Source organism: Oryza glaberrima, chromosome 8, assembly GCF_000147395.1.
Source record: "Oryza glaberrima chromosome 8, OglaRS2, whole genome shotgun sequence".
Lineage (NCBI taxonomy): Eukaryota > Viridiplantae > Streptophyta > Magnoliopsida > Poales > Poaceae > Oryza > Oryza glaberrima.
The window spans coordinates 22,367,937-22,489,331 of NC_068333.1; the positions used below are offsets into that span (position 1 = coordinate 22,367,937).

Sequence of the window (121,395 nt, forward strand, 5' to 3'; positions counted from 1 at the left end):
TAGAACGGTGTAAATTGACCAATATAGTTGTATACAAAACATAATTGTATACATACAAGCATAACATAAGAATCGAATATCAAATATTATTATCTTTTTAGAATATATTACATACAAATTACGACTGTATACATGAAAACTAAAGTAAGTTGTATATAAAATCCAATTATTTGTAAAGAAACACTAGTTAAGAGTTGCATGTCAAATACAATCTATTCTCTTTCAACTCCATACAAAATTGTGTAAGAAAATCCACTATTTACATTCTATTAGAGTAACCACTGGTGAAGAAAAGGGCTTTGCTTCCGGTTCATAACCCCCCTGTAGTCCCGGTTTTCAAACCGGGACAACCAATCTGGGACTAAAGATCACTTTGTAACCAACGGGTGAAAAAACCGGGAGTACAAATCCATTTTTAGTCCCGGTTGGTAGATAGAGCCTTTTTAAGTCCCCGTTGGTAACACCAACCGGACTAAAGATAGAGCTAGGCTAGCTAGATCCGGTTGCTCTATTATTTTTTTTCTTTTCTTCATTGTTTTTAATATATTGATTTCACCTCATCCCCATCCCAAAATCCCAAATAAATTATCCCCAAATCCTCAAATCCCCAACTCCCCAAATCGATTATATCCAAATACATCACAAAATCTTAAAATAAATTACATCACAACTTTTACAAAATTCATCACATTCACATCACACACAAATCAAATACACAGATCTGAATCACAAATTCTAAAAAGAAGAAAAAAAAAGCCTGTTGCCACTGCCGTTGCCGCGCCGCCGCACCGCCCAGCCACCGCGCCGCCCTCGAGGCCGCCCTGGCCACGCGCCGCCCGCGAGGCTGCGAGGCCGCCTGGGCCTCCGCGCCGCCGCAAGGCCGCCGGCCACCAGGCCCTCCACCTGCCGGCGCTCGGAAGTTAGAGGAGAAAGAGGAAAAGGAGGAGAGGAGTTAGAGGAGAGAAGTTAAAAGGAGAGGAGGAGGAAGAGGAAGAGATATGGGAGGAGGAAGAGATAAGGCCAAGGAGGAGATAGAATATATTAACTGCTCCTCCTCCTCCTCCTCGATCTGGCCTTGTACTCTCCGCCGCCCATGTTGCGCATGCTGACCGGGACTATAAATAGATCTTTGGTTCCGGTTGGTAATACCAACCGGGACTAAAGATTAAAAAAAAAAGCTCTAACCTTTTGAACCGGGACTAAAGATATCTTTAGTCCTGATTTTTATTGTAACCGGGACTATTGTGGATTTTGGCCGACCGACCAAAGATGGTTTCTTCACCAGTGAACTGTTTGCTCAAACCTTATCATAACGGAATAAAATAACCTTTATATTTTTTAATGAAGGTAACCTTACATACAACTATCTCTATTCATTACACATCTGTCACATAAAAAACAAACCAGTATGAAATATGACACATTATAATCCAACGAAGAATATGAATATAAGTATATCTATATTTGTTGACCTAGGGTATATTACATCCCGTATTAGGTTTATTTTTTACCGGGCGGAGATAGTAAGTTCCAATTGCTCTAAGGCCAGTGTCACGCCCCGAACTAGTCCTGAGCGGAACTAGCCCGTGACGCTCCAAATTAACCTGTTAATCGATACCAGTCCCAGGAAACAGTGCTGGTATCACAGGAAGACAGAATATCACAGCAACAGAGGTCTCTTTATTATAGAGTAGGGGTACAGTCTGGGCTGCGGACAGATCCCGAGCTCACAACTGCATTACAAAAGGAACGCGGAAGCCAAGACTTGGACCACATATCACAGGCGCGACTTGGGAACTAGGCCGAAACCCTAAAACTCGTCGTAGCCGACTTGCTCCTGGAAGAACTCCTCATCGGCGGGATCCGCTTCATCTTCTTCAGCAACTGGAGGGGGGGATTATTTATATAGAGCAAGGGTGAGTACGGGAGTACTCAGCAAGCCATGGGAAATAAGTGTTTAATGCAGGCTTCAAGGAAAGGCTGTTGTTTTTGCAATTAATTTTATTTGAACTTATTTCTGAAACGACTAAGTGAGTGATTCTCAAACGACACGGGTGAGACAGTGCGTCTCGTCCGGTCGGAGTATGTGCAATGTACCAGTCTTTTGAATTGAACAAGATTGGCACCCGGCCAATAGCTTTCAAACGGCCACCCGGGCCTGGCTGATCCCATCAGCCGCAGATTTTTTCCAAACATCAAACCCATTTCACAACAGCAAATTTCACAAGGCAGTAGTCAAACAAAACTACACTAGGAATCACCTCACATCCGCCCATGACCGTGGGCACGGCTGTTCGAACAGTTTAATAACCTCTGCAGAGGGGGTACACTTTACCCACACGACATTACTAACCCGGATCATCCAGCCCGTGCAGAACGGCCACGACTGGAGACCATAAGGCTTTCATGACAAGGCATTTCGAAAGCCGACACAGGTTCACCATATGCCAACGAGAGGGGTCCCAGACCAACACCAGATTAGGTCCCAGACCATACCATGCCAGGAAGCCCAGGGGTCCTCCCCGACACCACCCTGGCGAATCCACATGTCTCTTGGCATCAAGGCTCCCCCGATTAGCTAATTACTCAGCCAGGGGTGTCCCATTCCACCCATGTGGTCGTACTTGTCTTATGTTCGGATGAAATTCCAAGGAAACGGTCCTTAAGTGCAAGAGCGGGAAACCGTACACCCGGTACGTTCCGCGGTCCGCGATTTTGGAAATTCATTTAGTTCGCAAGCACCGACCCAGGTGTCGGGTTTTTCCAAGTCTTTTGTAAAACCCAAGTTTTACCCAAGATTTTCCTCAGATTTTAAGTTTGAAGGCGACCGTCGATACCCGTGCAGGGTGCACGATTACCGAGGCGCAACTAGGTGGTTACAAGGGAACATGGTATAGCAATTACAATGGAAGGATCAGATGCAACAAGTTAGGTAGACACACCGGTCTGCCTTGCAGACGGTGTAAACAGATTAAGTGCAATCCTACCTAAGCATAATATTTTTCAAATAACATAATTAAATTCAAATATAGGCTCAAGATGTTCAAAGGTGGCTTGCCTTGCTCGAGACCATGAGCTTGATCCTTGAAATCCTCGCACTGCGGGTCTTCGGGCTTCGAAACTACACGCGAAACGGGACAACTCAACAAACGGCGAAAATAAGGCCCTATTACTGACCCCTAAGCATGCCATTAGATAGATCTCAAGATTTGAGGATTTTTGGAAGTTGAACGGAGTCAAACGGACTTACGGTTGGGAAGATATTGAATTTCTAAGATTATTGGACTTTTGGTCTAAAGGAAAAAGGATTTATTTAAACCCTTTTGAAAAGAAAAGAAAGAGGGAGGAGGAGTAGACTTCCCTCGGGCGGCTAGGGCGCGGCCCGAGAGAAGAAGCGCGGCTCGGCCGAGCTAATGGGCCGACAGGCCCAAGAGGACTCGGCCCAGTAGGGCGCGCGGGAGGGGAGGAGAGAGGGAGCCGGTGGACCGGGCTCACCTCGTGTGGTCCCGGGTGGGACCCGCTTGTTAGCGACTCAGCTCACCGTGAGCGAGGTGCACGCGGGCGTGCTAGGGTTTTGGGAGGGAGGCGCGGCGCATGCGCGCGGCTTGCGGAGGACGCGGTGCGGCGGGCCCACGCGCAGCCTCACGGCTCGCGGAGGACTGCGCGCACGGGGAGGGAAGCGGAGGGGGCGGCTGGCCGGGTCAGTCGGCCTGGTTGCGGCCGACGTGGCGCCGACGTGGCTGCCACGCGGACCGGCGGGAGGTAGACAACGATGGCGGCCGGAACGGACGGCGGACGGCAGTGGCGATCGGCGGAGCGAACCACGGCGATACAAGCGAAAGCGAGCACATCGGGAGGTTGCACGGGACGAGGGGAGACGAGCCAACGGCTCGGATTCGCCGGGGGATGCTCGACGGCGACGGATTGCGGCGGCGGCAACCGGCGGCGGGAGAAGGGGGAAACGGCGACGAGGTCACGAGGGGTCGATTCCCGGCAGTGAGAGCATCTACGCGGCTACGGGAATCCATTGCTAGCGTCGGATTGGGCGGAGCTACGCCGAGCGAGGCTGGCGACGGGCGGGCGCTACGGAGTTCGGGCGGCGACGGCGGCGAGCACACGGCGAGCGGCGGCAACGGTCGGGGCGGCGCCAGCTAGCTACGGGGAGGCTACACATGCTTCTACCGGAGTCTAAGAGGAGGAGATGGAACGAGAAGGGAGAACGGAGGGAGACACTACCGTGCGGGGAAGGGGGCGCAGTGACGAGAACCGACGGCGCGGGAGCGATCTCTCCGGCCTCGGGCTGGGGAAGAGGAAGAAGAGGGCGCGCCCGGAGTCCCCTTCCGCGTCCTTGCTCGTGCCGGCTCCTCCAACACACGCGACGGCGGCGGTCGGCGAGAGAGACGGCAATGGCGCGGGCGGAAAACGGGGAAGATTGGGAGGGGAAAAAGGAAGGGAGGGCGCCTGGGTTTATAGGGCGGCGATGTCGGTTTGGAAACCGACCTTGGGCAGTCAAGGCGCGAGCTGGCGCTCGGCGCTTGCGGCCAAAACAGCGACAGAGGAGGATGACGCCGGCGGAGGGAGAGAAAGAAAGAAAAGGAAGGGAGAAAGGGAGCTTGTCCCTTGCCACTTTGGGAAAAGGAGGAGGGAGCGGGAGCGACGCGGCAGAGAGGGGGGAGCTCAGTCTCCGGCCCTTGGAGGCACGCGCGCGGAGAGAGGCGGGGCCGAGTCGATGACGACGGCGATGACGGCGGGGCGGTTTGGAGTGAAGCGGCGACACGGGCGGCATACGCGGGGTAGGCGCGGCAGGCGCTGACGGCGGCGGCGTCTGGCCGGTCGGCCACCACGGCGCGCGCGCGCGGGCGGCGCGGCGATTTGGGCGGCTTCGGCGGGAAGGGCAGCGAGAGCGGGAGGGAAGGCTCGGCGCGGCACACGGCTGAGCGGAGGGAGAGAGAGAGAGAGAAAGAGAGAGAAAGCCGGGAGGGAGGGGGGAGATGGGCCGAGAGGGATTCGGCCCATCGAACCCTAGGGAGACGAATTAGACTTTTGCGGAGGGATTTGATTTGGGAAGGATTTGGATTCGGGATTGAACTCGACGATAGATCGGGGATTTGAGATCTGAGATGGCACGGCACTGGACAACAAGCAAAGAAACGGATTTCGCAATTAGGATTTTTAAGAGCTAGTTTTCCCGCTAGGCGCCACGACGGAACGGGCGCTACAGCCAGCCACAGTACAGCATTTGTTCTGCAGCTTTTTAGAAATCCTCTCTTCACCCTAGAGAACCAGTAAACTAGTGCACATTTGTACAGCTTTCTAGTAGCTAGGTGGGTTGTGGGGGATGATGAACTAGGACTCCGGATCCGGATGCCATCGCTCGGTGGAGGTAGGAAGCGGCAGCATCAAACAGGTTGGGTCCTACTCCGACGAGACGGGACGACTCCCTCGTTTAATCCTTTGTGTCACGCGGCGAACTGCCAAAGCGCTCGCTCCGTAGCAGCAGCGCGGGACTGTACGCGACGCCATACCGGTTGTTGTTTTTTTCTGAAACACCATCATGCCAGTTGGTTGGGTCTCTTTATAACGAGCTTAATTATAAAATGATCCTGGAATGGTTAAGGCTATGTTCGTAGTAAGTCCTAGTACCCAACTCCCTCCGTAACATTTACCACAGGTACGCTTCCCAAACTGCTAAACGCTGCGTTTTTGAAAAGTTTCTATACGGAAGTTGCTTAAAGAATCATATTGATCTATTTTTTTTAAAAAAATTAGCTAATACTTAATTAATCATGTACTAATAGACCGTTCTGTTTTTCGTGCGCGGGAGATGGGTTCCCAACCCATTCCAGCGAACGCAGCCTTAAAAGGTGGCGATCCACAAGTAGTATAACACAGACACTTACCACCTCATCGTACGGCATATTTATAGACGAAAAATAAATTACAAAAAAAACTTTTATATACGTGTTTTTAACGATCTAATAGCAAAGGTTGAAAAATAAACTTCGATGAAAAAAAACTCCAAAATCAATTATAAATTTAAGGTTGAAAATTTAAATTTAGTTGATAAGTATAAGCATGAACAAAAAGATGAGCCTAGTAATATGCATTTACTCCTATAAACGTACGCATGTATACTCCATCCCTCTACGACTCTGAGTTTTTCTGAACAATCATAGACATCTCGCTGTACCAGTAATCAAATCAATATCCATGAGAAAACACAATCATTTTCCATGCACATGGCAATTATTTGGGCAGCACACTGCACACATCAGGTTTGGTAATTCTATCAGCTGCCTGCCTAGCCTTGCCTCTCTCTCTTATTTTAAAAGAAAAAAGAAAAAAAAAGCAGCTGCATGAAGCTAGCTTCATCGAGTACACTGGAGATATAGATCGGATCGAATCACTGTCGATCAGGAGGTTGAAGCATTTGAATCATCATCATCGACGGAGGAAATCCGCGAACCAGTAGCTGGACTTCTTGCGAAACCTTGCGAGCGTGGCGCGGTCGACATAGATGAGGCCGAACCGGTCCTTGAACCCATCGCCGAACTCGAAGCAGTCCATGAACGTCCATGTAAAGTAACCCTTCACCTTCACACCCTCCCTGTGACAAGTGAAAATAACTCGTCACACTCATTGATCAAGTAATTGAAATTACTATTTTCTTCGCTCCAAAATAAACAAACTTAATATAGAACTACGAATATGAAGGATACGTTAATTAAAGTTGGTTTATTTTGGGATGTATCTATATTCGAATGTCGCCATGTTTGAACTAATTTTATTTAATAAGTGGTTATAACTTTAGCTGAAATAAATGCCGGATTATTATCTAAAAATATTGAAAAAAAATGGGTTGAGTAATGCGCTCGTACTGGATGCCCTTGTGCACGAACTGGAGGTGCTTGTAGTGGAAGCCGATCCGCGTCTCGTCCTTGAGCGCCTCGGATATGGGGATCGTGCTGTTATTCGCCTCGTCAGTGCCTGCACGTACGCAACAAATTCATACTTCTACCGTCCTACAATAAGATTATTTTTAATCTTAATGTTTGTTAAAAATAGGTTTGTTTTTAAGTAATCATAACATTGAAGTTTATAAAAAACAGTGGATAAATACATTAAGAAATAATTACATTTGAATTTAATAAAATAGAGGTGTCCTAGTCTTTTTATTTAGTATTGATACCTTTGGGATATGCGAAAAATTAATTTATCTTTAGACGAATGGGGTACTCATTCTGCTGGAGAACTGTTGATTGTTACTGTTGAGATTTATTACCATTCTCCCTGCTTTTCCTGAATAAAAAAACAGACATAAGTTACCGTTCTCGGTGATGTAGATGGTGGGATTGTTGTATCTCCTCTTGACGTACAGCAGCAGCTCGCGTAGCCCCGGCGGATAGTTAAAGAAGATCGGCGTGTAAGCCTGATCATTCAGAGATACGGCGAAAGTTCAGTTAAACAGACTCGATACAGTACAACTGTACAAGCCACTCTACTATTTGTCGTCGTAAATCATTCATTCATTCATTTGAGCAACCTACCGGTGGACCAATCGGGATGCCATTGCGGTAACCTGCGAATTGAATCGAAGAACGAGTTTTTGTTAAACTTTTCACGCACAAATCTTAATTAACTGCAACGATTTCAACCAAGGCCGAGTTTAGTTCTAAAATTTTTCTTCAAACTTCCAATTTTTTCATCACATCAATACTTTCCTACACACGTAAGCTTCTAACTTTTCCATCACATCGTTCCAATTTCAACCAAACTTTTAATTTTGGCGTGAACTAAACACACCCCAAGTTAATGTGTACTATTGTACTTCTTATGTTTCATTAAAAAAACAAATGTAATACAGAATATTACACATTTTTATCTAGATTTGCCTTGGTTGATCCAACTTTTAAAAGATTCTATTAGTGACGGTTATGGGTCTACCACCAACCATCACCACTATTCTATATGCACGGGAATATAGTAGGACTCTTAAGGGTGTGTTTAGTTCACGCAAAAAATGGAAGTTTGGTTGAAATTGGAACGATTTGACGAAAAAGTTAGAAATTTATGTGTGTAGGAAAGTTTTGATGTGATGGAAAAGTTGAAAGTTTAAAGAAAAATTTTAGAACTAAACTCGGCCTAAATAATGATATGAGTGGATGAACTTCTGACCAATCCTCAAGCAACCAAAAAGTGCCCAACAAGAAAAACAATTACTATCTTTGTTGTTTCCTTTATTCTCATGATCATTAACTTACTATTCATACAAAATTGTGTTTGGATCTTTACTTATAATCTTACTAATATAAACACGAATAAGTTGGTTTTCTGATTATTTACAAATTAGCACAATAACATCATTTTAGATTCAATTTAAACAATTCTGGTTGTTTTTCTACCGCCATATTAAAGCATGGACATTGAACTATAGATGATTTTATCATCCTTAAGACGGTATCACAATATACCATATCTTTTAATGTATATTACTTCCTCCGTTTTATATTATAAAACTTTTTAACATTGTTCATATCCATATAGATGTTAATAAATCTAGACATATATATGTATAGATTCATTAGCATATATATGAATATGAAACAGAGAAGGAGTATAAAATTTAGATTTACTATTCGTAAAATTTTCTCTTGAAGTATATATGGTGGTCTTAAAAGACGAGATATTTAACTATTTGCCACTTTTATAAGTAGCAATTAAGAATTTGCCACTGAACTCATATATCATAGACATATAAAAATACACATGTTATAGACTATGAATGGTAAATTCTTAATTATCACATCATAAAAAGTGAAAAAAAAAGTTAAATGCCCTTAAAAAACAGATGGGGTTGTATGCATGCCTGTCGCGTTGACCCAATTGTCAGTCAGGTAGGAAGGGTGGAGCTTGTTGGGCGGTGGCGCGGCCACGGCGTAGTTGGAGGTGTAGTAGTTGAGGCCGATGAAGTCGAACGAACCCCTGAGCATCTCCGACTGCTCGGCGGTGAACACCGGCAGCCGGCCGCCGACGAGCCTCCTCATCGCCGGCGGGTACTCGCCGTGCGCCACGGGGTGCATGAACCACCCGAGCATGAAGTCGAGGGCGCGCCGCCGCGCGCGCCGGTCGGCGGCGGAGCCGGCGTCGTACGGCTCGAACCAGTGCGACACCTGCGTGATGCCGACCTCGCCGCCGTGCGCCGCCCGGTACCTGGCCCTGTACAGGCGGACGGCCTCGGCGTGGGCGACGAGGAGGTGGTGCCCCGCCACGTACGGCTCCCTGCCGGAGTCGCCGCCGGCGGCGCACGACGCCGACGCGTACGGTGAGCACCGCCCCGGCGCCATGATGCCGGTGGCGTAGCCGTTCATGCAGAAGATCGTCGGCTCGTTGAACGTGTTCCATAGCTTCACGCGGTCGCCGAACAGGCTGAAGCAAAGGTCCGCATAATCCACGTAGTCCTTCCTGTTCATTTTTTAAAAAAATTTTAGGGAAGGTTTTCTTTACCTGGCCTCTACATTTAACGGAATATATATAGCCTTTTAAATCGAAAACTTAACTCCTTAAATAATTTAATCTGAAATTCGCTCCTATAAATATTTGAACTCAAAACCTTAATATGAATGTTCATGAGTTCTCCATCGAGCTCAAGGTTAATTAATTACTATCTTCGTTTTAATTCCTTTTGTGTTTTTAAAAATGTATCTAGACATTCCTTCGTCTGTACACGTTTTGAAAAATGGATAGAGATATTTATATATTAGAATAGATGAAATAATTAGCAGCGAATAGTGATAGTGATTTATGGAGTAAATTACACGATGTTTTCGCTCAAGAAGCCGCCATATTTATCCTCCAAAGCCTGTGGAGTGTCAAAGTGGAAAATTGTGACAAAAGGCTTCAGTCCTGCAGGCATGAACATTTGTCAGGGTAAAATGAGTTCCTTTTAAATTTCTGTAAGAAATGAGATATCAAGGAAATATGTTATATTTTTATACATGTAAAGAAAGAGATAAGAATGGACTTGCATGCCTTTAGCTATGACCTCGTTGATGAGGCTGTTGTAGAATTCGACCCCTTCTTTGTTTATTCCTCCACTAATGGTTCCATCTGAAATAATTAAGCAGCTGACCAGTTAAAAAATTTCAAAACCAGCTTAATGATAAGGTTGAGCTATAATCAAGATGGTAATGGCTAATGATAAATCGAATTCTTTGGGTTTGTATACTCACTGACTTGGTAAAATCCTGCTCCATGCAATGGAGAACCGGAAGGAATCCATGTTCATCGCGGTGATGAGGTTCAAATCCTCCTGCACAGTTTCAGAATTTACCATGGACTCAACTAAACGGACACAAAATTACAAATTCCTCATAAGCAGAAAAAGAATCACCTTGTACCGATGATAGAAATCATTCGCTATATCTGCATTGCTACCATCTGCGATTTTACCTGCAAGAGAAAAAAAAGCATGCTCTTTTTACAATCAAATCCAATAATTCCTGGTTGATTAATTAGCATCTCGACCGCAAATGCTGCTGCTAAGTTCAAGATAACGCGCTTAGCTGCAAATAATCTCTGAAACATATCGAGGCAAAGCACCAAAGATGACCTGGAATGCGGCTGAAGGTGTCCCAGATGTTCTGACCTCGCTTGTCGACAGCACCCTCGTACTGCACATCATACTATGTCAGAGAAAATCGTTCAAGAAGAACAATGGCGAGTGAGCTGAGCAAGAACCTGAAAAGATTCGATGCTGCGGTGTTGGAATCAAAGATGGAGCGGTGGTGAATTAACCTGATACGCGGAGGTGCCGGTGCCGAAGAGGAACCCCTCGGGGAAGCTGTGCCTGTTGAGTGCGCCATGGACGCGGTTGGAGCTGCAGGCCAGAGCGATGAACAGTAGAGCAGGGAGAAGGAGCCGACGATCCATGGCAAGATTAGCCTGGCTGCCGACGATCGAGCTGTCACTGCCTCCTCTAACTGTACTTTTTATACAGAAAACACTGGGAATGATCTTATACTTCTTTTATTAGAAAAAAGAAAAAACCTTTTTAAAGAAGACAGAGCATGATACGGTACTCTGACACTAACAGCAGACAGAAACAGCGCAACAACTTCAGCTTCAGCTTCCTCTCAATCATTAATTCATAGCACCACTAGTACTTAGTATCAGCGTCATTTCACTTTTTTCTCATTTTAAAGCCAGTAAGTCATTGATAAATCGAAGGGAAGTAAGTTAGAGAATCTGTCTCTTATCCTTTGCATGATTAAGCGATGGTTGTAACACTAAGAGCATCTCCAATAGATGCCACACTTAGCGGTGCTCTCACGTGAACCATATGGACTAAGACTACTCATGAGACACACTTCTTCCGACGAATGATACTTTCTAAATCAAAAGCAACAAGGTGAACAGGACACAACCTTCGTCATCCAACGCATAGCCACAAAACCATGCTTGGCAAAAAGCAATCGAGAATGTTAAAGCCGCGCGTACCTTGCCTAGGCATCGTGTCTCTCTGCAGGGACACAGTTCTACAGTTCTAGTTTGGAAAGAAACGGTAGCTAAACACCGTGAGCAGAGCTCCGATCCAGAGGTACGGGAAAAAAACGCACAATGCTTCTCGTGCAACACCACGTGAGCTAGTGCCACGTGTCCCATCTCCTGCTATAACTCGAGTCTGTTTTCGAGCCGAGCCGACGCCGCAGGCCCTGGAGTTAGTTCTACTGCCGCAGCGCCGCCCAAAAATCCTTTCTGCCGCCTCATCCCCGCACCTAGCTGCAGCACTCCTGTAGTCCTATCGTGCTATCTGTTATGGACAAACCATTAGAATCTCCACTCTCCAGCTTCTCCATTGACACTGCTAGCTTTCATTTTTTTTCCTGCTAAGATAGCAAATGTCTAGTAAGTCACCGTCCGCAGTAATATTCAGTGAATTACTACTATAATTTTCAAAGAGCTTTAGTGACACATCAAATAAAATTCAGAAAGAACACTAATTCCACATCCGATTCCAACAAGATAAATTGCAAAGAGAAGCCATGAATCAGCTTTGAATATCACAGGAATCAGCCTTCAGTATAGCTTCAACAAACCTGACATTAGCTCCTTGCCGTTGTGGTCTGCTGCCCAGAAACACATCACCACGGTCAGCTGGTCTGTCTCAACGCCGACGGCACCACTGCTCCCAGGAGGGCAGCGGGGCCCCTTACAGCGTGTCGTATGGCTGGGTGGTGGGTGGGGCGCTGTCCGGATGGGTGGAGCGCGGAGCCCTGAAAGCCGCTGCCGCCGCCGCCGCCACTGTAGGAGTAGATTTGGGGTGGTGAAGAGGAGTGCTGCAGGCGTGGGAGGAGGCGGCGAAGAGGATTGAAGATGGCCTAAAGTTTGCGAGAGTTTCTGAATATATAATATTATACTTGTTCATGAGTCCACGATTTCCATACTATTGCCCTCTTTTATTCATATTATGCTGATATGCACAATCCTCTTGGATATATGAGCGAATTTCTACCAGTAAGAAAATTCTCATATTGTGATTGATGTGCTGTTGTGAAAACTACAACTTATAATCCTTATAATTTGTTCTACACATCATAGTGTGATTGAATAAATAGGAGAGCTAGAACATTTTTTTTTAGATAATGGGACAACTAGAACATAGAATGTAGTCCGGACAACATTGATGAATCTAATCCTCCACCTCCCACCTCCGAACGTCATAGCTTCCTACGCAGGAAGTGAGCGACACAGGCACACAACGGTAACTCTCCTAACCCCTATCTTCGCCATCCACAACAATAAGAAGGAAGGAGGAAGGCATCCAAGAGAGGAGATACTGGCAGCAGGTGGCTCCTGATCGGACAGACGGAGATGGCATGCCTAGGTACCAAGCTTGATACCTATGGGTATCAACCGTGATGCTAGCGATGTACTTACAAACAACACCAACGAGCAGCACAATAGGTTGGCAAGGAGCACGATGGCTTCCAACGTTGTCGGTGCGACAACCTTGAGGCCCACATGAAGAACCCTGACGACCCCCCCGTCCACTTTGTTAGCATCGAGATCACCCTCCACACCGAGACAACCCACTCTATCTTCGTCTTATTGTTGGTTCCCAGGACCTTGTTCTCCTCGGTCTCGCTCCCTCCATTTCATTTCATCTCCCACACACGACAATGCCAACCTCACTGCCACAATTGGTTCCTTCCTTGCCGATCTCACTAATTCTGTTAACCCCGCCAACCTCTAATTTCTCTAACGCCCTCCGATTCGGTGTAGGAAGGAAGAAAGAGGATAGGGGATAGCCTTCGACATTGGGAACAATGGTCGATGAGTCGAGGGAGGGAGGAGGATAATGATTGGTCCTCCCATTGGGGCGAAGGAGTTGACGGAGGGCGGAGGAGGGCAAAGCTACTGCTAGCTCGGTAGGAAAGACGAAAGGAATCTGTTCAGTGGAAACGATCTAGAGGAAACGGATCTAAAAATAATGTTCACCCCTTAAATTTATCATATGCCTCTAATAGGATCATGTCTTAGTTTTTTTCTGTTAAATAAAATATGTTATCCAACTTTTCTCTCTGATGCATATAATCCCGTGGCAACATATACATTATATGAAAAACTGTTTACCAACCGGCAAAATATCTAAAAGTTGTCGCAGGAAAACAGAGATATTATTTTTTAAGAAAGAAATTAGGTGAGTGATGATTAGAATCCACTACTGCAATGCCACAAGAAGCCTAAAAGGCAGGAATCATTTATTTGAAGAAAGAAATTAGGTGAGTAATGAATAGAAGACCCGATATAAAACAAAGCCCAAGAGGAATGCGCCCAACTAGGCCCATTAGGAGTCCAAACCGAGTGGTCTCTAACCCAACCCAAAAAAGTCTATAGAAGACACGACACAGCTCTCTCGGCCCATCTCCTTCCACACCGGGACGCCGGCCGCCGCCGCCGCCGCCGCCCCGCGCGCCATGGAGCCGGACGCCGCCGACGACGACTACATGGGGGACCTGTCCCACTTCCTCCCACCGCCGACCCCTTCCTCCCCGTCGAGGAGCCTCGGGCGGAGGAGGCAACCGCCGGCGCAGCAGGCGCAGGGGCAAGGGAAGCGCGCGAAGGGGGTGGTGCCATGGCAGGAGCGGCGGCGGCGGGATCGGGAGCGGAAGCAGCGGGAGGAGGACGAGCGGACGATGGCCGGGCTCGCGGAGGCCATACCGGAGACCAACGTGGGTTTCAGGCTGCTGAAGCGGATGGGGTACGACCCCGCGGCCGGTGGCGGCGCGGGCGCCGAGCCGGTGGGAATCGAGATCCGCCGCTCCCGTGCGGGGCTTGGGGCGGAGCCTGCTGTATCGGTGGCGCCGCCGCAGCCGTCGGTGGAGGTGGCGGAGGGGGAGAGGAGGCGGGTGGAGGAGATGGCGGTGGAGTTGAGGGCGAGGCAAAGCACGCAGTGGAGGAGCCGGAGGGTGGTGTGGGATTACCGGAAGGCTGAAGCCGCGCTCGCGCAGCTGGAGAATCGGGAGGCGGCGCCGCCACCGCCGGAGGGGGAGGAGAAGGCTGAAGAGGAGGAAGAGGAGGTGATCACTGAAGAGGTAATTGTTCGTTGTTACTTCCAATTCTCACCAATTTTTTTTATCTGTTACTCAAATTCAATCATTCTGTTCCCGAATTACGCTTTGTTGAAACATTTCAAACAAACATGGCGCATATTATAGTCATCTTAGTTAGAAAATTGGAACCTGGGTGAAGGTTTCGAAGGTTGTTGCGCGATGCCATTTGCCAACTAAACTGTCAATTGATTTTGGCGCTGAAGCATAGAAACTACCGCAGGCATGATTTATTGGATGAAATGTGGAATATGATTTACGGAATAGACCACTATACTGATCTTATCATCTTAAGCTTCAATATGGGTCAGTCACAAGCACACAACTTCAATACTAGTAGTTACTACTTACTACCCCGTGCTTTGCTGCGGGCATTGGGGATTTCAAAATAGCCAAATTGAAGATAGTCACAGTAATAATATGTTGCAAATCATTTTATAGCCTGCTAAGAAATAGCTTGCAAACAACACAATGATAAGTCACTTCTTTGCTGGCCAAATGGTAAGGATGCTTGACTATGTCAAATACTCCTAGAATACACTGAAAGAGAGCCAGTAACAAAACACTGATATGATTCCAGTGAATAAAATTTAATTCTAAGAAATTATAATTATCCTGACAGAACTGATGGGAACTGAAAGGGAACCATTTATCTATTCTTGAGTGAAATATGAATTACTAATAAATAGCAGTGTAAAACCTTTTGTGTTCAATAACGGCAAAAAACATCATCGTCCTAACGTAATTTGCAATTAGATATATAATAAAATAATATATGTTTTCAATTCATTACATGCTATATGAAACACGTGAAAATAATGATTAACCACTTGGAAGTCATGCACAGAAGAAGAATATTCCTGCAAAGATACTTGATAACATATTTTCAGATATATAGCAGTGCACCGTCTTGACGTAGTTCTAAATCTGCAACGAGCAAGCAAGTGTGGTTGGCATCTTTCTAGGTGAAAATTGATGACAGTATCATAACATCACTCTGGCTTTGGTCAAACAAATTTTAAGCATAGTTAGTGAATGATTCCAGGACCATACCCACAACACCAATAACTGAACTAGCACCTATCTTAGGTTCTGATTGTACAGAGCAATTAAAGGATAATTAATATATGACAAAGTACTGTACCAATAGAAAAGTTTCAATGGTACAGACTGAACACATACACATGAGGATGCGAGGGATGATGACCAGGAAGCATTGCTGCTTGGTTGGAACCTGTGCAATATGATTGCAGAGCAAATGTAACAACTGGGATGTGACCAAGTTTGGGCCTTGTTATTTCTTTCTGTAGGCAAGTTAATGGTCCAATGTATGTAGGCCTGTCAAAGATAATGGGGATCCAACAATTTATCAACACGGAACGATTGATCCAATGGTTCAAATGTGCTGCTGACATGAGTAAATGTGGAGCAGCTTTTTAGAAATAAATGCTGCTAGTGGGTTGTAACTATATAGAAATAAAGGATATATTGCATAGGACCTTAGGCATTTCATCACAATTTTCCATTGTGACGAGCATGATAACTGGTATTAGTAACGCAATTGCCTCCGTGCCTATTTGGTTCCTATGAAGGGCTAACCATAAATGCTTACCAGCTATTGGTTACACATATTATGTTGTGACAATGGAAATAGCTCGAACTTTGAAATTATGAATATACTTATGTTTGCACATTCTTTCCTTCATATTCTTGTCTAGACTTCCTTTTTTATCTGAGAAATCTTATGCAAGACTGCAAGTTTTGCTGAAAGGACGAGATTGACCTGTGTTTATTCTTGCAGGATTTGCAAAATATATTGGCTAAGCTGCGCGATGAACACTACTATTGCCTTTATTGCGGTTGCAAGGTCAGCTTCATTCTGGAAATAAGCTTCAGCTCTACGTAGTACTAGTGTTTATGTGCATGCCCCTACTGCCTACTGGACGGCATTACTGTTGGGAATCTGTGATTACCATATCATGTTGGATCTTTGGTTTTCTCTGCATTTTAAATAGGGTGATCTTTTATAGCATCTTCCATGCTTTTAAAATTGGACGTATTGTCCCCTTTTCAGTATGAATCAGCAGAAGCATTGGCAAATGAATGTCCTGGGCCAAATGAAGATGACCATTAATTCGCTGTGTCTGGGGCAACAAAGAATGGTCCTTGTTACAACAGGTGATGATTCTGTAAGTGCAGGAATCTTGTTCAGTAATGATTTGCATACTGCGTTGGATTCCTGATGCACTGGAGCTTCAGAATCTTGTCCTTATCATACATGTTCAGTTAAGGGGTATTTGTAGACTGTAGTACTAATAGTCTAATATTTTGATGAATTAACTGTATCATGCAGGATTTGCAAGTTGCTGTAAACGATATTTTGGGACCTATACTGCGAATCACCTTTCACATTTCAGTATCACATCTCAATGTTAGAAATGATAATTCTCTTGCGGCAGCTTAAAGCTACAAGGGTGGAACTGGAAAGCTTCAGGAAGAGTTTACAGTTCTGCATATGGTATGCTCTGCTCCTCCATGTAGAAGGCTTCAAAGGAGCCCTTGCTACAGCTCTTGAAAAGTCCAAATCAAGGTGCCTCTCCTCACAGTGAAAAAGAGTCGTGTCAATGGAACAAGTGATCTGCGACATATGATAATGATAAGCAGATGGCGCCAAAGCAATTATACATTTCTGTTTTCCAATCACGGTGATAACTGTTCAAGTTGGTAGTACTGTGTTTAGGATGGCACTGATATTTCTGATTCATTCTAGCAATACATCATACACCTGATGCTGGGATCTATCTTCAACGCAATGATGGTTTTACAACTGTGTCAATCTTGCATGTGACTTTAAGATCTATGATCACTGTTTTCTGATCACAGGCTAGCTAACATATGGTTACACCACTGTTTAGCATGATGTCAATTATGTTGCAATGACTGCATCAGTGCCACTGTATGTGTCCTCTTTGGCCATTTATGTGGGCTCTCTCCCTCTGTCGTGACATGGATGAGGTGCATTGCCTGCTGACAGCAAAAGTTTCAGTGCTCAGTGCTCTCAAGTCACAACCAAAGGTGACCAATCAATTGGGACGAAATTGAAGCAACAACCCAGCAAACAGTGGCTGGAAAACGAGAGATGCCTGATGCAAAATTCCATGGAGTATCTATCATCACAGAAAAGCAAGGTGGTAATGTTTTATTGTAGAATATATCACTGCTCTCCACTTGTCTGCAAATCTGAACATTTCTCTTTTATTTTTCAGAGTGAAGAAGCTGCCAACATGGATCATCCTCCTCTCACCTCAGCCAGCCCATCAAAGGCATCAACAGAACACCACTGGTGCAGAGAGCATGCTGCAAATCCACGCTGTGCATGTGGTCTCACTTTACATCAACACACGCCCTTCGAACTGATTCTTTCCTACAATACTCAGCAGCAGAGCAGGTACATATATAAATTGTACAAAATCTTAAGTACACTTGTAAAGTACACAATGCATCAAACCCTGAAAGCATGTTTTCTCTTCAGTATGGCCCTTCACCTGGAAGGCTGGAAACATACAGGCTTAAAAGTAGTATAACAGCGTCAGAAGGGGAAGATCAAATACAGGCCGAGAAGTGAAAAGGTTGGAGCTTTTGTCACAATCAGGGAAGGTGTTTACTCTCGCCAACCGAAACTGAATCTTCTGTGGTAAGGACAACCCGGCACCAGAATAATAAGCAGAAAAAGATTCATGATGAACAACATAAGAGAAATAACATATCGAGCAGAAGTCCTCGACAATACAGCATTAACACTGATACTTAAAAATTCATGGAGGGTTACATAGATGGATGCGGCACAGCAATTAATTGAGTTCAAGGGCGCGCATTATTATTCATCACAGGGAGATTAATCGCCAGTCACCTTAGAATTTCCTTTCCATACTGGAAAGGAAAATATGAACACAAAATAAGGGCAGGCAGCATGAGGTTCTTCAGTTCCATGACTCGCCTTGCGGGACGACAGATCGATGGCAGCTGGAACAGCCTCTACAGAGACCAGTCCATCGTGTTGCTGGTTTGGTCGAAGGTGCTGCCGGACCCAGGATCGATGCGTGGTGCTGGGGCTGGACCGTTCCCCTGCAGAGCAAGCTCAAGCTCACCGGAGAAGTGGGCATGATGGCTAGGACCAGGGTGCACCTCATCAAGTGAGACTTCATGTGGTAGCTGGTGCGCCACGCTCCGACCACCACCCTCATGGCCCCGAGAACCTGTCCAGGGGCTTGGTGCCATGTAGCTACCCGCCATGGCGGAGGGTGCCACAGGATTGCCATCAAAGCTGGTGGTAGTGGACATGGTTGCAGCCTGGTTGTGGCTGGCAGCGGCACTGTGGGTAGTAGTATCCCATGGCTGGGTTGACAGAAGAGAGAGAGCACAGCTCGAGTCGGTGGCGGCACCGACCCCTGCGAGACATCCACCTGGAGGGAGATTTGGGCCAGCGAACACCGGTGGCCCTGAAGAAGAGCTACCTTGGCCGCTGTATGTGTTGGCACCATATCCCGCCACTGCACTAGAGTGACCATGAGGAGCTAGGTTCCCGTGCCACTGGATACCACCGGAGATCCGATCGCCTGGTTGAATTGCTGGCCATGCATTCCTTACGCTGCTTGGAACCCTTGGGTAGGAGAAATCCAACGTAAAGCTTCTGAACCTGCGATGCTCTTCTGGATCAAGAATCGCAACAAACAACACATCAGCGAATGCAACCAGTAGTTACCAACAAACACACAAGATGCAAAGAAAACAAGAGCCTCTGATGATACCACCAACAGATGCAGCTAGTCGACCGTAGCGTGATGCCAAAGGGGTTTGCGGCCTCCTCCGGCGCTCATTATGACCTGCAAGGCGTCTGCGGCAGCTGCGTTTTCCTTGGTCAAATTCAGGCAGCAGGTGGAACCTGTCATATTATGTGAACAGAGAATCATGGATAGATTGATTCTGAATCCTATCCACTGCTGCTGTGCAGTGACTGAGTTTTTGAAGCAACAGAAGGTACATCATCTAAATTTGGCTGTTGACTCAGAAAGCAAAACGAGGCATGGCGAGCAAATTACTCCTACATGAATCAAGGTAAAGCAAGCAATGCATAATGCAAGCAACTTTTATATGCTTATTATCCTAATAGATCTGCATGATGCAAGCCAAATATAGCAAACCGTAGCTCAGGTCAAAAGGCAGCCCATGCTAACTCAGAACAAGATTTCTTGTCATCCTAAAGATGGTATTACTACAAATCCCATCAAGATAAAGCAGCAACTCTCCTAGTGCCTTTCATAATTACACCCATAAATAAAAAATGCTATTCCCAACACAACAAAAGGACACCATGTTAAAGGAAGACTGTAATCATTCATGGAGATGTGAGATGTCGGGCTTAAAATAACAGTACACAAACACTAGATGGTTATCCATCTAATTGGACGGCAGGTGTCCTACACATAAAAGCTAATGGTCCATCTGGCTTTTATAATGATGCATTATGGCATCAGATAGTGACACACTTAGCACTGGCACAGCTCAATTATAAAATCTTGACATTTTTATGAATACTCATTGGTAGTAATTTGACCATAAAGGAAATGATAGTAGCTTCAACATAACCAAAAGTCTGAACCAAGTCTCTAACAACAATTACTACCTCCGTCCTAAATAAAGCTACAACAATCATAAAACCTTGACATTTTTATGAATTCTCATTTGTAGTAATTTGGCCCGTAAAGGAAATGATAGTAGCCTCAACATAACCAAAAGTCTGAACCAAGTCTCTAACAACAGTTATTAATTCCGTCCTAAATAAAGCTATTTCTAGCTATGAATTTGGACAGGTACATTTTGGAACAGATATATTAGTACGAAGACACTAGATATATAAGGCAACAGAAATTGTTGGTTTGCTCTGAAAAGGGGGGAACTGGTATGAAGTAAGTACAAGGCAAAGATATTAGTGGGCTAGTGCTACAAATATGGAATGTAGAAATACTACTACATATTCTCTAGTATGTTTCTCTTACTTCCCTTCATCCTTAAGGGCCCCTTTGAAACGCAGGATAGGAAAAACACAGGAATAGGAAAAACGTAGGAATTGAAGTTGTATGTTTTTCCAATCCTACAGGAATTGAAAACACATGAAATGGAGAGAAGAGCCCTTTGATTATACCACAAGATACACTCAACAAAGGAAAGTTTCACAAGAGGTCTAACCTCTTGCTTATTTTCCTATGGAATTGATCATAGGAATGCAATCCTATGGAAGTTTTCCTATCCTCTTTCTATGAATCAAAGGGCTCTATTGGAAAAATCCTTAGGAAAATGAATCCTCCAAAATTCCTTTGCTAATCCTCCATCTCAAAGGGGCCCTAAGTGTTGCTAGTAAAAAATTAAAGCATCAAACAGTCCAAGCTATCCATAGACTATTACAAGAGGGGCAGATATCAAAACAGGCATATGCTTGTCAGCTAATGAGACAAACTATTAAATAAAAGTAACAAATGCACAGAAGTGGTAGTATAGATTATGAACAACTGGCGAGGCGTTGGAACTTGGACTATGCTACCATACAGAAGTGGTAGTATGCTCAGTAGTACTAGTAAGGATCTATAGATAACTGAAAACCTTGAGCTCAAGTCACAGCATAGTAGGAGTTGCATATCTTGCAACACAGACACATATATAGTACAAACTACAAAGCAACAGCTTTAGCCAACTTCTCTCTCCCATTCTTACCGTGGCCATTGCTAAGCTTGCAACATCAACGGAATTTTATAGCTAATGGCTAATTAACTAAGTAGAGTAAGCACCAGTACAAATAAACAGTGGCTCTTACTAACACAGAGGAATCTTATGCAAAGCGGCAGGCAGGCAGGCAGACAGGCAAGTCACATCACTCAACCATATAAAGGAGTATTTTCCTCATCAACCTACCAACTTAAAAATCTCATAAGCACCAGTCAAAATATTAACACTACTAGTGTAGTACTCCCAACACAATCAAAGATAAAAATAGATGAAATGCAGGAAGTTTCAGAGAGTTGAAATCAGCTTGTTTTAGCAGGAAAGGTCCCACACACACCACTTGACAGTGCATCTAATGTGGTGGCCGTGCTCATAAACCTTAAAAACCTATAGTAAAACGAGTAGTAACAACAACACAATAACCCAAAAGACAAAACGGCACAACAATAACAACACATGTACTAGCACTAAACAAGAACAAGAACAAGAAGCAAATAAACAAGAGAGATAGGTGAAAGAGGAGGGAGAGCAAGCAAAGCAAAGCAAAAGCAGTGGTGACATCAGCAATGGCGAGGTGAGTGAGAGAGTGACCTGCTGCACTGCTGGCAGAAGCGCTGCTCGAGGCCGGCGACGACGACGCGGGGAGCCTTGGAGTGCATGAAGCACACCTTGTGGCGGCAGTAGTAGTTCTTGATCCCGCTCAGATCCGCGCCGCACCCCTCCACCTGGCACCGCGGCGGCGGCGGCGGCGGCGGTGGCGCCGCCGCGGCCACGCCCTTCCCCTTGTTCTTGCCCCCTCCGCCGCGTCCACCACCCGCCGCCTTGGAAGACGAGGACGGCGGCGCGGCGCTCGCGCTGCCACTGCCACTGCCAGTGCCGCCGCCGCCTGCTGCCGCGGCGGCGTCCTCGAAGTAGATCTTCTTGCCGAACTTGAGCCCGTGCAGCTGGCGGTGCTCGTCCCCTCCACCACCACCGCCGCCGCTGCCGCCTACTCCGCCGCCGGCGGCGGCGGCGGCGCCTCCTCCACTGGCCATCTCCATTGCTCGCGGTCGCGGGTGGGAAGGAGACTGTAGCGCGCGTGGCTCTTGGCGCGGCCCCCCTCCTCTTCTCCTCTCTCTCCTCCAGGAGAGGGGGAGAGAGAAGAGAGAGGAAAGAGACGGAAAGGTGGCGAAGCCCAGCGAGCGACACACACACAAGTAGAAGTAGTGCGGTGCCCTCTCTCTCTCTCTCTCTCTCCGCCCTTAAAAACCACTTAAAATAAAAATTATCCTCACACCCTCACACGCGCGCCGAGAAAATCGAGTGGAGATGTCATTGGTTATCTTCTTATGGCAGGGTACAAGGGCAGTAGCAATGCGTCCTAGCAAATTGCTATACCACAGCTGCAACATAGGTTTGGGAACTCCAAAAGACACTGCACCCACAGTGTAAGTGGGGTGCAGTGTAAGTGTGGTTTAGAAAATTTATAATGGGACCATAGATAATATAAAAAATCTCACCCTTCCCCCACCCTCCACCTAATCCTCTCGCGTCTTCTCCAAGGCGGCCATGGCAGCGTGCTCCGGCATGCGCGGCGGAGCTCAGCAGCACCGGCGAACGGCGCGGCAAAGCTCGGCGGTGGGGCAGCCCAAGCGCGGCGCCGCCTCTCCTCCTCCAACCGGGTGGAGCGGCCCACGCGGCGACGAGCAGCAAATCCGGCGGCGTCCAACGGCGCGGCGGAAGACGGCGGCGGCGCCAATCGTCGACGGTGGAGGCGCAGCACCGGAGCTGCGTAGCCGCACGCGGGCCCCGCCAACGCCACCGGCGCGCGAGGAGGGCGAGCTTCGAGAGCTCTGCCCGGAAGACGGCGGCGGCGCGCGAGGAGGGTGAGCTTCGAGAGCTCTGCCCGGAAGACGGCGGCGCCGCCGAGCGGCAGATCTCGGGAGGCTCCCCGAGCGCCCCTACTCCGGCGAGCCCCCACGCAGTGGTGGCCCCTACTCCAGCGAGCCTCCGCCGAGCCCCACACCCCGAGCGCCCCTACTCCGACGAGCCTCCTTTCTCTCCCTCTCTCGCTTTCTTGTTTCTCGTGGAGGTTCTTTTCTTTCTGACAAAAGTTGCTGAGGTTCATTTGGCCCGTGTGGCCAAACTTGGTCACGCGAAGCTGGGTTGGAAACGGTCCCCACTCCCCTCTCTCCTCCACGCAAGCAACTTGCCTACGTGGCTCTACATTGCCACACGCCACGTCCTTGCACTTTAAATGGCCTAAGCCAGCTATAAACATATTTTAAAAAAGAGTAAATTTCACAAAACTACATGTATTTTTGTACAATTTATCATAAAACTACAGATTTAGTGTCTTCGTTTTATCACAAAACTACAGGTACTTTGTACAATCTATGACAAAACTACAGATTTAAGAACTTCTTTCACAAAAATATAGATTTAGTGTATTCGTTTATCACAGTGCTACACATTTAGTGTCTTCATTTATCACAAAACTACAGATTTAGTGTCTCCATTCTCACAAAACTATATGTTTTAGCATTGTTAAAACATGTAGTTTTGTGAGAATGGAGGCACTGAATATGTACTTTTGTGATAAATAAAGATATTAAATTTGTAGTTTTGTGAAAAATGAAGATATTAAACCTGTAGATTTGTGAAACAAGTTCTTAAATCTGTAGTTTTGTGATATAGTGTTCAAAGTACATATAGTTTTGTGATAAACGAACACATTAAATCTGTAATTTTATGAAACTAGTTCTAAAATCTGTAGTTTTGTGATAGATCATGCAAAGTATCTGTAGTTTTATGAAATTTACTCTTTAAAAAAATAAAGGAAGAGAGAAGAGCAGCGGGCTACAAATCTGTAGCCAGCTACAGCACAGACTCCAAGACCTAACGTGTGTGTGATTGGTGGGACCAGGTATTAATAGTATAGTAAGCAACTATTGTATGAATTGGCTATTATATTGGCTATAGATGATTTGGAGCTTACTATTATAGCTAGCCAATCTAATAGTTTATTCATACAATAGTTACTTATAAACATATACTACACCATTAATATATGGTCCCACCTCTCGTACACATATAACATTTTAGAGTCTGTGCTGCAGCTGGCTACAAATTTGTAGCCTGCTTTGCTTCTCTCTCCTCTTTTTTCTCTTCCACATGTGCTTATAGCTGACTTGTAGTATGCTATTGTACCTGCTCTAAACAAGATTCAATAAAATGTTACTATTAAATAATGGGCACTTATTAAATCTTTACGGAGACCTCTACTCGATCTCGTAGGAGAAATAAAAGAGAAATTATATTGTGAATCTTTGCTGAGACTTTTACTCGATCTTGTAGGGGAAGTAGAAGAGGAAAGGATGTTGAGATGAACATTGGGATAAGAGTGGTGAGGCTTAGATCGGAGGCGGTGATGGAGCTTCGACCATGTGGCGACACTATCGAAAAGTATTGGACAAGGGTGTTTGCGTTGGCGTGGCCATGGAGGTCCAGACAACGGATGCTTCACATCTTGGTGTGGTTGCGAGTGGCGGCGATGGATAGGGCAGGCACAACCGCCTCAAGAAACTCCAGTTCGTGTCCCTCTTCGTCCTTGCACGAAGTGTGAGGGAGGTGGTGGAGACCAAGGCCGGCGATCTTCGTTCGCTCTTGTGCGAGGGTTGTACCACTGGTAAAGGCATCAGGTTCATCTTGGAGGACCTCCCCGCCACGTTGAAGAGTAGAAGACGCCTGTTGCGGCTATCGACGAGCGCGCGGGCATCTCTTACTATCGAAATCCGTGCAAGTTATCTAGCGATTAGCGATGCCACGTGGCACAGCGTGGTTCGTGCGTGCGCTCCAAAACGCGAAAAGGACTAAAATATAAAAGACAATCTTACGTTGGAGTATAATGAAAAAGTGCAAAGCCACCTGATTTCTCCGGAAGGGCCACGACTCTTCGTCTTCCTTGATTGACTCTTCTTCTTCTCTGTATATATATTCATTCTCCATCATTCCTCTTTCCTCTCGTCATTGTCTCACATTCCTTCTTGCCGTTCCACCATCCACATTCACCGGCACCAAACACCACCATCAACATCCACCGGCAATACATCTGATCCACCGAGGGATAAAGAAGCAACGACCTCCAGCCGGTACCTCTGCGGCAAGCACATCCTGCGCCGTGCGCGACAACACAACGACGAGGAGGAGCCTCCGAGGCGGTGGCCTCTGGCCGGTAGCTCTGCGGCGAGCAGGTCCGGCGACACCAGGACGAGGTCAGTGAACTGAATCACATGTATTAGTGAACACGAGGACGAGGTCAGGTACACGATCGCCTGCATTACCTTGCACGATCACGAAAGCCCCCAAATTAGCCCAGATCCAGTAGTATTTTGCATTTTGATCGATTGATTTATACCGAATCAAAGAACATCAACACCAGCCTACTGCAACTTGCCCTGATCCTGATGATGTGCACGATGGACAACAAGATATACTATATCTGTTACTTCTCTGACACTATATAGGAGTATTAGACTATTTGTTATAATATAAGTCACTGGGAACGGAAGCAATCGGAAAGAAATCTTACGTCCAGCCACGTCTTATTCTGTCACCTAAATCTCCAATGACAACTTAGTAGAGAGGACATATGGATGTGTTCCTTTTGATTTCTGTTTGATCTTTGCTAACAAGTCAAGCTTTCGTGTACTCCTAATAAATTAACTCATAGTATATTACGATGACCACCATTCCAAACTAACTGTTTTCAATTAAACTTTTTAAAAGTTATTCAAAATACATTGATTTATATAGTGGTACTATACAATGTAGCTGTAGCCTCCACTTCTGATCCAAACAAACCCTTAATTGACAAACCTAGGTACTTACATGTAATTATACTAACTTCAATCCCGTAAATCAATTAGTCACAAAGTCTAATCTTTTCCTCTAAATAATTTGCAGCAAGTTACAGCAAATTTTACTTTCTATTTAGAAAAGCTATAGCACAACCAATCAGCTGTGAATAACATTTCGTGTAGTATGGATATTTACCAGAAAAAAAACATTGTCTATTCTTTTTAGTATTTTTCATCATTGTACATTGATCATCTGCAATGATATTAATAAATGTTTATTTTACAGGGGATAAAAGAATAAGGAAAAGAAAAGGAGATAAACAGGAGCAAGACACTGAAGCTAGGAAGTACAAAAAGGTAAAAAACAATAACGAGCTGGAAAATTATATATATATATATATATATATATATATTTATTTATATATATATATATATATATATATTTATATATATATATATATATATATATTTATTTATTTATTTATTGTACTGGATGTGTTGTACCAATGACCAAAAAATTATATTATGCTGGATGCGTAGACATACCAAGATCCTACTACAACCCTTCTGGAAAATCAATGTTCCTATGGAGAATTGGAGAATTGTAGCAACATCAGTGAAGACAGAAAAAATACTTGCACTAGAACCAGTGCAAAAGCTTCACATTTTTTTTGTATTTATTTATTTTTATTTCCATAAGATATTATTTTACCAATAAATCAGCACATCCATTTTATCTATAGCCACAAATGCACTGAATTTTAGTATGGAACTAATTAAAAACAATAACCAATCAGAAATATATATAAAAATATCAACACTATCTATTGAAATTTGAAAATTTTGTGCGATGGTTGTAAGAAACTGTAATACAAATGGAATGGATGTACTGTACAAAAGATGTACGCTAGGAATTATTAGAGAATGGCAATAGAATAGCTCTATTGCCCCATTGTATGTATGATCAATAATTGTAGCTCCTATTAATCTTTGTCGTCATAAATATTGAAGTGTTTGTATTAGCTAACACTTTTTTTACTATTCATGTGTAATTTTCTGATTATATATAGCTGTTGAAATGAATGATTAAGTTTTGTATTGATTCAACCAATATCTTTAATTATTCATATTTAATTTTATGCTTATATTCATTTCTGACTTTGGCTATTTTTTGTGCTTATATAATCAGAAGTGTTAATATGCCATCAAAGAGAAAGCAAGATCCAATAAATATAGCAGAATATGATAAATCAGATTGCAAGAAAAGAAGATATATCAGACTACAAATTCTAAGAGAGAAAAAGCGAAAAAGAGAAGAAGAAAAAAATATGGTGCATAATAACAATAAAAAATGTAAGAAAGATGAAGAAGAAACATCAAAAAATAGTAATATAAGAGATATAATATATACAGAAAAGCAAAAAAATATTAAAAATAAAAGAAAAATACAATATAATTTAGATTATCTAGAAAAAATTGCAAAAAAGAAATGTTTAGAGATAGACCATATATCTTCATATTTATCAACTTCACATGGCATGGTGTCCTTTACCCCAGAATACATTAAATATCTAAAAGAATCATATCAAAACAAATCATTTATAGGTATGCCAGAGTATAAATGTAAACATTGCAATGCTATATTTTGGTTTGAAGAAAGAAATAAAAGAGAGACAAAGAAAAGAAAAGGTGAAATTATATATTCAAATTGCTGTAAAAATAACAAAATAAAAATACCACCATTCCAGAACCCACCAGAAACACTTGCTAGGTTACTTAATAATAAAGAAGATAATCTATCAAAACATTTTATGCAGAAGATTAGACAATATAATAGTTTATTTTCTTTTACTTCAATGGGTGGCATAATAGATAAAAATATAAATAATGGCGATGGACCATATGTGTTTCGTGTAAATGGACAAATACATCATCGTATTGGATGTCTCCTACCTAAGCCTAATGAAATTCCAAAGTTTGCAGAACTATATATTTTTGATACTAAAAATGAAATAGAAAATAGAATACATGCTTTAAATAAAGAAGAAATGGGAAGTATAGATATCAATCCGTATATAGTTGAACAATTAAAAAAAATGTTTGATGAATATAATCCATTGGTAAAAACATTTCGCTATGCTCGCGATCTATTTGAAGAACATAAAGGTGTTGATTTTAGTATTCGAATAATAGGGGCTGATAAAGGTGATCCAATACAATATGAAATGCCACATACAGAAGATTTAGCAATTTTAATAGTTGGAGAATTAAATCTAGAAAATTATAAAAGAGATATTATTGTTCAAAATAAAAATAATGGATTACAACGCATATCTATATTCCATCCAGCCTATATGGCTTTACAATACCCTTTATTATTTCCTTATGGAGAAAGAGGATTTCAACTTGGCATACCATATTATAATAGTAATACAAATAAAAAGAGTAAAAAAAACAAGATCAACAATTACAGTACATGAATACTACAAATATCATATGCATTATCGACCAAATCAACCAAATCCTTATTTATGTTATGGTAGATTATCAAAACAAGCAATAGTTGATGCCCTTGCAATAGAAGATGAAGATAGACTAATGTTTATTGCTAAAAATCAAAACAAATTACGAGCTGAATGTTTACAAGGAATATTTGATGCAGTACAAAAAGGTTTAACGGAAGGAAACCAAATAGGAAAAAAAATAATATTACCATCAAGCCATGTTGGTTCTAAACGATATACAATGCAAAACTATTACGATGGCATAGCAATATGTCGTGTATATGGACCTCCACATTTATTTATAACATTTACATGTAATCCTAGGTGGCCTGAAATTACTATGACAATCTTAGAAAACGAACAACCCAATGATAGACCTGATATTATAGTTCGAGTATTTCATATAAAGCTAGAACAATTAATAGAAGATATACAATCCGGCACAATATTTGGACCTACAACAGCTATTTTATACTCGGTAGAATTCCAAAAAAGAGGTTTACCACATGTACATATCTTAGTTTGGTTAGATAAAAAGCCAAGTGAAATAACGATTGAAATGATAGATAAATGGATATCAACTGAAATACCAGATCCTAGAGAAGATCCTCTAGGATACATCCTTATAGCTGAACATATGATGCATGGACCATGTGGAGCCAAGAATGAAAATTGTCCATGCATGAAAAAAGGCAAATGTTCAAAATTTTACCCTAAAGAATTCAATGATCAAACTAATTTTACTGAAAATGGATTTGCACAATATAAACGTAGAAATACTAATATATACATACGTAAAGATAACAATAACTTGGACAATAGATGGGTTGTTCCACACAATTTATTCCTATTAAAAAGATATCAAGCCCATTTAAATGTTGAGTTTGTTAATCAAAGCAGAATGTTAAAATATTTATGTAAATATGTAAACAAAGGAGGGGATAAAGCTAAAATAATTTTCCAACGTATCAAACAAGGAATAGATCATTCTGAAAATGAGCAAACAGAAAAAATAGATGAAATAGAAGAATATTTAGAATGTAGATATATTTGTGATCAAGATGGTATGTGGAGATTACTTGGATATGAAATACATTATCATTGGCCACCAGTGGAAAGAATGCCTGTTCATCTTCCCTTAATGAATATGGTCAAATTTACTAAGGATACAAAACTAAAAAATATTATAGAAAATCCAGATAATCAAAGAACGATGCTTACAGAATGGTTTATGGCAAATCAGTTACATGAAGAAGCAAGAAACTTGACATACTGTGAATTCCCACAAAAATGGAAATGGGATAAAAAAGAAAGGAAATGGGTCAAACGACAACATGGTTTTAAAATAGCCCGTTTATATTATGTCAAACCAACTGAAGGAGAACGTTTCTATCTACGTATGCTATTAATGATAGTTAAAGGAGCAAAAAACTATGAAGATATTAGAACATACAATGGTATTACTTATAAAACTTTTAAAGAAACATGTGCAGCACGTGGATTATTATGGATGATAATGAATGGTATAAAACATTTGACGAAGCTGCAAGTTGGGCAACATCTCCACAACTACGATCTTTATTTATAATCCTACTATTGTATTGCAATTTAGAAGATGAAAGGAAATTTTTTGAGACAAATTGGGCAAAAATGGTAGATGATATAAAATTTCAATTAATATCAAAATATCACCCAATTAAGTACAACCCGACTGATATAGAATTAAAAGATATTCTAATTGAACAAATAGAATATTTATTATCCAAAAGTGGTATAAGTATAGACAAATTTAATCTTCCTCAGATGACAGTAAGATACAAATTAGATTCAACTAATACACTAATTCAAGATGAATTAAATTATAATGCAAATGATTTAGAAGAGCAAGCTAACAAATTGTACTTACAGCTAAACGATGACCAAAAGAAAGCATTTCATCTTATAGTAAATAGTGTAATAAATAAAGAAAGTAATTTTTTCTTTGTATCTGGCCATGGAGGAACTGGCAAAACATTTTTATGGAATACTATTGTATCATTTTTGAGAGCTAAAAAAGAAATTGTTCTAACAGTCGCATCGTCTGGAGTAGCATCATTATTACTACCAAATGGTCGAACAGCCCATTCAAGATTTCGAATACCAGTTGATATAGATGAACTATCATTATGTGATATTAAACGTGGAACAAAATTAGCTGAATTACTAATAGAAACTTCTCTTATAATATGGGACGAAGCATTAATGACAAATCGCCAATGCTTTGAGGCTCTTGATAGAACATTAAGAGATATATTATCAGAAAAATATATTAATGCTATCGATAAACTATTTGGAGGTAAAGTTGTTGTTCTAGGAGGAGACCCTAAACAAATCTTACCAGTTATAGAAAATGCATCAAAACTGGAAATTATTAATGCATCAATCGTAAAGTCATATCTTTGGGGGTATGTTAAAAAAATATTTCTATTTGAAAATATGCGATTACAAAAAACCAAATCTAATACTTTAGAATATAAAGAAATCAATGACTTTAATAATTGGATTCTGGATATAGGCAATGGTAAAATAAATACCAAACAAAGTACTGCTCAAAATGAAGACACAGATACAACCATTATACAAGTGCCGGAAAATTTATTAATAAACACAGGAGAAAACAAATTAGAAGAGTTGGTAAAGTTTACATACCCAGATTTCAAAAATAGTTTCTTTAATCCAGATTATTTGAAAAATAGAGCAATTCTAGCTACAACTAATGAGATTGTTGATGAAGTGAACAACTATATACTTAGCTTAGTACCTAATCAAGAGAAGGAATATTATAGTGCTGACACACTATCTCAATGTATGGATACAACTAATGATGCGGACATATTATATCCTGTCGAATATTTAAATTCTCTAAATGCCAATAATTTTCCAACTCATGTACTTAAGCTGAAAGTTGGAGTTCCTATAATTTTGCTAAGAAATCTAAACCAAAATTTAGGATTGTGTAATGGAACAAGATTGATAATAACAAATTTAGGAGACAATATTATAGAAGGTATAATAATAACAGGAACTCATATAGGAGAAAAAGCATATATACCCAGAATAAACTTAACAACCCGAGGAAATCAATGGCCATTTACCTTGTGTCGACGACAGTTCCCAATAAAAGTGTGCTATTCTATGACTATAAATAAAAGCCAAGGACAAACTTTATCTAATGTTGGTTTATATCTAAAAAAACCAGTCTTTACACATGGCCAATTATATGTCGCAATCTCACGAGTAAGCAATAGTAAAGGTTTAAAAATTCTAATAGAAAATGAAGATGGGACATGTGCAACACAAACAAAAAATATAGTATATAGAGAAATTTTAGATTCATTTAGATCTTAATGTATACTATATTTTTCTCTATATACTATATAAACACAAACACAGTACTAACATTTTCCATTGCTTATAATTTGCAGATGAATATCACTCCAATTGCAGAGCTGCGCCCAGGGCGATATGACTACATGATATGCGTCCGAATATCCAGGATATGGGAATTTAGAGGAACTAATGAAGATGATAACATCAAACATTTAGATCTGGTTTTACTTGATCAAAAGGTAATACTATATCCTTTATTTATATTTTCTCCTAACATATATTTATCATTAAATATATATTATTTTATTAAAATTGCATGGCCATTGCAGGGAGATGCTATCTATGCTGAGATCCCACCTGATGCTATACCTTTATTGAACCAATATTTACAGGAAGGAAATATCGTCTACATCAGCAAGATAACAGTTAACAATGCTAAGCCCAGTTATAGAGCAGTTGGTAATCCATATATGATCAAACTAAACAAAAGAACTTGTATCATTGAAGCCAAAGATCAACCTATGGATTTTCCAAAGTATACATTTGACTTGGTGTCATTTGATAAACTTCATGATTTCACAAGCAAGACTGATCGTTTTCTAGGTACTAAATTAACTTTTATTTCATTACACGTAACCATAATATTCTATATGCAATGTTATAATCAAATACTTTATTCTATCTTTGCAGATGTTATTGGAAAAATCATTGCTGTTTCTAATGCAGCAATGATTTCTACAAGTTCATCAGATTATAGGATGAGAAGAATAGTCAAACTACAAGATTTAAGGTAATTTATGCCAATATCAGCTATATTTCCCCATCTGAACACTAACACTAATCTGAAACTACTTGATACTGACTTTATTGTTTCTTCAAAGTGGAAAAACCATCGACCTCTCATTATCAGGAAAAAGAGCTGTTGAGTTTGATGGAGAGACAATACTGGAAGTTGGTCAAAATAACCATATAATAGCAATATTTGTTGGTACATCAATGAAAATCCTTAAGGGAACATATGAATTTCTAAGTGGAACAACAGCTTGTCGTTGGTATATCAACGAAAATGACATCCCTGAAATCAAGATGTTTCAGAAATGGTAAGTACAATTTAATCCCCTGCGTATCTTCTTTTACTTTATGGAATTTCCTATTTCTAACATCTTATATATGCAGCCTTCCACCACATGCTGATCCTATACAAAAGCTATACTTGCAAAGTGATGAAGATATGCAACGGAGCATTGAACACAAAACACTTGCAGAATTGAAGGAAATTGATCCTTTTGTTGACAAGGTTAGACTTATGTACCTAAATTAATATACTATTAAATTCTTTCATTGAACTACAACTTAAACCTTTCATTTATACATTTACATAGGATGAAAAATACCAGTGCACTGCTACTATCATTGGAATTCAGGAAAGAAAAACTTGGTGTTATCAAGCCTGTAAATTGTGCAATTGCAAGATGATATGGGATGGTTCTATATTAAAATGCAAGAAAGAGAACTGCCCATGTAGGCAGTATGAGTACAAGTGAGTATTTCTTTTTCCAATCATACTATTAAGTGTGAATATATATAACTATAATTTTCAAATAACTCTGCACTTGAACAGGTACAAAATACCATTCATTGCAAATGATGGCACAGCTAGCCTTGAACTTGTGCTATTTGAAAAGAAAGGTACAGAACTTATTGGTAGGACTGCTGAAACTATGAAAAGGCAATATGATATCAATCAAACACCTCCAGAAATAAAAGCATGGATAGGACATAAATTCACATTCATAGTGAAGGTTTTGCCGAACATAACTATCAACGCTGATGAACCTTCATTTGAGGTGCTGACAATTAAAGAAAGATTTGGAAGGCAACATTCCAGCCAAGGCTTTAAGGCAACTAAGAATCTTCCCATCAGTTCAAGTTCATCTCAACAACTACATAATTTACCTCCACTGGTGCCTATACTATCCAAGAAAATACAACATGAGGTAAAAGAGTAGTACTCTTTCTTTTATTCATTTTTGTCGGTGCTACATAATCTCTTACTATTTCCTTTCTTTTCTTTCTTATTTACTGCTCATCATCCCAGATAGAACCACCCCAAGATATTCAAAGCATGGAAGTTGAACCATATAATTTAGAGACAAGCACTTTGTCAGGAAAAAGAGCTTATGAAGATCCAAACAGTACAGATCAGGTAAACAACTGATCATATTTAAATTCATTTGTTTTTCATTCTTCAATCATACAATTAACCTACTAACTGTACTGTGCACAAGCTTGGCACCATTTCAAGCAAGTGTATTTTTTTAGATAATGGAATGAAATATTCAAGCAAGTGTATACCCTGTGGTCAACAACTATTCTCTATTTACATGTACTATTCACATATATGGCTGACACTAGGGGTCTCATACTTGCCAAACCTACTGCCTGCATTGTGCTAAGTATTGCATGAGAAAGAATTGCTGGTTCCTTAGTAATATACTTTGATAAGGATTCTGTTTTTCTTTTTTAGGAAAATGATGAAGAAGAAAGCACTGACTATGGCTTAATTCAGACAAAGGGCAAAAAGAAGCGTTCTACCTGATAACTTCTCCAATCAAGACAGCCTACTTTTGCTATCTATAGTCCAAGATGGACACTTTTGTTATCCTCTCATCTACTAGCCAAATTACTTTTGGTGTATCTAGCTCTGACTAAGAACCTAGACTGATCTACTAGCCAGTTACTCTAATACAAAGTTGACATGGAGCTTTATTAAAATCTTTCATTATTTAAGCTCTAGATCAAATCTCTATAATATGTCAATACTCTTCAAATGTCTGTCACAAATAGCCACTGTGTTTTGTTCAGATTATACAGTCTATATCACACTATATGTCACAAAAATCTTCTAAATTTTGTAGTCTACTACAGCAATCATGATTGTGCACTGTAGTATCATGCTATAACTTGCGCTTTTTTTTTTAGATAATACTTGCATTGTTGTTAAACTGATTATTCTGTCTCATTAGGGTCAAATAGCATGGCCCATCCAGTATTGCACGCGGCAAAGCCGCGTGTTTTTTTCTAGTGATATCTTTGATTTACGACCTCTTCCCTAGCCATGGTGGTGCTACTACTTCGTCGAGCTCTCATCAATGAGACAAAAAAAGGGATCGAGAGGAAGAAGGGCATTTGGTTAGCTTTGCCAAAGCAAACATGAAAAATCATTAAATTAAGAAGGAAAGAAATGTCATTGCAGCGTGTTGATCCTATTTGAGAGTACCATTTTATTGAATCCTAAATGTGTTATGATATTTTAGCGAAATCCCTTTCCGACGATGGCATAACATCAATTTTCTCCGGCGTGCACGGCTTTGGCTTCTCTCCATGGTACACATTCACTATTGCTTTGGTAGAAGTTACCTCTACCCAATGATATCATGCCTACCGTGGTTAGCGAGAAAAAATGGTATGATTTGAAAACTAAGATGGTTACGGCACGAGGTTAATACGGTAAAAAATAACTAAAATGGTTACCGTACGAGCTTACTGTGTTAACCATGGGATACTCGCGCATGTGTGGCCACACCATGTGGTAGCTTAGAGTATATCCGACAGCATCTCAAAATATCCATTTGGCAAGCTTAAAAAAAAAAAGTCAAATTTGCCTTTCACTCCAACAACATCTTCATTGTACAATCCAATTGGATAGTGGGTCCCGTGTGTCAGTCTCTCTTTACTTTTTCTTTCTTCCTCCTTCGTCTTTCTCCTCCCACCCACCCTACCCGTCCTTGCCCTCTCATAACTATTCTCAGGCGCTATGATGGTAGAGAGTAGAGACAGTGGTGGGCTCCGAACGAAGGGTGAATAGTTATCTAGGGGGCGTGGCGGCGGAGAGGATGGAGGGGAAGGGGTGGGTTTTGGCGATGACGTCGACTAGAGCTTTATGGCTGATCCAAGACCTCAGCATAGGAGTCAAGACTTCACCTCGAGACGGCCACCCTCCACGCGCGCCGCTGTACGAATTGGCCCACCCTCTAATTCGTGGACTCCGACAACCTAGCACCGTTTGCCTCTCACGCAACCCAGTGTCGCTTTGCCATCTCCCACCGCCCAACCCCCCCTCCCAACACCGCCAGTGCCAAGGGGTAGGCTCCGGCACAACCGCCTCCTCACGTCCAGCACTGCACCGTCCTAGCTTAACCCAACGGTCACCGTCGACGCCTCCTCTCCATCAGCCCAACAGAGAGAAGAGGGGAGGAATAGCACGTGAGGCACACCGTTGACAAGTGATTTTTGGCTGGCCAAGTTTGACCATTGAGGGGAGGGATTTGGCCAGCTAGATGGCATGACCATCCAGTTGGAGAGTCTACTAGAGTGAGATTTTTCTTTGCTATAATTGTTACTAAAATTTTGGCGTAGAGTAGTATGTGGCAGGGTTTCCCTTACCGCCGGTAACCGCGGTTACCGGGCTTACCGCGGGGGTACGGTAATATAAATACCGCGGTAACCTCCTTAAATTTAAATAAATTTAAAAAATAATTTAAAATTTTGATAAATTTTGTATGGTTTTTCACAATTACCACGGTTACCGCGTGGGAACCGTGCTTACCGCCGGGGCACGGTAACCCTGTCCCGGCGGTTTGGAAAACCCTGGTACGTGGATAGGCTACTAGAGATGCTCGTAGGAATAGTTTGGTGCTACCGATGGAGGAGCAGCAGCAAGGCCAGTCATCTTTGGAGCACAGTGCTTGCGGGGAGGGAGAGGGCGTCAGCGTCACTGCAGTGCAGGCAGCGAGCCACAGCTGCAACAGCAAGGGCAACAGGGCCTGCCTCCAGTTATCAAATCACGCAGAAGCTATGGCTAGGTGGCTACTCAGCTTATAGCTAGTGTGAAAAAGGGGCTGAAATGTGCAGCGAGAGAGGAGAGGAGACGGGCTGGGTTGGGAGCTGTACGCCTGTACATCGCGGTGCAGCGAGAGAGAGAGAGAGAGAGAGAGAGATGGGGGGGACGCAGCGCAGGAGACGCAACGCAACAGGCCACCATGAGTGAACAGCACGGCTGCCGTGTGGCAGTGCCCACAGTGTGTGTTTCCTCTTGGGGCCCCAACCACCCTATCTACCCCCTTTTGGGGCTCTCTCAAGAAATTTTTACTATGTCCGTCACATGTCCCTCACAAAGTATAAAAAATTTTAGAGTTGTACATAATCATTAAGAAAATAGATAAAAATAAAAGTGAGTGGTGAAGAATTATGATTAAGTAGGTAGAAGTGAGTGGTGGAAAGTTATGATTGAATTAGTAGTAGAGGTATGTGAGAAAAGTGAATGGTGAAGGGTTGTGACTGTTTGGGAAAAGAATGTTGGTGGAGAAGTTGTTATATTTTGGAACAAATTCTAAGGGCTAAAAATTGTTATGTTTTGGGATAGAGGGAGTATAACATAACCCCTTGTTACAAAATATTAGAATCTTTTAGATTCAAAATCTGTATCATGATATAAGTATTTTCCAGGCATTTGATTCCAACGTAAGGAGATTTATACATTTTCAGCTGATGAGATATTTCGAGAATACTCCTATATATAATCTAAGCAATTTAAAATTTGATCACAAGTGACTAAAATATTTTTTTTACTCTACCTTAGTTGTAGCTAAAGAATGTAAAAATACATATATTTTGAAATGGAGGAGGTAATATATTCCATACCCCCACATATCCTATTATTAAGAATTTTAGTAAATTTCTATTGTAGATTCCTAACTTTAGTCCTGATATAAATCCACAACTGTAAGGGCCACTTTGAATTTGAATCAAATGATTTATGTAGAAATTTTATAGGATTCAAATCCTATAGAAATTTTTCTATTTGGCCCTTCGATTCAAAGGATTGAAGTTCTCCAAATCCTATGAAATTCCTGTGGAATGACAGATTGCATGTAGATTTTGAAGAAAATTTAGCAAGAACTCTAACCTCTTGGAAAATTTCCTAATTTCCTTTAAGTCTATCTCTCTCATCCGATTCCTGCGTTTGTCCTGCTCTCCAATTAAACGGCCATTAATGTGTTTTTTTTGTGTGTTTTGCAATCCTCTGTTTTACACTTCAATTCTTGTCAAAATCCTTTGTTTTTCCTTTTCCTCCATATAATAAATAAGATTTTAAATCTTTGGCTATAGCTACTGCTATCTTTGAAAATAGTTGATTGAAGAGGATCTGGCTACTCGTATTTATGTATAATTTAACCAAAATTAGCCTCGGTAACCTCATTTAACCTGGGCCCTGTTTGGAAGATTAGTCCAGGGTTAATTTTAAGAGCTAATGTTTGTCTTGAATTGGTAGACTAAATATTATCCTAAGGTAACATGTTTAGATCTATGGGCTAATTAGTCCCACCAAAAATTAGTCCCATTAGCATCTCTTGGAAGGGCTAATTTTTGTTGGGGGGCTAATTCACTTTAGCCCTAAATTAGCTCACATGTTTGGATCTTAGGTGCTAATTTAGGGATGAAAGGTGGGGGACCGATCATCAAATGTTTTAACCGGCTGTTTAAAACATAGGTTTAAGTTTGTGTTCCCCTAATGGTGCACCAACGCTACAGTAGTGTGGGCACTGTTGGCTCGCTGGCCAGCTGGTTGGGGATCAAATCCAAGATGGATTGGCACATGTGGCAGGAGCAAATTTTTTGGGCACCGTGTTGGTCGCAGACTCGCAGTAGTATGGATGAGAATTGATCATCGTTGTTGTTTAGCTGGACTTGCAACGCCGCATGTGAAGTGAAAGCACAAAATTCTACTGTTTCTTACTGTAGTAAAGCTTTTACTGTTCGTGCAAGGAGTTACCTCCCGGTTAAAACTGGGGTGCAGTACTATCAAGAACTGGCAGTTGGTCTCTGGGACCAGGAGTTCTGCCCCCTCTCTCTGTTTTTTTTTTCTAGTCAGCTGGCAACAAGCCGAGGATGTAGGCAGTGTTTAGAGCCTGCCTAGCAGCTCATATAAATTCGGAACTCCAGGGGTGTTTTAGATCATGTACGTAAAATTTAGCGTATCACATTAGATATATGGACACATATTTGAAGTATTAAACATAGTCTAATAATAAAGCAAATTACATAATCCGCCTGTAAACTACGAGACGAATTTATTAATCCTAATTAATCCGTCATTAGCAAATGTTTACTGTAGCACCACATTATCATATCATGGTGCAATTAGGCTTAAAAGATTTGTCTTGCAATTTACACGCAATATACAATTGGTTTTTTTTTCCATATTTAATACTCCATATATGTGTACAAACGTTCGATGTGATAGGGTGAAAAATTTTGGGGTGGGATTTAAACAGGGCCTCCATATCTCAGTTTGGATGGCCATCAAAAAGATTTTTTCTCCATATTTATTCCTACTCCAATAGATCATCCATATTACATCCTCCATATCACCTTTCATATATTTTAATAATATCTTTTAACTATGTATTTGTTTTTTAAGCCTGGATTAGTTAAAAAAATAATGTTATTCGCTAAACATGCTTCACATTATAGTTACAAATTAATCTCTCACGTATATTGAGGTTGATTAATAAAAAAGATTCTACCACGTTTACTGTGAAAGCAAAGAAAAAAAAAAGAATGGATAAACATCGTTCCCCAGCACGGGCGGAGCGATGCGGCCGGGCGGGCGGAGCGGAAGTGGCATGGCACGAAGGAGGCAAGCAGCGGGCGCGGAGGTAGAGGCGACGGTCGGCTGGCGCGGGCGCGGAGGCGGCGGTGGCAGCCGGCGGTGGGTGTGGAGGAGCAACGGAGGGGCGATGTGGCGGCACGGCAAAGCTTGCTGCGTGTGGAGGAGCGATGGAGGGGACGATGCTGCTCGGGTGGCTTGACGCGAGGGGTTGAGCTTCACCCCTAAATCCGGTACACCCCTTCCTCTCCACTTCACTTCTCCATGGCTACGTACACCGGTCTTCGGCGGCTGGCGACAATGGCAATGGTTGACAACGAGAGAGCTTGGTGGTTCCGGATGTTGTTGGGAGCTAGGTTGAGGGGCGGTAGTTCCGTTTTGGCGTGAGGAGAGAGAAACACCAACGTCCTGGATAGCGTACGCACTATTTTTTATGTCTGGATGGCGTATCCGTTGGACCCCAAATTTCACTCACATACGCTATTTCACCGATAGAGGATGGGATAGAGCCTCTATTGGCAATGGTCTTAGGCCGTGTCTAGTTGTTTTGGCAAAAAAAAAAAATTGATGTGTACGGATACACATTTGAAATATTAAACGTAGACTAATAACAAAACAAATTACAAATTCCGCCGATAAATTGCGAGACGAATCTATTAAGCCTAATTAATCCGTTATTAGCAAATGTTTACTGTAGCACCATATTGTTAAATCATGGCGTAATTAGGCTCAAAAGATTCGTCTCTTAATTTACATGCAAACTATGCAATTGGTTTTTTTCGTCCACATTTGATGCTTCATGCATGTGTCCAAACATTTGATATGACGGAAAAGTTGGAAGTTTAAAGGGACTAAACACAGTCTTAGTTCCCTTCAAACTTTTAAAAATTCCGTCAAATCAAATGTTTGGACACATGCATGGAGCATTAAATGTGGAAAAAAAAACCAATTATACAGTTTGCATGTAAATTACGAGACAAATCTTTTAAGCCTAATTATGCCATAATTTGACAATGCGATGCTTCAGTAAACATTTGTTAATGACGGATTAATTAGGCTTAATAAATTCGTCTCGCAGTTTACAGGCGGAATCTGTAATTTGTTTTGTAATTAGTCTATGTTTAATATTTTAAATGTGTGTCCATATACTTAAAATTTTTTTGGCACACGAACTAAACACGGCCGTAGTACTAGGGATGTTTGGTTAACCTTTGATAAGCCTAACCAGTACTAGTACTGTAATAATTAATATGTATTGGACGTTTCCGTTTAGGAATATAAGTTTTTTCGTGCTTAATTATTATGAGCATTGGAATACCAATAATTAAATGAATATTAGTAACATATATTTTTTAAAAAACTATAGTAAATATATACTACCACCGTCCCAAAATATTACAACCTAGGATGTGACTACATCTGTCCTAAAATGTTGCAACCTAAGATAGGTTTGAGACGTTGGTAGTATGTTGTACTCTCTCCGTCCCAAAAAAAAGGCAAACCCTGAGTTTCCATGTCCAACGTTTGACTATCCGTCTTATATGAAATTTTTTTATAATTAGTATTTTCATTATTGTTAGATGATAAAACATGATTAATACTTTATGCGTGACTTATCTTTTTAATTTTTTTTATAATTTTATCAAATAAAACGGACGGTCAAACGTTGGACATGGAAATTCAGGGGTTGTCTTTTTTTTTTTTGACGGAGGGAGTATGCCCTTCTGGCCTTCTCCCACGGTTACACATCATATCACAATTAGTATAGTTGATAGTAGTTCTCTCCTCTCACAAAGGTATATCACCTTAATTATTTGTCATATCTGGGTAATTTTCCTACGGGTAAATTGTCTCTATCCTAAAGGTTATGTACATTATCTCATTTATTTATACTATTTTTTACTACGTCATCTCAATTATTTATGCTCTTTGATCTCTTATAAAGATATATATTATCTTAATATTTCTAGTATTAGATTATCTATGAAGGGCGTAAATTGTGTAAAGCTCATAAAGTCAATCCATTTAACGACAAACAAATCCACTTTGCATTTCAACTTTAGTTATTGTGATACAACCTTTTTTCACAACAAAAAAATTAACGGGGTTTCATCTATAAAAAAAATAGCTCTACACCATGTAAAAATGTTGCAATGTTCCTTATTTTTAAGGTAACATCCTAGTATATATGTCTAACACTAAGGCCCCCTTTGATCCGTAGGAAAAATATGGGAAATTTGGAGGATTTTAAAAAAAAAAAAATCTTATGAAGGTTTTTGAAACGAAAGATTGATCCTATTTTTTCCTTTGAAATTCCTATAGATTCTGAAGGAAAGTTAGCTATAACTTCAAACTTTTGTAAAAATTTTTTTGAGTCTATTTCTCTCATACAATTCATGCATTTAGCCTAATAAAATAATCATTCCTATGTTTTTCATGTATTTTTTCTATTCCTCTGTTTTTTTAAATCCCGCGTTATAAAGTAACCTTAAATGGTGCTCATGATATACTATCTTCGTCCCAAAATATAAGCTTTTTTAGTTGAACATGAGTATTAAGAAAATATGTGAAAATAATTAGGGAAATGTTCTGATTGGTTGAGAAGAGAAAATAATTGAAAAAACTAAATAAAGAATGGTTAAGATTGGTTGAGATGAGTTGGTAGGTGATGAAAAAGCTTCATTTTGAGACAAACTATTATTCTTCACTTTAGGGTGGAGGAGGTATAGATGTTCAAAAGTTTTTCCATTTGCTCCAGTAGTATAGCTCGTGCTTGGCAATGTGAAGGCTAATGGATGGACTAGTTTTATCCCCTTCCTTTGTTCATGAAAGAGCGGAGGGGCTTTTACGGTTGCTGCAACATCAATGAGAGGACATGGAGGCGAAAGGGCAGCCTAGCTCCGCATCCACTGATGTTTGAAGTGATAAGGAAAGACTTCTAGTTGTTAGTTTTTCTAGTATTCTAGTATATTTTCTTTTTTGTTGTTTTTGTGTGTGTCTCGGTTGTGATATGTGGAGTGTATGCACTCGTGTAACCTTTGGCTGTGTATATTTATTCATAGATACAGAGGCCGAATTTCTATCCATTATATAAAAAAAAATTGCTCAAGTAGATTTCGGAAAACTCCTAATACAATATTAATCTAGAGTTATGTTTCGATTCTTAGTACTCAAGAAGACGCACGTGTAGATGAGCTATCAACAAAAAAAATTAGGTACTAGTACCAATTACCTAGACGGCTAGACCCAACAATCATGGGCCCAAAATAAATAACAGATGTTAACCTGTAGTCATCTCATGTTCCCATGACACAAATAGATGCTATTGTACAGATGCATGCAAGCATTATTGGACTGTTTGAAAAAAAAAAGTAGCTTTGGGTAATACATACTACATGAATTCAACTTCTTGGAAGTTGGAACTAATGTTGTAGTGCATTATATTAAGCAATTATCTCATTCCAAGGCTTAACTTACGTGTTCTATTGCACTATTGTATGTATATACACCCAATGGCTATGTTTAGGGAGCTTCTCACAGTTGTAACTTTTTTTGAAACCTCTAGCTCCTCAAACTGTCTGGATACCAAACGAGAGGGAGTACTATATTCACATCCGGTACTAGATTCGTTTTTATGAAACAGAGGAAGTACTATATACCGCCGATAATACTTAGCCAATAGATCAGACTAGAGTATTTCAACAAACAATATTTTAAACAATCTAGATTGCTATCTTTGGATGCAAAGGAGGTTATGACCGCTAAAGTTACACATCATGCTAACCAATGCAAGTGATCTCAAATGCTTTTCTGCTTTTGAGTTCCACAAGATGGATCATCAGTTATTTAAACATGCACTCAAGCTCGTGGTTGAGTTGATGCCCTGGTGGATTCCTCCTATTGGTGGAGAATCTTTTGGAGAGAGCCTTTTGGTTTTGCCTCAAAATACCAACTGAGATTAGCATGGGAGGCTTTGAGTACTAGCTGCTCTGCCTGCCTTTTGCCAGTTTAAAATCTCAGTACAGATAACCTCAAGGAGCAAACCCAAGAAAGAGAGTAAAATATACTCTATCCATCCCATAATATAAGGAATTTTAGAGGGAGGTAACACATCCTAGCACTATGTATCTCTGGATCCAGATACATAGTCTTAGAATATGTCACCTCCTTCCAAAATCCCTTATATTATGGGACAGATGAAGTATTAAAGACAGGAAGCAGAGATTGATGGGCAGAACGGAGGGAACATATAGGTTGTGTTTGGTTGCTCGTATTTTTTTAGCCCAGTTTATCTCTTATACGTGCTGAGATTAGCTTGATCAATGAGATACACATACAACAGTTTTATGAGTTTAGCCTAGCTAAAATGAGATTTTGTTTAGTTCATTGCAGAAGAGATATGGTTTGGAATAGTTGTGTTTGGTTGGTTGCATAGACAGTGTGCATGAAAGCCCTTCTTTTCTTAAGGTGAGATTATCATCTAGAACACAGTGAAATTCAATTCATCTAAATTCATAGTGATAGCATTTTTTAAAGCAATTTAACAACTACAGTAAATATTACTGCCGGAGAAAGGTAAAAAAATAAAAGGAGAAAAACAAAAAATAAACAGAGAAAGGTTCTCGTCCCCTCGCACATCGCCCTCCTTTCCAATTGCTCCGCCACTCACCGCTGCTCCATCGAGACTGGCTGCTCAGGCTGCTCCGCCAGATCCCTTGCTCCCGACGCTTGTCACTCCTCTAGCATCGATGTTCGCTATGTTGATCTGCTTCTTCATCAGGCTGCTCGTGCCCCCACCATCTGAGCTGCCAGTTGCGGTGGCCTTGAGCTCAGGGCTGCTGAATCTAGCAGCTTCAAGGCCGCCGAATCCAATGGTCCAGTGACTGTGAACTAGTCTGATGAGAGGAAAGAAGGCTTCAGCTCCAAGGACGGGCTGATGGTTGAAAGAGGCAACGTCGAATGCAGTGGAGGAAGTGAAGAGTGGAGGCAATAGTCCCTCAAGCTCCCTCGTTGCCGAGCTCATGGCAGACGCGGTCGAGGAGCCAGGGCTGGCCAAGCTTTCTCTTGAGGCGAATTGGAGGGTGGTAGAGAGGAGGGGGGGGGGCGGGGGGGGGGGGGGGGGGGGGGGGGGGGCTTGCGCAAGTAAGAGAGGAAAGGTGACCGGACTTTGGCCCTCTAGCTCTCCTGCGTTCGCCTGTCCCACACTTGTGACAATGCGTGCCTGTCCTTACACGCGCTCAGCCCAGATGGAGAGCGGAGCTCAATTTGGGCTTTTCTAGCGGGTCTGGCTCGGGATGCTATTTTGCACGAGCCTACGATGCTGTTTTGTCGGGCTCCGACTGCGATGCATGCAACCGAACAACCGATGACTACCGTGCGTGCGAGCCAAGTATAATGCAGGCAACCAAACACGCCCATAGGCTCCATTTGACACCTTGTTTAGGCCTATCTATTTATTGGACGTGAAGCAAGAAATACCATTAGCGTATTACTAATTAAGTATTAACTATATATTACAAAATTAAAAATAGGTTTATTTAATTTTTGAAATAAACTTTTATATATTTTTTTGAAAAAAAATGTAAGATTTAGCAGTTAATAAATATACTAATCGGAGGTACAAAAGATAAACGAGCTCTTAAACGGACCTTAGCTGGAGTACTTTGGAAGTCCAAAAGCGTCCCCTTCACTATTTTTACTCCTAGCTAGCTCCCCAAAAGACAACATCTATGAAGTTGGAACAGACACAACAAAAAACAATTTGGAAGCATGATGTATTACTGTGTACCAGTATATATAGCAATATAAGCAACTAGATGAAACCCCGCGCGTTGCTGCGGGATTTAAGTATGATAACAATAAATAAAAATAGTGTGTAAGATAGCTAAACAATATAAACTTACATAAGTTGATATGGTTTATGATAATTTAAATTTAAATAGTAGATAGATAATTCAAATGTAAAAGTAAGATGATACTGTTTTATGAGAGAAGAAAGGGAGTGAGATAGTTTGGACCATAGATTAATCATCTAAGGCTAAAAATAAGGGTTAATTGGATCCATGCCACTACAAATATGCCAAATTAGAAAAATGTCACTACTATTCACGATATCGGTTGGGTGCCACTGCAATTTTGGGAAATTAGATCCATACCACTCCGTCACGTTTTCCATCCACTCCCCATTGACGCCGTCTCTCCGCGTTGCGCCTGGCTCCGCCTTTCCGTGTCACCTGAGATGGACGGCTAGTACTTCCCTGACGACGTGCGTCGTGGGACGCGTGGGCAGAGCTCATGTTGTGGCGGCGGTGCGCCGTGGGCGGAGGATGAGGAGCATGAGCTCACCTCACCTCAGGCCAGCGGCGGCAGTGGTGGCGGTAGCAGGCCGGCGTTGAGGTACCTCCGGCCAATCGACACCGTGCTCGGTGGCCACGGCTTCATTCAGTTGCCGCCGCTCGAGAGCCCGTCGGCGGCCACGGCGCTCTCGTCTACTCCGAGCACTGGCTGTGACCAGCTGTGCTTCGACGCCGCCGCCACCGCCGACGCCTCGGCAGCCGACAGTCTCGCCTACTACTCCGCCGCCGCCTTCCCTGCGTTTGCTCTCATCGTAGGCCGCGACCGACGCGTGCAGCGAGGATAGAGACCAGGGGCGGCCGGGAACGGACAGAGCAACCAGCGCCGGCTGCCAGCTAGCTAGCTCACGGCGGAGCATGCCACTGTTTAGGAAGCGCGGAAGCTCGACAAAGCCGACAGCGTGACGGGAGCTCGATGAAGCTGGGCCACGCGCGGGAGCTTGAGGAGGATGGCGGGGGGTCGGGATCTCGACGAGGCCAGGCCACACGTAGGAGCTTGAGGATGGCGATGGGTCGGGACTCGAGACATCAACGTCGCTATGGCGCAGCACGGGAGCTCGACCCGGCGGACTGATTTGTTCTTGCCCACTCCATATGTTAACAGCGTGATGGAGATGGCGGAGACAAAGCCTAATCAAGATCGATGAATACTCCGTCCTGCTCGTGGTGAATAAACTGATTCACTTCTTGCATTCATGGTGATGGTGAATTTGGTGATGATTACAGGGGGTCCGAGCTGCCGCAGCGAGCGTCGCCGTGGGCACCACCGTACAGTCGTCGACCGGAGCAGCCCCAAGCTCGCCGACCGCCACTCGCCTGCTACTACTCCGCCTCCGCCGCCACGACTGTACTCGCCACTTGCCTACTACTACTACTATTACGACGCCTCAGTAGTGACGACGACCTGTGGAGCTTTGCGCGGTCGGCGGCGCCGCCGCCGCCATCAGCCCCTGTCTTCCTATCCCACACGGCGACGACAGAGTCCAGACCCCGGGCCCCGGCCACCACCGCCTTTGATCTTCACGATGGCGTCATGGATGGTGAGGCTGACCTCCGTCGAGTGGAGCAGCGGTGGCGGCGTCGTTGTCCACGCACGAGAAAATGCGAAGTGGCGTCGCGGAGAGACGTCGTCAACGGGGAGTGGAAGGAAAAAGTGACGGAGTGGCATGGATTTAATTTCTTAAAATTGTAATGGCACCCAACCGATATCGTGAATAGTAGTGGCATTTTTCTAATTTAGCATATTTGTAGTGGCATGGATCCAATTACCCCTAAAAATAATTGATGTGATATGATTTAATGGGAGAAGAGAGAAATAACACTAAGTGATGATGAACCATATAGGTATATATGATATTATCATAAATGATGAAGATATATATTGAAATATTATGTGAATTATGTGGGATGATGATTTAACATGCTTACATTTTAAAACTCTAAAATTTAATAAATTATAAAATTATAGATAACATAATATGCTTACATGATGTTTAAATGTAATAATTATTAGTGGATAATGATGTGGCATATTTGCATGTTGAGCTTTAGAATTTAGTGGGTTATAACTTTATAGTAAGATAGGATAAGAACGAAACGATACTCTTATGGAAGAGCAAGAGTACCATGATTTGAGTTTACTTCTTGAATTACTCCTTCAAGTACAATACACAGTACTACCATCGTTCCTTTTATCGTCAGATGTATTGTCTCGTATGATCATGTGGCCTCTTATAGTCTGCTCGTTATGTTATCAGCCACATCAAAATTTTAAATTTTAAAACTTAACTTTTTGTCATACTCCGCGAATAATACAGATAAAATGTTTACATATAAATTATTCTTGTTACTTCGTCTATTAATTTTTCTATAATTTATCAGTTGTAGCTCAAGATCAAAGCTATATGAATAGTTTCTTCTTGTTTTCTGTACTACTTGAAGCTTCAAATGCAAATATACTTTTTTTTATTCAAAAAGAAATGTGGTTGCTATCTCTAGTGTGTTTTCTTCTTACATTTATGGTAACTGGATATCAAAATGTCATTATGTTACTTTTTCTGTGCTTGCTTTAGCTTGCACTTAGCTTTAACAAAAGAAAGATGCACATGAATAGGAATCTGATTTCTACTTTTTATTTATTTGAAATCCACTTGACGCCTGCAGGGAGTTTTAAAGAAAAACGTTATCTCATGCTTTAGAGGGAACTTATCAGGGACTTCTTTATCCATTTGAAAATACTTGTTATGTTCGTGCTTACTTGGCAAAACATTCAAAACTGTAAGTACTAATTAATATATTTGATACATGAAAATATGTATGCATGCATAGATTTGTCTAAAAAAAATTAAGAGCTACGTTACACTGTTATAATCTTATGAGTTTCACAATATACTACCTCTATATTTTTTAATAGATGAAGCTGTTTATTTTTAGATACATATTTAATAACTCATCCTATTTAAAAATTTTATGTAATTATCATTTATTTTATTATGAGTTATTTTATCACTAAAAGTGCTTTAAGCGTGAGATATATCTTATGCATTTGCACAAAAAATTTGAATAATCAAAAGTGTATCTAAAAGTTAATGGCATCATCTATTAAAAAAGGAAGGAGTATTGCAATGACAATTATTGTAAACAATTTCTTCAACTACTCCCTCATCTCATACTCAATCACAATCTCATTAGTTTCACCACCTATTTTTCTCATCCCGACAAATCACAATCACCCTCATTCAATTTCACTCTTCTCCTTAATTCCTATGAAAAACTCCAGAAGCGTTTCTATATATATTTTGGGACACAACGAGTAATAAACTTGTGCCATGTTTAGTTCCAAAGTTATTCTTCAAACTTTAAATTTTTCCATCACATCAACACTTTCCTACACACACAAACTTTAAACTTTTCCGTTACATCGTTCCAATTTCAACCGAACTTTTAATTTTGGTGTGAACTAAGTACAGCCTTATTGAGGATTTGGGGGACCTTTTCAGTGTTGAACAAAGGAAATCACTGGCATGCTACTGTGTTACTTGCATGCGTGCTTTTTGTGCCCTTTCGTTGCATGCCATGATTACGGACGTAAGTGTGTAATTTCGATCTTGAAAAAACGAAGTACGCAAACACAAGGACCACAGGTCCACACCAACATCACACACGCAGAACGAATGTTGCTTGCGTCGAGCAGAGTACGCATCATATCATCCAGCACAAGCAGAAAAAGAAAAAGGAAACAAAAGTTGGCACAAGATAGGACCACCGGTCAGATGCAGCGAATGCATGGCAGCGTGCTTAGGATGCAAATAGGTCGGTCCATTGGATAACTGCCATCAAATATGTAGTAAAACCACGTATGTAGTGGTCTCGATATCTGAAAACCACCGTTAGATCGAAATATAGATGTTTGAGATTCGTCCATACATATCATGAGTAAATCTGCGAGTAAAATTTTTACTCGTGATGACATAAACAAATTTTATTTGTTTATTTTTTAATCCAACGTTAGTTTCCAGATTTCAATTCCACCACATATTTAACCGGCCAATCTAGCCAGTTCATTTACTTTACAGGTTTTCATCTGTGGGAATTTACTATACGTAAAGTGGTCCTATGATGTTGAAAGAGAGTGTGAACCACCATCAAGGACATTGATCTTGATGTATAGTTTCTCTGTTAGAAAAATATTAGTATTTTTGGGCATAAATGTAAATATTTTTGGCATCGATTTCAATGCACTAAAATCCATATGTTTTCAGCTAATCATGTGTTTGTGAGGGAAACCTAAGCAATTCAAAAATCAAACTTTAACTACTGAGATGACTGAAAATATATCTTTTCTCTTAACTTTAATGGTTATTAAACAACCTAAAAATGTTCATATTTTAGAACGGAGCTGCTTATACGATGTGGCGTCCTAAGTAACTGCTATTTTGACAAGAGCGCTCACAATGCGGTTTTCCAGACGGTGACTCCGTGTGCCAAGCTACTCCCTCCGTCCCAAAATATAAGAGATTTTGGCACATTATGGATAAGGAGCATGTCTGTATTCGTAGTATTATAATGTATCATATACACCCAAAATTCCTTATATCTTGGAAAGGAGGGAGTACTTCATAGGCCAAGGCTCCTGTGTATTTATCAAGGCACATTCACCCCACGAGATCACCCTCTTGGCTAAGGTGGTGGCTCGAATCTTACACGGAAAATATGAGCTAAGAATTTAGAGAAAAAAATGTTTTGTGAAAAACGAGAGCGAGTTTGAAAATTTTGTTTTGTGCTACCGGCTCAATCGCATGCAGTTTAATTTGCTCGATCTATGACATTATTGTACTGATTCGCTCTATGACACTGTACCCCTTTGGATCAGTAAAAACGATGACACTACTGTAACCCCCTGCAGAAACAGTTCACACACATTTAACGTTTGCATTGACTAAAAGTGCCACTTAATTACAACAGTAGTAGCTTTTGTTTTTGCACGAACCAAATCACACCATGATCTGCTTATAGATATTGCTGCCCTAAAGGCTGCTGTTCTGCTGTTCTGCCTATGTGCATGTGTGGTAAAGAAAGACAGCAGCGAGATCATCTCCCCCACCATGAATGAAAGCCGGGAGAAAGCTACTCGCCGCAGCAAATATCGCAGCCCATTAATTAATTATTACCACCTTAAAAACGACATGAACCAACTTGATGGCATCGTTCATCCAGATAAGAGTTTTCTTTACCTGTCAGGTCTCAGAAGGCTGCATCTCGATCTGTATATCCTGGCACACTAGCTAGCTGCATCCATGGAGAAAGCTGCTTGTGCAGTGGAGTATAGCTGGCATTGCATATTTGTGTATAATCTCGTTGTTTGGCCTATGGTTTATAAGCCAAAGCCAAAATTTAAATTTTAAAACTTGACTTCAATTTGATTTTGATGTTTTTCAACAGTTTTTTTTCAGCTAGCTTTGGCTTTTAAATCGCTAGAAACATATATACAAAAATTTTAATCACATATCATTTTTTTAATCACTAGGCTTATAATAAGTCATAAGCTGTTATGGCTTATAATAAGTCATAAGCAACCGGTGGGGCCTCAGATTAATTAGTTCCTTGCACATCGTAAAGTGGCACGCGGTTATACCGTGGAGAACAATTATTCAAATGTTTTATAACAGAAAATTTAAATTTTAAAACTTAATTTTAAGTTGATTTTAGTGGGTTTTTTCCATCATTAAATTCTAAAATCTCTAGTAACACAGATATACAGTTTTATCCATAAGCTACTTTGGATTTCTTCATTAATCCATGGCTCAAACGATTATAGTATTTGGCAGGTGCCTTGTAACTTCTTTGTTAACCTATCAATAATAAGGTCTACAAATTTGTCTTTGTAAAATTTCTATCTTCCAACCGTCCTATGGGTGTCTTAAAAAATGGAGCAATTTTCACAAAACCCCATATCTTAGGGCATCCGTAACGCACAACCCCAAGTTTTGCAGGTTGTTTGATGAAATCTTAGATTTTGTGACAAAGTGTTTCATAAAACCCCAGCTCTTAATTATATCGTCTATCTGACTAATATATATTGCAAAAAGAATGTATGTGATATTTTATTAGTACATATACACGTTAGCGGGTTTTTTTAATAACCGCTGTTCATCGTGGTTTGATTATTTATATGCGTATTTAACCAATTACTATGTCACTATCACTTAGGATTATGTTGAGTTTTTTGCAGTGAAAAATTGAGGAAAAAAACTAGAAGGGGGAGGAATGTGTACTTTGAGTCAACTAATGTAAATTTATGAAAAAAATAATAATAAAATATGAGTATTTTACATAAATATAATATGGGGTTTCTTGAAACATTTTTTCTCAAATTGTGGGGTTTCCTGAAACAAATCATAATGACTGAGGTTTTATATTATGGATGTCCCAATACCTGGGTTTTTTTAAAATTTACTTTAAAAAATGGGTTGTTGGACGTGTAATCCTAATGCTAGCTGCACTGTTTTAGGTTTCCCTGTACAACAATTGACGTGCCATTTCACACTTTCACTAGCTTTGAGGGTTGTGAGCTGCAGTAAATTAAATCGGTTGAACCACTGGGATAATTAAGGAACTTCTGTTGATTAATGGCATGCAGCTCGTTGCTGGCAGCGTGATTTTAGGGAGATTTTTCTATCGAATATCAGGCAGACAGTCAATAAAAGATACTCCCTCCTTTCTAAATTATAGCCACACTAAGTTTTAGAAAAATCAAACTCGATAATTTTTTATTAATAACTGTATTAATTATATCTATACTAAATATTATGGGTGCTATATCATATTCATATTTTAAAGTACTTTCGTGATGCTAGTTTTATATTCATTGAAAAATAACATTAAATAAATTAATGGTTAAAGTATGTTATTGAAAATTGTATATGAAAATATACCCTTATAATTTAGAATGGAGGAGTGTACTTAACTTACCAAACAACAAAAGATGTAAAACGCTGTTGGACTAACCGAGATTATTATCAGAGTTCATTGCCGCTCATCCCAAACGGAACGTACCCTAGCTAGCTAGGTAGCTAACGGCACAGTTGGCCGCTGCCACGATATGCTGGCCCAGCATGAACGTACTATACTTACGCGCACCGACCGATCACCGTCACCGCCGTGCAATTGTCACAGGGCACGGCGGCGCTCGTGGCGGAGGGAGGTCGACGGGGACGCCGGTGGCACGATGGAAGCAAATCCCCTTACTTAACTGCATATATAATTTGATTCACCAATCGACATGTGAGTCTCATTTTGATATAATCCACATATTAGTGGCTCAACTACACAACAGTTAAGTCAGAGATCTCTTCTCCTTCACGAATTATGCTCCCTATATTTTCTATTTTTAACAAATCGACGAGCGTCAATTTCATTGAATAGAGTAGGAGTAAATTTTATAAGTAAAAAGGAAGAAGCGAGGAAGAATGTACATACATCCCCGAAAGCCCACTAGCGGTTAGATATCCATGCCGCTAACTTCCTGGCTCCTACAAGTGCCCATATTGTGGCCTCCTTGATTTTATTAACAAGACCGCTCGTCAACATCCCCTTATGCTTAAAGATCCTTTGGTTTCTTTCCTTTCAGATCTTCAAGTTAATCAACAGTGTTAAGGTATGTATTGCTTGTTTTCTGTATCTCTCTCGTGTTTACAATCGTCTCCCACCACTCCTACACTGTAGTGGTTTGCTCTCACTGCATGAGGTTTAGATTGTGGCATGAAACCCAGTCCGCAATGGCCCACAAATTCTCTTAGTGTATCTGCATTCTACTAGGAGGTACAGTCCCGTCTCTTACGTTTGGCGATGTAAGGACACACATAGTTGTTTTACCATCCCCTTGTTAAGAGTCTATCAGATGTCCAGACTCTAGAGTCCAGACCCTGTTCTGGATCACTATCCCAACAAATATCTTGCATTTTCACAGCTCCCAGTATCTTCAAGTATAGTATCTGCATGCAGGCATGCATGCAGCAGCAATACATGCATATCTGAGCACATGATGTGTTTATATATCAAACTTATAGTATCGTGCATTGATGCATCTAAGTGTGATGTCTATCTCATAATCGATCGTACGTGACACTCCTGTAGGCTTCATGTACTACAAGCTCTTGTAAAGCGTCGTGTACCCGCACCGCCGCATGGGGCACGTGATGAGCAGCCAACACACGTGAGATGTCATCTACTGTAGTGCCCCCTCCATGCATATGGCTTGATTTATATTTGGAGTATATATCTATGTTCACTACTAGTAGTGGATACTCTCTCCGCCGTTTAATAATACAAGGGATTATGCTCGAAATCTAGAATGAAACTATAATGTGTTAGCTATGATGAGTGGCCACGGCCAGCGGCGCCGAGGCGCTACTCTGCTGCAAGGTGACGGATCGGTGATGGTGAGATCGAGTGAACACAGCTGCTGCCTATGAGAAGAGAGATGAAGAGATGAGAGAAGGAGAGTTGAGGGAAGAAAAAGAAATAATGTTTCTGATATTTGGGCCCATACGCTGTGTCAGCGGGTTTGACCATGATCAACCTGCTATGTCAGCACAAACCGTTTCCTAAACCATCAAAGGAGTCGATTTATACCGGTTTTTGAAGTTAGAGAAGACGTTATACCCGGTTTTGTGATTGATCGAGAGATGCAATTCGATCGAGGGGAAAGAGATGAGGGAGAATAAGTAGACTTATTCCTATCGTGAAAGGAGTAAGAATGTTGGGCTTCCCTATAAAAGATGACACGACAGGTCAGATCAAATCACCAGACCATATGAACCGTTGGATCTCAGCACTTTTACCATCAGGTCCTTCTCCTCTGCGACCATATTTCCACAATCACAAATTGTATTATGTTGGCCACCATATCTTTAATATGCCCTAGTAATTTATCAAATCTTTATTATGTTGGCCACCATATATTTCCACAATCACAAACTGTATTTAGCATGCTCAATATAGGAAAAAAAACATTAGTAATAATAAATCAGAGCACTAGTGACAAACCACAGAGATGATCTGATTTATTGCTTCATCCATCATAACAAAGTTTAATTAAACAATTAATCTCTACTGACCATTCTTCCAGGGTGGCAAAGGTGAGCCACAGAGACACTTGTTGTGAACATAACAATCTGCCCCATGGTATGCCATGTACCTCCCCGTTGGTATCTCGCCACAGAGCTCGTTGTAGCTGACATTGCAGAACTTCAGATTTATATCCTTCAAGGATTTGGCCACCCTTCCCTTGATGCTGTTATGGCTCAGGTCCAAGTAGTTCAGATGGTGAGGAAACCTGACCTTTGTCATGTCGAACTCAAGCCGATTCCATGACAGATCGATCTTCGCCATCGGCTTTGCGATGTCAAACAAGAACGATGGGTTGATTGCCGATGAGCTGGTTGTGTGAGAGATTAATGGTGTCAATGTCTCCATCGCCATAGTCATCTGGTATCTCTCCAGTGAGCTGGTTATTGGGCAGGATGAGGAATCTAGAGCTTCCGGGGCTGATCAATCATTCAGATTGATGATATTTTTAACCATATTATTTTTTAAGTAAAGTTGTCAAAAAAAAATATCTACATTTAGTTTATTGTCAAATTTAATAAATACATAAGAAATCCTACCAAAATTTTGACAATATTACCATTTTGTCAAAATTTTAGTAAGATTTATTTTGGCTACAATCTAAACAGGCCCTCCACGAAACAATCCAGGAGGTATCGACCCGGTGAGCATGTTGCCACTGAGGTCGAGTACTCTCAGGTTTGGGAGGAGACTCAAGGATTCAGGAATTGATCCATTCAATTTGCTGTTGGTGATGGACAGAGCACTGAGATTGGTCTTCACCAAGAAGTCCGGAATTGAGCCAGAGATTGATGTGCCAGAGATGAAAAGAAACTGAAGGTGACAGAGCTTCGCGAAGGAGGATGGAATGGGGCCATACATCCCTGCCATGGCCTCGAGCTGGATGGTCTGCAGCAATGGCAGATCACCCAATGCTGAAGGGATGGGTACCTTCACATTGAGTGAAGATAGACATGGCCAGTGTCGGAGCATATGATGCCAGAGTCCCAAGAACAGCAGTTGGTTGCTGGGAGCCATGAGGAGAGCTCATCAGGGTTGCCGAGTTGCTCCTTGATCTTCAGGAGAGAGGCACGGTCACTGCTGTCGCAGTCCATGGCGTCCGACAATAAGATGCCATTGGAGAAGAACACTAGCAAAAGGAGAGGAAACACAGGTGCAATTGAGCTAGAGCTTGCCATAGATTTCTTGTTTGGTTATGTGACAAGAACTCTAGTGGAGAGTGAGTGCCTACTGTTATTATAGGGGATGCCCTGATGTGAAGAAAGTAGGTGCTCAAGCAACAAACTGATGCGATGAAGTGGAGCTCAACCTTATCCTAAAGGGCTGCACATGGTTTTTGTTTAATTGTTTAATAATGCACATCTAGACAAGAAAAACATGCATGATAGGTTGGCTGAAGCAGGAGTTCTCGTCTAGGTTGCTATTTTCAGTTCACATTTTGTAGCACAATGTGAATCATATTGTTCGTTTTCAATTGAAATGAGCAAAGCCTGTCTGTCTGACTAATGAGACTTACATACTCTGAACTGAATATCTAATCCTTTGATGTCATGGAGGTGAGTTTAGTGGTTTTGAAAGATGCTATTGGGTTGGGTGCAAGCCCACTAGTGGAGTTTTATAATAATCTTTTCTATTGCAAACCAATGCCCATAGACTCAGATACATCAGTTGTACAAGTAAGGCACGTCAAAAAGACCTTAGCACAGTCAGAAAGTTTATCAGTTACCAAATTGTACACATGTCAATTTTAGCTTTTGATCAAATTGTTGACAAATATAAATGTCATCTACAATTTGTAGGTAGTGTGTACCTTTTTTTTTTCTCTCCCTTCCCTTTTGCATGACTAGAGCAGCACATATACCATCCAAGAGAAGGGTTGTGGAAAAATAAAAATCCAAGAGGAGGAGGCAATGATGAGATACTACCTACTCTATTGAAATGTAGAAAAAAACAATAATTTATATAAAATGGTGGAGCCCGGTAGACCCTTTTTATCAAAGGGCCTGCTTACTTTCTGCCACCTTCATCTTGCCTAAACAGGATCTTCTATTCACGGCTTGCCATCTGTGCACTGTAATTTTTTCCCTGCCATTTACGCACTGTATTATTTTTCCTGACCAATAAGCACCAATAAGCACGTATATACGTTGGCATGGCCTGCTAGTATATACGTGCTTGAATTGCTTGGTTGCCACATCTTTCCATGCATTCACAATTCCAAGGTTGAATCCTGCTCAGATTTCACGAAATCTCGACTTTTCGGACTGGGTCGAAGACACAAACCACTCAAATTTTTTTATCAAGCTAAATATAATAAAATGAATTTTAATTTCTTTTAACAAAATTTATTTGGTGTTCATCAATGGATTCCACGAAATCCGATGTTATGGCTTGTGAGCATATTTCAATCCGATATTAGGATCGTGACCCTTGATTGTCAGTATCACCCTTTTGGAGATATATTTTTAGCGTGTGTAAAATGAAAAGGCTAATTAGCACATGATTAATTAAGTATTGATAATTGTAAATTTGAAAAATAGATTTATTTGAAAGTTTAAACATCTTCCATATATGTTTTTTTTAAAAAAAACACATTTAATTTAACAGTTTGAAAAGCGTTCTAATAAAGAAAATAAAAAAAAGTTAAAGTTCAGAGTTGAAGAATAGAACTGGGTCTAATAAGAAGATGACCAGTCAAGCTTGTGAAAGGGAAACCGTTGAATATAAACGGACGGTGGAGATACCCGGGACGTGACACGTCACCATTATTCTGTTGTCAACTGCATGCCGCAACAAACTGAGTAAACCCTACCACCCCCCAACCTCTCCCCCCTATAACCTGGGAGCACCAACTACAAAAACCCATGGTGAGATCGATCGATCGATCGATCGATGGATTGATTGCTATAGCTAGGTCAAATCGATCGATCTCGATCGATCGGGTGGTCGATCCGATCAGCAGCCATGGAGTACCACCACCGGCCGCATTCGCCGCCGCCGTCGGACGACGACGTCGTCGTCATCCAGATGAACGCCGCCGCCATCGCCGCCGTCGACGAGCGGAGCTCCACCAACGAGGTGGACGACGCCGCCGCCGGCAAGGGCGGCGGCCTCAGCCGCCGGACCTTCAGCCAGGCCTACAAGATGAAGCACCGGACGCCACTGGTAAATACGCAGTCCATTTCCGCTGATTTCATGCGCCATTCTTGGTGTTCTTCTCCTCCTTTTGTCGATCGATTCGATCTGCGGTTTGTGGTTGATGTGATCGATCGATCTGTGGATTGGGATTTGGGGAAAAAATTGCAGGAGTTCACGTGGAGGCAGGTGGCGTTGCTGAGCTTCCAGTCGCTGGGGGTGGTGTACGGAGACCTGGGGACGTCGCCGCTGTACGTGTTCTCGTCGATCTTGCTGGACGACCCCGGCGAGGCGGACTTCGTCGGAATCCTCAGCATCATCCTCTGGACCTTCACCATGATCTGCCTCGTCAAGTACGTCTTCATCGTCCTCAAAGCTGACGACCATGGAGAAGGTATATATGCACTATACATATACTCCCTCGGTACTCGTAAAGTAAGTTGTTTTGGACAGCGACACGGTCTCCAAAATACAACTTTGACTTCTTTTTTCTATATAAAATATTTATTGAAAAGTGATATATGTATATTTTTATGAAAGTATTTTTCAAGACAAATCTATTCATATAATTTTTACATTTTCAAACTCAACAACTTGAGAGTTATTCATGATTTATACTCCCAAGGTTTGACTTAGACATTGTCCTAAACGACTTCCTTTATAAGTATAGAGGGAGTATATCACTATATATAGATATATAATTCGGATCTATTTGCCAATCACTTCTTTTTTACTACTAGATCAACGCTCAACAATTCGCGTGTCAATCCTTTTATTGTCATGGAATAACCTTTTGTTGGAAGAAAACTGTATTTCGATCGGTGTACATATATCTTGATAAGCATAAAAGTGCATCCGTCCCAAAATACATAAATGTAGGATTGAATGAGACATATCCTAGAACTACCAATCTAAACATCTATATTAATAATCATAGGATGTGTCTCATCTGGTTCTAGATTTTTATATTTTGGGATGGAAATAGTAGTAGATGAAAAATAAGAAAATCACAAGTTACACTAAATTTTAGATTGGGCAGGTTTAGTCTGTTACACGTTTAATGGACTAATAGAGCCGACCGACAAATAGCAAAATTGAAGTAAATCATTTAGTATTTTCCTCAATAATTTTTACAAAAACATCATGTCATTTTAAATATACGTGCGGTGAAACTTTCGAAACATAGTATCAATATCTTTTTTTTTCAAAATTATGACCGGACACATGAAAATCATACAGATAGATTGATCATCTATAATCTCCCAATTTTATAGGGCTTCTCGAGTGCATGTTCTTTCATTCAATTCTCCTAATTTTGTGATATATTTGTGCTTAATTATCCTGTGAAAGGTGGCACTTTTGCGCTGTACTCGCTTCTGCGTCAGCATGTGAATTTCAAGGGAAACATGCCAGTGCCAGTCACACACTTGGCATCTGACATCAACCTCAAGTTCCACAGTAAGAAGAGGATTCTGACGTCCAAGCTCCTCAAGTTCTTGGAACAAAGCACAAAATGGCAGGCAGTCATTACCTACATCGTGCTTGCTGGGACTTGCATGGTGCTAGGAGATGGTGCCCTCACTCCAGCCATCTCAGGTGTGCATATCATATCCAGCCTTTTCTGATTAGACACTTATAAAGAGTGTAGGATAATAGTGTATATTTTTGTGAAGTTGTTAACATCTCAACAGACGAAATGAAATGGGTCTATTCACTCTGTCTACCTTACCAAATTTTAGTAATGCCTAAATTTTGCATGTCACGGTTGTGATGTGTAAGTAGTTTTTAGTTTGCAATCTTTGTCAAGATTTTGAGAGAGATTCTAGAACTACCAAACTTTTGTAGTGGAGTTAATTTTTAACAATGCTTAGTTTGTTACTTTGCCAAATTTTGGTAAAGCCAAAATTTGATAGGGATAATTTTGACAACAAAGGGAACAGCCTCGAAGTGTTGTAGGAAACAGTTTGTGTGCTATGCTAGCAGTTTGCAGATCAATTTTCATTGAATTTGAATGCCCTGACGTTTCTTTCTTAAAAAAATTATTCAGTTCTGTCAGCTGTTCAAGGAATCCAATCAAGATCTTCAAGCATAACACAAGGTAACAATTGGTTGTTTCTTCACTTTTGCATTGTCAACCGTTTTAATTTAGATAGTTGCATTGTTTCGCATGGCAACAGAATAAAAAAAACTGACATTCTTCTCATTGTTTCAGCTCATGTTGTGTTGCTATCTGTGATTATCTTGTTCATACTATTCTTCTTCCAAAAACATGGCACAAGCAAAGTCAGCTTCACTTTTTCTCCCATTATGATCTTGTGGTTTACATTCGTTGCATTCATTGGATTGTACAATATCATCAAGCACTATCCACCAATTCTGAAAGCTGTGTCACCCCATTACATAATCATATACTTCATAAGGAACAAAAGAGCGGCCTGGGAGACACTTGGAGCAATTGTTCTATGCATAACAGGTTAGTAATATATCGAGAGAAAAAAAAAAAACATCTACTAGTTTTGCTTCTGGCCAATTAATCTGCTTATGACTAAACAGCTGTACTCATAATCAGGTGCTGAAGCTATGTTTGCTGACTTGGGTCATTTCAACAAATCATCAATCCAGGTACATGCATGGTCATTAAATTTTAAATATAACTAACATAAGTACTTACCGTGATCTTGAACTTTACCCTGTATCCTGCAGATGGCATTTTCAGTCATAGTTTATCCATCAATGATCCTTGCGTATGCCGGGCAGGCAGCATTTTTGGTCAAGAACCCTTCAAAGCTCAGCATGACGTTCTACAGTAGTACTCCAGAGCCACTATTTTGGCCCATGTTTATCATAGCAACTTTGGCTGCTATTGTTGCGAGTCAGGCATTGATATCAGCCAGCTTCTCCATCATTCGACAATCAATTGCTTTGGGTTGTTTTCCAAGAGTTACCATGAAGCATACCTCAGGCAAACATGAAGGCCAAGTATACTCTCCAGAGATCAATTACTTTTTGATGGTTGCGTGCATCTTAATTACTGTTGGGTTTAAGGGCGGACCAGAGATAGGGCAAGCCTTTGGTAAGCAATCTAATCATATATACTCTTGTCATTTCTAATTGTTTTCTCTTTTACTTTCTGTATGCATGATGTAGTTGCAGAGACTCCGAACTCATGAAAAAGGGCTAAATTGCACCCAACACATAACATTAAATGTTTTTAACATACGTATGTGCTTGTGTGTGTGCTTGGTTTGTCAAAATGCAGATGGGTATTGCATAAAATTTAAAAAGTTATTCTATAGAAAAGCCATGTCTAACCAGTTGTAATTATCAAGTTACTAGAACACCACTGCTGGTACCATAGAAACATCAAGCGGAGCACATCTCTATTTCGACAGATGTAAATGACAATACTATGTGCTAAAAATTAACACAGATTTGTTGTCACCTGACTGAATAATTTCTTCTGGTTTGCAGGCGTGGCTGTGATATTTGTTATGCTTTTTACAACAAACCTGATGACAGTGGTCATGCTTATAATATGGGAAAGTAACATTGCACTTGCCAGTCTATTTTTTGTTTTCTTCTTTTCCATCGAAGGCATTTACATGACCTCGCTAATGAACAAGATTCTACAAGGTGGCTGGGTTCCATTTGCCATTACTGCATTTTTCCTGATAATTACACTATCTTGGACTTATGGAAGAAGTAAGAAGGATGAATATGAACTTGCCAATGTGATGGAAAGGGAGGAATTTATTAAGACAGTAACAACGAGCAGCCGAGTACCTGGAATATGCATCTTCTGCACGGATATGATGAATGGCATCCCGCCGATTGTGCGCCATTATGTTCAGCATGTGGCTTCCCTCCGTGAACTGATGGTGTTTGTCACTATCAGGGTTCTTCCGGTGAGAACTGTCCTTCCTGAAGAGCGCTTCATCATAGACAAGCTAGAGCCAGTGGGTGTCTACAGGTGCATAGTCCAATATGGCTATATGGACAACCACAATATGGAGGGTGACGATTACGTTGCATCAGTTATTGCATCCCTCAAGGAAATAGCTGAGAATGATGATGAGATTCTGGTGTTGGATTCAGCTTTGATAAATGGATCAACCTTTGTTCTTGGCAGGACTATCATAAAGATGGGCACTAGGCACAACTGTTTGAAGCGCTTTTTTATTAATAACCTTTATAGGTTCCTGCAAAAGAACTTCAGATCCAACATGTCCAGTCTAAAGATAAATCCTGGTAAAACCTTGCAAGTTGGAATGCTATATGAGATTTGAAGAAGGCTACATGTAGGTTGAAATGCTAAGTGAGATTTGCGGAATGCAGATTTGTATCTTTTGCAATTTGTAGCATCAGTAAACTCCCTATTTGGACTTGTCCAGAGGATTTAGCTTTCGTATTTGTTTCAGAGATGTTCTAGAGTTTTAATTTTCTCCATGGTACTTTCTAGTTATTTGAAGCAACCTAGATTTTTTTTTTTTTTTGCTTCGAGCCCAATTGTGGATGCATAAATGTGAAGTGTTGGCTAGAATGCTAGATTGCTGAAATTGGCAGACAGACAAGTTTTTCTTGATTATCAATGTCACAAAATTGTTTGGATGTGACCCATATTTTCTTAGTATGCGAACCATCTGCAATAATTGTCCTGTGAGTAGATGACCATTTCATATACACTTGTGGGAAAATTTTATTAGTGGGATGGGTATGGTACATACAACTTCAAGTTACAAATCCTGTTAATACAATTCTCATTTTTTCTCCTCTAATATTTCACACTCTAAACTGTGTCGACTTGTAGGATGGTTAGTAGATGGTGAAGAAAAAATGTTGCACAGTGTGCAAGATTAGTGGATGGTGGTGAAAAAATGTTGCACAGTCTGCAATTTTCGTACACATACCATTCTCATTTCTTTTTCGGTTGTATTTTGATAAGATGGTTATCTAAATCATATTCTGGTGAAAGTGTAAACCTCCTAGTAAAACAATATAGATCTTAATGTTGCAATGCTCTGCTATAGGTATCACTGTCATAATCATGTTCCAGGGAAGATGTATGAATTTTCTGAGACTATTATTTAGTTCCTTCAGAAAATTTGCACAAGTGGTAAGAATTCTGCTCAGATTATTGATGTCGACCTTGTAAGAATTATGTTCCACCATACATGTGGACTCTGTACTTATTTAGTACAGTTCTGACCAAATACAATTAACAATGGAAACACCTAAAAAAGAAGATTCCTATCTTAATTATCTATAGTAGTTATTATACCGCTGCCAAATTGCCAATGGGTTCATCATCTTGGTTGATAATTTGACAGGATATAAAATAAGAGGACCAAAAGTAGATAACTTGTCATTTTATACCAAAAATGTAGGTTGAGAGTATATTGGAAATCAATTGTACAGAAATTCCACCTCCCTGGAGTTTCGATTTTTATTTAATGCCAAATCAATAGATACTATGACTTTTTGAAAGCAAATTCTAATGATGAATATTACAGAGAAGAGAATATTGGAACACCAGGTAAGGTGGCACCAGAATCTACAACGAAGATGTTGCCAGTCACATATGATGATGTTTCATGGATCAGAAAACGAACCAGCGACGTCAATGCTGGATCAGTAGTGCCATGAGTCTTAAGTGGCACTATCTTTGAAACAACAGTGTTCAACCATTTCTTTTGCAATAGAGGAGCGGTTATCTCTGACTTGAAGATTCCAGGTGCTATTGAGTTCACTCTAATGCCATATGCTCCTAATTCCAAAGCCATTAGCTGCACAAGCATATCAAATATAGTTTGTTACAAGCACATTAAACAAATGCCTGATGAGGATTATTGAGTTATTAAATAAGTATAGTACCTTTGTGACATAATGCATGGCAGACTTGGAAGCTGTGTATCCAGTGGATCCAGGCAGATGACCACGATTAAGACCAGAAACAGAGGAAATGTTAATTACTGAACCCTTTAGCTTGGCATCATGCATGCGTCTACATACATGCTTGGCAACCAGCCATGATCCTGTGAGGTTTGTCTTGATAAGTGTATCCCATTCATCCTCAGGCCAATCCAATGGTGAGTGCACACCTCCTGAAGTGTACAAGGACAGAACTATATATATTACACTGCATCAAAGCCATTGTTCAAATATTTTACAACATGGTAAGTTCTTCTTTTAAGTCATATTAACATGTGTACCAAGATAGTTCCATTAATTCCAGAATTTTGTGACTGACAAATCTAATAGCCCAAATACTCAAGCAAAAGGCAGCCAAATTTGCGCATGCGTACCCTGGATGCATGTTGGAGATTACCATGACAAGAGTTTTACATTTCCAAGTTTAATTTGAAGAAACGCTCTGAACTATCCATCTCAACTTGGCCAATGCAAGTAAACAATTTGCAGTCATGCTTAATGGCGCAGTTGTTCATTCTCGGCCAAAAGTATTGCACATGTGAGCTTAATTTAACAAGTATTTCCACATTGAGATGAACACAGACCTCTAATTGAGGAAAGGGATAATTGAATACAAATGAAATCCTAGAGCAATCCAAAGTGGAAAAATCCCGGAGTGCCAATCTGATCAATTCAGCGCCCGTGGTGAGTAGGATGGAGGATTTGATTGGCACTAGAAAAAAAATGCTCACAATTGAATACTCCTACTTGATAGAGCAAATCAGATTATACCTCGAAGGCCAGCGTTGTTGATGAGGACGTCGATGCGGCCGAAGGCGTCCCAGGCGCTCTGCACGGCGGCCTCCAAGGCGGGCCCACCGGAGGCGACGTCGAGCTCGACGGCGGCCGCCGCCGCCGAAGCCCGGGGGGCGGAGGCGTTGATCTCGTCGCAGAGCGAGCGGAGGCGGTCGGCGCGGCGCGCGGCGGCGACGACCAGGCAGCCGGCGCGCGCCAGGTCGAGGCAGAACTCGCGGCCGAGCCCCGAGGAGGCGCCCGTCACCAGCACCACCCGCCCCTCCAGCCTGCTCCACGGCGGCGCCGCCGCCGCCGCCTCCTCCGGCCGTGACGACGACGCCATCGTCGCCAGGAGGCTTTCGGAGTCCACAGTGATTGTTAAACCACACGTTATCTGCGGTGTACTGGTAAATTCCTGTGTTATACAGCGTCAATGACAAGGATGTTACTCTAATATGCACCCTAAAAACCCTTTATAATTTTGCTACACATTTATCGATAAATTTAACCGATGCTATTACGCAACCGTAGTGTAATTATACTATAACTTATAACTTATATATAATTACATTGTAATTTATATGTAACTTCACATAATTTTGAATTGTTAGATTTGTTTCAAAATTTATGTATGTGAGGAAGTAAAAAAGTCACTCACACACATATGAGAAGATTCGTTGACACGATCCCCGTTTCACCAAAATAGCATGTTACGGAGAGATTTTTGAAAGTTACAGTGTAATTTTATGACGATTGAATTATAATTATATCTGTTAAATTTTTAATGGAAATTTTGTCGGTAGATATGTAGGTAATCCCCTCGAAATTAATCTACTCTTAGAGCATCCATAATATAGTCTAAAAGTGGTCCATAAGCAATACAATATTTGTTTCAGCCACCTAGCAATATTGTGAAACTAGACAACTAGTCCATAGCAAAGAAATAACGAAAACTACCCATAAACATATGAGCTGCCCATAGAAAATTAAATATATTAGTTTTCTCTACCTCTTCTCTCCTCCTAATAATAAGTAAGTTCATATAAATGGGTCTCATTTGTAATATACATTTCTGTTGCCCCTTAGAAAATAGAAAATACTTCAAGACTCGTCTCACCGGTTCGCCGATAAGTTTTTCTTTTAAAACATTCTTAGCGAGTCTACCCGAAAATTTTACTTCTCTAATTTCACGATCGCGTTGAAGTAGTTGAACTCGCCTCATGATCAAAAAAAAAAAAAAACAGAAGTTGAACACGCCTCCCCCCTTGGCTCGTCGCCGACGCCTCCACCACCCTCGCGTTTCCCACCCGATTCCACCCCGAAACCCCTCAAATCGAGCGCGAATTCCTCTCCAATAGCTGCGGCTCCAGCCTCCGGTGGATTCTGGTCTCGCCGGATTCGAGCTCTGGTCGGCGGAGAGCACCGGATCCGGAGGTCACGCGGGCAATTGGTGTGTCCCGGAAGAACAAGAACCGGGAGACCATGCAGTACCAACCCCTCGACAGCAGCGGTCAGTATCAGTCTAATTCGATCAATCTGTTGTTGTTTACGCGAGAGAGAATTGCTGAGAGGAAAGTCTTTGCTCGTTCTTGTGTGGCGCCAGTAGGTTTTTGTGTGATTCTTTGTAGGAGAGTTCATCGGCTTGCGGCCGTACTTTACTGTTAGATTATGGGAAATTTCGTTTGGAAATATATTAGCTGATGAAAGGATGTCCACGTTGTTAAACTCGGTCATACAGAAATTGCAAATATTATTTTTTGCTCCTCTAAAAAAATTATTATGCTTTTCCTGTGCGTTGTAAGTTGTTGTGAGTATGGAAGATAAGTGATGGATTAGTGGAGGTGGATTTTACAGGGAGGGGAATCTTTGAGGAAGGGTATTAACTCACCTAAATGTGTATAATGCCTTGTGTTAAATATATATTGTGAAGAAGGGGAGATTCGTAGCATTGTAGAGTAGTATGAGGTGAGGAATTGAGGATGTGCTGTTATGGAGATTACATACAAGTAATTGTAGCTTGTCAGGAATTAGGACGTGGCTATTTTGGTAGAATTGTCAACTAATTACTTAAAAGGAGCATCCACATATGTAGAGAATATCTAGATATGATTTTGCGAAACCTCAAACTCTTGACAATGTGTGTATTCAGTATTTCAATGGTATTGACTATGCCCTTGACTGCAGGCACTGATGACGACCTTCCTCCGACATACCAACCTAGAGGACCAAGAGTGATTTTCAATGGAAATGGATCACTTCCTCAACCAAGCCTACACAGCAACGTGGACAGAGAAATACGTCAGATCGAGCAACAAGCGTACACTGGTGTTCTCAGAGCATTTAAAGTGCAGTCTGATGCTATAACTTGGGTAATTTCAACAATGGAAATCCTAAATTGTAATTGTCCCCTTCCTACCATTCTTTTATGAAAACATTATGTTGACTTTTGTAGGAGAAAGAAAGTCTAATAACTGAACTGAGGAAAGAATTGCAAATTTCTGATAAGGAACACCGAGTGCTCTTAAAAGGGGTTACTGAAGAGGAGGCTGTCTGTAGAATAAGGTATCATTCAGAAGCACTTCCATTTAGTGAAATGTACATCAATATCAACTTCAGTAATAACTGCAATATGATCAAGTTGTGATTTTCACATTTCTTAACTTATGTAGGCAATCAAGACAGACAGGTGGAACACAGTCCAGCTCTCACCATAGCAGTGTAGTTCATACTCCGGTACCTGCAAAGAGGCAGAAGAAATCCCATTCAGTCCCTGTGACCCCCCAGGCCCCTGTCATTACTATGCATGCAGTGGTGGGCAAGAAGGTAAGCAAATACAATCTGTTTGGAGTATTATGGACTTTGCTGTCCACCAGCAAGAGTTTTTTTTTTTATATTTGTTCCTTGGTGACCATTGGTCAAGCATTTACAGATGTGCAAATATTTGCTTGTCCAACCTGCACCACATAACCACCCACACATAAACAAATAAATAAAAATCAGATAGGCATTTTGGATATGTATGGTGATAGATTTTTTTTTTTTTTTGGAATCGCTGCCATTTCAACCGCTCTTGCTTGTTTTGGGCAATTTTTCGACTGTTTGCTTCAATTTCCTGTTATGCACACAGTTATTCTACGAGGGGAAGGGAAGAGGTGGTTCTGTGCTAATTTGTTGGACCACATGCAAGACAACTCAACCAAGGGCCTTACAAACAGAAACTTTGAGGATTAATTTAGCGTTTTTTTTTAATACTTGAAATGAGTCTGGAAGGAATTCTCTTTAGCTGCGCGCTGTCTTGATCTACATATGGAAGTTCTTTAGTTTGTGTGTTGCTTTTTCTTCTTGATTGCTCGATTAATGCCTACTATTTTTTCTTGGAGATCATGCTTCATCATCCATTTATTGTCCTTTAACTATATTCAACAAAGAGCGATTACTTTATCTTGACAGATGCTAGTTCATGTTATATAATGGGTTTCAGCTAATCAAGGTCTCTTATATCAGGGTGATCGGCAGGCATCTGATCGTGTATTGAAGCGGCTTCCTAGCAATAATAGTCCTATGTTGGGTTCAAGCAGGAGAAGAGGAAGGCTACACCCAAATGAACTGATAAAGGGATATTCTCCATTAGATGGGTTTGGCATACCTAATACCGGCAATGTTGTAATGGAGGTACACATTTCTCAAAAAAATAAGGTGATTAAATAGAATATTAGCATCATCAGGTTTATGCAGATGTATGTTGTCAACAGGTTGAGAAGGTATTATCCAATCCAAATATGCTTGAAATTGAGAAGGCAATGAAACTTCTTAGAGTAAGTTAGCGTTGTTCTAATTTCGCCTGTAATTCCATTCAGAAGATGAACAAAGAATGTTTAGCATCCCTTTCTTCTCCTAAAATCACAACAAAGATGATTATCTCTGTAGGATCAGGAGCAATCATTGCTTGATGCAATTGCAAGACTTGACGAAGCATCTGATGGTGAAAATGGTAAGTTATCTTCTTTTGTTTGAATTGAAAAATATGATATTTGCAATGACTACCTATGTTCAGAAGTGTTTGTATGGATTTGCAAATACGAACTTGAGACTCAATGTCATTTATATGCTAGGCAGCATTTATTTACTTCTTATGGGAGATTGTGGCATATAAGGCAGTTGCATATGTTGTTATGTATACTGAAATGGTAATCAAGTATGCAAGGCTGCCTTGGTCCTTGGGGCATGACTGTTCAGGATATCCTCCCCCAAAATTTCGAAAATAAAGTATCAAAAGTTCTAGTTTGAGTTAACTGATGGCTTAATATGTGTATTTACCTTTCAAAATCCCCTTGCCTTCTTATTCTGAGCAAAAGTGGGAAATGACCAGTTAAATTTGGTCCTTACCTCTCACTAGTCTGTCTGGAACGCTGGACATAGTATAGAACCTTTATGTTTTATTCAAATTGAAGACCAATTCTACCTCCAACAATATATGAAACTGTTATTAATAGATGCTAGTACTATATCCTTCTATGAAGGGCTGTAAAATGAAATAACAATTCGGGTATGCTAAGTTATGCACATCATCGATTTGGTCTCAGGTGGGACGTCTTAAGCTAGACCAAACCCAAATACTGTCTAGCTACTCAGCGAACATGTGGAATAACATGAAGCATTGCACATTACTTATGATCTTGATCAATTTCACTAACCGCTGTTTATACTTTATATAACAGAAGATATTGTGCTCGTTGCAAGCCAACTAGGTACTACCGTTGCATGACATCGGTGGTCATGGCATCACTTGCTGGTGACGTCTTGAGCTTTAGAACTGCAGGCACTAACTGGATACCCACTTCAGACGGTGGGTGAAGATGGAAACTCATGTGAAGAATGCAAGGTCGGCCAGATATATTGGTCGACATGAATTGTGAATTTGTGGTTGGAATATATATTGTTAGAGATCTCCATATCTTGTATTGTTGCAATGGTATTTTCTTTGCAAATGTAGAGATAACTGCCCTAAAAATAGAGCGTAGATGAAACCCCCTTTCTCCTTCAGAAATGGGGACATAAATTAGTAGGTTGTAAATTATTTGCTTCTGTGCCATCCGTGCCTGCAAAGAAATTGCGGCCCTGTACAGTATGCAGCGCGCTATCCTGTATCAAGAAAATTATTTTATGAATCCTGTGACTAATATGAATCTGTGTAAAAAGGTTTGGAGAAACTCATTTGCAACACGTTCTGCAAAGCGATCTGGCATGTGACTCAGTGACTGCATCTTGTACGGCGGGCACAGCATGAATGAATTCTGCGAAGAAAACAGAATTACTCGTGTAATAAACTGAACAAAAGCGGGGATAGCTCAGTTGGGAGAGCGTCAGACTGAAGATCTGAAGGTCGCGTGTTCGATCCACGCTCACCGCATGATTAAAATCTTCTTTTTTTTTTGGCCATTTCTTGCAAGCCAGATGAATTTTATTCCAACTTTTGCCAGCAATGTGAAAAACGTTAAACCTCCACCCTTCCAACTTTTACCAGCCAGAGAAAAATGTTACAGCAAAGCTGAAACACAGGTGAAATTTCTTCGAACTTTTGCCAGCCAGGTGAAGAATGTTAAAGCTCAGCTGAGACATGTGCATTCAGATATGCATGTAACAACTTCCAACAGCAATACCAGATTACAGAATCCCACTCGAGTTTATTGCGGTTAAATGATGATGCCACATTGACACCATATGTTCTTGATTCGATTCATGCCATATTGACACCAATGTGTCCTGATTCAGTGTAGGTTACAGAATCCAGTCAAAAACATATCCTACAAAACCAGCCTTAAGGTGAACACGATTCTTTCACCAAAGTTCTTAATCTTTCATGAAGTATCGAGGTGAGAGTGAAACCAGATGTTCCATCGTTCATCTCCCGCCAAAAAGCAACAAAAATTCTCCCACCTCCTCGCTACAACAATTGGCGCCAAAACACAAAAACAAAAGGTTTTTTTCTACCGCCAACCCCTACAAACATTTACACCCGCAGCCTTTCCCGCCACCTCCCCATTCCGACGACCGTTCACTTCTTCCCGCGCTTCCTGGTCGGCTTGTCGTCCTTGGCCCTCTTGGACGGCGGCGGCGTCGGCGGCGCGGCCGCCCGCTTCGGTGGCCGGCCGATCCTCCTCCCTGGTGGCGTCGAGGCGGCGGCGCCCTTCTTGGAGCCTGAGCCGCCGGCCTCCTTCCGGCCGTCGCCCTTCCCGGATGACGACGACGACTTCTTCTGCTGCTCCGTCGCCGCCGCGGAGAGCTTCAGCGTCTCCAGCAACGACACCCTCTCCGTCGACGGCGAGCCGTTCTGGTTCATCCGGTTCAGGAAATCCACGGCGTTTCGCTTCTTGGCAACCCCGCCCGCCGCCGCCGCTGCCGAAGAGCTGCCGCCCCCCCCGCCGCCCTTCTTGTCGGACTTCTTGGTCCCCTCGCCGGTCTCCGAGAGCTTCGCCGTCTTCTGATTCCTCGCGGGTCCCCGGCTCTTGTTCGTCCTCATGCCCCGAGCCTTCTTGTCCTTGGCAGTGGCCGCCGCCGTCGCCGTCGTCGCTGCCGCCGCAGCCTTCTTCTCCTCGCTGCCGTCCTTCTCCTTCTTGTCCATCTCTGCCTTCTCCGCCTTCTCCCCCTTGGCAGCCGCCGCCGCGGCCTTCGCGATGGAGCTCCGCTTCCGGCAGACGATGATCGGCGCCTTCTCGAGCAGCGGCCCAGCGATGTCGGCGTCGGCCTTGGCCGGCTTCTTCTTCTCCTCCGCCGCCGCCGCCGCGGGGGCCTTCGCCCCGGCGTGAGGCTGCCGGTCCTTGGAGACCTGCTTGGAGACGAGCGCCCGCAGCTGGAGCGCGGCGGCGTGCTCCGGCGAGCCGCGCGGGAAGAAGACGAGCGCGTTGGCGCAGAGCAGCATCATGTCGCGGTAGAACTCGGACGCCGACGCGTAGCACGCCGCCGCCGTTGCACCCACCAGCCTCGACCTGACCGTCTCCAGGTCCACATGGCGCCTGATCGTGCCACTGTACCTCTCCCCATCCTGCAAAATGAACAAAGATTCAAAAATCAGTTTAAAAAAATGACAAAAAACGAGCTTAAAATTCATAATCCTGGGCGACTCGCATTTGGAGACGGTCAAGGATCGTTGCATCATTTTTATTGGGCTTGGCAGCGAGTGGCCGACATGATGGGCCCACACGTCATCTCCCCCACAACGATGATGTGGTGGCACATGACGGGCCCATGCTGAGCCAGCCCGGGCCCACCGCCACGGAACCAAACAACGCCGCGCCTCTCCCAACGCCACTCGTTTTTCACCCTCAGTTTTTATTATTATCTCCGCATCCTCGTGGGACATTTAAATCCAACGGCTCAGATTCGTCGACCAAATCGCGGCCGTACGAGAAGCGAAAATTCCACGTTGTTTCCTTGCTCATGACGACCGTGACGAACGAAGAGGCTGACCCCTTTTAAGATTGTACTTTACTCTAATCAGCCGCTATAATTTCGTGATTAGTTGAGGCCCTAATCGCCAAACGGTTAATAATAAATCGCAAGAATGTGCAGTTAAAAATTTAAAGTGCGGGTAATTGAAATGTTATTAGAAGCAAACCAGATGTTTTCTCTTTTTTTTTCATTTTTTTTACTGTGAGTGAAAATGGGAGGAGTTTTTTTTTTCTTACCTGGCTATCGAGCCGCCGCTCGAACACGGCGCCGGCCTTGCTGGTCCGGACCGACTCGAGGAAGGCGACGAGCGGCTCGGCCTCGGCGGCGGGGAGGGGCACGGACACCGACGGCGACGCCGCCTCCGCCTCTTCGCCGCCGCCTCCGCCCTTCCGTCGCCGGCGGCGGGACGGGCTGGCGGAGCTCTGCACGTCGCTGCTCTCCTTCTCGGCGTCCGCCTCCTTCGACCCAGCCACCGACTCGCCCGACGCCTCCTCCTTCACGGCGATGTCGCCGGCCGCGGGCGCCGCCGCCGCCTCCTCCTCCTCCTCCGCCTCCCGGTCGTCGTCGTCGGCGACCGCGGGGTCGTTCTCCGGCCGCTTCAGATCTGACGAGTTCGACTCCTTGCATGACCGGCCGGATTCGTGGCCGGAGACCCTGTCCTCCACGGCGCCGGCCTCCTCCGGTGATCCCTTCCGTACATCCTCCTCCTCCTCCTTCGCCGGCGGCGGCTTCGTCTCGCCGGAGATGCTCTTTTCCCTCTCCTCCTTGAGCCGTTTCACTTTTGATTGCAACGACCTAACCATTTAAAAATAAAAAAAATCGCAATAAGCAGTTTATTCCAAAAAAATTGTGGCCGACCGATCAGCATCAGACGGTGGAGAGTGGCGGGCAATGCACGAACCAGCCGAAAGTTAAAATAAAAAAACAAGGTGTTTATTAATTTCTTTTTTTGGTTATTTTCGGGCTGGTTTTTACCCGATCGAGAGATCGTATTTCTCGACCTCGCGGCGGAGCTCGGCGACGCGCAGCTCGCGGAGTTCCTCCACCCAGCCGGCGACGGCGGCGGCGTCGGGCTCTTCCTCCTCCTCGCCGCCGTCGGCGTCCTCGTTCTCGGCGGTGACGCCGCCGGAGAACCGGCGGTGGAGGACGCGGAACCGGAGGCGGCAGGTGGTGGGGGTGAACACGGCGGTGGAAGGGCACCTCGACTGCATCTCCTTCGCCACCGCGTCCCAGCTCGCCGTCCCATGGCGGCTCACGGCGCACGCCAGGAGCAGGTCCTCCGACGTCCCCCAGATCTCCCCGCCCCCGGACCCCGCCGCCGCCGCCGCCGCAGACGACGACTCCGGCGAGACGCCGGGGTCGCCCGATCTGGCGGTCATCCCCTCCGCCCTATCGGTTCCGCACGCCACGACGACGACGACGGCGGCGGCGGCGGCGGGTCACAGCGCCGCCTCCATGGACGGCGGGGCGAGGTGAGGGCTAGGGTTTGGTGGTGTTTGGGCCTTCTCTCTCTCTCTTTCTCTCTCTTCTTCTGCGTGTGGTTCGTCTAGGTTTTGGTCCCTTGCCCTGGCCTCCTCTCTTCTCCCTTTCGATCCACGATTTTCACCTCCACTTTCTTTATTTGGTTGGATTTTAAAATGGAACCGCAAGCCTCTTCGGGTAATTCGGAGGTTTCGTGGGGTGCCTCTGCGAAATGGGTCCGAATTTAACTGGGAACTTTTTTTTTTGGACGGAGTGGTGGGGCCCACCCTGCCAGGTACAGGTCGTATTATTCAGTCGATTTTGTCGTAGTATTTTTTTTTAGAGGTTCAATCGATTTATTATTTTATACAGTTGTCATGTTCTCCTAGCCATCCATGATTACGCAGTGTTTTAAGACGCCGGATAATAATTAAGCAAAAAAGAAAATCGGCTGGCATGTGGGGCGCACCATAATGTTTCTTGGATTTTACTTGTACGGTAGGAGTAGTAGTACGGTAGGGAACTAGTGATGGAGGTTAACGTTTTTATCTCTTTGGTTATGGCTTGTTCAAATAAAAGGGTTTACAATTTACAAAGGATTTTGTAGGATTTATGATTCCTTTGAATTTGCTACTGTTCACGTGTTCTTGAATTGTAGGAAACACACAAAGGAATTTTGGAAGAATATTGTAATGTTCCCATGAAAACATAGGAGTTCCAAATGATTCCAAACATCCACTTGTTAACAACCAAATTTGGTAAATTTACATCGGATTTGGAGTTAAGGCCGAAGCGGATTTGGAGGGAAATAGATTATAGAAACAGGATATGAATCGGTTTCGGAACTGCATCGGCTACAGTGTGCATCGACAGTTACCGAATCGGACAAGGCAAGCCGATGTAGTCGATTCTGGCAAGGTGATATTAGAATCATTGTCGGATTGAGTTGACGTGCTTCATGATGACTGCCACGTACGGATCGAGTCCGAAGAAGGCAGTTTTATCTATTAATTAGGAATAGTTTGTTAGTTTCCTTTTATCTTTAGGATAGTTTCTTTCTTGTCCGACAAGGACTTATATCAACCCATGGGTATAAATATGTACACCTGGGGTCTATGTAATCTAACTTCACGATCAATACAATTCGGCGCATCGCCACCCTTTTTACTTCTACTTTTGTTTTTTACGTTCCGACAGGACTTGGCACTTAACGCGGGGCTGCATCGATGTTCGATCTCCGGCGAAGGGATAAGTCCAATGTTCCGTCGGCCCATGCAATTGTCTCATCTACATCGGCGTCGTTCAAGGCTGCATCAGTACATTCGACCTCTTGGATTGCTCTGGTTACCTATTTATCATATGTCTCTGTTAATCTAGTCTTAGCATATCAATTTAGCTCTATCGGCTGCTTCTCGTTTTAGGGTTTCTGCCGGTATCGGCTAAATCGCGTTGCTAGATTAGATTAGCTTAGACATCTACCACCCTGAAAACTCGATCAATGGCTTGATTGTCTAGATATTATGTTTCTTTTCATACTTAGTGCTGTATCAGTTAAGTTTGATCTACTAAGTCGTGCTTAGAACCATAATCTCTAGCCTGCTGCTTGACTGCCAATAAGGGTTTCATCGGGGTTTCAGCTGGTGAGTTATCTGGACGTTGCATCGGCTCGTAAGGATTGCACATACATATAAGTTGGATTTAGCCAATGACAACAAAGGTTTCACTGTTTTATCTAATCTTGTGGATTTAATGACATCGGACCACCAGCCGATATGTGCTTTAACCTTCGGATCAATACTTGTTCTACTATATCATATTGTTAGCCGATTGATTTCTACTGGATTATATTGTTATTTTATTACATCATCATCAGCCGATTGCCTTTATATCATTATCTATATTGGACATATAGCCGATTGCTTAAACCCTATCGCTATCGGCTGGTATTGGCATCGGCTATTATCGGCCATTATCGGCCATCGGCTGGAACTACTCCATCGGCTTGTCAGCCGATCAGGTGTTTTGTCTATTATTTGAATATCTTGTCAGTTGCAGGATCAAACTGACTGGCACGCCCGCATCTCATCAATCTTTGGACCTGCACAGGAGTTAAGCAGATCTCCCATGCCGCTGTGTTCTATTTTTTCGTCAACACCACTCCAACCTCTTTCTTTTTCATCATAGGCAGCCATAGGATGAAATCCTCAATTTTCTATCCCTATATTCGGAACATCTAATCCTACAAAGGTTGTGTTTGTGTTCGGGAGGTGAGTTAGGAACTTCGCCTCCCCGCATGGAAAACTAAACGATCCATTAGCGCGTGATTAATTAAGTATTAGCTCTTTTCTAAACATGGATCAATATAATTTTTTAAAGCAACTTTCGTAAAGAGAATTTTTGAAAAAAAAAAAAGAAATGTACCGTTTAGCAGTTTAAAAAGCGTGCGTGCGAAAAACGAGATGAGTGAGTTGGAAACTTAGAGAAAAAAACTCAGGCAAAATTCCTTTGTTTACTAATCCTCCATTTTTCTTATGCAGCCTTACGATTTTCCTATTCCTGCCCCTAAGTTCAGCACTTTCGGCTGATAGTCTCCACGCCATGGCGCACAGATAGTGCAGGGGCTAGTGCCTTTTGCTTTTCATTTTTCGTGGGGAGGTTTTCCTTTTTCGTGGGGAGGTTACTGCATCTGTTACATAATACACTGAATATACAATATACTTCCATCTATTTCAGGTTATAAGGTTATAAGACGTTTTGACTTTAGTCAAAGTCAAACTACTAAGTTTGACTAACTATATAGAAAAAATATTAATATTTATAACACCAGCATAGTTTCATTAAATCTATAATTGAATATATTTTCATAATATATTTGTCTTGGGTTAAAAATACTACTGTTTTTTTCTATAAAATTAGTTAAATTTAGAGTAGTCTTGACTTTGACCAAAATCAAAATGTCCTATAACCTAAAACGGAGGGAGTAACAAATTAACAATACACATCATAAAGGTATACTTTAGGTTGATTTCATTGTACTAAATCAACCAGGCATCAACGGGAACCCACTGGGCGATGTAGCTGAAATTATATTCGGTTATTCCGCACCATCCCTATAGTTGGCAAAGGGCAATGTAGCCGAGATAGGCAGTAGGGGAATGTGATTTCACGAGGATCAGATGGATAAATAGGGGTTTTGGGAAGCTGACTTTGGAAAGATGAGATGTGCAATAGGGGGAAGGATTATCGTGTGACACTGTATAATATAAAGCCTTTTCTAGTCAACTCCTTCATTGCATAGGCCTTCCTTCTTCTATGGCAAGGTGACAGTAAGGTCAATATTGATAGTGGAAGGCGGCGAGCAACAGAGGACGCCATTGGAGAGCTCCGATGCTGCCCACCATAACTCCATCTTTCACATTCACTGGCCAATTTTGGGGAATTTGGAGCAAAAGGCAAAATCAGGGAGAAAAGGCTTTTTGTCTGCTTGAGGTAGAAGTGTAGGAGTAGAAGAAGAGCAGAGCAGGCAAAGTTCTGCTGGCTGAATGAAAACCATATGATGCTTGATGGCTACAAGAATTTGAGAATTTGGTCGTGAGCTCCTGCTGTTGACCCTGGGAGATACAAAAATGTGCTGCCTTCGTTGGATGATTAGGATGGTTGGGAACTTGGAATCCCCATTTCTTGGAGTCTTTGGACTGGATAATCCATTCAATCCCAGGTCAAACAAAGCAGAAAGAATATGATAAGTAGTTAAGTACTAGCTGTAGAAGAAAACCTGATGATTTCTTGATTGGAAATGCTCAATTATACAAGCCTGAAGCCAGCATGTACCAGAAACACCGGACAGTGAGGTTGGTTAGCCGTGGTGGTGGAGTGGAGCTCTTGGCAATGGCTGGATGCCAAAGCTCTCACCTCAGCCGCGCCTCCAATGCCCTCTTCAACTCGTCGCCAAGCTCATCCGACGAAGGCTTCGTGGCGTTCTCGGCTGCGGCCATGTCCTTGCCACTGCCCCGGCGATCCGGCTTCACCGGAGATGAGTAGTGGTATGGCTGTGCTGGTTGTGGCGGCGCCGGCGGCGTCCTCCAGGTGTCGGGTGCGCCGGCGGTGGACACCGCCGCCCTGCGGCTCCCGACCTCGGCGCGCAGGTCCTCCACGGCGCGGCGCAGCATCCCGCTCTCCGCGTTCAGCGCCTCCAGCTGCCGCCTCACCAGCGAGAACCCCTCGCCGCCGCGTCCCGTGCCGTCCGCTGCATCGGCGTCGGCGGCGGCAGCGATCGCCGGCGCTGGTGGCGAGGAATCCGCGTTGCCGCGCGTTTTGTCGGCGGCGCGAGGTGACTGTTCGATGGAGATCTTGTCAATGACCAGCAGGGGCATCTTGCTGACCGGAACCCGCGCGCCGCCCTTGCGGCTGCGGCTGGCACCGACCATGGCGTCGTCGGCGGCGAGCGCCGCCTGCAGCTCCGGCGGCGCGCGCAGCCCCCAGTTGAACCGCAGGCTCGCCCTTCCCCACAGCGGGAGCACGCTCCTCGTGGTGAGCCGCATCCCGGACAGCAGCGCGCCGACCCCGCCGCCGCTCTTCCCCGCCGCCGCGAACGAGAACGCCTTGTAGTTCACCTCGCGCCCATGGCCATCGCCATCGGAGACCTCCCCGACCTTATTACCGGGATGCGGCGAGGAGCGGAGGGTGTGGGAGAGCGAGAAGTCGCCGAGGCGCGGCTTGAGGAGGAGGAAGAAGGCGGGGGATCCGGGGTTGCCGGAGAGGAGGTTGAACTCCGCGGCGAGGGAGAAGGGCGCGCGGGCGGGGGAGCCGAGGGGCCCGACGCCGGCGCGGACGGAGACGGAGAAGGGGAGGGCGGGGTCATTGGGGCGGTACGAGAGGCGGATCGCCGGGCCGAAGGAGAAGGCGGTGGAGAGGTCGAGGCGGAGCTCGCGCGGGTCGCCGCCGGCGGAGAGGCCGGAGTGGAGCGGCAGCCCGAGCACCCCGATCGGCACCCTGGCACGCAGCAGCGGCCGGTCGTCGTCGCGGAACTTGATCGACGCCTTCATGCGGGATGAGAGCTTTGGGTGGCGGTGGTGGGGGCTGCGGATTTGCGGCGGAGGTCACGCCGGCGGCGGCGACGGCGGCGAGACGATGTGGGTAGTGGTGGAAGGGTGGGAGATGGACTTGGGCTGGATGGATTGGAAGTGGATGGAAGGGAATGAAGGGGCAGGCCGAGTTCTTCATCTTTGCCATTTTTCTTTCTCCTATTTCTTTTTCCTCCCATTTTTTTTTACCATTTTTTTAGGATTTTGCCATCTTAGGAAGATGTTAATGTACTACTCTCTCCATCCCCTAATATAAGTGATTTTAACATTTTACTTATACTGTTTGATTATTTATCTTATTCAAAAAAATTAGAATTATTATTTATTTTATTTGTGACTTACTTTATTACCCAAAGTATTTTAAGCACAACTTTTCATTTTTTATATTTGCACAATTTTTTTAATAAGACGAGTGGTTGAACAATGCAAGCAAAATATCAAAATCCCTTATATTAGAGGACGGAGGGAGTAGTACATTAACTTCTTTCGTCCCAAAATATAAACATTTTTAGAGTTAAACATAGTTATTAAGAAAATAGATAAAATTAAATAGAAAAGTATTATGATTGGATGATAAGTAGAGCTAGGTGAAAAAGTTAAATGGTGGAGGTTTGTGATTGGTTAGAAAGAGAATGTTGGTGTAGAAGTTGTTATAGTTAAGATATAAATTGTTACATTTTGGGACAATAGAAGTAATTTTTACTTCTGAACAAAAGTAAGATAGTTAGCAACATAAGGGGGCAATTTCACTGTCAGCATAAAAACCCGCTTCGTGGTTTATCACTCACTTGCTAATAAAAAAATATTCCCTTCATTCCTAATTGATCTACATATTTTATAAGTACACCAAAATCAAGAAAAGCTAATAGCTCTCTCATACTATATGCACTCTAGCAACAAACTCGATGCATGCACCATCCCCACTATTTTCTAGCCAATAGCAAATCAAGATATTGCATGTAGGTTATAAATACTTGTGTGCATACTTGCATGCATCAATGTCCATTTACTCCAATACATAAATAACGAATAGACTCAATAAATAAACATAAATATGTAGATCATTTAGGAATAACCTAAAAAAATATATGTAGATTAATTTGGAATGGAGGGAGTAACTAGTAAGCAAGAAAAAAAAAGAGAAGGAATTTATCTATTGGCCACTCTTAAATTTAGCTTTAACTATTTGTATCCATATGTCAATGACATTGTGAACCCTCATATGTCTATAACATATAAGTATAGGTGATGAATTACATCAAAGAGTGATAAATAGTTAAATATCTTAAGATTTTAAACACTTGTCTCCCTAACCTTCTTGCATCCTTGATCCCTACAAATGGTCGTTAAAAATTTCTGAAAAAATAAATCTAGAGTTGAGTCGATTCATGTCCAACAATACAGTTGGGGTTGTTTTGGATGCCACAATTTCTCAACCCATTTGTGGCCCATATGCAAGGTAGCAAACATTGAGGTAGAAAATAAATAAATAATGACTTCCATTCTTTCAATATGGAAGGCATATCATTCTCGGTATGTCCTATCACTCTTCTACTCTTTCTAGTTATGTAGGTATGCAAATTTATATTTACCAGTCATATTATTTTTTTTCCTGTTTTTAAGAGTGTCATTCTACATCAATATTTCCATCGGAGGTAATAATAAATAGAGTAACAATGAAAAGAATACAACGAAAACCCTAGACAAGACCCTATTGGACAACCAAAATTTGACATAGTACATATTGAACAACCACAACTATCATTTGACAGGGTTGTTTGAATGGTAAAAGGTTGTAAAAGCACATGATGCATGTTCATAGCTTATCGAAACAATATCACCAACACTTGAAGGAGCAATAAAATGTACATGAGGCCAGGTAATCAACCTTACAATTGGTGGTAGACGAGCAAGATGTATTGAACAACCATGGTTCCGTAGGCCACCCTGCATGCATGCGCTTTCACTTTTCTTTTTATCCTAGCGAACAACCCATTGAACAGCCACACTTTGGCAAAGAGCATGTTAAAAAACTGTTGTTTGATGGGTGCAGCCGTTCGATATGCACCCTATCAAACTTTTGTTGTACGATAGAATGCTAAATTTGTGATTTCAGCCAGGTGATCTCTAGTTTCGCGATTTTCAGTAAATATAATATTGTTTTCTATAAATGTGCTTGTTCTATTCAAACGTAAGCAACAACTTAACATGTAGTATGAAAATAAAACTTTAGCCTTGTTTAGTTTGTGGAAAAGTTTTGGGTTTGGTTATCACATCGGATATATGGACACACATTTGAAGTATTAAACATAGTTTAATAACAAAACATATTATAGATTCCGCCAGAAAATTGCGAGACGAATTTATTAAGCCTAATTAATCCATCATTAGCAAATGTTTACTGTAACACCACATTGTCAAATCATGGCGCAATTAGGCATAAAAGACTTGTCTCACAATTTACACGCAATCTGTCTAATTAGTTTTTTCCTACATTTAATACTCCATACATGTGTCTAAACATTCGATGTGACAGCGTGAAATTTTTTGTTTTGGGAACTAAACAAAGCCTTTGTAAACCATGGCAAAATGATATGTTTCACACATAACAAAAAAAAACTCAAAACGTAGAATAAAGAAAGTCCAAATGCGAAAGTGTACTTAAAGTTAGAGCATCTGCAACAGGCTTCTTAGTCTACTCTCCAAGTTAAATTTTGACTAAAATTTGTGCTCTAATAGACTGGCCAAGCCATCCGGCTGGCCAAGGTGCTCCTCGCGCAGGCCAAATTTGGCCAGCCAAAAAGGCCTAGCCATTTTGTGGGCCCCACGCATGTCCCACGCTTTTCCTCTCTCTCCCTCCCGTGTACTACTCCCACTGATCCTCTCCTCCGCTCCCCCAGATCCAACACGCCGGCGCATCTTTCCACCGGCGCCGCTCCTCCGTGTCGCTCCTCCGCCGGTGCCGCCCCTGTGCGCCACCCCTCTGTGCCACCTCTCCGCCGTCGTCTTCTGCTGCCAGGGCGCTCGGGATCTGTCGCCATCGTCGTCACCTGCCTCCCGCGCATGTACTCGAGGATTGACGGGTTGATGCGGAAGAAGAGAAAGAGAAAGAGGAGGAAGAAGAAGGCAATGGAGGCTAACATGTGGGTCCATTAGTAGTAAATAGAGAGACTGTTGGAGTGAACACCTAGGCTGTGTTTAGATTAGGGGTGAAAAGTTTTGGCATGTCACATCGAATATATAGACACACATTTGAAGTATTAAACGTAGACTAATAACAAAACAAATTACAGATTCCGCATGTAAACTACGAGACAAATTTATTAAGCCTAACTAATTTGTCATTAGCAAATGTTTACTGTAGCATCACATTATCAAATCATGGAGCAATTAGGCTTAAAAGATTCATCTCGCAATTTACACACAATCTGTATAATTAGTTTTTCTTTTTGTTTATATTTAACTAGCTGAGTGGCCCGCACAATTGCGCGGCTAGCATCCATATAAAATTATATATTTTTTAATATGATTTTACTTAAAATTTATTAAATAGTTTTCTCATTGTCTTCAAATTTGAAAGTCCAAACCTTATCATCCTCTTGTTTCTAGTTTTATAATTTTTAAAAGTCACACCAGTTGCTACCCTTTACTTTTGTCATATTATTCTTTATTTGATTGCTCGATCTACCACTGTTTCTATTCATTCTCCTTGGAATCTTTAAAATTTGGATCCAAAAACTTATAGTTTTTAGAGTTTATTGTCATGTTGGGCTTCTTTTTTATAATTTCTAGAAGTCCCGTCCAACGCTGCCATTATACTCCTCTACGACCGTCCACTTCATCTTCTCTTTATTGTCATTGCTTTTTTAAAGTCGAACATAATTATTGTTTAGGTTCAATTTTTTTTTTACTTTCTAGAAGTTCTGCCAAAACGTCAGCGGCTTTGTCACTGTACTCCTCTACGGCTCGGCCGCTGTCGCCCTTCTTTATTATCATTGAGATTTTAAAATCAAACATGATTATCATTGGGGTTTATCTTTTTACTTTTCAGAAGCCCGAACTTTTAAAAATTGGACCTTATAGTTTTTAGAGTTTATCGTCTCGTTGGGTTTCATTTTCTTTATAATTTTAGAAATCCCGTCAAACGCTGCTACTATACTCCTCTATGACCTGTCCGCCGCATACACTTTATTGTCATTGGGATTGTAAAAGTCGAACATAACTATCATTAGAATTCATTATTTTTACTTTCTAGAAGACACACCAATCATCGGCGGTTCTGCCATTGTATTCCTATACGACCCGCCATTGCCTTTCATTTTTATTTTAATTGAAATTATAAAAATTAAAAATAATTATCATTGAGGTTTATTTTTTTACTTTCTAGAAGTCCCGCCAACCGCCTTGACAGATTGCTTCACGACCTGCCCGTCGTCATTTCTTTTAATCGTCATTAGGATTTTCTTTTTGGTGTTTTATTAATAGTTTTTAGATGTCCCATCAACCGCCACCACTCTGCTCCTGTATAGGCCTATTACTTAATTAATCTCGGCATGTGTTTTAAATGGTTTTTTCTTTCAATAGTCTTTATTTTTTATCACCAAGTTTAATTATTTATAAATTGTATTTCTAGTTGAAATCTCTTTTTCTTTTTCTAATTTCAGAATTTATTTTATTTTTCGTATTGTGTTGTTTTGATTTTTTTTATTTTTTTTAATTTCAGTTGTTTCAAAATTGTATTCCTACTTTAACTCTCTTTTTAATTTGCCTAATTTCGTATTTTATTTTATTTTTTATTCTGAATTTTAATTAATGTACTATTGGGTTATTATATGTACTCTTATTTCAATATTGCTTATATTTAATTACGAATTTCAATATTGCTTATATTTAATTACGAATTTCAGTTAATTTTAAATTGTATTCCTACTTGAACTCTTCTATTATTTTCTTTATTCTAGTTTTTATTTTTTATTCTAAATTTTGATTAATCTCGTATTGGATTCTTGTATGGACTCATCTTTCAATATTCCTTATGTTTAATTCCGAATTTCAGTTATTTTTATATTGTTTTCCTAAATGGACTCTTCTTTTTTTTTCTAAATTCGGATTTTATTTTATTTTTATTCCGAATTTTGATTAATCTCATATTACGGTCCAATATGGACTACTCTTTCAATATTGCTTACTTTTAATTCTGAATTTCATCTATTTTTAGATTGTATTTTTACTTGGACTCTTCTTTTTTTTCTGCGATTAATGTTGAAATTTCTAGCCTCCACAGTGAACATGGTGCCTGTTTTGAAAGTTGTTTTAATAATATAATAGATAGATTGTTCAGGTGATATATGTGTTGCCATGGCTCATATTTCTAGATTCACATGAGTATGAGTTAAGAATATTTGAGATATTGTAGATCTTTATCCATTTTGTTAAGTCTGCTGAATGTGTAACACATCTGGTCACCGCCTTCGAGTGGTTTGACAGGCACATCTCAGGCTGATGTTGACTGGCAGGCTAAAGACCCAGCATTGTCTCCAATATTCTTCTCTCGAGGCGTCGGATATTTCATTATGTCTACCTGTGACAGTAATTAGTTTTTTTTGTCTATATTTAATACTCCATCCATATGTCCAAACATTCTATGTGATAGGGTGAAAAGTTTTTACGTGGGAATTAAACAGGGCCAAAGTTGCATTCAGTATTGTGTCTACAGCTGATCCGGATTCCGTATAATCATAGGTTGCTCAGCTGAGCCAGCGATGGTTGTTTGCCACGTTTAATTCTAAACATCGTCGTACAATCTTAAGTACATAAAGATGATCACCAATCAGTCTCAACTCCTAGTTACTTCTTATAATTGTCGTATGATAATCTAGTGCGCAACTGAACAAAATATATTTTTTCTTTTTTTAATATGTGCCAAAGCTATTAGCTATTTTTAAGTACATACAGATCTCTATACATCCTATCAGCGTTGGGCTAAATAAAAATGCTACTAATATGTTTAGCATTCTCTCTTGCATTTGAATCCGGTTAGGAATGCATATTGCTTTCTACTGGCTAGTTTTGATTCCAATGTCATGGTGTCAGGATGGCATGCAGCAGATACAATTAATGTGTCCGATTCAAAAATCACAATGTGTCCGATTCAAAAATCTCTCTGAACTTTCCAAATTGTATGAGGACGCCGAGTCATTGTAAATCCTATTTGAATTCTATTTTTCTTTTTATTCGATTAATGTGAGAATTTCTAGCCTCCACAGCGAACGTGGTGCCTTCTTTCAAGTCTGTCTTAATAATATAATAGACAGATAGATACTCCATGCATGTGTCCAAACATTCGATGTGATAGGGTGAAAAGTTTTTGTGTGGGAACTGTAACAGTGCCCTAGTTTAACTACCCAAATCAGTTGAAGAGTTGACTATCTGAGTATTTGGAGAGTCTAATTTAGAGATACTGTTAAAGATGCTCTTACTAGCAGTAAATTTTGACCAAACAATTCAGTCACATTACTACGGTGTCAGTTGCATGTGTAGCAATTTCCTTGGAACAAAGTACTCGCACAGCGGCCACGACCACCGTTCGGCCCCGTTTTTCTTGGGAACGAGCTACGCAAAACCCTACCCCCTTCTCCGCTATTGGCTCGCGATGGAGGCCAGCCGGCCGGCGCACGCGCGGCATATGGAGAGCAATGCGGCACGCGCCGCCGCCGCCGCCGGCGGCGAGGGAGTCGGAGACCATGACGACGACGGCGAGGAGGAGGAGGAGGAGAAGTGGCGGGAGGCGCTCGCCGCCGCCTGGGGCCAGAGCAGGGCGGAGCGGGAGGCGATCCGGGCGCGCTACGCCGCCGTCAAGGACATGATACGCGGTAAGTGTGCGGTCGCCGTCGCGCGTCGCTTGCTGCGTCTCTCTCTCTGCTTCTACTTTGAGTTTCTCTTGATTTTTGTTTAATCTGACTGATGGCGATGGCGATTGGTACCGTGTGCGAACGTGCGCGCGGTAATTAATTAACGGCAGCGGAGAAGGACGGCGCCGACATGCGCCGGCTCGGCGTCGCCATGGGCGAGATTGAGCAGCTTCACCACAAAGGTTTTGGCTCCCTGCGTTCAGCTCATCCTCCTCTTTGCTTTTGCTCTGCGCTCGTGTTCATTAGTCATTAATCTAGTCCCCTCGTGTTCATGTGCCCGTTGTACATTTCGTGTGATTAATGATTAATCTGGATGAGGGAAAATAAAATAATTTGTTAGCAAATTAATTTACTCTTCTCATGTAGTCAAACTTAACAAACTTTGGCCTCAATATGCACACAATACTCTGAGAATGGCTATGCCAAATTTGCAAAGGAATTTTTTTTTTGTAGCATTACGTTTCACTAGTTTTCATGACATATAATGAGAAAAATCATTGGGCTATATGTCGATGTAGCCTGTCGATCCTAAATGATTAAGTAATTTCAGTCCTGGCCTTTCTTAGAAGATGATAAGTTTCTTAGTTGGGCACATGTATTTGCGCATGCATGTGTGGACTGCTCGAATTTATGGAGAGGAAAACAATCACTTCTTTAATTAATTGTACACTTGATTAATTAATTGATTGTCATTTCATCATATTTGCACCTGAAAAAAGAATCTGATATGTCCAACATGCGTAATTGCGTATTACAATGTACTCTATCTACTTGCTTGCTAACCAATTACCAGTGCAAAGGCCAAAGGAACAAGTCGCAGATGGTGAAGCTCTGCTGGAGCTCGTCAATTCCCTGGCCATCACCGCCAAATCCAAGAAGAAAGATGGACCTACCCCTTCAGAGTTCGTCACATCACTGCTGACGAAGTTTGGTGTCAGAGCTTCTCTCTTGGATGCTTCCATCGAGTCTTTCTCTTGTTCTGATCTTGGCGCCATGGCGTCTCCATTGTTCATGACAGCAACTGGGTGCCAAACAATGTAGGGTTCTGTTTCCCCTGTGACATGAAAATGTTGCAAGAATTGATCGATCTTTTGGTTTGTGTGTTTATGTTCAGTTGCTCATGAAATTCTTGTAGGAATGGTGCTTTGAATCTTGCCATCGAGGAACGGAGGAAGCGTGACGCTAGAAGACTATTTGACCGGTTTCCTAGCAAACCTGCAGGGGTGCGTTTCATCATTCCTGCTTCTGAAAACTTTAGCTATTCGCTTCTGATTTAACAAATATAAAAGCAAGGTTCTCGAGCCATTTGCTTAGGTGAAAAGATTATCCTTATATTTAGTATTTTAGTTTTTTTTGCTGACACCTTATTAATCAGCAATGGCTAAAGTGTTCTTGCAGTTTACTGAACTATTTATATTTGAACATGCTTTTGCATAAATGAATGAGTTCAATGTGTCAGATGCTAACTTTGCTCAATTGCGAGTAGGCATTGGCACACCTAGACGTATATATGTTTATCATTGATCCCTTTTCGATATGTTATTTTTTTTTTACTCCTGCCATGTTTAATAAGTTTTCTTCCAAGATTTGAAATCGCACTTACTTTCCAGCTTTATGAGACCATACCAGATCTAGATGAAAGGAATGATACTGACAAGAACATGGCTGTCATGTTCAAACTCTTGAGGAAGAACAAATGTGTGAAGCTGGAAAATCTCATCCTAAACCGGCAATCTTTCGCACAGACTGTCGAGAACATATTTGCTCTCTCGTTTCTTGTCAAGGATGGAAGAGTGGAGATAGATGTTGATGATAAGGGAAACCATTTTGTCGGTGAGTGCTCCTTTGATGATCCACCGACACAAATTTCAGTTTGATTGTTCAAATTGTAAATCAAAGTAGTAATGCTCATGAATTAGTAGTGATTTGTGTCTTTCATGTTTGCTGTGCAGTGCCACGGAATGCTCCGGCAGCTGAACTGATAACCTCAAGGGAAGTGATCAACAGTCAATATGTATTCCGATTTGATACCAAGGATTGGAAGGTAAAATACTTACATATTTTTCCCTATTCTAGATGGATAAATCTTGAGCTTGATCTATTATTTCTCCCATCTGTATGTTTTCTCCTTTTCTTTTTTTTTTATCATTTTGCAATTTTTGCTCATTTACAGATAATGGAAGGCGTCGTGGAGCCTGGAGATGAGCTAATGCCTCATAGACAAAACAACATTGGAGAACACTACAATAATGCAAAATCATATTCAGCTTCAGAACCACAGAGAAAACGAGATGAATTTGCTCAGAGAGAGGGAATGGATGAGACACTCATCAAGCCTTGCGCTGAAGATGTCATCCTGAAGAGGAAGAGGAGATCAGAAGCAGAGAGCTTGAAACATTGGTTTTCTTCATGCAAATGGCAATGATCATGTATAATTTTAGGGTTAGTTCACTGGTAGCAAAGCAGATTAAGCACGCTTTTGGCATCTCTGCAAGAAATTGTTTAAAAAAATACTAAAACACAAGTAGGCATTAACAGCTTCTGTTTCTTCTATTATTAGGACTTAGAAGTTTAATTTGACAATGTTGGAACTTTCAAGATCCTTTCTGCAAATGTTCTTGACTACCCGAATCACTTGAGCTGACCGGGATTTGGATTAGAATTCACGATCCAATTCTAAATGCGCAAAATTCGGTAGCACTTACAATTCGTGATCCAAATTCGCATGGGCTTGATAGGCTCTAATTTATAATCAGAACCAAATTAAGATAGGCCTTACTGTCGATCCAAAGTAGGTGAGCCTGGCTGGAATCGCTAGGAGCAATTTCAATAGGATAGCCAATTACTGGTTCCAATTCATTTATAGCCAATCTAATAGCTCATTCATACAATAGCTACATACTACACTATTAATATCTGGTCTCACCTGTCATACACACACTGCGTCTTGGAGTCCGTGCTACAGCTGGCTACAAATCCGTAGCTCGCTGTCCGTGCTACAGCTGACTATAAATCCGTAGCTCGCTGCTCTTCTCTCTCCTCATTTATCTCCTCATTTAGCTCGCTGGCTTATAGCTATTGTACCTGCTCTAATATTATTGGGCCTGGTTGCGCATCGAATTTCAGTGGGCTAGATTTGGTGGGCCGTATGGAGATTCAATGGGCTGAATTGGATCTCTACCGTTTATTTCCACCGGAACACTGGGTGGGCATGATTTTCTTCTGTTTTCTCGTTTTAATTTTTTTTTTCTATTGTCAATTTCAAACTCCAGAACTGGGTACCATGGCGGCGGCGCGCGCCGCCGCCGCCGTCGATGCCTACCAACACAACACCCTCATCCGCGCCGCCGCCGACCACCGCAGCCTCCTGCTCGCCTTCCGCGCCATGCTGCGGGAGGGCGTCGCGGCGGACCACTTCACCTTCCCCTTCGCCCTCAAGGCGCTCGCCCAGGCGCACCACCGCTCGCCGCCGCCGTGCGCCGCCGCAACCGCAACGGCAACCACAACGCTGGGGTGCCTCCACGCGCAGATGGTCAAATCCGGCCACGGCGCCAACGTGTACGCGGCCTCCGCCCTCGTCCACGCCTACGTCTCCCGCGCCGACGCCGCCTCCGCGCGCGCGGTGTTCGACGCCGCTCGCCACCGGAACGTGGTCACCTGGACGGCGATGATCGCGGGGCACGCCGCGGCCGGGGAGGCACGGGAGGCGGTCGCGCTTTTCAGGGAGGCCGTGGCGCGCGGGCAGGAGGTCAATGGCATCACCGTGGCGCAGGTGATGGGGGCTTGCGCTCAGAGCCGCGACCTCGAGAGCGGGAGGTGGGTTCATGCGACGCTCCGACGCTGGGGCGTCGAGCCTATCTTGCTCGACGTCGCTCTTGCCACGGCGGTACTCCATATGTATGCAAGCTGTGGCGGTCTTGATGCTGCCTTCGAAGTGTTCGATAAAATGCCTCGAAGAAATGAGGTGTCATGGAATGCAATGGCTGAGGTATGCAGTAGACATGGAAGACAGGATAAGGTTCTGGAGGTGTTTCCGGGTATGCATTCTGTTGGAATGAAGCCCGATAAGGTGACATGGCTGAGCATACTCCGCGCCTGTACATCCAAGGGAGCTGCGGGCTTAGGCCAAGGCGTGCACGCCTACATGGAGAAGACGATTGGTCATAGACATGTCGCAGTTTGCACATCACTCATGGATATGTACTCAAAGATAGGCAATGCACGGAGTGCACTCCAGATATTTCAGTGTCTCAAAAGAAAGGATTTGATGGCATGGACAAGCATGATCATCGGCTTAGCTAAGCATGGCCATGGCAAGGATGCTGTGCAACTCTTCAACCAAATGCAGCATGGTGGTGTTGTTCCGGATCATGTTGCATTTGTAGGTGTTCTTACTGCTTGCAGCCATGCTGGGATGGTAGACGAAGCAAGAAAATACTTTGACTCCATGTGGAATCATTATGGCATCAGGCCAACAATCAAACATTATGGTTGTATGATTGATCTCTTCAGTCGTGCTGGTCGATTGGCAGAGGCTGAGGGAATGATGCAAATGATGCCTATTCAACCCAGTGTCACCATGTGGGGAAGCATGATGAATGGTTGCAAGGTACATGGCAGGGCTGATATTGCTGAGAGGGTAGGAAGGCAGGTTGCTGAGCTTAATCCTCAGTTTGGCGCAATATATGTGATAATGTCCAATATATATGCGGAGATTGGTAGGTGGCATGCAGTGGAGCACACCAGGAGATTGATGTGGCAGACTGGATTGAAGAAAATTGTAGGCTCAAGTGGCACTGAAGTGCAAATGTTGTGCTCCTGAATATAGTTTCCTCTAGCATCTGTCTATGGAACTTTTTGAAGTGAAAGGAGGAGAATTTGTTAGACGAATGTTGTAGAAATTTGACAACCATGAATGACTTAAACACAGTTCTACCAAGTGTTCAATTGTTAACTCTGTACGTTGCGTGGAAAGAAAGAGGTAAATATACCAACTGACATAATTCAATTTTGGGCTTATCCATTTCCTGAATCTAGGCACTATATAATTATTTGGTGAATTGGTAGAATATATTTTGTGGATTATTCCGTTGTTCATTAGCTAATGCCTTTCAGTTGCAATAGGAATGGAGAACAGTATAAGAATACACAGTCATCTTAAGCTTCAGAGGCACGAACAAGGAACGTATGAATTTGTGAAAAGCAATAAGAGAAAAGGAAAAATGCTAGCATATGAGTTTGTCAAGACACGGACAGTGAAGTGGAGATTCATCAGCTGGTGCACTCCAGATGACGCCTGTTTCAGGTGGTTGTAGCAGCAGTTGTGCTGTTATTGTTGTGCAAATAATTTTGCAAACCTATGAGCAGTTTTGCTGTTTCAGTTATGCAAATAATTTATGTGTAGACACCAGCGATTGTTAGAATTCGTGAACTATAATCCATTTTCCATTTCAGGCACTGTGGAGCCTGCAAACGAGCTGTACAGTGGGAATGGAGAACAGTACAGGAATACACGATACAGGAGCACAAAGAGAGAACTCGTATGAGTAGTGAAGCGCATGAAGAGAATGCTATGAGTTTTTGGAAACACAGGCAGTGAAGTGGGCTATTTGATCGGCCATTTCAGCACCGGAGATGGCGATGACAAGCATGTTTTCAGGTGGCTGAAGCAGCAGGTTTGTTGGAAGGAACTTGTTATTCTTACTCGAAAAAAACAGGAACTTGTTAGTTACCCTAGGATTAACAGCAGCGTGATGGAAAGGTGCTGTAAACATAAGCATATTTTCAACACTAACTATTTTTGTTTGGAAATTTGCATATCTATCTGCCACTATATTATTAAGGTTTAGGGCCTGTTCAGACTGTAGCAAAAAAAAAAAAACTAACCAAATTTTGGCAAGATGGCAATATTGCCAAAGTTAACAGGCCCTTAGTCCCCAGATTAGAGTGTACTACATTTTTCCCCCACTCTCCATCATTTGATCCTATGCCATCAAGCCAACCGGATTGACCATATGACAATATGGGAGTTATAAGTTTGGGGTTATCGGCCTATGAGAAGGAACTGAACTAATGGCAATTTTGATGGCAGTTGCTGTCTAAATGGAGGCATTACCTTCAGCTGAAACCATTTCTTATAAAGACGGATCACTAAAGTTTAAAATACTTGCTTGAGCAAAGATTAACTCAACCACTCCAATTCAAAACCCTAACCAAATTCATTGGACTCGATTTTTAGATTGAATACAAAAAGGGAGCTTCTAATAAGGTAGCAGATGCCTTATCTAGAAGGGTAAGAGCCAGAGAAGTAGAGTTGAATGCTGAGTTTTGCATTATCATCCGATTCAAACAGGAGGAGTACGTCATGCTAATGTGCCTGTTAGTGTCTGATGCACTCCATCCTGAAGAAAAAATCTTCCTCCCGCAGGCAGAGATTAACCAAATGACAAAGTATATCCACTTGTTCTTTTCTTCATTTTTGCAGGGAAACGTGAGCCGTTCATTCCTGGTTCACATCTCTTCTCTTATTCTCTGTAGGCAGGGAGACCATCAGAATTAAATCTTGTTGGTGAGCCACATCACTGTCGACTGATTCCTGCAATTGCTACAGACGACGGCCACAGCCCATTTTCTACAGTGGGGGCAGAAGATCACTGTGCCGATGGAATCAACCGTTTACCGTGCATAGTCACTGGCTTTCACAGATGGGAACAAGCAGCAGCCGACAAGTCGCCGGCCGGTGGACTAGCAACATAGCCGATCGATGGATGGACAGTACGTTTCCTAACTAGCAAAAGCTTTTTACCTCATGTCCTGCACCTGTGCTTCACCAGTTGGATCTCTTCCTCCGTTCGTCGGCCGGATTCACGACAGCAATTTGACAAGAAGGTGATATATCGATGATGCATTCAATTGATGCTCTGTTCTTCGATTTGCATTGCTTGCCGGCCTACCTACGGACCACTGTACCCTCGATTCGTCACAAAGAACGAATCACAGAGAGGTAATCGAGTAGTAGTTGCAAGGGACTGAGCTGTAGCTATACCGGAGCTCCGGTGAGATTTTGAGTCCATGATCGGTACCACAAAAACCTCTATACCCGATGGTATTTGTTTTGGAACCAACAGTGAGTATTTGGATGCTAAAGTCCATCACTGCACAACATATATTGTCAATTTAAGAACCAACAGTGATAGTGCTTAGGGCGAAAAGGGAAAAAACAGAATCAGCAGTTGGTTGCTGAGCCGCTGTTTTGTCTTCGTCGTGCAACTATACACATCTAGTTGTGCTTACCGTTGCCCTCCTCATACCAAGAGCTGTAGTCGTCATCACCATGCCTCCAAAATAGCCACTACCTACCGTTGTCCCCATCCTCTTCCACAGTCTCCTCACCGCCAGATCCAAGGGTATTGAGCACAACACCGTGCCTCCTTTCTCAACTCCCTCCTTATCGCCAGATCTCCTTCTCCTTATCTGTTCTTCTCAACAACCAGGTTTGGGGTGTTGAGCTCGCCGTCGGATGCATCCACTAAGTGGGAGTGACGATGGTGGCAGCATGAGGAGGACAACAAGGAGGAGAGGGACAAGGGAGTGCGTGTAGATGGAGAGGTGGAGAGCGAGAGAAATGGACTTAGTGCGTCGGGCTAGTCAAAATTCCTACTCCACACAACCATGTTGTTTCACTATTGGTTCACTAGAAAACCGGAGGTGAAAGTATCATTACCGGTTCACTAGAAAACCGACAATCAAAGTATCACCAACTGTTTATGATGTGAACCATTACCAATTTTATCATTGTTTGTTTTTCTCTCAAACTGATAGCGAAAATTTTGCTATCTTGTTGTGGTTCAAGGTGAACTAGCGGTGAGATTGACTGTGTTGGGGTCGAGTGACAGACCGAATCTGTTGGGGTCTATTTGGTTCGCTACCCTGAGGTTATTACGATTTTTGCTTGATCAAGCATCCTAAGCATGCATATATGTGTTTTGTTTGGTGCCTTGTGCTCGAGCATACATTCTTACTATGCTAGTACTCGTCTTGGTACGAGATGGGACGTGAAGGCCATCGATAAGAGATGGCATCGATGGCGGCCACTATCTTGTCACTTAGCCCAAAGTCTGTCGATGGCTATGGTTGCAACGAACAGGCAATCCCGGCCTGAGCCGACTTCAAGGTGCGCCATGAAGCGGAGGTATCAAACATGTTCAGAGCTTCCACCATCGTTGTCCTTGCGGGTGGTTGAAGCTCAATGTTCTGGATTGACAACTAGTTAGTCGACCAATCAATTGAGTTGATTGTGCGGGTTGGGAGGAACACCACGGTGGCTACTGGGATCACATGCAATGTGTGGGTGACATCACCAGCATACTCATTGTCCTAGTCCTATCCCAATTCTTGCAGGATTGGAGTCGAGTCCACAGAACCTCGCTTTGGGCCTTCGAAGATGAGTTTGTTTGGCGATGGATCGATGGACCATACTTGGCTTAATCCGCATACAGAACCTTCTTCCTTAGCCTCAATTCCTTCCCTTGCACCAAACACCTTTGCCGTGGCAGCGGGCCGACCAAATGTAAGATTTTTCTTTGATTGGATTTGCAACGATGTCGTTGGACAGCCGACCGAATGCTTGATCGAGGAATTGACCACCACTCCATGTGCCTCTTCTGTGTGCAAGAGAAAACGTCAACCAAATTCTCATTGACTGCGTTTTCGCAAGACAAGTCTGGTGCAAGCTGTTAGCCTCGGCCGGACTCAGTAACCTCTCGCCGAGCCACCGATCGATGCTTCAAGGTTAGTAGCAAACCTCGTGGTTTCGCCTAGGCAAGCAACACAAGAAAGGTTTCGACTCTCTTGTCCTCCTGGTTGTCTGCCACTTGTGGAAAGAAAGGAACGCCCGTGTCTTCGACGGTGTTCTGTCACAGGTTATCAATGATGGTGGAGCGGATTGTGCAAGAAGAGCAACAGTGGTTTGAGGCAATGGTAAATCATGTTAGGAGGCTGTTCGTTTTGCTTCTCCCACTTTTCTCTTAATTAGGAGTCACACTCGTTTTAGTATGCTCCTCAGTGTCTAACCGCCTAGACGTGTTACCAATATACTCCCTCCGTCCCAAAATGTAAGCATTTTTGTCCAGATTCATAGCCAAAAGTTGCTATATTTTGAGACGGAGGTAGTATGTTATTATCCTTCTAATATATTGACAAAAGCTTTATGCCTTCGTGAAAAAGAACTCATCTTGGTTCGGAAGTGCAAGAGCCAAGGCTTGACTTTGGTGGCAAAGCTGGATGAGGTAGCTAGCCGGCGAGACCCAGCGGCGCTAGAGCTTTAGTACAGCGGATCTAGTAGACGATGGATCAGAGCGCCGAGAGAAAGCGAGACGATGATGGCTGGCTCTGCAACAAAGCTATAGCATCACGTCGCGTCGCGGCATCCCGTCCCATCGATGGCCCTCTGATTCTGATGAGGAGAACACAACCACGACGTCGTCATGATGCACGCAGCGAACCGCCAAGCAAAGCAAAGCAAAGCAAGGATTGCGATGAAACACGGTGCAGAAATTGAACTGCAGAGAGAGAACCCCATGCCCATCTCTCCATTACTGTAACCCGTCAACTCTCACATCTCTGCTTGTTGCAACGCATGTGTGCATGAATCCCTGACCTAAAATCACATCCATCCATCTCCCTCCATCCATCCATATATATATATATATATATATATATATATATATATATATATATATATATATATATATATATATGATATATCCGTCGTCAATCCATCAACTGATCGGATGATACTTTTTAAAAGCTTGTTTCCTTCTTTAGTTCATGTTTACTCTTCAGGCTTTTCAAGCTAGGAGTACTAGCTACGACATGCACATGTGTCTCTACTCTAGTGTAATTCATATATCCATTCATGCATGCAGCTAGATGCGTTATGTGTGCGTATATGCTCTCTTTATCAGATCGCATGTCAGTGAGAAAAATCCTCACTACTACTGCAATACTGCTAGTAGTACAAACCAGTAGTTTTAATTTGATCATGAGATGAATGATGCATGCTAGTAGCATGTAACAAAAACATCATAGCATTGGGAATATAGAACTGAATATAATCCATTGTTCACTTATCATAACATCTAACAAAACAGACTAGCTGATTATATATGTAGCCATTACATTGCATGTGAATACATGCACGCATGGATTCACAGACAAAGTAATACTAGTAGTAATTAAGCAAGTAGTTACTAGTAGTAATACTCAACCCAGTGCACCAATGCTTGCAGCTCATGCATGCAAGCTAGGTACACACATGAGTGCATGAAAATAACCAAATGATGACTAATTAATTAACAACCACTAGTAATTTCAAAGCAGCTAAACAAGTGCTTGTCTAAATACCACACTTGCAAACTAAAGGATATCCAGATCGTAGCCCTAAAGAAACCAACGGCCCAGATCATGCGCCCCTGGGCACTGCAGGTGGGCCCATCTCATAAATGAATCCACTGTGCTGCAGGTAAGCGTCCATCCAGGTAGGTGGCGGTGGCTCCTGTTGACCGGCGTTGACTCCGAGCTGCGCCGGTGGGCCCCCCTTGCCAGTGACAGTACTAGCACAGCTGAAGGAAGGAAAAGCAGCAGCAGCCATGGCGCCATTGCAAGAAATGTGGTTATCGCTGCTGTTTGTGGTGTTTGGCTCATTGGGGAAGACGAAGCCGCCATTGTTGCTGCTGCTGTTCTTGCTGTTCGCATGGCTGTGCTGCAGCAATGGAGGATGGAAGCTTGTGGGGAGATCATGGTGGAAGGGGACGAGGCTAGGGTTTGGGAATGGGACCGGAGGAAGGTCATGGAAGATGCTGCTGGGGTGGTGGTGGCTCACTGGGAGGTAGTAGCTGGCTGGGCTCTTCATCATCATCAGCTTGCTGTACTGATCTCCTACCTTGTGAAAGATCCTGCAGATCACCCATTCCTCCTGCATGATAGTAGTATCAAAAACAACCAATGTCTACATGTCAGTTCAGTTTATGATGAAGTGTTCATAAGATCAAATTAATAGTATTCATTTCTACGGATTGTGATCTTGTTGGACAGAAATATAGCATAGAGTATATTAAGCTATATATTTATATATTTAGCTCTGAACTTCTGCAGAGATTTCTTTCTTTGTTTCTTCTTCCTTTTCTTTTGGCCCTATAGATGTGCATAGCATGCATCAGCATGAGGCATGGATTACTAGCTGTATATTGATGCAATGCTGCAACGAATAGTTTATCTATTTGACACATTTTTTACGATCTGCACAAGAAAGATTGGAGACGAGGTATGTCAATGGTTGGAGATATGTAAAGTACAGCCACCCTGAAGGGAACAAAACACAGGAGGGAGGGAATCACACTAGCTTGGATCTTGTGTCAGTGCAAAGGAGATTTTGAGCAGAAATAAACTACTACTCCTACTAGTAGTCTAGTACTCCACACACTGCTGAGACTGTACTACCACCACTGCAGGATGTACCAATGTATAGCAAGCAGCACACATTACAGTATTTTACACCATTGAATGCACAAAAGTGCATAGAGCATAGTAGTAGCATACCACAGCATCAATCTGTGCATGCATATGTCATCTTATGTGTTCTTGCACGCATGCATGCATGCTACATTGAATGCACCAAATCACCAATATCTACTCTGAACTCTGAAGAAGAACTAGTTGCAGCAGCTATCTTCTTCAGAAGTTCAGAACAGTGACATGAAACTGATTTTTTTTTTCAGAAAGACAAAGATGCAATGGCAATGACAATGGCAATGCAGGTGGGTGTTACCTTGGTGGAGCGGCGAGCGGCGGCGAAGTCGCCGTCGAGGCGGTACTCGTGGAGGACCCACTTGGTCTTCTCGCCGCGCGGGGCGCGGCCCTTGTAGAAGACGAGCGTCTTCTTCATGCCGATGAGCGCGCCGCCGGCGGCGGCGGCGGCGACCACCTCCCTGTCCTTGCCGGTGGCCTTCCAGTAGCCGGCGCCGGTGGCGCGGTTGGTGCGCAGCCCCGTCGGGTACTTGCGGTCGCGGAGGCTGAAGAAGTACCACTCCTTCTCCCCTATCCTCGCCGCCTCCGGCAGCTCCCACGGCTCGCACCGGTTCAGGTCCACCTCCGCGATGTCCACGCCGCCGCAGCACGCGCCGTTGAACACCTTGGCGGCGAGGTAGAAGGTGACGAGCTCCTCGTCGGTGGGGTGGAACCTGAACCCCGGCGGCAGCCCGTGCTCGCCGGCCGCCGCCGCCGCCGCCATCTCCTCCCCCAGCATCTCCCACAGCGCGTCCCCCATGGTGGCCGAGTGATGATGCATCTCTGAATCTGATGTCCCTCTCACACTGTCACACAATCACTGATCAAGAACCCTAGCTCACTCGATCTCTGCACTGCAAGATGCAAGCTAAGATCGATGAAGCGATTAAACCTAGCTGGTGAGAAGCTGAGCTAATGGAAGTGATGTGTTCTTGGCTATGGTGTGGTGTGGTGTTGAGGAAGAAGCCAATGGCGGTCTATATAGCGGAGCACTGAAACCGTAGAAAAGGCCTCTCGTGTTTAGGCCGGCCAAGCAACTACACGGTACACAGTGCAACAGTACACACTCTTTCTTTCTTTTTCAACCTATCCGGCTATCCCTCTGTCTACTGTATCTTTCTCTCTTTGTACGTTTCTACTGAGGGCCCGTTTAGTTGACAAAAAAATTTTCACCTACATATCACATCGGATATACGGACACATATTTAAAGTATTAAACGTAATCTAATAACAAAATAAATTACAAATTCCGCTAGGAAATTGCGAGATGAATTTATTAAACATAATTAATCCGTTATTAGTAAATATTTACTGTAGCACCACATTGTCAAATCATGGCGCAATTAGACTTTAAAGATTCGTTTCGCAACTTCCTGGCGAATTGTGTAATTGGTTTTTTTCTACATTTAATACTCCATGTGTCCACGCATTCGATGTGACAACGCGAAAAATTTTGCTTGGAAACTAAAGAGGCCCGGAAGATAAAGATAAAGTTATTAGGGTATGAAAAAAATATTGATAGTTTTAATTATTACAAACTCTAAAATAGATTTACCAGTATATGATATTTTTTGTACAAAATATATCATTTAATAGTTTAAAGAACATGCTAACGAAAATCAAGATAAAATTTGTATATCAGAAAAAAAAAGAACCTGAAAATGGTGAGATTAAAGGATGGTGACAGGCAAGATGTCACCTTGAAACTTGAATGGCCCGAAAGAGGCCGGAAACCTGATGGAGCTTAAGGAGAACCTGAATTCAAGGTTGCAAAGATGTGCACAGTACAGTGCACTGCTACTATTCACAAGCTGATGCATGTAAAGCCCCAGCTAAAGCTTGCAGACTGCAAGGAAAAAAAAAAAGCACTATACAGTATATATACACACAAGAACATGTACACATCAATTAATTAAGTTGGTTTTTCCCCCACTATCTAGTTAAGTATACATTGGAATGTAGATAGTGTTTTCAGAGAAATTATGCAGAAGAAGGATTTTGGAACAGATCGAACTACCAGAAACCATTTTTTCCCTGCATGCATGCATGCATGCTCGATTGCCGGCTGGTTCCTGCTTTTCTCAAATGCAGCACTTCGTGGCTTCGTGCGATTGTCAGCAATGTCCCGACACAGCTGCATAAACAATCAAACACTTGCACAGTGCGTGCGTGTAAGTACGACGTCCGTTTTTTCTTTTATCACCACATGCAATTCTTTTAGTACTCTCGTGCATCTACCATTGTCAATCCCAGCGATCAATCAACCCTAGCAAAAAAACACACATAGGGTTAAGTTTTTACTGTGTTTTTTATATGAAGAATAGAAAGTTTATTTGTTCTTACTCCAAGCAGAAACGAACAGTAGTACTACTGTGGAAGAAATAAGAGAGATCTAGGCCTGTTTGGAAGGTTTAGATTATGAGAAATAGCTGTTTGATAGTCAACTTCTGAGAATCTGAAAAAGCTCTAAAACCTAGCTTCTCCAACTTCTAACTATAGATTCTCAGAAGCTGTGGACTGTTTAGGCAGCTTTTAGCAGAAGTAGTTTTTGAGAAAAGCTACAGCTGAAATAAGCTCCCCCAAACAGTACGCTAGTGAGGGAGTGTGTGTGTCTTTGTGCACTTGTCTGGTTGTGCATTTATTTTGACTACCAGAGGAAGGTAGCAGGGCCTGCAATGGCAGCATTGGGGTTTGGAATGGAGTTTGCACGAGTTGGGCAGTGAAATTCACTCGTCGTCGTACCTGGACCCCAGAGCCCCAGTACTTGTTTTTCCACTTTGATCAGCTACCTTAACTTGCCACAATTGCCCTTGCAGGGTTGTCATTTCTACTACCCATGCCTCGGTCCTAAAATACAATGGCTTTTGAAGATACTAAATTAAATTGATTGAGATGAGAAAATAATAAACAGGTAAATTAAATAAGAAATGCTTGTTGATCAACTTATTACTCTAGCCAACAAGAACTACACCCACCATAGTTCCTTCGCCTCGCATGTCAGTTTCGTCAAGGTGGTATGAGAGAAGGTGGACGCGGACAACCCGTCTGTTACCATGGCCATGAACCAAAGGCTGTGAGCCCAGAGCGGGGAGAAGCCAATACCAATGTCGAGTGTAGAGTGGAAATTGAGGAAGCAATGAAGTAACATGATATTTGCACCATTTTACAGTCCTTCAAGGGGAGAAATCTAGGTGTTGACAACACGCCACTGCCAGGTGACAGCGAATCGACACAATGTGAAGATCGACGACCATCACCTCTTTGAGGCCCCTTGATGGCGGGCAGCCTCCAATCCACTTGACGGTTATCGTTTTTAACCTTGTTGACAGCCAAATCCGCACCACTACCCTTCCTCCCCGCCATCCTAGTTCGATGACCAACGCCTACCGCTTCAACTTGAGCACCTACACCATGCTGCCATCGTCATCTCCAAGCAAAGCCAATGGGCTAGGGATGTGCCACCGTCGCCACATCCAAGTAGCGCTATGTATGTTGTTGTTTCTTCATACTAATTGTTGTTCCCGATGGTTAATTATGGATATGATGTGTTTGTTGTTCAATTGATCATACACTTGAGTTTGGCTAATTGTCTTATTAATGGTTTGCTGGTGTTGTTTTCTTGTTATTAGTTTGTGGATACTATCGGGCGTGGGGACATATCAGGTGCCCAACACCCGTTACAAGGGGACGGGAAAACCAGCCACCATGTGCTGGGATGGGGATGGGGATGGTCGATTTCTTCTGGTGTGGCCTATGCGGATGGGTACATGTGAAGGCAAGAGATGAGAGAGGTGACGTAACTATATTATCAATTGATCGAATGGATACTATACAAACAAATATGTCTAGATTTATATATATAATTTGATTTATTTTATAACAGAATGAGTACTTTAAAACAAGTTTCATTCGGTTCAAAAGTTGCAGTAGTATCAACAATATATGCATGTGTAACACAACGGTAAATAGGATGTGAGCATCAACTGCTATACTAGCTAGTGGCAGTCTACTGCAAAGGTGGCGTCCCCGAGGAGGGAGAGAAGGAGAAAAGGTTGGGTGAAAAGGAGGGAGAGAAGAAAAGGTGATCGATCAGGTCGATGTGATCACAATTCTTTGGCTCCATCGATCCAAGCTACTGCTACTCCAGCTATCCATCGATGGAAACGATAATCCCGATAAGATAACGGCGACAACGCACATCGATTAGGGCTAGGGTTTGTTGAGAAAAACAAATGGTATCCTCCTCCTAGCTAGGGTAAATAATTAATTTGCTTAGGCTGCACCAATGATTGCCATATGAATGCTTGATCACAAACTCATCAGCTATACCTACTGCTCCCCTACGAGGAAACTCGGCTTTTGTTGAGATAAAAAAAAGGGGGAAAAACTCAGCTTCTGGTTTAATGACTGGCCATCTACTACTCCATGCTAATCAAAACAACCTCTTTTGATTTGTGTTTAATTTGATACTCTTGATTGGAATATACTCGGTACATTTCAAAATAAATCAACCTAAAATATGACATGATATTCTATCCAGATTCGTTCCGCTTTCTTCGTTACTTGTATCCCAATTCTTCTCGTCCCGCTCTCTTCGTGTTAGGGCATCCACAATATGACAGTGACACCCTAAATAAACCAACCTAAAATATCATGCTAAATATGACGTGATATTCTATCTAGGGTATATTATCACGTCATACTGTGGAAGCCCTAACACAAAGAAAGCGAAACGAGAAGAATTGGGATACAAGTAACTAATGGGGTGTTTGGACGTTACTAAAACTTTTTAGTCCATGTCACATCGGATGTTTGACACTAATTAGAACTATTAAACGTAAACTAATAACAAAACTCATTCTATAACTCTGGACTAATTCGCGAGAAGAATCTATTGAGCCTAATTAATACATGATTAGCCTATATGATGCTACAGTAAACATTCTCTAATTATAGATTAATTATGTTTAAAAAATTTATCTTGCGAATTAGCTCTCATTTATATAATTAGTTTTGTAAGTAGTCTATGTTTAATACTCTAAATTAGTGCCAAACATCCGATGTGGCACGGACTAAAGTTTAGTTCTGGATCCAAACACCACCTAAGTAGTCTCGACACCGTTTGACAGTTAATGGGCAACGTTTGTACTACTACAGTATAGAACACGAAGAAATCCGTGGGACAGATCACAGATGGGTGAGCAAAGGCAAACGCGCGTACGTAGGTGCAGTGAAAATCTGGCTGGCAGCACTGTTGCATGCCACTGTACATTCTCACACTCCTCCTATACACATTTCGATCCTGATCCACGGCCGCGCAGCGCGGCGAGACAACGATCGAGTTTGTTGCGCCCGCGCGGCCGCGCGCGACGAGGTGCGCAGCGCAGGGCTTCATTAATGGGGCGCAGGAGCCAAAGCTAGCCCAGGGTGAAGCCGAAGCCGAAGCTGAAGCTGCTGGTGCTAGCCGGCCATGGCAGACAGCTTCAGAAATCAGAATCTCAGAGAGAGAGAGAGAGAGAGAGAGGGAGGCACGGCCACGTGCGAGAGCGGCGGGACGGAGGTGACGAGTCGGGGCGGGGGCGGGTGGCGCTCGTGCGCATCCACACGCGATCGTCCGATCTACTCTACCGGATGAGCAGCAGCAGCTTTCTTCTCACCTGCGCCCATGCCACGCATGCGTACCATACCTCTGTCCATTTCGCATCCAAATTTCCATGAAAATTGCTATGCATGCTACTCCTTCCATTCTAAAATATAAGTAATTTTTAGCTATAAATTTAGATACACAGATGTCTAGATTCATAGCTAAAAGTTGTTATATTTTGAGACGGAGGGAGTAGTACTTAACTATCTGTCGCAAAGTATAAAAGCCTAGCTAATACTGGATAGGATACATCCTAATATAAACACTAGTATGAATAAACTATCTGTACAGATTCATAGTAATAAAATGTGTCCCATCCAGTACTAGACTTACGTACGATTGAATTTGATCAACGGCCGTAAACGGTTGCGGTGCGTATATATGGACATGCTTTGTTTTGATTGATATGTGGTTACATGTCTCTAGTTGTAAATGAGTTGTACATAGCTGGTACCGATTCCAAACCTCTTATATATGTCGGTTTTCTAAACCGGCACCAATATAACATAACTAATAAGAATAGTCGTTGTTGTCAGATTTAGAATCAGCACCAATAATACTTTTATTCTATTTTTATTCTGCCAAAAAACTCATTGAAAAACATTTTATAGGTGTTGGTTTTAGGTAAAACCAGCACCAACAAAACCGATGTCTGTGTGGTGTTCTGTACTCTCTCTCTCTCTAGCTATAGGACGGCAAGGAAAAAAAATTCAGGTGTGTGCTATTATTATATGCATCGATGAAACTGAAGCTACAGTTGTGTCCCATTCGTCGTGGTACGTGGGACTGGGAGTACGCTGCACGGGTGCCTGGCCCCGGCCGCCCAACGCAGTCCATCTGAAACAAGTCACCGACGATCGATATATTTGCTCCTCTCGAATCTCGATCGATGGCCATCTGACAAATGTCACGAATTGAAGCTTCAATCTTTCTTTTCTCCATGCACGCACACGTACTACTCTCGACACTATTGCCATCGATCGTGAGATCTATCGGAACTCAATAGAAATACAAAGAGATGGATCGACGTATCTTCGGAATTAAGAATCTTGACGACTATTCTGAACTTCCAAAAGATCGATTCTCTTAGCTTCAGTAGTAATATTATTGATGCTATTGCGTCCAAGATTTTACCTTCCATAATAAACAGTTAATAATAGTATTATATTTCTCCCAGATTGCTGCATGGAATTGCGAGCGAATTGGAACAGCTAGTGCAGCCTGCAAACTGCAAAGGATGGGCGAACAGCTCAATCAATGCACACGAGAGGCAACAAGCGAAGAACAGCCAGATGCTGCATGCTGCAGAGCTACTAGTAGCTTTATTTGCTTTGCACCTGCACTCACGTTCTGGCGCATTTAAAGGGCAACGTCGTCGCAAGCAGAGGCTTTGGAATCGGCGACAGCAGCAGATGCAGATCGAGAGCTTGGTGGTGCCCGGCCATGGCGGCCAGGTAGGATGGATGGATGCTGGATGTGCAAGGGGAGGAGATCGAGGGAGACCTGGTGGTTGTCCAGCTGCTTGGCTCTCTGCAGGTTTCAGAGACTGCAAGTTTCTGCTTGCATGCATGCCTTCATCAGGCAAAACATGCATTCATCTTCTTTTTCCTCTCTTTTTAGTTTCCTGCTAATTGCCATTTGTTCCACACCATTTGTTCTGCACTGCAGGCGCTTCTAGAAGATGAAAAGTTCAGCTTCTCTGGGCCCAACACATTGTACATTGTAGGAAGAGTGTACTACTATATTTTATTTCAAGCTTGAAATTTGTTTTTTTTTTAATTAATCACGGGGGGAGAGATTCCCCACCTGAAATATATTGAAAAAAAAAAGGAAGAAGGGGTACAACCGGAAGCATTACAGCATTAGTCAGAGTGAATAGAAGAAGAAAGAAGACTTTTCCAATTGGTCACAACCGGCCTATCTTCTCTACTGAGGCGCTCAGCCCACAAAGTAGCGTCCTCAATACATTTAGCCACTAACCTTGTCCGGGAGTTAGGGAGCCCCTGGAAAACAACGTCGTGTCTATGGTTCCAAAGTCCCCAGAAACAAAGTAAGAAAAAAACTTGGAAGTGCTTGACAGGCAAGTGGCAGGGAGCAACGAGGTCAGCAAGATCTTGAACATTCGAAACAATAGATGTACGCAAGGCTCTCCAGAATTCCTGAGCGAATTGGCATTGGAGAAAGAGATGAGTCGCAGTTTCATCAGCACAGTTGCAGACGATGCACCCGGCTATTGGAACAATGTTCTTCTTGTGCAGATTAGCCTTGGTAGGGAGCCGATCCTTAGCTAGAAGCCAGGCGAAGAATTGTACTCTCGGCGGAGCTCGATTGTCCCAGATGAAGTGCCAGTTCTTGCACAGAGGTAGGCCCATATGAGTAGAAGAATAGATAAACTTTGTGCGAAGGATCCCGGGAGCATCACGCGACGGACATAGATCAGTATAGTTACTGAGGTAGAAGTTTTGTAGCATCTCTCTCAATCTCGCTAATTGAGTTTCAGCAGTGGATGACAGCCTGGGGGCGAACTGATCTTCAATTGGCTTCGAGAGGAACACCGCAACTGTTGCTTCCCTGTTGAGAGCATGAGAGAACAGGGGAGCAAATCGATCTTTGAAAGTACTCGAACCATACCAACAGTCATGCCAGAACGAAGTGCGTGTGCCATCCCCAACTTGAACGCGCGTTAGGCGCTGGAGAATCGGTAGGAGAGTGGATAGGGAGTCCCAGTGGGGACCCAGTTGATTGTCACAGAATAGAGCAGAGCCAGAATGTTCTTGCCAGATCCACCGTCCCCAAGAGGAGTCTGTCGAATGAAGATGATGAAGTTTTTTTACAAGCAAGGCACAGTTTTGATCATGCATGTTTTTAATCCCTAGACCTCCCACTTCTCTGGCAGTGCACACTTTATCCCAAGCAACAAGGCAGCTAGAGCCACTACAAGAATCATCTCCAGACCAAAGGAAAGCCCTCCGTTTTTTATCAAAAGCTTCAATTGTTCCTTTGGGAAGCAGAAGCGCCGACATTGCATAGACCGGGAGGCTATCAAGAACCGCGTTGATAAGCACAATTCTCTCTGAATAGTTGAGGAGTTTGGCTTGCCAAGAGGAGAGGTAGAAATCAGCTTTAGCTATCATGGGCCGGAGTCCGGAGATCAGCAATGTGCAGTTTGCTATGAGAGAGAGGTAGTCCGAGGTAGGAGAGGGGGAAACTACCAGTCTTGCATTGTAGGATGTTGGCAAGGGCGGTTGTTACCTCATCCGGCACATGCATCGTGACGAGGGTGCTTTTAGAGAAGTTGATATGCAAACCGGTGGCTGCTGCAAAGTGATTTAGACAGGTTTTAAGCGCCGCCAAATCTTGCTCAGTCGCTCTGCAGATGATGATTGTGTCGTCCGCATATTGGAGGGTTGCACAAGGTTGATCCGGATATATAGGATGTTTAATTTCGCCCGAATGTCGGATGAGTTTCTGTAGCACATCAGCGACAAGGATGAACAGATATGGCGACATTGGGTCACCCTGTCGAACTCCTCTTTTGCAGTTGATCCAGTTCCCAGGAACGCCATTGATCATAATTGCTGACTTAGAAGTTTGTAGCAGTCTATTCGTCCAAGATCTCCAGAGGAATGGGAATCCGCGAGCTTGAAGGATTCTGTCCAAGCTATCCCATGCAACTGAATCAAAAGCTTTCGTGAAATCCAACTTTATGACTGCAGCTGCGCATTTTCGTTTGAAACAACATTGCAGAAGCTCACTTGCATAAATGAAGTTCTCCGAGATGCTTCTCCCTCTTAAGGAAACCTAACTGATCCAAGTCGATGAGGGGTGGGAGTTGCCTTTGCATTCTATTCGCCATGACTTTGGCTATTATTTTAACAGAGCAATTTTGGAGGGAGATTGGCCGGTAACCGTCAGGAGTATTTGTTTTGCCCGGTTTTGGGATAAGAACGATGAATGCCCTGTTTATTCTTTCCATGTCCGCAGTTTCGTCATAAAAGCTCTGTAATAGATGAAGAATATCTGGTTTGATCATTGCCCACGCTACTTGGAAGAAACCTGGTCCAAATCCATCAGGACCAGGGGCACTGTTCTTATCCATATGTTTGATAGCCTGGAAGATCTCTTGTTCAGAGAAAGGTTGAACTAATTCATCAGCATTCGCCATTGCACATCCATGGTAAATAGTATGCAGGTCAAAAGACCATGAAGTCTCAGTGGACGCACCCAAGATGCTATTGTAATAACTGAACATGGTGATGGCCTTATCAGAGTGTTCAGAGACTTCCATGTCTGTTAATTTGATAGAGCGAATAAAAGTTCTTCGATGGTTCTGAGTAGCATGAGCCTTGAAGAAATGCGTGTTGTCAATACCCAATCTAATTTTCTTTACCTTCCCCCTTTGCTTCCAATACGATGCTTGCATGAGTTTGTACTGAGTGAATTTGTCTTGGACCATTTGCCGCAGCAGACGTTCAGGAGCTGAGATCTCTCTTAGTTCCTCAAGGAAATCAAACAAATCAATCACGAACTTGCAATCATTGTCGAGAAATCTGCAGGAAGTTCTATTTTTAGTCCAGTTCTTGATCTGTGATCTGGCTTGTTTGAGTTTCCCAGCTAAGTTTGCAGCCCCGTCCGTTGAAATTTGGTCTGCAGACCAACTTGCAAGCGCTGTGGGAAGAAATTGATTGTCTAGAAGATTGGAGTTTTCAAACCGAAAGACCGAAGGCCGAGGAACTCGAGTGGCCGCGGTAATGACCAGAGGAACGTGATCAGAAGTAGTCCTAGTAATGGAATTTAGATGAGAGCTAGGGAAAACACGGTCCCAGAGCTTGAAATTTGTGACTGCTATTTCATGGGAATACTTGTAATAATGAATAGTTGAGTGCATGGCTTATGCAGAGGATGGAATTGATATATTCCTTTATCTAAAAGTACATTGTAGGAAGAGTGGCTATACAAAGGAAAATATGCAGTGATACATAACATTCTGAAGCTAAGGTTAACGTAGTAAATATCAAAAGGACTAATAATATATATATGCACTTCAGATTCTTTACCTGATGGGCATTCTGAAGCTATCCCTTTTCCATGAGATTTAATTTGGCTGACCACACTATAATGTTGCAGAATCTTTGTTGTGGGCATTCTGATGATAATGGGCTTGGACACTAAAATGTGAAGCCCAAACAGTAACCGGCCCTGCCCTATTTTCGATTCTTCTAGACAGCACAAAGCCCTTTATTGGAAAAAGTACACGGAAGGTCCCTTAACTTGTCATCGGGATATAAAAACGTCCTCAAACCGCAAAACCAGATACCACGGTTCCCTTATGTATACAAAACTGGTCACAATAGGTCCCTCGGTGGTTTTATCCCGATTTAGTCCTACGTGTCTGCTGAGTCAGCGTGGGAACCACGTAGACCCCACATGTCAGGATGCCACGTCAACACCTTTCTCTTTCCCCTCTTCTCTCCCTTCTCTCTCACACTTCTCTGCACACTTGCACAGGCTAGCGACGGGAGGGGAGGAGGTCGGTGGGGCACGGTCCCGCGCCGCCGGCCGCCGCTTGCTCCGCGAAGTGGGCCGCGACGGCGGCGTCGTCGTCGCCGGCCGCGCCGTCTCCGCCCAGTTCGCCACCGCTGACGCGGACCTGTCCTCTGGCGCCGCGGCGGCGTCGGCGGCGGGGAGGCGGCTGTACGTGAGGAGGCCGGTGGGCGAGGCGGGACCGCCACCGCTGCAAGCAAACCGATTAGTTATCATGTTGAAGTGTTGAACACCCAGAAGCGAGGTTCTCAGGCTCAGCATTGATCCTGTTGTTCAATGGAGGAAGCCAACATTGGCGAGGACGAGCATAGCTTAGCTTAATTAACTAAAGATATATAGCTCGAGCTAGCTAGCCTATATATACACATGGCATTGGCTGGCTCTTGCATCTCCACACACACATTCAATTCACATATAAGAACTAAGCTAGCTAAGCTAAGCGAGATTATCACAGCAGCTAGCTGCTAGCTGAATTAGTATATATGGGATTCACGGTGACGAGGACGAGCAGGTCGCTGGTGCCTGGTGGCGCCGTCGTCGCCGACGCCGGCGGAGACGCTGCCGCTGTCGGTGATCGACCGCGTGGCGGGGCTGCGCCACCTGGTGCGGTCGCTGCACGTGTTCGAGGCCGGCGGCGGCGGTGGCGAGCCGGCGAGGGTGGTGAGGGAGGCGCTGGGGAAGGCGCTTGTGGAGTACCACCCGTTCGCCGGGAGATTCGTGGAGGTGGTGGGGGTCAACGGCGGCGGCGAGGTGGCGGTGGTCGGACGGTGGCTTGCCGGCTGCAATGATGTGGTGCCTTGCCCCACCGGCCTCCTCACGTACACCCGCCCAGCGGCACCAGAGGACGGGTCCGCGCAAGCGGTGGTGAACTGGGCGGAGACGGCGCGGGGCCGGCGACGACGACGCCGCCGTCGCGGCCCACTTCGCGGAGCAAGCGGCGGCCGGCGGCGCGGGACCGCGCCCCACCGGCCTCCTGCAAGTGTGCAGAGAATGAGAGAAGGGTGAGAGAGAAGGGAGAGAAGAGGGGAAAGAGAAAGATGTTCACGTGCCATCCTGATATGTGGGGCCCACATGGTCCCATGCTGACTTAACAGCCACGTAGGACTAAATTGGGATCAAAACCGCCGAGGGATCTATTGTGACCGATTTTGTATAGTTAAGGGACCCGCGGTATCTGATTTTGCGGTTCGAGGATGTTTTTTATCCCGATGATAAGTTGAGGGACCTTTTGTGTACTTTTTCCCCCTTTTTTTCCATAGCTCAAGTTACCAGTTCAGCCCATTTTTCAGTACCATAATGGGCCTAACTAGGCCCATATTGAAGCATCTGACCACTCGCCACTCATCTCATAACAAGAAAAATTCAGAGGACCAGAGTTTCAGACACCTGTTTTCTTTTGCTTTTTTTTTTTCCCGATTACACGGCAGAGTGCAGACGCAGTCGTGCACACACTACTACAAGCGCAACACCACACTCAACGTCCAGGAATGCACTCCCTAACACACGCTCAAAAGAGACGAAAACCAGCAACACATCCTTGGGCACAATAAATTCTTGTCGAAAGCCCACTTACATATACGTAATATATTCTTAAACACCAAGATTTTAACACTCGTGATTGAAGTCATACACCCACAACTTGACTAACACACCGCTAGTGCTTCCCCCATACACCAGTGTTTCATTTCCTGTTATGAGCAGATATATCATTCCTAGTTGAGAAAAAAAATTACTCTGTTCATTGCAATTTCTGCAGTAAGAAAATAAGGTGATATGTAAAACTGCCATAACATGCACTGTTGAGTAGAACAAAGTTTTCTGAAAAAAAAAACAATGACAAGCCATCACAGATCTCAGCTTCTGCTTTGCCGGGGTAACACTTCTACCACTAGTAGTAGCAGAGTAGAGTAGAGAGTACAGTAGAGAGCAAGCTTGGATTCCCATCGCAACAACCTCCACATGCCGGTGGCCATGTCTGCGTCGCGTAAACCTCATGGTAGCTTCACCTCATCATTCCATTGGCCCCAAGATCCATTTCTTTTTTTTTTTTCTGAAGAAAAAAAAAAACAAACAAACCTCAGTTGGGCGCCCAGTTGCTATCCCTGATGACTCGAGAAATCAATTCGTACGAACCGGAAACAGCTCGATCAGGGAGAAGATGAGATGAGAAGAAGAATTTGGGGGCAGGATGACAGTGAGCAGTAGCAGTAGTAGCTCAGCTGTAGCTGCCATGGTCACACAGCTGGAGAGGAAAGAGACCCGGAAACAGAAGCAGAGACAGATCTGAATCTTTTTGTTTTTGTTTTCTGAAACAATCTGAATCTGATGACAAGAAACCCTTTCTTAATTCTCCACTGATGATCATCTGTTCGTTCGTCTGATTACAAGACATTTACATTTCCAAGAATCAAAGAGAGAAAGAGAAAGAGACAGCAGCGGCAAGAACGCAAAAATGGAGGAATTAATGATATACACTACAGCTTTAAGTTCATGATCCGATCTTGATTTGCTTGGCCATTTGCGACATGTTCATCATCAGTTCATCACACACAAATATATATGTACTATATATATGTATATATATACCTGACCACCATCACCAGATCGGCTGCTTATTGAGGGAGCTGTACGTTAGCTTCGGTTTTTCGCCGGCGAGATCGGATCAGGGCTCCGGCCTGGCGGCGGCGGCGGCGTCGCCATTGTCGAAGTTGTGGGCGTAGCTGACGGAGTCGTAGCGGAAGTCGTGGGCGGAGAGCGGGAGGCCGTCGCGGCCGAGGAGGCGGCGCGCGCCGGCGCGGAGCCTGTAGAAGACGTGGCGCCACGTGCCGCGGCAGTGGCAGCCGAGGGCGGCGGCCTCGTCGTCGTTCATCTCGAGGTCGCGCGCGAACGCCGGCCTCCGGTTCATCACCCACCCGAGACCCCACCCCCACCACCGCCGCACCGCGCCCGCCTGCGCCGCCAGCGCCTTCACCGACGGCATCGACGTCGCCCGCCTGAACGCGCCCCCGGCCCCCGCCGACGACATCAGCGGCTGGATGCGCACCGAGAACGACGACATCCGCCGCCGCAGCCCGATGAGGTGGTCGCCGCCTCTGCCCTTGCCGGTGGCGTTCGTCACGGGGAGGTTCTCCCGCTCCACGCTCCGCCGCGGCTTGATCGTCTCGAGGATCGCGTCGGTCGCCATTGCGGTCGAGAGGTGGAGATCTCGGGGGGGTTTTCTTGGCGTTTGGTTGGGTTGGGTTGGTAGCGAGAGGAAGGAGAAGGGGGTTAATTCTTGGAGATTTCTTGGATTTCTTTTGCAGCGGCAAAGGGAGGGAATATTTGTGCATGGCAGGGGTCTGGTGGGACCCACCTGCAGGCAGGCTGCACGCCTACTGGCTGTTACACCAAACTATGTGTGTGTTAGTGTGTACCCCTTTCAGTTTCAGCTACTCAGACACTCAGTTACTGTACCACTGGACATATTTAGGGTATGTTTAGTTCGCGAAAAGAAAATTTTTGGTGCCTTATCGGATATTTGACAGAATATCGGAAGGGGTTTCGGACACGAATGAAAAAATTAATTGCATAACTCGCCTGAAAACCGCAAGATGAATTTATTAAGCCTAATTAATTCATCATTAGCATACGTAGGTTACTGTAGCACTTATAACTAATCATGGACTAATTAGACTCAAAAGATCCGTCTCGCGATTTTCATGCAAACTGTGCAATTAGTTTTTTTAAGCATATGTCTAAAAATTCGATGTGACGTTTTTAGGCATTTTTTAAAAAAACTAAACAAGGCCTTAGATTAGGATTTACTCTATTCCTTCAAAAATATAAGAAACTTTTATAAGATGTTTTGGAGCGGAGGGAGTAAAGTAGAAGATAGAATAGTAATTCTACATCTACACCAAAATCGAGTATTAATGGCAACATGATGGTAGACTACTGGTGGTTGGATCATGGATGGATATTTATAGATTACTAGTTATAGGATCTTGTATTGACATTGTAGTATGGCTTTTTATTCCAGTATGGTAAAAGTATTTGGGGAGAGTGGGTTAATTGGTTTTATATCACGATCGATTTTTTTTAATATTGGTTTTTATAGGAGGGAAGCGGTTTTTAGAAGAGAGTGAGAGAGGAGAGAAAGAGAATAACTCTTTCTTTTAAGTAGTAGATATATTAAGGATACACGCAACACCATAATCTCATATTCATGCAAGTTCTTATTATACACATACCGAGGGTTGAAGGGAAAATAGTAGTATTCTATTGATACTTGTTTAAATGATGGTATTTTAGTGAATCTACTCTTTTACGATGGTGGATATGCGTGTAATTTTTATCAGTATGCTGCGTGTAGGTAGCAAGGAGTAAGTTGCATGCACGTCCGAGTCTATAGCATCAGCTGATGCATTCTAGTGATATGCTACATGCCTATGAGAGCTTGAGATTTTGATTATAGCTGGTCAAAATCTAAAAAAGTTAAGTTTTTCAACATATTGTTTTTAAGTTTATTTTCTAAATTATATAACTACATACTTTATAAAATAGTTGTTTAAATGATGCTAGAGAAGTTGTAGCTGTTACGGCCTCATCTTTTCGTTTATACATATATTTATAAGTCAAAATTTGAATTTTTCACCTTAAATTTTAGAGTTTTTTCATCATAGTTTATTTTTCAGCATTTGCTTTTAGATTGCTAAGAATATGTATGTAAAAAATTTTATTCACAAATTATTTGTTATTTGTAAATATGTTGTTTGCTGAATAAGTTCTCGGTTGATATGCTTGCGCTACAATATAATTGCCTTCTACGAGTATAGTTCTATGCAAGAACGCACGCCGCTCACGCGATTGATCTGGTGTTTGGTGAGGCAGAATGCCGTGCACGTGCGTACATGGCCACTACCATCCAAGCCTAAACTATACAATACTTGTTAACAACTACTCATGTTATCACTTAGCTATTTGTTAATCCAGATCTCTCTACTTACTCCATCAGACATTATTAATCTCTAGAGTGATGCTGGTTAGGTACTAGCTTGGTAGTGTGCAGCGTGTGTATGAATAGCATACTCCAGTTTGCTCTGCTAATTGCCCTGACCTAAGGTCTGTTTTTTGACGCATGATTATTTCCCAAAATGTTGCATAAACTGAACTAGTTTCAGTGAATATCATGTAAAATTATTATGAAGTTCTTCGATGGTGAAACCTGTAGGCTATAATCAGAAAGTCAATGCTAGTAAACTGGAAAAAAAAACTTGTCAAAACTAACTTTTAAATTAAGTTTTAAAATTTAAATTTTGGTTACGGCTGATAAGCTAACAAGTAGACGATATAGTTCCGTGACCATTAAAGTAATTAATATATGTTAATATATATAAATTACTAGTACTATCTTAACTATTTTAAAACCATAATCATTCTTCTCTCTCCATGAAAAAACCCCTCTCTCTTTGTCTCCAAAAACTGAATAAATTTCTCTCTCCATCACGATCCATTTGAAGCGTTCTCCCTCCGTCTAAAATACAATAACTTCTATCTACGTATCCGAACCTAGTGTATATCTGGATTTTTAGATTTTTAGTCAGAAGATTTTTTTTTAACGGATGATTGGCATGTAGTACAGTACCCAATAAAAATGCAGGTGAGAGGACTGGGCTTTCATTTGGACCAGCAGCAGTCGTTAATTATAATTAGGGCAAGAGTGTCGGTCCATTCCACTCCGATCGAGGCATTGAGCTAGGAGAACTTTTACTGTACAATATATTATGATATCTGATTCGCCGCGAGCTCAGCCGATCCACGCCATCGAATTTTGCCGAAAACCCCTCGTCGTTTCGGTATTTCGGATTAGGTTTAGCTGATCAGAGCCGTTCTTTCCCACGCGTGTACGAGATCTAGCCGTTCATTCCCTATGTACGGTCTTGCCTGGTCGTGGAATCGGTGGGCGGTGCGCTCCCCACGCCGCCTCCTCGATCCCCTCTCTCCCCCGTCTCCCCGATCCCCTTTCTCTCTCCCTTCTCCGGCGCCGCTTTCCTCGCCGCCATCCCCTTCCGGTGCGCCGCTCCTCCTCCCCTGCATCCCGACCTCCACCTCCACCGCCCTGCCGCCTCCTCGGCGAAGGAGCACAGACCCTAGCGACCTTCCAATTCGTCGCCGCCGCCTGACCCGCCGCGTCTCCACGCCGACATCGAGGTAAGAGCTCCCCCCTTCTTCGGCGAGACGTGTCTTCTATGATTCTCCCCCCATTGTCGTCGCCGATTGGCCGGCGATGGATTACTGGCTCGGCTTCTTCCGGGGCGCTGGGGACAACATCTTCGACGCCATCGCCGTCGCAGCGTCCGACCACCCCGCCGCGCTCAGGTCGAGGCGGGACGCCTTCGCCCAGCGCCTCTACATGGTGTACCGTCGGCGGTGCCTCCCACGGGGGGCACCGCCACCGAGGCGCCGCTGCCGCAGCTGCTCCACCCCGAGGGCGCCGCCAGCATACCTAGCATCTGTAGCTCCGACCGCGCCGATGTCATCGCCGACGACGGCGGCGTCCCTTGCCGCGAGGACCCCGTCGTCGCTGAGACCGAGCGCATCAAGGACGTCCTCCTCAACGACCAAGAAAGGCAGTCGCTGCCGCTGCCGGACACCTTGACAGTGAGGCGACCGCTGCCGCATCCATTGATCGATTCGTCCATGCCAAACCAGCTCATGTGTTGACTAGGTGTTCATGCTGATTCGTCTTGCAAGTTGCTGAGATTGGGAAAGTGGTGAGCAGCTACCAGAAGCACAACTCCAAGCAGATTCGTCACCTTGTTCAATTGCTCATCGAGTATGGCCATGTGTTCCATCTACTATTGGATTGTTTATATTCAAATCAAATTTGTTTTCTTAGCCAGTTGCATTACTTGACATGTTTGTTGTGAATCGCAGAGGTTGGAAGTGCATACTCGATGAGTGGATGAGCAGCTTGACGCCATTGTAGGTAGGAAGCAAGCAAGAACACTTAATCGTTTCAACTTTCAACCTCTGTATCATGATTTAGTAGAGAATTAAGCATTCTCCAATGATATGATCTACAGATCATACTCCTCAGTCCATGCATCCCTTTGGCTTGGAGCAGCCGCACATGCACTAATTGAATTGTTATTATTTCCAATAGAGAGCAATCTTCTATTGGGCATAACTTCTTGCTTGCGTTCCTGCATGAGTGAAGCTAAAATGAACTCTTGCATTGATGCAAATATTATCTTTAGCTGACCTTCATTTTCAATCTTTAGCTGACCTTTCATGTTCCATCAGTTTCCAGTTGTGTTATCGTGCTATGTCAACCATTTCCATCTATTTATTTCTTCTTTTCGGACATACAAGTATGAAGCATTTTCTGTGTAAACATAGTCATGTTTCGTACATACGTCTTACTGAAATGTGAATGTACTAGATTATATGTGAAATTATAGGTTATGGTGGTTGACAACAACCAAAGAATTGGTTGTTGCCCTTACATCCTAATGAAATAACAAGCTACCAAAGTTACAGTATGTTTGAGGTTGGTAAGTCCAAACAACTAACAGTATTGATCTTTCGAAAGGATAGCTACACAACTATCTAGATAGTCTGAACATGGAATGGAATTGTTTCAGTGCAGGATGCCAGCAATGATGTGGCTGTAGACTAGTGGTGTACTATCTGTTTAGACGGATATGCTTAGTTCAATGGTGGCATTTTGTTTTTATTTTTTTATTTTTGGGTTGACCTCCAGTCACCGATGAGCTGTGGTAGATTCAATTTAATCGCCATGACTTGTTTCCTTATCTTTTCTCTTTTAAGAACTTTAATCTTACACATTCTTGTGGTGCAGTGCATTGGATGGAATTGTTACTTTGTGGCAAGTGCAACCAAAAGGGTAGGCCTCATATTACTCTGATTTCTTATCATACTGTATTTTAAGTTGCTATTGACTAATTTTGCTGCGAATAGGAGCTCTAGGCAATGTTTTTACTCCATGGTTATATTGACATGAGGCCTGAAAGTTCATTCATGTGATTGGTATTGGAAATGTGGACTTAATCTTTGTCTATGAAGCACATATTGTGAAAGCATTCTTAAAACCCCGAGTTAGCACTTATGTATTCTTTTTATGTCGCAAAAAAGCCAAGTTAATTGGTCAATCCTTTCACTTTTCCTTTTTTTTCATTGCCTCGTGAACCACATATTGTGAAAGCATAATTAAAAACCCATCTTAGCACCTATGTATTTTTGTTACCTCACACAAAAGCCAAGTTAATTGGTAAATCCTCTCACTTTACCTTTTTTGCATTGCTTCGCCTGATGCAACTTCACAATGCTGAGATATTAAACCCAACAACTTACGCAACATAAGTGGCTGTAAAAGAATATGCCAACGCTTTCTACCAAGTGACATTTTTAACACTGATACGACCAAATCCCCCAAACAGCTCTTCCAAATGTGTCAATGAACAGTTGGCTTATGAATCTAAATAAATTGTAATCCCTAACTTAAACATAGTATGGCGTATGGACATTGAAGTCATGACTTCATACACTACTGTTGACACTAAATGACTTCTTTCTTCCTGAATCTCATAGGACATTTAGCAAAAAATATCTTATGTGAAAATATAAAAATAGTAATTCATGTAGCCGTAAGAAACTATAAAGTGTACAATCTTACCACAACCGCATCTTTTTGTCCATTGATTTTAAGCATGATTTTACAATCACATATATTTTACTTGCAGACCAGCCATCTCCTTGCTTAGCACAACAAATTGCTTTTCTCCTAAGCATAGGTGGCCTGAAGATGTAGCTTGGCATCCAGATGGTGAATTAATTTTTGCTATGTACAGTGCTGATAACGGCGACTCTCAAGTTTCAGTGATGAATCGTAGCATATCAGGACAAGTAAGAACTCTGCTAGAAGTAGCACACTTCTTCACATCCATTGCAAGGTTTTCTCCATGTGTCGAGAATGCTCATTAGTTGTTATAATCCAATTAAATTGGTTCCATCAATAGTATAGTTGCATGAAGTACTATCAGCTTAGCTTAACTTGACTGTGCAAATTGATCAAGAAAATATAACGACACCTGAATGTTTTTTCCTGGTGACATTCTATCTGCAAATTTAATTCTAGATATCTAATCATCTTAAATATGGCTACCACATGATAGAAACAAGAGATATAGTCTTTTAAGTTATTCATGTAATCATGCTCAGAGCTTCACCTCTTAGCATGTAACTTATTGCCAGCTAATTTGTACTGTTTTTTGTGCTTGATCCTATCACGATTGACTGCTGATACTTTCTTAATTGAATTAACAGCCACATCACAGTAAATCTTTCTAAATGATCACACAAAAGTCATAAATTATTTAACTTTCTTGTGCTATTTTCCCCTGGGAAAGGATGCATCAAGGGCTACTGTAATGTGTTCATTTCATTTGAAATGCTGAGGAATCCATCCTAATTTTTTTATGGTACCATTTTCTTAACAGTAACATATGACTGTCTGTATTGGATCATTACTAAAAGGTGTTTCTTTAACTAATCCTCTGAAACAGAAGAAAGTTAGTTTTCTACCAGTGAAGCCTCATAGCAACGAAATTATTAACAACATTAATTTCATGCTTTGTGACTGGTGGAAGTGACCATGCTGTCAACAAAAAGATGATTCATGGAACCACACGAAAGTGCAGAAGGATTTGCATTCTTCTGCTGTCATGGGTGTTGCTGGATTACAGCAAAAAAAATGCAATATTATCAGTTGGCAGTGACGAGGATTATACCATTTGATCTGGCAGCTGGAAGGGCAGGGTCCAAGATTGTATTACAAATCCATTCGATTTCAACTTGTTATGATTGTAGTCTTATAAGATTGTTTTCCTTCTTTGTCCCATACCTACTCTGCTAAAAAAAGAAGGCTAGCATGACGGTCGCATCCTAATAGTCGACGGCTTAGTTTTCTGTAGAGGACGCGGCAAAACGCATCTGGCCATCTGATGTGGCTAATGGCTCGCTATTCATAACCTAAATAAACGATTCTCTGATCTTGCGTTTGCCTATTTCCTGTGAGTTGGTGGCCGCGCGCTACGTAGCGCGCATAATCATTATAGTAAAACTAATGGCGCACCGACACTGGGAGACGTCAACCTTCACAGCACACAGTATACACAGGGGAACATGCAGTTGAACAGTTTCAGTAAGCACAACTGTTTGGATGCCACGACGACTAGTTCACCGACAGATGCAGAATGCATCAGATGAAGGGAATTAATTTAATTACTACTACTCGTCCGGTAAACGAGCGTCATCTTACTTAATTACATTCATAATACGGTTACTAATCTACAGCAAAATGGTGCTTAGTATAAGCAAGGCGGTTGACAAAGCTCATGGGTCCCTTGATGGGCCGCGGCCCACATTGCCCCTATTTATGTGGGCCGTTCCCCCTCTTGCTTTAGTTATGGAGAAGAACCTAAAAAAGTTGGGCAACTAGACTAAGCAGCATTAACTACATGAAGATTCAGAGTGACAGTACAAAGTTAATCTAGATTTGAGACGTGGGATTTTGTAATCTTAATCAGATTATTCATGCTGCATTTGCCTTTGCCAATTTAGAAAAGGGGAAAAAAAGGAGCAGATGGATGCATCCAAAATTCAATTCGAAACCAGTGAACCACCCCAGATAGCATTCAGAGCTAATCAGGAATTAACCGATTCTGCAAGCTGGGATCGATGAAATTTACAATCCGAGGATGAATATAATGAAAAATCATCTCGAATTCGAGCTCGATTTACCATTCGCGCCGGCGAACCGGGCGGCGCCGGCGCAGCCCTCCTCCGCCTTCCACACCCCGTCGTCGAAGTTGCGGGCGTAGCTCGCCGGATCATACGACCCCGCCGCCGACGAGATCCTCCTCGCCGGCGCGGCCACCGCCACGCCCCTCCCGACGCAGAGCCCCGCCCACGTCAGCCTCCTCGCGCCGCCGCAGCCGACGCCGACGCACCGCCTCCTCGCCGCGCGCTGCAGCCGCGCCGCCACCCCCGCCGCCGCCCGCCGCAGCAGCGCCACCCACGCCCGGGCGGCGCCTCCGCCACGACGGCTCGCCGGCGACAGCTTCCGGTACGCCACGACGACCCCCATCGCCGCCGCGGCGCGATCTCGCCGGCCCCGCGAGGCGTCGTGATGCCGTGAAGTAGACCCTACTACAAGTCTACAACTGCTCGCTGTAACGGGCGCCCTTGTGCGCGCGTGACCAGGGGCAGTTTCGGTATTTCAAGCCGATCCGTTGGTGGATTGGATCGCAAAAGTTCGCAACCGCGCGATGGTGTTGGGCCGGCCGGGTGGGAGATGGGCCCATTTGCAGATCCTTTTCTGTGGTGTCCAGCTGCGCGCTGGGGCCCACCGGCCGCTCCGGTGCACTGACCCCTGTACGATTATTGCATCTTCCAAATGTGTTATTTCTACATATCAAAAAAAGAAACTGGATTTTTAAATGATTTATTATTTCTATTGTTTTGTTTTTTTGGGGCAAAATGAGTTGTTGCTATCTGTAGAGAGAAAAGGAAAGAAGACGAGGAGGAAGCTAGTCACTGCTTCTAAAGTTGATATCTATAGTTCAAACTTTATCCTAAAGTAAGTTGATATGTGCATTACTGCATGAGTTTCAGAGAAATTAGTTCAATTGCTACAAAATTCCAGTGAAATTCCATTTGCTCCAAAGGAGTCTGATCATATAAAACTATGCAAGTTAATGGTACTAAAATAATCAAGCCACTACTCAGATTCAGATCAGGCAATAATTCTCAAACCTCTGATTAGAACCTCTCTACTACACAGATGCATGCTACTCCTAGCTATTGTCTGTTGGAGTTGATGAATCTAGCTGGTTTTATTAGGATGAACAGGGATAAGAGATCTTGCTTGTATTATAAGTTTGGCACCGCACAATGAGAGGGCCCCAATGCCAGCCAAAGCACAATGGGAAGCATGGGGATTGGAATTGAGCTGGGGACAGCCTGAACTCTGAATCTCTGATTGTCTGAACCTGATTATGCGTAGAGAAAGGAGAAGACAGAGAAGCAATGATGCCCCTGAATTATGCATAACTTCCCATCTCTTTTTCATTGAAACAGAGCTTTCATTGATCACTGGACAGTAGCTGGTGTTTCCTTCAGAGAAAGCAGGATCAGGTGACCAGTTTGCCGGTTGCATGTTCAGATAGAAACGTCTCACTGCTAGCCAATGTGACAAATTCTTGCTTGGATGTAACATAGATCAAGCTGACTATGACTAACCATGTCACATGTACTAGCATATATTGTGATCTTGTTTCATCCACAAAAAAATGTTTGTATAAATTTGGTAATACACCTATTCATTTAAGCCACATCTAAAAAAAATCAGTGCTAAATAGACACAATGATATGTGTCGAGGAGTGACCCTCTCTAGCGGGAGGACGTGAGACCCTCCTTTGTGAGTTCGGCCAGAGGATTAAGCGCGATGATCAAGAGTGTAATCACGCCGGGGTTAAGCTTGCAAGGTGGATGGCGATCGAGGTGAAGACGAGAGATTATCCAGGTTCGGGCCGCTGGACTGTGTAACACCCTACTCCTGTGTGTGGATTTATCTTCAAATTGTTACAAGGAATCCAAAACCTAAGAGAGTCAACTAGGGCTTGGCTAGCTTTCTCCTAGAATTCGAACTCCCAAGAGTCGTCCCCTTGCTCGCCGGGCAATGTCCTCCTTTTATAGTTCAAGAGGATACCACATGCACCGCCTCTACGCTCCCCTCTTTGGAGAGGGGCCCACATGGGCCTGGATTGAACAACTGCCCATGCCTTGGGCCGAAGGCGAAGTACACGCCCGTCCTCAAGTGGTCCCCAGCGAAGTCCTTCACCTGACATGGGGGACATCCCCTGTCATTCCCTCATAAATTCTTGGAGACTTCGTGGGTTCACGCGCGTGGGGCGCACCGACCCGCATGTTGATCCCCTGCTGCTGACGGGACAGGGCATACCTGCCCCCACGCCGCCTAACACAGGGTAGGGCGTGGGTGCGCTGCCGCCTGTCCCATCCCTCTGTCACCGGTCGCAGACCGGTCAATGCTGCCTGGCGCACGTCATTCGTCGGGCGGCGCACGAT

The 121,395-nt window shown here is 42.9% G+C and overlaps 14 protein-coding genes, 1 long non-coding RNA gene, 1 other non-coding gene and 1 pseudogene across 22 annotated transcripts; 8 read left to right on the forward strand and 9 right to left on the reverse strand.

The window, feature by feature from the left end:
* Positions 1–6,157: 6,157 nt before the first annotated feature.
* Positions 6,158–10,996, reverse strand: LOC127781105 (beta-glucosidase 28). Its single transcript, XM_052308011.1, has 11 exons — positions 10,795–10,996; positions 10,610–10,670; positions 10,391–10,449; positions 10,234–10,309; positions 10,030–10,107; positions 9,816–9,903; positions 8,867–9,462; positions 7,548–7,579; positions 7,327–7,429; positions 6,879–6,987; positions 6,158–6,607 (listed from the first exon to the last, which is right to left on the reverse strand). Exons 1-11 carry the CDS (start codon positions 10,927–10,929, stop codon positions 6,442–6,444), a joined length of 1,503 nt encoding a protein of 500 aa, XP_052163971.1. The 5' UTR covers positions 10,930–10,996; the 3' UTR covers positions 6,158–6,441.
* A 2,817-nt stretch (positions 10,997–13,813) lies between these two features.
* LOC127781835 (uncharacterized) lies at positions 13,814–17,436 on the forward strand. Of its 2 annotated transcripts, none has more exons than XR_008019092.1 (4): positions 13,814–14,594; positions 16,411–16,476; positions 16,684–16,798; positions 16,963–17,436. XR_008019092.1 is itself a non-coding variant. In XM_052308900.1 (4 exons), the coding sequence occupies exons 1-3, from the start codon at positions 13,977–13,979 to the stop codon at positions 16,741–16,743; spliced, it is 744 nt and encodes a 247-aa protein (XP_052164860.1). In that variant the 5' UTR covers positions 13,814–13,976; the 3' UTR covers positions 16,744–16,787; positions 16,963–17,436. The 2 variants fall into 2 exon arrangements, 1 of the variants encoding a protein (XP_052164860.1); XM_052308900.1 differs by having other exon boundaries at positions 16,684–16,787.
* A 914-nt stretch (positions 17,437–18,350) lies between these two features.
* On the reverse strand, positions 18,351–22,602 carry LOC127781834 (squamosa promoter-binding-like protein 14). Of its 2 annotated transcripts, none has more exons than XM_052308899.1 (3): positions 21,978–22,602; positions 19,418–19,551; positions 18,351–19,315 (listed from the first exon to the last, which is right to left on the reverse strand). In XM_052308899.1, exons 1-3 carry the CDS (start codon positions 22,424–22,426, stop codon positions 18,645–18,647), a joined length of 1,254 nt encoding a protein of 417 aa, XP_052164859.1. In that variant the 5' UTR covers positions 22,427–22,602; the 3' UTR covers positions 18,351–18,644. The 2 variants fall into 2 exon arrangements, with proteins under 2 accessions (XP_052164859.1, XP_052164858.1); XM_052308898.1 differs by having other exon boundaries at positions 18,351–19,318; positions 21,978–22,600.
* Positions 19,545–25,313, forward strand: LOC127781836 (uncharacterized). Its single transcript, XR_008019093.1, has 2 exons — positions 19,545–19,724; positions 24,723–25,313. It is a non-coding gene; the product is annotated as an uncharacterized LOC127781836 (long non-coding RNA).
* A 7,254-nt stretch (positions 25,314–32,567) lies between these two features.
* LOC127783127 (uncharacterized) lies at positions 32,568–46,409 on the forward strand. Its single transcript, XM_052310380.1, has 8 exons — positions 32,568–32,700; positions 32,788–32,887; positions 32,979–33,197; positions 33,274–33,394; positions 33,480–33,637; positions 33,719–33,973; positions 44,550–44,643; positions 46,059–46,409. The coding sequence occupies exons 1-8, from the start codon at positions 32,568–32,570 to the stop codon at positions 46,407–46,409; spliced, it is 1,431 nt and encodes a 476-aa protein (XP_052166340.1).
* An 8,308-nt stretch (positions 46,410–54,717) lies between these two features.
* On the reverse strand, positions 54,718–55,928 carry LOC127782965 (polygalacturonase inhibitor 1-like; annotated as a pseudogene).
* A 1,722-nt stretch (positions 55,929–57,650) lies between these two features.
* Positions 57,651–62,646, forward strand: LOC127782466 (potassium transporter 26). Of its 2 annotated transcripts, XM_052309663.1 has the most exons (8): positions 57,651–57,915; positions 58,057–58,279; positions 59,236–59,481; positions 59,933–59,983; positions 60,098–60,358; positions 60,455–60,507; positions 60,589–60,958; positions 61,357–62,646. In XM_052309663.1, the coding sequence occupies exons 1-8, from the start codon at positions 57,715–57,717 to the stop codon at positions 62,169–62,171; spliced, it is 2,220 nt and encodes a 739-aa protein (XP_052165623.1). In that variant the 5' UTR covers positions 57,651–57,714; the 3' UTR covers positions 62,172–62,646. The 2 variants fall into 2 exon arrangements, with proteins under 2 accessions (XP_052165623.1, XP_052165622.1); XM_052309662.1 differs by having other exon boundaries at positions 59,933–60,358.
* Positions 62,647–63,281: 635 nt separating this feature from the next.
* LOC127782469 (uncharacterized) lies at positions 63,282–64,986 on the reverse strand. Its single transcript, XM_052309667.1, has 3 exons — positions 64,585–64,986; positions 63,757–63,986; positions 63,282–63,668 (listed from the first exon to the last, which is right to left on the reverse strand). Exons 1-3 carry the CDS (start codon positions 64,928–64,930, stop codon positions 63,390–63,392), a joined length of 855 nt encoding a protein of 284 aa, XP_052165627.1. The 5' UTR covers positions 64,931–64,986; the 3' UTR covers positions 63,282–63,389.
* Positions 64,987–65,750: 764 nt separating this feature from the next.
* LOC127782470 (protein EMSY-LIKE 3-like) lies at positions 65,751–69,816 on the forward strand. Its single transcript, XM_052309668.1, has 8 exons — positions 65,751–66,097; positions 66,772–66,956; positions 67,040–67,149; positions 67,257–67,410; positions 68,092–68,259; positions 68,340–68,402; positions 68,515–68,578; positions 69,306–69,816. The coding sequence occupies exons 1-8, from the start codon at positions 66,070–66,072 to the stop codon at positions 69,350–69,352; spliced, it is 819 nt and encodes a 272-aa protein (XP_052165628.1). The 5' UTR covers positions 65,751–66,069; the 3' UTR covers positions 69,353–69,816.
* A 108-nt stretch (positions 69,817–69,924) lies between these two features.
* On the forward strand, positions 69,925–69,997 carry TRNAF-GAA (transfer RNA phenylalanine (anticodon GAA)). The gene has a single exon. It is a non-coding gene; the product is annotated as a tRNA-Phe (tRNA).
* A 240-nt stretch (positions 69,998–70,237) lies between these two features.
* LOC127782467 (uncharacterized) lies at positions 70,238–75,120 on the reverse strand. Of its 2 annotated transcripts, none has more exons than XM_052309664.1 (3): positions 73,012–75,120; positions 72,273–72,831; positions 70,238–71,629 (listed from the first exon to the last, which is right to left on the reverse strand). In XM_052309664.1, the coding sequence occupies exons 1-3, from the start codon at positions 73,413–73,415 to the stop codon at positions 70,643–70,645; spliced, it is 1,950 nt and encodes a 649-aa protein (XP_052165624.1). In that variant the 5' UTR covers positions 73,416–75,120; the 3' UTR covers positions 70,238–70,642. The 2 variants fall into 2 exon arrangements, with proteins under 2 accessions (XP_052165624.1, XP_052165625.1); XM_052309665.1 differs by having other exon boundaries at positions 73,038–73,428.
* A 127-nt stretch (positions 75,121–75,247) lies between these two features.
* On the reverse strand, positions 75,248–78,748 carry LOC127782468 (uncharacterized). Its single transcript, XM_052309666.1, has one exon. The coding sequence runs from the start codon at positions 78,540–78,542 to the stop codon at positions 77,406–77,408; it is 1,137 nt and encodes a 378-aa protein (XP_052165626.1). The 5' UTR covers positions 78,543–78,748; the 3' UTR covers positions 75,248–77,405.
* A 6,450-nt stretch (positions 78,749–85,198) lies between these two features.
* On the forward strand, positions 85,199–88,131 carry LOC127782705 (non-structural maintenance of chromosomes element 4 homolog B-like). The gene is made up of 7 exons (XM_052309973.1): positions 85,199–85,453; positions 85,603–85,674; positions 86,286–86,529; positions 86,628–86,715; positions 87,103–87,325; positions 87,445–87,536; positions 87,666–88,131. Exons 1-7 carry the CDS (start codon positions 85,234–85,236, stop codon positions 87,915–87,917), a joined length of 1,191 nt encoding a protein of 396 aa, XP_052165933.1. The 5' UTR covers positions 85,199–85,233; the 3' UTR covers positions 87,918–88,131.
* Positions 88,132–88,752: 621 nt separating this feature from the next.
* LOC127781591 (putative pentatricopeptide repeat-containing protein At3g05240) lies at positions 88,753–92,578 on the forward strand. Of its 3 annotated transcripts, XM_052308572.1 has the most exons (4): positions 88,753–90,473; positions 90,617–90,797; positions 90,947–91,167; positions 92,030–92,578. In XM_052308572.1, the coding sequence occupies exon 1, from the start codon at positions 88,776–88,778 to the stop codon at positions 90,312–90,314; it is 1,539 nt and encodes a 512-aa protein (XP_052164532.1). In that variant the 5' UTR covers positions 88,753–88,775; the 3' UTR covers positions 90,315–90,473; positions 90,617–90,797; positions 90,947–91,167; positions 92,030–92,578. The 3 variants fall into 3 exon arrangements, with proteins under 3 accessions (XP_052164532.1, XP_052164533.1, XP_052164531.1); XM_052308573.1 differs by lacking the exon at positions 92,030–92,578 and having other exon boundaries at positions 90,608–90,797; positions 90,947–91,995; XM_052308571.1 differs by lacking the exon at positions 92,030–92,578 and having other exon boundaries at positions 90,947–91,995.
* A 2,989-nt stretch (positions 92,579–95,567) lies between these two features.
* On the reverse strand, positions 95,568–97,994 carry LOC127781576 (protein CUP-SHAPED COTYLEDON 3). Its single transcript, XM_052308548.1, has 2 exons — positions 97,320–97,994; positions 95,568–96,467 (listed from the first exon to the last, which is right to left on the reverse strand). The coding sequence occupies exons 1-2, from the start codon at positions 97,836–97,838 to the stop codon at positions 95,955–95,957; spliced, it is 1,032 nt and encodes a 343-aa protein (XP_052164508.1). The 5' UTR covers positions 97,839–97,994; the 3' UTR covers positions 95,568–95,954.
* Positions 97,995–110,378: 12,384 nt separating this feature from the next.
* LOC127781539 (uncharacterized) lies at positions 110,379–111,547 on the reverse strand. Its single transcript, XM_052308502.1, has one exon. It carries the CDS (start codon positions 111,427–111,429, stop codon positions 110,908–110,910), a length of 522 nt encoding a protein of 173 aa, XP_052164462.1. The 5' UTR covers positions 111,430–111,547; the 3' UTR covers positions 110,379–110,907.
* Positions 111,548–118,191: 6,644 nt separating this feature from the next.
* Positions 118,192–119,507, reverse strand: LOC127782734 (uncharacterized). The gene has a single exon (XM_052310002.1). The coding sequence runs from the start codon at positions 119,392–119,394 to the stop codon at positions 119,023–119,025; it is 372 nt and encodes a 123-aa protein (XP_052165962.1). The 5' UTR covers positions 119,395–119,507; the 3' UTR covers positions 118,192–119,022.
* Between the last annotated feature and the right edge of the window lie 1,888 nt (positions 119,508–121,395).

What these genes read in the sequence shown, in the direction of transcription:
- LOC127782469 (XM_052309667.1), bottom strand. Translation starts at nt 64,930, where the DNA reads ATGGCGTCGTCGTCACGGCCGGAGGAGGCGGCGGCGGCGGCGCCGCCG. An exon ending in CAACAACGCTGGCCTTCGAG is followed by an intron (nt 63,987 to 64,584) that starts GTATAATCTGAT and finishes TGTACACTTCAG; the next exon opens with GAGGTGTGCACTCACCATTG. An exon ending in CCATGCATTATGTCACAAAG is followed by an intron (nt 63,669 to 63,756) that starts GTACTATACTTA and finishes ATGCTTGTGCAG; the next exon opens with CTAATGGCTTTGGAATTAGG.
- LOC127781591 (XM_052308572.1), top strand. Translation starts at nt 88,776, where the DNA reads ATGGCGGCGGCGCGCGCCGCCGCCGCCGTCGATGCCTACCAACACAAC.
- LOC127782734 (XM_052310002.1), bottom strand. Translation starts at nt 119,394, where the DNA reads ATGGGGGTCGTCGTGGCGTACCGGAAGCTGTCGCCGGCGAGCCGTCGT.
- LOC127782470 (XM_052309668.1), top strand. Translation starts at nt 66,070, where the DNA reads ATGCAGTACCAACCCCTCGACAGCAGCG. An exon ending in CCAACCCCTCGACAGCAGCG is followed by an intron (nt 66,098 to 66,771) that starts GTCAGTATCAGT and finishes CCTTGACTGCAG; the next exon opens with GCACTGATGACGACCTTCCT. An exon ending in GAGGCTGTCTGTAGAATAAG is followed by an intron (nt 67,150 to 67,256) that starts GTATCATTCAGA and finishes TAACTTATGTAG; the next exon opens with GCAATCAAGACAGACAGGTG.
- LOC127782705 (XM_052309973.1), top strand. Translation starts at nt 85,234, where the DNA reads ATGGAGGCCAGCCGGCCGGCGCACGCGCGGCATATGGAGAGCAATGCG. An exon ending in GCAACTGGGTGCCAAACAAT is followed by an intron (nt 86,530 to 86,627) that starts GTAGGGTTCTGT and finishes AAATTCTTGTAG; the next exon opens with GAATGGTGCTTTGAATCTTG. An exon ending in TTGATACCAAGGATTGGAAG is followed by an intron (nt 87,537 to 87,665) that starts GTAAAATACTTA and finishes GCTCATTTACAG; the next exon opens with ATAATGGAAGGCGTCGTGGA.
- LOC127781834 (XM_052308898.1), bottom strand. Translation starts at nt 22,426, where the DNA reads ATGGAGATGGCCAGTGGAGGAGGCGCCGCCGCCGCCGCCGGCGGCGGA. An exon ending in TTCTGCCAGCAGTGCAGCAG is followed by an intron (nt 19,552 to 21,977) that starts GTCACTCTCTCA and finishes ATAATATGACAG; the next exon opens with GTTCCACCTGCTGCCTGAAT. An exon ending in ACTAGCTGCATCTGTTGGTG is followed by an intron (nt 19,319 to 19,417) that starts GTATCATCAGAG and finishes TTCTTGATCCAG; the next exon opens with AAGAGCATCGCAGGTTCAGA.
- LOC127783127 (XM_052310380.1), top strand. Translation starts at nt 32,568, where the DNA reads ATGATCAAACTAAACAAAAGAACTTGTATCATTGAAGCCAAAGATCAA. An exon ending in ATCAAGATGTTTCAGAAATG is followed by an intron (nt 33,198 to 33,273) that starts GTAAGTACAATT and finishes TTATATATGCAG; the next exon opens with CCTTCCACCACATGCTGATC. An exon ending in CAAGGCCGCCGAATCCAATG is followed by an intron (nt 44,644 to 46,058) that starts GTCCAGTGACTG and finishes ACGCGTGGGCAG; the next exon opens with AGCTCATGTTGTGGCGGCGG.
- LOC127781539 (XM_052308502.1), bottom strand. Translation starts at nt 111,429, where the DNA reads ATGGCGACCGACGCGATCCTCGAGACGATCAAGCCGCGGCGGAGCGTG.
- LOC127781576 (XM_052308548.1), bottom strand. Translation starts at nt 97,838, where the DNA reads ATGCATCATCACTCGGCCACCATGGGGGACGCGCTGTGGGAGATGCTG. An exon ending in CCGCTCGCCGCTCCACCAAG is followed by an intron (nt 96,468 to 97,319) that starts GTAACACCCACC and finishes ACTATCATGCAG; the next exon opens with GAGGAATGGGTGATCTGCAG.
- LOC127782467 (XM_052309664.1), bottom strand. Translation starts at nt 73,415, where the DNA reads ATGACCGCCAGATCGGGCGACCCCGGCGTCTCGCCGGAGTCGTCGTCT. An exon ending in AAATACGATCTCTCGATCGG is followed by an intron (nt 72,832 to 73,011) that starts GTAAAAACCAGC and finishes TTAAATGGTTAG; the next exon opens with GTCGTTGCAATCAAAAGTGA. An exon ending in AGCGGCGGCTCGATAGCCAG is followed by an intron (nt 71,630 to 72,272) that starts GTAAGAAAAAAA and finishes TTCATTTTGCAG; the next exon opens with GATGGGGAGAGGTACAGTGG.
- LOC127782466 (XM_052309662.1), top strand. Translation starts at nt 57,715, where the DNA reads ATGGAGTACCACCACCGGCCGCATTCGCCGCCGCCGTCGGACGACGAC. An exon ending in TGAAGCACCGGACGCCACTG is followed by an intron (nt 57,916 to 58,056) that starts GTAAATACGCAG and finishes AAAAAATTGCAG; the next exon opens with GAGTTCACGTGGAGGCAGGT. An exon ending in AGCTGACGACCATGGAGAAG is followed by an intron (nt 58,280 to 59,235) that starts GTATATATGCAC and finishes ATCCTGTGAAAG; the next exon opens with GTGGCACTTTTGCGCTGTAC.
- LOC127782468 (XM_052309666.1), bottom strand. Translation starts at nt 78,542, where the DNA reads ATGAAGGCGTCGATCAAGTTCCGCGACGACGACCGGCCGCTGCTGCGT.
- LOC127781835 (XM_052308900.1), top strand. Translation starts at nt 13,977, where the DNA reads ATGGAGCCGGACGCCGCCGACGACGACTACATGGGGGACCTGTCCCAC. An exon ending in AGGAGGTGATCACTGAAGAG is followed by an intron (nt 14,595 to 16,410) that starts GTAATTGTTCGT and finishes TTATTCTTGCAG; the next exon opens with GATTTGCAAAATATATTGGC. An exon ending in GCCTTTATTGCGGTTGCAAG is followed by an intron (nt 16,477 to 16,683) that starts GTCAGCTTCATT and finishes TCCCCTTTTCAG; the next exon opens with TATGAATCAGCAGAAGCATT.
- LOC127781105 (XM_052308011.1), bottom strand. Translation starts at nt 10,929, where the DNA reads ATGGATCGTCGGCTCCTTCTCCCTGCTCTACTGTTCATCGCTCTGGCC. An exon ending in CACCTTCAGCCGCATTCCAG is followed by an intron (nt 10,450 to 10,609) that starts GTCATCTTTGGT and finishes TTTCTCTTGCAG; the next exon opens with GTAAAATCGCAGATGGTAGC. An exon ending in CAATTGGGTCAACGCGACAG is followed by an intron (nt 7,580 to 8,866) that starts GCATGCATACAA and finishes TTCAATTCGCAG; the next exon opens with GTTACCGCAATGGCATCCCG.